General features: G+C 39.7%; 4 protein-coding genes across 9 annotated transcripts in view; 2 read left to right on the top strand and 2 right to left on the bottom strand.

Moving 5' to 3' along the window:
• The first annotated feature begins 595 nt into the window (after positions 1-595).
• EEF1AKMT1 (EEF1A lysine methyltransferase 1) lies at positions 596-14994 on the top strand. Of its 2 annotated transcripts, none has more exons than XM_072850516.1 (5): positions 596-1058; positions 8329-8482; positions 9388-9470; positions 10116-10396; positions 11866-14994. In XM_072850516.1, the coding sequence occupies exons 1-5, from the start codon at positions 631-633 to the stop codon at positions 11991-11993; spliced, it is 1074 nt and encodes a 357-aa protein (XP_072706617.1). In that variant the 5' UTR covers positions 596-630; the 3' UTR covers positions 11994-14994. The 2 variants fall into 2 exon arrangements, with proteins under 2 accessions (XP_072706617.1, XP_072706618.1); XM_072850517.1 differs by lacking the exon at positions 596-1058 and adding an exon at positions 1071-1300 and having other exon boundaries at positions 11866-14991.
• A 4606-nt stretch (positions 14995-19600) lies between these two features.
• Positions 19601-29796, bottom strand: IL17D (interleukin 17D). The gene is made up of 3 exons (XM_072850518.1): positions 29712-29796; positions 29276-29574; positions 19601-20052 (listed from the first exon to the last, which is right to left on the bottom strand). Exons 1-3 carry the CDS (start codon positions 29724-29726, stop codon positions 19737-19739), a joined length of 630 nt encoding a protein of 209 aa, XP_072706619.1. The 5' UTR covers positions 29727-29796; the 3' UTR covers positions 19601-19736.
• A 10850-nt stretch (positions 29797-40646) lies between these two features.
• IFT88 (intraflagellar transport 88) lies at positions 40647-92117 on the bottom strand. 5 transcript variants are annotated; one of them, XM_072850524.1, is made up of 26 exons: positions 91670-92117; positions 90805-90898; positions 89737-89799; positions 88975-89031; positions 87200-87253; positions 85593-85656; positions 85447-85516; positions 84334-84424; positions 80138-80242; positions 78843-78949; positions 78042-78152; positions 77711-77942; positions 76043-76113; positions 75489-75575; positions 72770-72869; positions 68224-68310; positions 67346-67532; positions 66650-66758; positions 65017-65167; positions 63736-63851; positions 60787-60839; positions 58878-58943; positions 56968-57074; positions 51234-51294; positions 41612-41707; positions 40647-40900 (listed from the first exon to the last, which is right to left on the bottom strand). In XM_072850524.1, exons 2-26 carry the CDS (start codon positions 90892-90894, stop codon positions 40779-40781), a joined length of 2457 nt encoding a protein of 818 aa, XP_072706625.1. In that variant the 5' UTR covers positions 90895-90898; positions 91670-92117; the 3' UTR covers positions 40647-40778. The 5 variants fall into 5 exon arrangements, with proteins under 5 accessions (XP_072706625.1, XP_072706624.1, XP_072706626.1 ...); XM_072850523.1 differs by having other exon boundaries at positions 91628-92117; XM_072850525.1 differs by having other exon boundaries at positions 91624-92117.
• An 8243-nt stretch (positions 92118-100360) lies between these two features.
• Positions 100361-144179, top strand: part of CRYL1 (crystallin lambda 1) — a 58705-nt gene continuing 14886 nt past the window's right edge. The window contains exons 1-6 of the mRNA XM_072850526.1: positions 100361-100476; positions 103091-103198; positions 115298-115424; positions 128867-129028; positions 131859-132053; positions 141591-141696. Coding sequence (XP_072706627.1) covers positions 100445-100476; positions 103091-103198; positions 115298-115424; positions 128867-129028; positions 131859-132053; positions 141591-141696 — 730 coding nt within the window. The 5' untranslated portion in view covers positions 100361-100444. The remainder of the gene's footprint in view (positions 100477-103090; positions 103199-115297; positions 115425-128866; positions 129029-131858; positions 132054-141590; positions 141697-144179) is intronic.

Here is a 144179-nt window from a genome sequence, read left to right on the forward strand (position 1 = left end):
CTTCCCAACATGAGAAACAGGGAGACAAGTTCGTATGCCCAAAGGGAAAGATGCAGTGAATTAATTGAAACAAGGAATGTACTTTAAAACTTGCTATCTTTTGAAACTATCTAAGGAGCTCGACTTCTGTCTGTATGCAGGAAAGGGAGCTTGTTTGAACTTGATAATGTTTAATTCAAAGGGAAAGACTGGACAGGAGAGCCAGATCAAGAAAAACAGTGTGGGGAGCTAGGCTGCTATTGAAGTCAAAAGCTCATGGCTTTTGAACGCTTGGCATCTAACTGGAGATCTATCTGTGATTTCTAGGTCTAACACGACTGGCTACCTATGGATGTCTAGCTTGAAGTATATCCTATCTACGATTTCTGTGTCTGTGGACATAACTACCTCAAACCACGCGCGTTTCCCCTGGGCCTGACCCCGCAGGAGGGAGAAGGGAGGACGCGCCAACCTGGCGAGAACCGGCCCCAGCGGCAGCAGCGCTGCGGGCCGTGAGGAAGCTGCGCCGGGCGGCAGCGCTGAGGCAGCTCCCGGCGCTGGCTCTCTGCATGGGTCCTATGTTTTTATGAAGCTTATATTTAAGTTGGGAACCTTTCTGCAGACCGCTTTAACGCCACCCGAACCACCGCAATGGTGAAAGGCACAGAGAAACGAAGGCTTCCTTCCCGGAGCCGGCGGAGCAGCGCCTCGGTAACCCCCTCAAGCCGGCTGCGCCCCCGCCGGCCCCGGCTCGGACGACAGGCCCGCGCAGGCGGACACCCGCCGGAGCGTGCCAGTCGCCGGGAGAGCCGCGGGGCAGGTTGCGGGTACCGCGGCGGGGGAGGCGAAGGCGCTCCACTGCCGCCGCCGCTACACTCGCACGGCAACCGCCTCGGCCCGCGGCCCTGTCAGCGGGAACCGGCGACAGCGGGAGGGGACGGGCAGCGTCTGGCCCCGCCCCGCCCGCGGCTCCGTGACGGCCGTTGCAGCCAATGGGGAGCAGCCGCTGGGATCGCCGCCCCGCCCCGCCCGGCCGAAGTCCCCGGCAGGGAGCGCGCGGCGGAGGGATCTGGTGGCCGGTGAGTGGAGCGAGAAGGCGGCCTCGGTGTGGGGAGTGGCGCGGCCGGGAAGCCGCGTGCCCGTCCGCCCGGCTCTGCGGCCCGTGAGGGCGGCCGGCGCTCCCCTCTCCGTGGGCGGCGGGGCCGGGGCCTGCTCTGTCCCTGGTCCAGGTCTCCCGCCGCGGAGGGGCCGCGCCGGATGCGCGCGAGTGGCGTTTGGGGGGCCCCTCGCAGTGGGGCGGCCTTTGGTGCCCCGGGCCTGGGTGAGGTTCGGGGGTGTCGCGGCCCCTGAGGCGGGGACGCGTCGGCCCCAGCTCGGAAGGGGCTGCCGAGGCGGGGGGCGGGAGGGTAGCTCCCAGCAGCGTTGGGGCAGCGCGGAGCCTCCTGCCCACCGGCTGCGCTCTGCTCCCCGCTGCTGTGGGACAGATGGCGGCCGAGGAGAGGGCTGGTGGCGGCGGTGGGCTCGCCTCCCCGGCAGCGTGCTTTGCAGGGTAACCGGGAGAGGCGCGGGGGTTATGCACTTGGAGCAGTGGGCTCTCAAAGCAATCAAATACACGAGGGGACGGGAAAAAAGGGCCTTCTCCGGAAACTGTCGGTGTCTCGTCATTCACGTGTAGGAAGATAACAGCCGTTCTGAGTCGAGCCTACTTCTCCCTTTCTGACTGCTTACTAAAAAGGATGAGAACTGGGCTAGAATACATCGTACTTTCCTTCTCCTTCAAGTAGCCACCTGGCCTCTAGACCTTACTTTTTGAATCCAATGCAGTTTCTACATATTTAGTAATCCTCTGAGAGTTTCTCTTTTATAAACTTTCCCGTGTTGCTTTGAAGCACTATGAAATTTCGTCACCGACAGGGATTGTGTAGCTCAGCAACACCTTGTGTCAAGAACCAGCTCCTTTTGATTTTTTTTTTTTAACCAGGCTCTTGCAGCACACGCTTGTTGCCTTCTAGTTCTTGCCTTGGAAAACATTAGTTGATCTCTGCCCATGGTGTTCATGCCACTCATGATTACAGGCTCTGTCATACCCCTTCTCAGTTCTTCCTCGTACTCATTCCCCTGCAAAAGCTATTCTAGTCTTTGGATGTCTCACTACCCTTCTTGAACCTTTTCTAGTTTCAGTATTTTCTCTGCTTTTTGTTGAAGTGAAGGGACCAGAACTGCTGTTTAGTTTTGTTCTGTATGTGCTGGTATCCTGGAGCTCTTGGCAGATCCTTTTAAATTTCTGTGTAAATTCTACTTTATCATGTTCTCATCAGACACCATTCCCACTCAGGCAGGAGACCTCGGGATTATGATACATGATTCTCCAAAAACATATCAGTGTTCAGTGGTGGCCAGAAAAACACATCAAATGTTAGAATTTTTTAGGAAAAGAGAGAGACTGTAACAGAAAACATTATAAAACAACAGCATAAATGTGTGATCACCCATATCTTAGATACCATGTGGAGTTCTAGTCTCCTCATCTCAAAGAAAAGGGTAGATTAGAAGCATTTAACAAGGATGAGCAAATGCATGGAAAGACTTTTGTCAGCCAGTCAATGGAGTAGGTTAAGACCTTTCAGACTAGAAAAGAGACAACTTACGGAGTGAGGGAAGGGGAATGGTTTACAGGTGTCTGTGAAATGACATGTGGAGTGGTGTGGAGAGAGCGTATAAGTGCTCAACCATTTGCTTTCTCTTCCGATACATGAAGTATTTGCATCACATGAAGCTAGTAGCCATGTTCACAGCAAGAAGAGGTAGTTATTCATAAAACTTCTTACCAGCCGACATTACAGATTAAAAAACTTTATGTGAATTTAAGGGATACTGGACAAGTGTCTCTAAGAGAACTGCATTCACAGAATAAATCACTTCAGATGCAGAAACAACTCCCTTAGCAGAAGATGGTTAAAAGTCTGGGAGAGTATAGAGTGGGGAGGTATCACATATACTTGCCCTATCTTGCTCCTTCTGAGACAGCTGCTTTTGGCTGCCTTCAAGGTAGAAGAATGACCAGTATCGACCCTTGATCTGAACTAGTACAGCTTTCCTCTTGAACCATTTGCCATGGACATTAACAAGTTCTCCAGACTTAATCCTGAAATGGAGCTGTTCTCAGATCTGTGGCAGGTGAGCTGCTCCTGGCCCACAAATCCTGCCTTGTCCCTCTTTCCCTACTCCACAAAGCCATTAGTACATAAGAAAATTGCTTCAGGTTTCTGTACAGGTTTGTCAGTTCTGCTTTTCTGATGTCCCCCAGCTTGGCCATCCTGTTCAGAGGCCATTCTCTTTCATGGCCCCTGGGCCACAAAAACTTGAGATTTTGAGTTTTTCCCAGTTGACTGCAGGGGAACAGCTGGCTGCCTGTGCTTGAGGGTGACCTCTGGGATGTTTGAGAAGTTTTGATTTGGATTAGAAGACTCTACAAAACAGATGTAGGTATGGCCTAGCATTTCTCTGTTTCTTCTGGCTAGACCACGCTAGCTAGCAGGAGGATTTTTTTGTCTACATTACTTTAGACTGACATATTTCGTACACTTTGTCCTGTCAGTCACTCCTGTGAAAGTGCATTTGGCGATACTCCCAGTATCTTGTGAAATCATTGACAATCAACTCTTTAGGATTTAAAGATCTGAAAAATTGTTTCCAGTAGGAGAGGTCCTTTCTCTGTCTGGGCTTTTACTGTGGTTGGGAGAGGCTCCCTCAGCACCTGTGTGTGGGTTAGTTTGGCCACCCCTCCAAACGTTGTGTGGGGACAGGGGATTTGGACCCCTGTACGCGTTAAGGAGCTGAAGCTTGAGCAGAGAGTAGTACCTCCCTGGTTTTAAGGTAGTAGGGCATGTGTCCAGCCTTTTAGTGACTTTCCAGTCCCTCTGATCGGGACTTGTTCACCTCCAGGCAGGTGGTTGCAGCCCCTTCCAGGTGATGCTCATTATGGTTGCACACCATTGTCCTGCTTTTCTTGCTATGCGTTGCAAACACCATAGATGATGAGCTGTTTGTCTCAAATACTGACTTGGGTGGCTTGGGAAGAACACAGACAACTATATTTAAGTCCATTTCATGCTATCTGTCTTTAGATCCAAGTTACTCTAGAATAAAATCTTTTCTGAAGTTGCACGTGTGCTTTTTATATTCTTGGTAGAAGATCTAAGGGGCTAACACCATCCTCTTCTTCCCTGCTCCCAGTGATGAACAGGGTGGCTTTCCAGTTGTATTCCTATTCCTTGGCCTTTCCGTAGTCTTTCCTTTCCCCTTCAGCTAAGGGACATTTTATTACAATGAGATGGCATCTTTAGGGTACCATAAAAGAATGAGCATTGGAAACCGGCAGAGTAGCAACGTGTCCTTCTGCTTGTACACTTACCAAACAGTTATTTCCAAGTTGGGTGGGCATTTGGGGAGGCCTGACTTACAGACATGAGTTAAGTTGACGCTACCTCTTTGGCAGAGGAATGTTAGCCAGTCATCTTTGGTGCAATCTATTGGTAAAAGCTCTGAAGAAGCAGTTGCATACTTTACAATGAGAGTATTTTTTGAGGTGGCTTTGTAAATAAGGATCCCACCTCCTGCCTGCCTTCCCCCACAGAAGAGGAGCTTCCTCTTGAGTACTGCTGTGGATCTAGAAGGATCTGACCTCTGGAGTGAGCTACATTTTCTGTCTTTATGGGGTGAGCAATGGTACAAGGGCACATGGGGCACTTGTCTTAGCTGACCTGGTGACTACAGGTTTCCAGACTTCTCTGGATAGGGGCACACAGTTACATTTGGGCACAGAAACCCCACTCTATCTCAAAGAGTAATGGTTTCCAGGTGATCATAACTTCATAATTATGGGTGGACCAAATGCACAGGTGGCCAAAGACTGTAGGAATTTTTGAGTAAGTTAATTTTTCCATAGTGTTCCTTCTAACTTGGGGTTTTCTTTCCTCTACTTTAGAATTTGGCTATATAAAATTAGAGTTTTCATACATGACAGCTGGAAATGAATGTTAAATAGGTACAGTATACTTGTGCAGACAAGGCCTTGGAGTCTCCTGTGCCACTATTTTCACTTGGTGTTACCTCTTTTCATTTATTTTTTGTTTTCTTTGAGGAGCTTTCACTCTGTAGTGGCTTTTACCTGAACAGTTCATCAGCTACTAAGAGAGAGACTGAGCTGTGCAGAGGGGAAGGGACTAAGGAGTCTGCAGGCACCTCCACCCCTTCATCCTACTTGCTGCGCTGTGAGCTGTAGGCCATGTGGTGTAGTTGTAGTCACCTCACTTTTCCCATTTTATGGGTAGATCTGGCCCTTTAGAGGCCAGTAGCATTCAAATTTGCCATTTTACCCTATGGACACAGCACTGCCTGTTCATGTTCCACTGTATCTGTGGGAGCTTACGCCTGCTTTCCTTTAGATGAACGTTGACTTCACCATGAGTCTTATTTTTCCAACTCTGTATGCAGTGTTCTTGAGCTATTTTGGGAGATCTGATTTCTTTATTGTTTTGCTTTTTAATTAGGTGCAAATGCAACACTTAAGCTAAGAATTAATAGTAAGGAAAATTTGCCACGTTGCTTGTTTTAAACCTTGTATTCCTCTTAATACAAGGGTTTAATGTAGGAAATATGGCTGTATCAGCACTGTATGTGTTATGAATGCTCTGAAACCCAGGGCATTCCTAAAATGCAACCCCATTCCCCCGTGTGGCTCTCAGAGAGAGTCTGCATGAGGACAGAGCGCAGGCTGCTCGTGGAGGGACCCAGGGGCTGGGGCAAGCGCAGATGGACCAGCTGGAGCCTCAGGGCTCAGGGGCCTTGGGAGTTAATAGAGTTGAAAGGTTCCCTAAGCGCCAGAGGCACTGTGGGTTTCTCTGCTTCCTCCCATCCTCCCCCAAAACTTTCAGGGTTGTTTCTGGACTTGAGAGCAGTGAACTTTCTGGGAGGGATATAGAGTGGCTTTCAAACAGTAGAACTTTCTCCCTTGAAGCCAAAGGTATTTACAAGTCTTGTTCACATAAACTCACTTACTTTAATAGTTTTCTGATGTAGATCTTGAGCATGAAAATGCCTTCATCCTAATGACCTAAGTCAGTATATGTAGGCAATATATGTATGTTCAGAAAAATATCTTGAATTTTGAAGGTGTTCTTAATAGATGTACATAATATTTCTACCATATGTTCTGAGTTACCTCTCCTTGCAACCTCACAGTTAATTACTGCTTGGTTCCTAAGGCTTTAATTTACAAACCAAAAGGAAGACTATTAAAAAATCCACTAAAAAAATGTTTATAGAAAAAAGATGTCTATGGCTGTATGCCTTTTTATCTACTGAAACAATGGGTAATGCTGCATCAGCAATTTTATCTGTGAGGGTTTCATTTCATGGGCAGCGATTTAGTCCTTGCAAATGCCTCTTAGGGCTCACTGAACATAAAAGCAAAATTTCAGCTTTTGGCTTAAGAACTGCAAGTTTGCATCTGTTTCAGTTTCTTAGTGTTAAAGCATAGATGTGTCCTTGCTTAGGCGATAATAACAAACCAGATTACTATATGTATGATGCACTTAATAAAAAAGAAAGCTGTGAGATGAGGAGTGATTTTAAACTTCTAACATCTGTCCTAACAAAAAAAGTCCTTGTATAGGGCCTAAAATGGATTGTAGCATTGCGTATTGTTAGAGCATTGTTGCTAGAAACTATATTATCTGTGTGAACTTGCAGTCATTTTTATAGTAAATACTTCAAATAATACATAATTTAATAATATAGATAATTTTAAAGCATTTATGTTTTATTCAACAAAAACCTAGGGACAAAATTAGCAATTTTGGTTTTACTATACTATAGGTAGCTTGACTCCAGAATTCTCCTCTTGCGTGAGGCTAATGGCATAGGTGGGACTTTAGGCTCTGAACGATTCCCTACTTGGCCAGCCCGGCCTGAGAAGCCAGCAGGTCCATAAACGATACTCTGGAAAAGCCAAGTGCTTGACTCTTACCACGTGTAGGTGTGTACCATGTCAGTGGAATGGCAGAGTAATTATTCTAGTGAATACTGATGCTGTCTCACAGTGGCAGGTTAATGGTGCCATTTTTCGAGCAAGTAGGGAGAAGCTGTTTTAGGAAATGTCTTAAAAGCTCTACTAGGGCGAGCAGCATGGAGGGAAGGATGGGAGGGGAGGAGACCGCGAGTTCTGGAGTTCTCGTTGTAATGCAGGGAATGGGGAGAAGAAAAACAGTGGGCAGCTGTACTTCAAATAATACTTCACTTTTGAAGTTGCACACAGTTCAGAGGGCACACGGTCCTCTCGGTGACTTCTGCACAAAGGCAGGCGTACGCCCGTTTCCAAGTTCTGTTACAGTCATTGCTCGTGTACTAGTTCTCGGATCAGACGCAGAGAAAACGGGTTTCTTGAGAGAAGAGTGTTTTCCAGTTTTCTGGAGTACTTTTCACATGCTGGGGTCCTGTTTCCTCCCCTTCGTTCCACGAGGTGGCACTGTCTCTTCTGGGAAGGACACCAACGCCAGCTTTGCCTCTGGGCAGATGCTGCTGAGCTGCCTGGGGTGAGCAGAGTTAAGTGATACTGGGCAGCATAACCCAGTTCAAGAGTTTTCTGAAAATGGCTGTACTTTTCCGTTAGTATATACCGTGTCTTTTTGATACGAGTTATGTCCATGTTCTTACGCACAAAATACACAAATTTTCGGTCGAGTAGTGTTAACCGTAGAAAAACATCTTCTTGAGCTTCTTGCCTGCTTTTGTTTGTAGAAGGTTTCTGACATTCAGAGGAATCTTTTTATGGCATGGAAGTTAAAGCCAGGTGATGCTGATCCTAGAATGATAGTTTACTTAATTTTGAGTCAGATTGTGTGACTTTTGAACATGGGAAGGAATGACCAGTGGCTATCATTATTTCTAGGAGGGAAGGGAATAATTTCTATAGGATTTGCCAAATCCACTAAAGGGTTTTTTTTCTGCAAGCTGATACAAAAGAGGTGTCAGGAAATCAAGAACTATAATGACAACTTCCCCGTAAGAATACAAGCCAAATCTGTGTTGTATAGAAAGGTAACAGTGTTGCTGCTGTTCCTGAATTCTCTCTGGAGACATGTTATTTCCAATCTGCCTCTCACTGGTTTAAGAGCTTCTAAGTAGAGGGAATATGTTTTCTCTTGTTAGGAGGTTTTCCTGGTTAGCTGTTAGACTGAGTCTGCATTGTCGGTGGAGGTTGTTTTACCTCAGGAGACTATGCCATTATTAAAAGCGTTCACCATTGAAAAGGGTTAATTAGTTTTTTTTCCTCTGGTTGATGTCTAGAAAAATGGATGATGATGATGATGACATTCCCCAGCTTTCATCGCATACGTTGGCTGCCCTCCAGGAGTTCTATTTGGAACAGCAGCAGAGAGAGGGCATGAAGACCTCTGAAGGGTTTAATCAATATTCCATTGGCTCAATAGAAGAAGACTGGGTAAGAAACTATAAATTTCAGTGAATGAAGCACAGTTAGAGGAGTACCCTTTACCGAGTTTCTTTTATGGATGGATAATGACATGAAATTAAAAAGGGGACCACTCAAGATGTTCCTAGAATAATAAAATCAAACTGTTCATGGACAGTAACACTGTAGGAATATTTGCTTTAATATTAAATCTGGGTATGGTTGTCTGTTCTATATATGCATGGGGGGTACAAACTGAAATTACATGGAGAGGGAATAAAGCTGCCAACAGAAGCATCTATCTCTTCTGGAAGTTTTAACTCCAGCCTGGCGTGTGAAGGTAGTAAAGATTCTTTCCTGAGACAAACACAGTGTAAAACAAGATCAAGTGATCTTTCCTTTCACATATTTCTTTCTGTGTTTATTTCTTTGGTTTTGTGGATGGCTGCTTTGCTGCTTTTTTTTCTTCTGACAGACTGATTTTTTAATTTGTCTCTGGGTTGGTTTTTTTTTTTTACTCTTCCTTTTTCTGATCTCTTCTGATTTAGTACTTTTATCCTTTATTTCTTCAGTACTGTCACTTTTCAAGTTCCTTTTTCCTCTTCCGCTAAAGTAACTCAATTTAAGAGCACATAAATACTGTGCATCTTCACATTGGGTTTGAACTAACCTCGTCAGTGATTTTGCATTACTTGGTTTTCCTAATAGTGCAGTAAATGCTTTGGAAACACACAGTGTAAGCTACCTGCTGCGTGTCACTGGATTACAAAAGTAAAAAGACTGTCAGGAAAATAGTCACCTTTCCAGCTTTACAGTTTGTGAACTGAGAAGTTGCTATGGATTTTGGTTTTCTTCAAATATGACTCCCCACACCTAACTACATAGCACAGGCAGAAGATTTGATGTTGTTTGTAATTGTGAGTTATCTTTCTCAGCAACTGAGCCAGTTTTGGTACAGCGATGAAACTGCATCATGCCTGGCTAATGAAGCGGTTGTGGCAGCTGGAAAAGGTGGCAGGTAGGTTTTAATAATTATTTTGTAGATATAACATGTCTTTTCTGTAAACATTCTGTTTCTACTATGTAGACAGAGCATACAGTTTAATTCATTAATCATTGTATTTCATCTTTGTTCAACTGAGATATTGCAGAAATGCTTTGCTGTTATTTATTTAACTGATCTTACCATTTAGCATTTCATTGAATGTTGTAGGCTCTGCCTTGTAAAAGTTTACAATGAATCTTTTTATTTTTTGAGAAATACAAACAGCTCCAGAGCATATTAATGACTTGTAATTATTTTCTCTGTTTTCATACAATGTTTCTGTAGAACAGATGGAAAAACTTGGTTTTCTTCCTATTTCTGTAAGGAGTAATTTGTAATTTCAAGTTTTCAAGTATATTTCCTTGCTGTTCTGAAACAAGATTTTCTCTGTAGTTAACCTTAAGGTCTTTGTGCAACATGGTGGTTGAATAGGTAATGGCTTTAATACTTAAAACTCTGTTATTAAAGTAATTATTTGTTAGAATGGAGGACGAATAGCTTACATTTTTGGGACTAATGTTTAAAATGTTTTCCCAAAGCAGCCCTGAGGATTGCTGTAGGGTTTTTGTGGTTGTTTGCCTTTTAAATTAATATTCTAAGATACTGTCTCTTTTTCAGGATAGCATGTGTTAGTGCACCAAGTGTGTACCAGAAACTGAAAGAACAGGATGGTAAAGATTTTTCAGTGTGTATACTGGAGTACGACAGACGGTTTTCTGTATATGGAGAAGAATTTATCTTCTATGATTACAACCACCCTTTGAACTTACCTGAAAATCTCCTGCCACACAGCTTTGACATCGTAATAGCAGATCCACCCTATCTGTCTGAGGAATGTCTTCAAAAAACTGCAGAGACCATAAAGTACTTAACAAAAGGAAAGATTCTGCTTTGCACAGGTATAATTAATAAAAATATTAGGTCACCATTAAGCATCTTTGTCTTTCTCTCAAAAGACAAACTTACTCACATGAGAAAAATACTAACTCAATAATACTAGTTTATCATTAATTCAAGGAGGAATATGTATCCTAAGCTTTTTATTTTAAACTGAAGGCATGGGGTTTTTAATAGTTGGAGTCAGTACTTTTTTCGTATGGCATTACGAGTTTTACTAAATTTTTGAAGAACTATAAGATCATCCTGCAAAGTTCCAGAAATAGTTTTTTCTTGTAAAAGGGCTACTCTCTATAATTGCAGTGATTGAAATCTGGGTGTGACAAACATAGGTGCAACTTATTGCTAATGTCTTACTCAATAACCTTACGAATTTGTGATTTTTCTAAACTGTCAGTAGCTGCAAGATTTCAGCTGCCACATACTACTTAGCATCTAAGGTGAGCTAAGTGGAAGGAATGACAAATAGGTTGGAATGGCCTTTGCTGAGTAAAGTGGGATGATTTTAGCTAAGTCTTGAAAAGGAAAACAAAGTAAACTTTTTTTTTTCGTATTACCTGTCCTTACTGGTAAACATAGAAATTGTAATGTGAATGAATGTATGCGGGGATTCTGCCACTGTGATTCAAGTAAGGAGATCTTTGGCACTGAAATACAGCAGGAGGAATTAAAAAACAGTAATAAGAGCAGTGAAACTGGATAACTTACAACTGTACTTGCAGGTCCTTTATGAAGATGTACTTGCTGGTTTAAGAAGCTATGAGTATCTGCCTTAGTCATGGTGTTTCTTAAACTGTAATCTTATTACATCACATCTGAAGACATCCAGGAAACTTTTGCAAAAAACCAAAGGACAAAAACCCTCTATACATACAATTTGAGGGAAGTCAACCAAGCAGGCAAAATAAAGAAAAATTAAAACAATATATGGCCATAGAAAGCCTACTTCTTTGTTTAATTGCACGTGACAGTCATGCACAAGGATGGCTCTCAGAATTTTTTTCCCTGAAATAGATAGGTGGTCCTTCAGTTTACAAAGTTTGAGAAATACTGCTCAGGGAAGTGGTTTCTTAGTGTGTAGCTGTAAATACCACACTGCGGTTTATTTAAGTGGAAGAGTATATGTAATCTGTTTGCATTTCCCATGGCTCCCTACCATGTAATTTCTTTGGCATGTAGCAAGAAGATTGAGTTTAAATTTCTGTTTTCTATGAAAGGGGCACTGATCTTACCCTCTACCTATTTTTATGAAACTTCTCAGACATTCACTTCCTTGGGGCATCTTCCATTCTTTCAGATTTATTTTAAATTTCCCAATAGATTCAGTTGGTAAAGAGGGCTGACAGTGTAGCTGCTTTAAGCCGTGCTTCCTTAAAAAAAGCAGGCTCTATCTATATGCATTTGGGAGGAGCCATTAAAAAAGCCCAAACATTCTGTTTTTCTCATCGAATATTCATTATTTTTGCTGCAGGTGCAATCATGGAGGAACAAGCAGCAAAGCATCTTGGTGTGAAGATATGCAAGTTTATTCCAAAACACTCACGAAATTTAGCCAATGAATTTCGATGTTACGTGAACTATGCTTCTGGACTGGACTGATTCTCATAAGATCTACAACTTTCAGTCAAGCTCCTTTCTGTTTTTTATCAGTGACTCCACATTTCTCAATGCTGAAATATTCAGCTCCAAGTACTGTTTTCTGGGCTAGCTTTAATCAACACGGTGTGATAGCCCCGCTCTTTTAAATGTGTAAGCATTTGCAGTTACTGTGTTTTGTATCTTACCTATTAGGTAAACGGGGACCAAACAATGCCGGTGCTGGATAATGGGAACTTCTCTGTTAGAGCTTCATTCTAACTGGTAGTTTTCACCATTCAAGGACTCTTCAGTGACCTCTCTGAAGTTATTTTAGCTGGTTGGCTTACAACAACATGTAGGTGCTTGCCTCACAGACATCAGAATCGTCATTGCATCAGAACTGATGACGTGGTAGCTAGTGGATAGTTGAAAGAGCATGAATAGTGGTCTTTCAATCTTGAGAGATGCTCCCTTAGTAAAAGGATTGAGAGATGTTTGTTCTGAACGTGTCGTGTGTTTTCAGATTCATTATCCAGCAGGCTGATGTTTCCATAAAGGATAACTAGAAGAGAAAATAGGTCTCCTCCTGGGGAGGCCTCTCCAGTTGCTTTTAATAATAATCAGAACTACCTACCAGTTGCCAAGTAAGATAAGACCTACTATCCACTATTGTTGCCAGACTGGCTTTTTAAAAGCTTGTGGTTATTATTTCACCTTTTCTCTAAAGCCTTGTCACAAACCCAGACTTTCTTTTTGTAAAAGATCAGATCTATTTTGTCATCGCTTACCACCATATAAACTTGTGTGTGCATGTATGCTGTACGAGAGAAAAGTAATGTAAGTTGTTAAACGTCTCTGCAGAAGTATGGTGCATTTATTTTGCGATGTTTATGTGTTAGCACAACAGAAAGTAATGAGCTTTTAAAAAAACACAGCTAGGCTGTTCTATTTACTAGTTAAGCTAATCTCCAGAGGTGGTACAAACCTGATATCTCCTTGCAAAAAGCACAATAAGGATTTCCCTATTAGAGAGAGCTTTACTTTAATTAAGAATCCTGTACATTAGTCAGCCCAAATCACCTGGAATACGAAGCAATTACTAAATAAAAATCCAGCACATCAGCCAGTCCTTGCATTAGTGCTTCAGACTATGTTCATGGGTTCTCACTTCGAGTTACTCTGACTCTTGGTTATGAGACACTTCTGTAGTAATGTGACCCATACACGTTAGTCCTGTAAATATTGAATCATAATGGAACTGATTAAATACAGTGCCTGCTTTTAGTAGATTTCAATATCAAGCTAAAGATGATTTCCAGGTATGTCAAGTTTGTAGTTACAAGAACGGTCCTTTTTTTCCCATTGCCCAGTTTTATCTTTGCCTCCTGTTCCACAGCAGAGCAGTAGAATAGGAGCATCTTAGAAATTGTTGAATCCTACAAGGCAACTGAGGTGTAACATAATGTATTGATAAACTCCCACTGTTTCTAACAGTCAAACGTTACATTTTATATACAAGGTTTGGGCTATATTTCAATCTATTTCAATCAAAATAGATGATACATTAGAAAAACTTTGCTTTGGGATAGTAGAGATTTTTGGTAACTGGGAATTTTTAAAGCCAGTTTTGACTAACCTTTTGACTACACTACTAACGTATTTTTGAGTGAAAGCTGCTTCATAAATTCCAAGGCACTCAACAGTTTTATCAGCTATAAATATACTACACAAAACATAAGTACTTGTCTTTATATGTCATATTTATATATTGGGATTGTGTAAAAGGCTAACAGAAATGCTGCATCTACAAAATGAAGCACCTAAAATGAAGTATAAAGAAATTTATTTTGCGGTGGGGATAAACCTAATTAAGCTTGTGAGACAAGACTCTTAATAAGGTAGTGATAATACTCATGTTTCTGTGCATTTCTGCTGTTTGGATGCAGATTTTCCCATCTGGTGGAGTAAACAAATGAGGAATAATGTAGATGGAATATAATCCTCTCTCAGTGCTCAGAGAATCGCGCTTCCTGAGCTGGACACAAGACTGGTTCATAAATACCCGTCCAAGCCACTGTTTGCTCTCTTCCCCATTTCCCAAGAGATCTGTTCACTTCCCAAGGCTTTTCCCTCCTCACATTTTATATCTGCTGCTTCCTTCCCCCTCTTCCCCCATATAGTGTTCCTGAGTTTCATGGTACCAGTTTTCTTTCTCTTTCACGCGCCTTGGTTTCTATCAGACTGGTAATAGGTATTGTTAAAATGAGAGGAGTGCAGCAGAGGAAGAGCTCACAGGGAGAATGGAGATGGGCTCTTCTCACTGTCTCTGTGAGCCCACGGCCGATACAGTTTTGCCTTTCCATCCAGAAGCCATCCTTGCTGCTGAGCCCAGTAAAGCCAGAATCCCCCCTAAAAATGACTGCCCACAGGTGACATGCAGCCAGGTTTAGCTGTTTTCCAGGAGGCTACGCCATTACTTTTATGTGGCCAGGTTCAAAATAAAGCAAACCAGAATGTTAAATGCATAGGTATTGGCACAAATCTATACTTCACAATTGTAAACTGGTTTATGTTTATGACCTCAATGTCTTGCACACCAAGCAGATGGAGACAATGAAGTAACTCCTGAAACTTTATTTTTAACTACGTAGAGGCTTCAAGAGGGACAGGTATGATTGCCAGAAGGGATGATATTCCTCCCCCACCACCGACCTAAATTAGAACATGCTGTTCAAATACAAGTTTCACCTATGTTGCTGCTTTGCTATTAATTCCTTCAGTTGTCTGCTTCATTTTGGTGAATGTGTTGTTGGGCTCTCTGTCTCAGAATTCAAAGACAACTTTGCTAACTTTATTAGAGACCTTTCTTAAAAAAATAAAAGTACACCATTCAGTTGTACCAAGAAATTCAGTTCACCAGGAAAATAACTGCTACTTCTCACATGTAGGTCAGATGGCTTTGAAAAGAGGCACTGTGAAGATGCACGATTATGAAAATGAGGGTACATGTAAATCTGTGTAGATGCACTCAACAGAGCAGCCCGTTGTCCACTGGCTTCCCTCTTAAAAGTCTGGTGAGTGCAGGCAGCTGCCCAAGCAGAGCTTGACTAGTGGCATTCACAGCCTTCATCAATGATGGAGGTAAACTATTTTTGTCATACTTGTTTCCAAGGAAGTAGCTGTGTTTCTGAGAAGGCTACAAGTCACAGAAATCCATAGTGAATTTGTACTTTGTGCCACCACCGTAACTTTAAGAAATATTATATGACAGGAAAATCTCTCTTTCTTTCTGTAATAGGATTATGAAAAAACTTCAGTGTCAAGTGGCGACTGGCTTGCTTTATGATGGATGTCTCGCGGATGGAGTTCCTGTTGGAACAGACTGTGGTGAAGTGTTACCACCATGCTACTTTTCCAGTGGCATTTATGACTGCAGGGTCGTATGTATGTGCTGCAGCCTCTTGGCTGCAGTAACAGGCACTGTGCAGCAGCGGGACATCTCAGTGCCCTGCTGTCAGTATGAATGTGACGCTTGGCAGAGGAAACCTGGGGTCTTGTGCACAGGCTGATGGCTGTAGGTGGAAGAGAATACACTGCAGCTGCCCGCGCCTCACCCCAGATGACAAACGAAACATTTCTAGAAATGCTGGTCCAAGGTGCTGCTCCCATTAAGATCTAATCTGCACTTCCCATTAAAAATGGTGTTGCTCTCAGCTCGATGTTGCACAGTTAGCCCGTCTCTGTACCACACAGCTGCCTTCAGCACTCCGCCCATGCCCTCTGTACCAGAGCAAGTGGGAAGTGTCTCTGATGGTTGGTTTTGTCACTCCCCTTTGGTTACCTGCACAGCGCAGCCCCAGTGCTGTGCAGTGAGGTGGGAAACAGGGCGGCTGGGTTTGGGTCACAGAAGCCCCTCATCAGCCGGTGTCAGAGCTGTGCTGCTGCTCCGGGTCTACTTGCGTTCTGCAGCCTCCTTAGATGGGAACACAGCAAAACCAAGTAGTAGCTCATGCCACTACTCGGCAAAACATGTAGGACTGACTAGATCTCCCTCGTGTGCCCTAGTCCAGGTAGTTATGGCTGTTCCTTAATCCCAGCGAGATTAATGGGTGTTATACTTTCTGAGCACATCATAGCCTTTGTCCCTTTTCCCCTTGCTGCTTTCATGTTCGTGATCCCCCATGTGATTTGATGTTTACTTGCAGCTGTAGACCTCCGTCTATTCAGACAAACACCTTCATGTAATGACTGGCTAGTAAACCAGAACTAGCACCTCAGGCTTTTCTCAACCTTCCTGAATGATACAAATTTTCCAACCTATCTTAAGTGATACTACAGAGAAGAAAATAATCTCTTTACCAAGGATATTGTTCTGTGTTTTGTGGCTCCTAATGTATTCCAGGGACAACCTCATTGAAGGAAAAGATTTTCCTGGCACAACAAAAATTTTCTCAAATCAGCTGCAGCTGCCAGATAGTTTCAGCTTTGAATTGTTTGCATTTATTGGGCCTGGAGTTGGTTCAATGAGGCATTTCATGTCTGCCTTGTGTCAACAGTTTGTGAGCCTTGAAGCAACTCCCATGAGCCCTCCCTCCCCCCATGCAAATTAAAGGCAAGGCTGCAGCAGCTGTAAGCAAGGGCTAGGAGCTGGAAAATGTCACACCACAGTTGAAGTTAAACTGATATAAATCCACGATGTGATGATCTCTTAAAAAAAAAATTCCAAACAAATGCAAACTAAATTTAATACTCAACCTTTTCCACATGAGTAATGTGGCAAGGGTTTATATCTGGAAGGATATTTTGAAGGTTAACAAATCTTCATGTAGCTAATAGTTCTTGATATTAAGTATTAACAAAGTTGTTCACTAACAAATTATTATCAAACAGTTGCTCACGCTGAAACATAAACATAGTTTTTAAGAGACACCTAACTGGAAAGCTAGATTGGGATGCAAATTGGCTCAGCTAAAAAGTCTGTCACAGAAGAGGGTGAGGATTAAAAAAGGAAAATGGGCTTCTGAGTAAGATAACATGAGGTTGCCTGTAACCATAGGAAGCTTTCTGCACTTGTTGCAGTATGACGAGAAGGAGGTCGCCAACATACATAATCTATTGATCCATTGAGGTTTTGCAGTTCTCTAACACGTTCCTTTCAGTCGTCCAATTCCTGAAGCTATATGTAAGCTAAAGCATCTGTTTTTCTGGACTGGCAAAACCGATTGTGTTCTGTTTACCTGATCTTAGCCTGCGACTCCCAGGAATTCCCAGAACATGTTCTAGTTACTTGAAAACCTCAAACTGACTCCACAATTTATGCCTGCAGGGCAAGAGAGTTGCAACAAAAAATGAGTTTTTTCTCTGCATCATGCAAATAAATCCATGTGCTTTAGTAACTAATTTGTTGCAGACAAATTTGTGTAACAAAAGTGCGTGGGCAGACAGATGAGTTTTGCTGGAGGGCAGTGTTTAGCCGGAGCTTTATCTGGTAGTCCTTCTCTGGGTATTTACTAAATGTTAATGGCTGTGTGGGTTGGGATTTTTTGTTGTTGTTGTTGGGGGTTTTTTTACTGTCTTTTACTGTGAAGACTTTGCTTTCTGTGCTGTGGAGTCTGAAGGTGCAACATCACCCTGCCTGAAGTGTGTGTGTGGAGAAAAAAACCCCACAATTTAATAGTGAAACCATAAGATCTTAGACTGCTGAAGCATCATGTAATGCAGTGGTTCTCCAGTTTTGCAGGTCTGCTTTCCTTTTGAGCCCCTCTGTCTTTGATTACCATTTCCCTCTTCATAGAGGGTGAGAAGTTCTTCCACATTAGGAGGAAGGAAAAGTGGCTGTAATTGCTGCAAGTATTTACATTCTCCAGGGAACAGGTAACCACCTTTAATTGCTGGCAGCAGCTAGGCACTTAGCTGTTCTCCGAGTAGTATAAACACTTTATGACCTCTTTGAACCCTCCTTTGAGAATCCCCTTGAGATAGAAGCATCACAGTTTGAGGAAACACAGAACAGAAAACAAGCAGAATTGTGGAAAAGTATCTGCACAAGAAACATGGTTATAAACTTCAATCTGACATTGTGATGGGAATCTTTTATTGGTTTCTGGAGTTCTTAAAGTTGTTTCAGGCTTTGTAAGAAGCTATACAGATTGCACTATAAAAATACTGTTATACTAGACTGAGTCATAAAGAGCACAGTCAATAATTATGCACCAAGACAAGGAATTGTCATATGATTTTCATTCTCTATTTAACTTGTTAATTCTGTTTAGCTCACAGTCTTTCCATTCTTCATCCAAGGACACTCCAAAGGACCGTGCGTTTGTGTAGCGTAGGGACTTTCTCTGCTATGAATTAAGCCCAATTTTGAGATTCTTGATGTAGCAAATACATTGCTGCATACGGTGTTTATTCTTTTTTTGTAATGCTATTGCAGTCATGATCCTTCAACTGCAAAAGACATTCTCTGCTGTGCATTCAGAGATTTATCAACTTACATGATTGTGGCCCTCTGAGGAGTTACAGTCATGCAAGGTATGCCTGGTTATTCCTCATTCTCATTCACCAGACTGAGTCAATCTTCAGTCTCTTGTTCTGGAAATGCAAGTTCTTGTGTATCTATCTAGGGTTTCTGGTTAGGGCTTGCCATCAAGTTCCTGTAAGCTGCAAAGATGGAAGACTGCTCTTCTGCAGACGAGCATCTTTTGCAGGTGATTGTCTGTTACGTGTAGCATCGGGAAAAAATGAGTAACACTAATTGTATGAATCAGTTGGATTTAACAAGTTTGGGTTGGCTGGGATTCACCTCAATGACCTCTGTATCTTCTAGAAGTTAAGAGCTAGCCTGTTTACTCATCTGCAGTGTACCTGAGATGAAACCTATCCTTTGTACTTACTTTTTTTTAATGGGGAATCTCTTCTCCTAACATGAAAAAGGTTTTGGCATTTCAACTGTACAGAATGCAGTTTTGTCACAAGAAACAGTTAAGCGGTTAATGATGAATGAAATCGAATACAGAATTCTTGGGACCCAAACTGTGTTTTTTCTAATTGATACTTTCTGTATAATTAGACTTAGTCCACATCAGAAAAGTCCACTGCAGTTTTACAATATTCTAGCATGCTTTTTCTCAACACTTTTGTACCCTTAGCAATTTGGCAAGTTTAAAAATAGGAAACTCATAGAATATTGTTTCATGAATGACTCAGACTCAGCAAAGGTTTCCTTGCTGTAGTGTATAAATAGCCAAAGATGTAACAGCCAAGAACACTGCTTGGAGTTGAGATATGCAGTATAAAGGAAGGCTCTCCCAGCCTGAGAAATTATCCTTTTAACTGCTGATTTGGCACATGTACGGCAGCGATGTGATTTTTATATCAGAGTATTTAAAAGTAGAGTATAAGAGATTCCTTAAAAATATCTACAACCAGTAGTCTGCTATAGTAATAGCTAGCATGTCTTACAGTTGCATCATCTTCTAAAATTTACTGTGAATAAGCAAGGATAAAATGTTCTGCTCTAAGAAAAAAAAAAAGCTACTTTGGAATTTGCAACAAATACTCACGTGAACTAAAGAAGTTCTTAATATGAATTGTCATCTCTAATGATCTGAGTGACTGGACAAAACTTTCCATCTTATAACTGTAATAACTGTAAGTAGAAAAAGAGGGTAGGTCAATGCGTTTAGTGCTGTGGTGCAGCTTCCTGAGGTGGTGAAATGATGATGTGAAGCCAATACTGTAACATGACTCTTTATATATTCTTCATTCTGATGATGGCTTGTTCTGGCTTACCAGCAACTTCATTTCTTGCTTATCCATGCTGGAATTTACGCTTTCGGACTCTTTTTCTTGCTCAGGTACACAAGTGCAGCCCACTGGGATAGTAACATAATCTTCTGTGTAGACGTAACGGCCCCCAGCACATGACGATGTGCGGCGGAGGATGACTGTTGGCATGTACACAGGGGTGCTGCGGAAGTGAAAATTCTCCTCGCCAAAGATTCCCATGAGGCAGCCTTTGCATAGACAGTATGCTTCAGGAATGTATTTAGGATACCTTGTGGGATCATACGAAATTCTATAGGGAAGCAAATAATGAAGATTCATTAGTATCTCTAAAAATAGATATATTCATCTGGAAAATATTATTATAATGTGATTTGACCGTAAACATTTATATAATGTTTTTGGTTTCTTTGACAGGAAAAATAGCTGTAGCTGTTGCTGTCTGGCTTCTTATTTGTAAAGTGTAAAGAAAAAACATTAACAACTTATAGAACTGATCAGTGACTGGCTTTCTAAAATGTGAGATTCAGGGGTTTAAGCAGAGTAAGTTTTGCACTTTGGATAATAAATAGAGCATTAAATAGAGTAAATAGTAAATAGAGCATTAAAAAGTACACTTGGGCATTTCCAAACTTTTGATCTGCCTTGAGTTCTTCAAAAATTGGTACAAATCCTTGTTAACATTATCATTGTTGAAGCTATGACATGATGTTTTAAAATTTTATAATTTAAATAGAATTAAATTGTACTATTATTTCTGCAATAGTTTTTGCTCCCTAGTATACTTGGGGTTATAAAGGTGCCTTCCTCTTGAAAGCAGAACTCTGTATTTCTTTCTGTAATTCACCTCCACTGTCTCTTCCTCTAACCAGAAGAGAGTAACATTTGCATGCCCATACTGAGATAAACTGCAAAGTTAATGTTTTTTCTGTTCTCTCCTGATACATTTTGAAGTAAAGCATTGCCCAAGAGCTTCAAGAGTATAGCCTCTATTTTTTGTTGTCTTACAGTTTGTTGTTTGACCCGTTTTTTTTGCTTATTAATGCCCTGTCTCTGGAAATTCCTGATCAGCAGGAGCTGGAAAGCTTGTATCCTAAGTACAGCTTGGACCAACAAAGTCCAAGTTCCAGCATTCCTCTCTGGATGTTGCTGGACACAGAAACAAAGATGTGATACTATGGTCTCAAGTCATACAGATCCTAGCTGACCTACAGCCATTGCGTTTAGCAAAGAGAGTAAAAGCTGATAAAGTCTGCTTGTTTTTTGCAATAAAAGACTAAGTGCACAGTGCAGTACATGTACTGGAGTGTGTAGCCACACTGTTTATTGTGGTAGTGATGTATTTAGTGCTTTGTTCTTTACCCGCTTTTCCTGCTTATACTGGAAATAATCACTGGACGTGGCTGTAACTTGTACATTATTACAACTGTGTGTCATTATTCTAGAAAAGATGTTTGCACCTCCAGAAAAAGAGGATTTTTTAATATGTTTAGTTCCTATGCCAGCTGTCCTCTTTGTACCTGAAAGCTTCCTCCAGATCACCTTCTGCTCTCACACTGTTACAAAACTAGCCCTGCTTCAGCAATGGTTGCACTGGCCAGCTGGAGAGGGATGAGGGCCCTCTTTGGCTGGAGAAGTGTTCAGCCCAGCAGCACTGCCAGGCACCTCTCGGTGCTCCTTCCGCAGAGCCCGTCCCCCCTTTGGGAGGATGCTGACCCTGAGTACGTTATCAGAAGCACTTACCCACCCGTCAGCTAACAGAAAACCCTTTTCTGCCCTTTCCCCCCTGCTCCTACTTTCGCACAGTAGACGGTTAGACCTACAAACGGTGCACAGCAGAAGCATCGTACAGGCTGTTACTGGCACACAGAAAGCATGAAGACATGTTGGGAGGTCACCTAGTCCAAATGCCTCCATCAGGCAAACTCAGATGTATTTGCCCATGTTTGTCCAGCCTGTTCTTAAAAACCTTCAGAGGTGTTCCCCAGCCTGCCCAGAGGCTCTGTTTGCAGTATTTCACCACCTCCTTACTTGGTAAGTTTTCCTAACAGTGAAGCGGAGCATTTTTTTCTTGCAAACTAAATCAATCATTTCCCATGTTTGGCCAGGAACTTACAGCAGCTGAGGCTAAAAAACTGAGTAACAGTCAAAGATTTTATATGAGAGAGAATGTTCAAGCCTGTAATGTTTACTGTGATGAGAAGTGCTGCAAAAACAGTAAAACTTCTTGCACTGGGTTTTAAGCCATCCTCTATTTGGGATCAGGAGAGGATCACCACAGAGTAGATGAAGCGGGCCAATTAGATAAGAAAAATGAATAAATTAAATACCTGTCATCAATATAATTATTCATGGGATGATACAAACTACTGAGTATACAATGGCCCCCTTCCCACAGCAGTTTCAAAATAACTGATTTTGAAAACAGCAATAGATTTAAAGTAATGCCTAAATTGTGTTTCCCAGGGTTTGTACCACTTCCTTGGGTAGCAAAGTGTTAGCCTTTTGTCTTTTCAGCTGGTCTCTGAGGTGAGAAGAGGTTTCAGCTGTGGAAGGGGCAGGTAAGTCTGCCTCGAGCTGTGATTGCACAGTCACTTCTAGTCAACGAAATCTGCACTTGCCAAAACAGGCAGCCTGGCTCTCCCTCTTGCCTCTGCCCCTGGGTTGATGCTGATATTCTTCTGGTCACAGGATTGATCTGGGAATTCATCCAACTGAAATGTAACTTCATCAAAAGCTGGATTTTAGTCCTTCAGCTGTCTTGCCACATATACACAGAGCCCTACACAAACAAGCCAGTGTGAACAAGCAGCTGCAGATGGGGGCAGAAGGGAGCTGCCCTTTTCAGAAGTATCACCAGTTTATCAGTTTAAAACAAGCCTGGAATGACAGCTTTAGCCAAACACAAACTTGATTATCCTGTCATCAAAGAAAAGAGACTTTTTTTTTTTTTTTTGCAATGGCCATATAATCTGGATTCTTTGTCTTTTTAAGGACTTTGTTTTACTCACAGAAAAATCTGACCAGTTCTCTCACAGCCAGACAAGTGTGATGTCGCAGATATTTTTTGCAAAGCTTCTCTGTCCCATTTACACTTGCTTACTTTCCCCAGGAAATACCCTCATGTTACAGGATCTCACACCAATGTGAAATAAAATGTCTGGTAGCCAGCAGAAGAGAAGAAAGTGGAATACAGGCTTTTCTCCCGTGATACATTTCAAACTCAAGTGTGAATAATTTCAGTGGTGGACTGTTAAACACACCATATGTCAAGTCATTGGTATTTCCTCTACTGTATTATCTCTAGCACCTGGTTTATGATGTTACTGGAAAGCATGAACATGCTTCTGGATGCAAACATAAGAGTTTTCACTAATAACAAGAGAACACTGTCACTGGAATCGTGGTCTACAACAAGCTTCCCCTCTGGATTCCCATGTGGCAAAAGTCAGGTATAAATGAGGGGGTTTTTTGGAAGGATGGTGTGGTTTTCTACTTTCTATAGAAAAATCTCTTGTATTGCTAAGTTTGCCGTAGATGTCTCTACTCCATCCTGTGAGGACTGGAAGGAATCAGACAGGATCCAAATGCAAAATGGGTTCAAATGGATTCAAAACATAGATGTGGGTTTGCATCCAGACCAGAACTTTAAGGCTGAAGACTCTAAGTAATGCCTCCTGAAATTAAACACTGAACTCAAATGTCACTAAACTCTGGAGCCATATCCAAGGTTCTGCATCTTAAGCTCAAACCTTTTAAGAAAGGCCATACGACTAAAGCCTCATTTTCATCTTTCTAGGCAACTCAGCCTGATTTGGGTCTGAACTGCTAACAAACACCAGTAACCCAGCTGTATAAATGCAGTTGTGTGACCTGCTTCCTCCATTTTCATGTACTGAACATAATCACCCTGTGCATGTAATGACCACAACGTCAGCTGCTGTAGTTTGATGCATCTCCATTACTCCAAGCACTACAAGTCATGTTTTTATGTCTTCTCCTAGAGCAGGGCAAACACGTTTTATCAGGTTAATTAACTTGATAAAACACATACTCCAAGCTCCCACTGACTCTTTCCTGTAAGTAGTGAAAGATGTACCTAACTCAGGTGGACACAACAGAAGCAGCTGGGAAGAGTGGTGGAGAACCAGAGAAGTGCAACTTTCCACTGGCACCCAAGCATCCCCTGCATCCTTGTGTCATTTGCTGTGGCCACTGCTGCGAACTAGACAGCCCAGTCATTTCGAAGAGGGTTGCCCTTGTCTTGTGAACTCAGGTTGCTGTATGTAAGGCTAACTCTGCCTAGCCAGTGCTCCTGATTTACATATGACAGGAGCAGTGAGCTATGCTGGGCTGCTATGTTTCAATCTGCTGGAACAAAAAGCAGGTTTGTACTGAACTGGAACTGCTAATGAAGTGTGACTAGTTCTAGGCTGCTTTTCCTTATGAGCCTATGAGTGCTTTGAGAGCTCCCAGTGAAAAACAAACTTCCTGCCGTTTATGTACTAAGCCTGGAAACTCAAGAGAAAAGTTTCTGACAGAAGTAAAACTCTTGCAAAGACTTCATCTGTCTTGTCCTGTACTGCTACTTTCATATGTAGTATTTTTAATAATATTATCACTTCATAGTTTCCAAGCTTCTAAATCCAGTGGGTCAGATGCTGTGCTGGGGCAGGCAGACACAGCTGACTCTTCGGAAAAATCACTGTTTAGCACTGTGTAGCACTAGGCTAACAGCTGGATGTTACCAGAAGTCTCATAAGCAGATCATCATCCCTTTACTTTGCACTCGGAAACACTTACAGGATTAAGAGCTAACAACTTTTTTTTCCCTCTTGGCAAGACATTTATTTCTCTATAGCAGGTGTTCTTTTGTTCACATTATGCTTAGTTTGTTTTATACACAAGTAGTAAGTACAGTGCTTGCATAAAATAGCCTAATGCTAACGGATTTTTCTGAAGAGTTGTACAAACATGTACTCAAATAAAAAGGATGGCAGTTCTGTGTCCCCTTGTATTCTTTGCCTTGGCTGCATCTTTGGGATATGCACTCTGTGCCACATGATAATGTTAAATCCTGGAAAATGTCTTGGATAAAGTTCTTGAAAATCATTGAAGTATTATTTAAAGGAAAGCCCTCTTGTATGACTTTATTCAAAAGCAGACAAGCTTGGCTTTTACCGGTAAAAAGAGACTTGCCTGTATTACTTTTATTAAGATTTTATGTAGATGAGCACTAAACCAAGTATGCTTATACACGGAAACTGGTTTTTGAAAAGCAGAAAAAACAGGCTGGGCGATGTTTGAGAGGGACTAGCTAATGTGGGATTTCATGATCAGATCAACACTGACAATAAAAGTTAAATCTCTGTAAATTAACCCTTACTAAACGCAGGATTAGGCCCCAGAGACAGACACAGAAGCCATGAGATTTGGAAATTCAGAAATGGGAATGACTTCTTGAATATACATAAAGAATTTTTGCTAAATTCGTGCAGAAGTGTGTTTGCAGAAGACTCTGAATGTATTCCTACAAACTAGCTATGAATGCTATTATAACCTTAAGACAACAGAGAATAAAAGTAGAGCTGATGTGTACAGCTGATTAACGAATGGCACCTGTGCTCTGCAGCACCATGAATGGAATCACAAATCAACACTACCTGTAAACACGCTGTTGACTTCAGTGGGATCAGATTTTTCAACCATTACTCTGAGCTTTATGATCAGACCCTGCAAACATTTAGGCATGCATTTAAAATTAATCCTTTTTATAATGGCTCTTGTGCATGAGCAACTTGTGTGTGCATCTCTGGAGCTGAGCTTGCATTGGTAAAGATTTGCCATGCTTATGGCTTCTCTAAATTTTAACAAGCAACAACCATCCTGTGCTGTCGGCAGGGATCCATAGGTGGTAAGACAACCTGTATCACTAATTCTTGTGAAGCAACTCTGAACCATAGCAATAGCCAAGGACCATGGCCCTTGCCAGTACCTCCTTGTACAAGCAGGCTTTCTGGATTTCATTGACTGTCCATGTACTACTACTAAAAAGGACAAGCAACCCCTGGATAGCTGTCACAAATTGGTACACAGTCAACCGGATGATTTCATAGCGTGATGATTTCACGGCATGATGATTTCATGGCAGAACTTCTGCCGCTGGCTCTATTTTTAAAAAAACTTGGTAATTCTTAACCAAATTCCTGAAGTGCTGAGCAAATCCAGTATGCTCAAGACTTCACTCAACTCACTTCAGGGAACTCTGCTGTCTCTTTATAGCTCTGCAGGGTGAAGAGCGATTTGGGTGATTAAACTTTGTGCTCTGACTTACATACTGATCTCCTGTGGCCATCAGGATGGAATTTCAGTATCAGGCAGATGAACTAATATTCTTCCTCTAACTTTTGCCTCAAATACCAACCGTTGGTTGCTGCCAGCAGCAGGATCGTGGACCAGATGGATCTGTGGTGCAATCCATGTGCAACTCCTGTATCTCTGGGTTGTAGCAAGCCAAAAATGATGTAAGTCTTGATTTTTGTATAACCGAATTAAAGACCAAGTAATAGAAAATAAGTAGTAAGCATAGAACAAAGACAAGGAAAGAAGCCACACAAAGATTATCTGAATTTTGAGTCAATCAAACCTAATTCTTCCACACTTAAATAGAATGCCAAAGTTGGATATATGCAATGCAGTAGGGTGAATGTTATACACAGATCTCTAAGTAATATATTTGATTCTTTCTCACAAATGCTGATATGAAAAAATTTCAGTTGACTTGAACTGAACAGTCATGTGAGCAGAAGAATTACAAGAAGCAGTGTTAAACAGCTGGGAACAGGTGCCTAGGGAGATGTGCAGGGGAAGGTAAGCAAAGCCAGACTTAATATCTTTATTATTAATGACCTGGAATAGAGAGTATAAACAGTATGTTAATGAAATCTGCAGATGGTAACAATGGGAACTGCTGCAACACCAATGAAGACAGAGAAACAGCATGAGGTATCTCCAACATTAAAACGCAGGTCAAAAAGAAAAAAGACCCTTTACGCATAGAACAGAAATCAATTGCACTGTAACTCTTTAGGGGCAGAAAAGAAGTTGGAGAGCAGGACATCTGTGAGACATGCCGAAACGGGGCAGGCATCTTGAAGCAAGTTTCAAATAGTCAAATTCACGCCTTTGAGGGGTGTCCTATCAGGGTGTTCAAGAGGGGGCTACCTACAGAGAATTCATTTCTGGGCATTCACTACTAGAACAACTCTGGTGATTCAGGAGGCAGTTCAGGAGACAGCAACAAATGAGTGAAGGGGAGCAATTTATGAGGAAAGATTAAAAGAATTAAATGTAAGTAGGCTTGTCAAGAAAGTTCTGTATTACAGAAAAGAGCTGTATGCAGTTTTTCAGATTAACACCCCAGCCATAGAGAAGAAATTGTTGGGATTGTATAAGTGAAACTGGTTAACCATTGACAAGACGTAATGTGTCATTACTTGCAATCTTTAATGGAGAGTTGCATGTGCTTTAAAAGATAAGCAGTAGCTCTAAAGGGATTTGAGAGCTTGCTTCCGAAGTAACCAGGTGAACACCACAGATCAGACCAGATCTTCGTAATGCTTTTATCTGGCTTCAAAATCTATGAAATAGCAAGTTGTAATAGCAAATGCACATTACTGTTCATAATGAGCAATTTTATATTTTACACTTTCATTACACATCTTGCAGTGTCTGTTGCTGACTCATTGCACACTAATGATACAGCAAAAATGCAATCGAGAAAAAAAGCTGTAAATGAGATCTGTTAACTGGACAGTGTACTCAGGCCTCTGCACCCTAGAGAAACAATTTTTCCCCTAAATATAAGTTTAGATTTTGCCTTTAACAGTGTAATACCTTTTTTTCACTATCTGTTAAATTTCTAGCTTGGAGATGTCATTAAGTTACTCGTATGTGAATGGTCAATGGTCTGTTTGAAAACATTTTGATGAAAAGTACAGTGGATTTACAGTTTCTTAATAAACTGTTTGTAAGCCAGGCCCCAAATAGCAGCTGATTCTCTGTTAAGAAGTAAGCCTATACAGAGCTCCAACTGAAAATAAATACCTGCCCAACAAGATGTGAGCATGGAAGGCACTGTTTTCAAACCAGAAGAACAATTTTCTGACAGCACTAGGATTTGGCAAAACCAACGTAAAAAATACCTGAGCCTAATGGTAAGTGTTCCATTCATCATACTTGCTTTTTGCATGCTTAGGTAGCTTAAAAATTCTCAGTCTGCTTACAGAAAATGTATTACTAAAAATACTATTTCTAAAAATACTTTGTTTATGAAAGACTTATTGAGCAAATAAACCATTTTTCTCTCAGTAGGATTACTTCTCAAACTAAAAGCGGGCAAAAACCATGCCACAAAATAAATGTTTATTGGAGATCACTAACAAGGAGAGATTTAAGTTTGCTGAATACACAGTAACTGCATCAAGGTATATACAAAGGATAACATACAGAAAGTAGCAAGAAAGTCAGTTCAAGTTTGTGCCTGTTTTAGCTTCCTGTTGTCTGCAGTGTCTTTACAGAAAGCTGAAAACAGAGAACGCAATTCTGTCAGTCTTATTCAGACAAAACTACCACAAGACTTGATAGCGAGAATGTGATGACACACTGGGTTTAGTGTTCTAGATCAGCAGTTTCCAAGCTTTTCCAGAGTTCCCTACAGAAGTGCAGACCCTTGTTTTGTGTATTAACCTGCCTAACAACAGATTTACTTTACTTACTTAGTTATTTTTAAGCCCCCTTAAAAATAGTCTGTCAGCCCCCGTTCCACCTCAGGGGAGGGGGGTTTGCAAAGCGTAGGTTGAAAACACAGGTGTGGAAAACTGCAGTACTCATTCCTTCGCTCCTACAGCAAAGTGGACAGCAAGCCCTTGGGAGTGTTTGTAGCAGGGTACGCAGAGATACGGCTCTGCTGGTAGGTAACAAGAACACACACCGTCCTCTGGTACATTTTAGAAACCAGCCGTTTCTGGGTCACATCTCAGGGAAAGCATCTGAGCCCCTTTGGGGATGCTACAGAGTCAGGAGGGGCGTTCGTGGTGACGGTCCTTTTCTGAGTGAACTTCACATATGACAATTTGCCGAAGTGACTTTTTGAGGCCTGGCCTGTGCTCCCGGGCGGGGGGGGTGTGGGAGCTCTATCTCACCGCTAGCTCTACCTCATTCATTTTTCATTTCTCCTTCTGCTCATTAGACGTACTCCACACACAAGCGGCTTTTACGTATTTACCTTGTATCTGCCTATTTAGACGTCTACTTCAACACCTTTCCTTCAGGACCGGCGCCTCCCGAACCAGCCTCAGGGCACGGCGTGGGGAAAGGCGGTGAAAGCCCCGGACAGGTGTGGCACAGGGGGCCCGCACAGCCGAACCGGCTCTCTTCAGCCCGCCGGGACCCTGGCACCGCGTCGCCCCTTGACGCGGCTGGAGCCCCCCTTCCCCCCCGGTGCCCCGAGTCACCTGTAGGCCCACGGCGAGGCGCTGCGCAGGTTGACGGGGAGCCGGAACCTCTTGTCGGCGGCCGGCCGGCCGCCGGCCGGGCAGCTGGCGTTGTGCTGGCGGCCCGGCGGCTCGGGCTGCAGGGTGTGGTGGAAGGCGCTGAGCATGCCCGCCGCCAGCCTCCCGTACAGCTGCTCCAGCAGCTCCTCGGGCCGGTCGCCGCAGGTCCGGGTCCGCGCCGGCCGCTTGGGCGCCTTGACGGCCTCCGAGCGGAGCGGGAGCAGCGCCGCGCACAGCAGCGCCGCCAGCGCCGCCCGCACCTGCAACGACGCCGCCGTCAGCGGGGCTGGGACCGGGCGCGCCCCCCCACACCCGCCGCGCCGCGGAGCCCCCGGCCCGGCGGTCGGGGCGCTCCCCCCGGGCCGCCCTGCCCGGTCCCCGGCCCGCAGCCCCTTACCCTGCCTCGCTGCATGGCGGTCGGGCTGCTCGAGGAAGCCGAGGAGAGCGGCGGGCTGCGGAGCCGCGCCGTGCCACTGGCTCTCTCGGCGGAGGAGCTGTTGGAAAAGTGCCCCGCTCCTCACTGCATCTCCCCTGGCCTCGCATGCCAGGAACATTTTAGGCGCTCACGGAGGAAGCGAGCGCTCAGCGCCGGGAGCCGGCCGGTCCCGCACTCGGCTCGGCCCCGCCATCCTGCCCCGCCGCGCCCGGCCGGCCACCGGGGACAGCCCCGCAGGCACCGACGGGCTTGGTCCGCCACCAGCCGCCCTCCTGCCCCGGGCCCGGTCGCAGAAACCCCGCGGGGTGACCCGCCCGCTCTCCCTGCAGGCCTGGGGGGTGTCAGGGCCCCTCGCGGGCTGCGGGCACCCCATCTCCTCCTCTGCTCTGTCAGGAGGCGAGCGCTCCCTTCCACGACATCCGTGGCATGGGGATGAGCTGGGCTCTCCTAAGGCCTGCTGGGCCCCTGAGCCTCGAGTGGGGCCGGCTGGGCCCCTGAGCCTCAAGTGGGACCCACTGGGCCAGGGCACGAGATTGAGGCAGAGCCAGGATGGTTTTGGCCTGGTAGGGGCCAAGGTGTGAAGGCTGGTGAGAAAATATGTGGGGATTTCTGGCTGAAGATAGCAAAACTCTGGCTATGTAACTGCAGCTGTGGAGGGGATTGCTGCAGCCCGGACTCCTTCTGTCACTGTGGAGCAATTGGCACTGTCCCTTGTAGGGGTTTGGGATCTCCAACGTGCCTGGCTCCAGAGGTAGCACCTCTGGCTTATTTCTCCAGAAACAGCCCTGCTGTGTAGATCCTCCAGCAGACACTGGGGTGGCTGAAGTCCTGCATGAGGACTGGGGCCGGCGAACATGAGGCTGCCTCGAGCTGTCTGTGGAAGGCCTCATCTACTCATTCTTCCTGCTGAGGTGGCCTACAGCAGACACCCACTGCAATGTCACTCTCCACTGACTAAACAGGAAACCTGCTTCAGAAGGTGAGAAACTTGCATCGTACATATCTAAATAAGATTGAGGTGAGTCTCACCTCTAATGACTTCTCCATCCATTCTGTGCTGGTTTACCGGTACTTTTAACAGACACATAATGCAATCTATTCAGGATCTCTGGCACAACCCACAAAAATGAGCATCTGTAGTACTCTGGGTCATAAAAGATGTGGTCCACTGAAATGTTTCGCACTCAAAACAGCCTTTAGAATTTATCACTGGAATCAAATATTTGGTGCGCTATGATTAAGCCCTGCACGTCTGTTGAGGCATTCAGTATAAGGATAGTTAAATATGAAAATATTGATCAGGAATAAGAGAAAATAGGTTTGTAAGTCATACAAGGACTGTGAAACCCCAGCATGGTACCACAGAAATACAAGACATCAGCTTCACAGATCATACTGGAATTGAAACAGAATGACCCTTTTCATCGATCCATCATGACTGATGAACATCATGTGATGTTCATCCATCATGTTACGACGAACAGAATGCACCTTTATGTGAATCTTTAGGGAATTCCATGGCTCATGGCTGTTTTCTAAGAGAAAACAGACAAGGCAGTGAGATGTTTTCCTTTGATGGCCTCAGGTGAAAATTCCCAGCGACAGCGCAGAACATCCCGCCCATGACCTTGACAACAGCTGACCTGGTGGTGAGGTCCATATGGAGCCCACAGACTGCGTCCTGCCTCATCCTGCTGGCCAAAGGACACGACTCTTGGCTCTTTGTAATGGCACCGAGCTGCCGTTTTGTAAAACATGACCCACTCGTTTTCGTATTCTCTGTGATTGGCTCACGGCCATTTCTTGACACCAGCCACCCCTTCCTGTGAGCCCTAGAAGGGCCTCAGAGCGGGAAGTCCCCTCCTACAACATGCACAGGGGCCACCACGTAGTTTCAGATGCCATTTTATGGCAAGTAGTCCCCATTTCTGACAGTCTCATGGCCTACATGTTTTCAACCTGGCCTGTGGCTGGCTGGCAGGACCAGCCACCCCTTACGGCTTTCCCAGCAATATGTGACAACAGGAAGCCCTTGCCCATGCATACATGGAGATTGCCGTTGTTGGTGATGTCATACCCCTGCGTGTTTCCAGCTGTGCTTGGACAGTTGTCATGTTTTGAAACCATCATACCCACATGATCTCAGAGCACCCTCTGATTGGCTCCCCACTTCCTTTACATCAGGAAGTGTTCCTGTATAATATACAGATTTATAGAGAGAGATTTCTGTACATATATATGGACAAGTTTCCCCAAAAAGGCCACACAAACAAGAACCAGCCAATGGGTTCATGAATCAGAAAACTTTGAGAGAAGTTTCACACAGAGAGGGTGGTTGGCGCAGAGCTCCCCTCGTCCATGGCTGTGAGGAGCTTCCAGCTGCCTGTGAGACTGTGCTGCAGTATGGACTGTGGCTGTAAGAGACAAGGTAATATCAACAACCAGAGCAGCCACCCCCCATCGCCATGGGCATCCTCTGCCTCCCTGCCTGGGGCTTTCCCAGCCTCAGACCAAGGCTGCCAGTCCCACATCACCCAGGCAGCCAGGAGACACCCATCCCGGGCTGGCTGTGTCACCAGCCCCACAATGACATGGGCCACTGCCAGCCTGCTGCCCACCGTGACGTGGCATCATTGGGGTTGGTGCCAGGAATTGGTGTCTTTTTTTATTCCTTATCTTTATGTCAGTGTCCTTGTAGAAATTAACAAATCTCTCTGTCTGAGTGGCTGAGGACAGGAGCACGCCATGGTCTGGTCGTGTCCTTGTCTGAGCCTCCAGTTCTAAAAGACAAAGGAGGAGCAGCCACCATCTGTCGCACCACGGGCAACCCCTGCCTCCCTGCCCAGGCCCAGCTCTCAGAAGGGCAGCAGCCCTCCCTTCCCTGCCCTCCTCCCTGCCTCAGCTCTTGCTCACCTGCCTGCCTCCAGTCTGGGCTGGCTCACCACGCAGCCCTTTTTATACCCGCCCTGGGTGGCCGTGTCACCAACCCACTGTGATATGGCCACTGCCAATGTTCTGCTCGCTGTGACATGGCCACCATATCACCCGGGGGAAGCCAGGGCTGATGGAAAGCCCAGCCCTCAGCTGACTGGGGAAAAAGGGCTGTCGCTCTTCTGCCTTGCTCAAACACAGTGGGATGGACAAACCCCACAACTCAGGCCCATGGGGAGAATGGCCGACATGGAGAGCCTGCTGTCACCCCTGTCTGGGTGGGACAGCCTCTTGCTCAGGTCTGCGGTCACCTCACGGCCCCTCACCACCCTGTCCCATCCCACCCCACCTCCTTTTGGCCACCTCCTTGCTGTCAGGACCAGGTGGAAGGAGGTGGAGCTCAGCATGAGAGTACAGACAAATAAATGTGGTGTCTAAACACTGGGGAGCAATCCAGGTGTTTAACATACTTATCTAGTGCCTCTTGGGCTCTCTTAAAGCCTAATATCCTGTGAGCATGCAGGAAACTGACAGATAGGACACTGGAGCTGGGATCAGCCGTGTGGGATACCCTAGGGCATCTCAAATTGCACTAAATGCTTAATTGTAATGCCTAGAAGTCCACTGGCTCCATTGATGGACAGTTAGCTCACACCTGGCTACACAGGGCAGGATTCAGTCATCTGGAAACGGGCTCCGCAGTGTCACTTTTAGTAGTGTGAGGAGCCTCACCTGGCCTGTAGCTGCTACACCAGGACAGGGCAGGGCTGGCATAAATGCGGCACTGTGGTGGACTGCTCCGCCTGGGGTCGGTCTCAGACACTCCACGACCTCCCCAATGCCACTGGATATTTGTCTGTCAGGAAGTGAATACTCTCTGCACAGAATAATTCAAGTGCTTAAAGTTGGGTCTCAAGTGCATTTCAGGGTGCCCTAGGGTATCTGGCCTGAACCCCAGAGGCCACTTCAGAGATGTCTCATAGATCCTGTGTCATACATGGCAGCTCTATGTGGATGTCTTGGGGAGACTGAGATATGGCTCTACATAAATATGTTTTAGGCATTTTAAATGTATTCCTACATTTAGACATCTAAATTTGGTTGTAAACAATGTGTGGCTGACAGGTACCATGAGAGACTTGATTCTGTGCTCTGGTGGTTGCGACCATCTGAACTGTTTCAGAACTGCGTCAGAATGGGATGAACCCACTCCTAGAAATGCTGGTTTTCTTGTGTGCTTTACCACTAAAGATGACCCTTTATTTGCTAAATAGAGCATTTCATCTTACAGGTTATAATTATATGAATGGATGTTGAATTGCTTATTGCAGAATTCCTATGTTTTAGTAAATCCTGAAAACACAATGACCACAGAAATACATGTCACAGCACTGTAGCAACAACATAGCTTTATGTGGTATCTCATAGGAAGGAAATACTAATTTATGTTAAAGCACAACTGATTTCAGCCCCTAACACTCACACTTTCATACATATAAACACCAAGATGCATGTATGTAGTCCACCGAGCAGTCAGGCACACTAATGCCTCTATCCAGGGAGTCTCTCCAGGATTGCTTGCAATGACATGGAGGACAAGGGGCACTGGTTTTCAAGCCTATTCCCTGCACTTACTGGGTTCTTCTTAGGAGGGTGCCAGTTCTGGATGCGTCTCATAGTAGCCATCAGGAGCTGACAGTGATTAATCTCTCAATCCTGTCCCACCTCTGTGAGTTATCAGAAGTTAGTCAACGTCTCTGCTTCAGATCTGGTTGTCCTGAGAAACTGAAGGTACATGTGTGCTAGGAACTTGATGACCTGCTACTGTAGATGTCAGCAACACATGCCATTTTTGTAGCCCTCCTCCTGCTAGCATTTTGCACCCATGTGTTCACATTTCCTCACCATTCATACCAATATAAACATTTTTATTACAGTGTTCTACATCCTTAGAAGATTCCTGGACTTCTGTTTTCTAGTACATTGTAGGCACTTTTGTACCTGCTGGCAAAAAATGACAGCTACTTTTTATGATTCATATGTGTTCTTCTCGATAGTCTCCCAAGCTTCTGGTGTTGCCCTTTAGTATTTCAACAATACATTATTGTAAACTTTCCACTTTCCTGGCCCAGAATTACAAATGAAGACAACGGTTCACCTCCTTCTGTGAAATAATTTCATCTATGAATTCTAATGTGATCCAATCTTCACATTCTATTTTATTGGATTCTGGTGAGCTTCATGGTGTGCCTTACCATTTCTTATCCTCCCTTATTCACTTTACATTATTCCTTTTTAACCAAAACAAGTGGGAAAAGTTTGAGACGAAGGGGAAGGGAAACTTGGCACTGATAGGAGAGACAGAAGGAAACCTACTGAGTAATGGAAAAAGTATTTCTTTCACTTTTACATAATATTCTGAATGCTCTTTCGGGGGGGGGGTTGTCATGCAGCATTCAAAAGAAAACTGAGCTGTGCAAGAATAAGGCAGATATTTTTAGTAAGTTCATATTAATAAGAAGAAACATTTTCTGCACGTGATTCCATCAGAGAGCATGTTTCATGCAATGTTAAACACTGAAATGTACAAAAACCACACAAGGTTTGTATCTTCAGTCTTACGTTGTTACTAACAGTTGGAGAAAACATATGCCATAGCAGGAGAAAAAAATCCTATTCAAATTCTTTATCATCGGACCATTAAGATAACTTGGAAAGTTGTTTCAGAACTATTAGAATGATCATGAAAACCTGCCAGTAGGTGTAAGAATGGAGCCCTTTCCAGACACATCAAATCACCAACGAGCAACCTCATCAGGAGTTTCTCTTGGTTGGGATTGTTGCCTTCCATAGACGCCCTGGCATGACAGCCAGTTCCAGATACTATGGTTCACACATAAATAAAGTACATTATTGTGACAAGCATTATTCATGATGCCATAGTAATGTGCTTGTCACAACAATGATACAGTTGCCCTGAACTAGCATATTCCAAATGCACATCCCCATCCTGCTACAGCAGCGTGTACATTAACAAGATCCCATCTCTATCTGAAATAATGACATGAAAAACATTTAAAAGATCATAATCTAGATCTTCAAGTTGAACAACTCATATTGTTGTATGGAACAAACATTCAGCTGGCATCATCAGCAGGTATAAATCTTCAGACAGAGAATTAAATTACTCCTCAAAGATGTCCTTCTCCCTCACATTCTGTTTGCAGATAACCTGTCACCCAGACTTCTGATTCTGTTCCCATTCCCTCTTCCCTGCATTTGTAAGCATTATAATACCACTTTGCAGCTTCCATGGCATAGCATCTTCTACAGCAGGATCTCAGCATATTTTACAGCTTTTATGCAATTTAGCTTTGCAAAACGAAATTCTTGCAAAATGGAGAATCCTTAATGGCCTTCATTTTGCAAAGCTGGAACCTGAGGTGCAAAGAGGTTAACCATAGCCTTTCTGTTGAAAAGCTGAGCATCTGTGCCTTTCAAATCAAGAACAATCAAAGCTTAGCAAATAAGATTAGTTTCTTATGGTCTCATACTACACTTGCAAAGGAACCAAGAAGAGAAACAGCCCTTCATCATAAGACAGAACTATTTATCCTTTTTTTGTACAGTATTCATTTCCCATGTTTCTCTAGAATAACTTCATTTTAAAAGTGATGAGTTACACAATCTGTAGTGAAGGATATTCAGGGTGAAACATGAAATACGTGAATAAGAATGCTTTGATATTGTGGAGTTAGGCTTGTTTAGCAACAAATAAAGAAAATACTACCCAGGTAATCGTTTCTATTTCGCTATGTAAGCTGCCAGGGTACTCACCATGAAGGTAACCAACTCGAGTGTCCACAGCCTATGCTCTAAGAGGCTATTCTCAAAGGATTTTTTCCCCGTCCACTTCTGAAGCAGTAATTCACATAGAAGACTCTAGAGAGAATCAAGACGACACGTTTGTTTCAGAGGATAGAACTGCTGCAATTACTTTCCGCCTTTATCCAAGGAAACGGAATTTCTATGTGTTTTGTAAAATGACAGTGACTCATAGGGTCATTACCAGAGAGCGTGCTGTACAAAGAGACATTTTTCATACATGTAAAGAGAAAGGTATTTGTGTACCTAACTGAATCCAGCATATCCTGAAGAACACTTAAAGAATATCTCGGACCTGAGGGGTCAACTGACGATTGTTTAATATTGTGACCGATACATTTTTCATGGTAATACAAGCTAAAATAGCTCACGAGTCAGTTCCTCAAGAGGATTAGCATTTTCATAGGTTTAATACTGCTGCCTTCCTAAGATAAAAAAAAACAAACCAAAACTAATAGAATAGAAGTCCTATTGCATTTACCAAAACTTAATTCAGGAATTTTAAATGATCTACTAATTCCAAAATTATAAACACAAAATCAGAGCTTAAATGGTGCTGGAAGTGTCACATACCTGCAATGTGGCTTCTGGAGATGGAGTCTGTTTTGTACGACCAAACCTGACTCAATGTTTTGCTTGAATTTCTGGGATCAAGGTAGAATTACTTAGCTCATGCAGTGTTTCCTCTCCTGCGGTTTCTGAGACCTATCTCAGGACTGAGGGCATCCTACATGACAGCAGGGAACACAACTCACATTGCACCTGAGCTAAATGCCAACCAAGGTAGGTCCAGGACAGAGGCAGGGTCATCACATCAACATAGCACAATAATCACGTATAAGCCAGGTAATTAGTTTAGACACAGCACCCCACTAGCATGGCCACGCTTCCTTCAAGGCCTGAGCTGCCTGAAACACGCAGGTGTGTTCATCTACCAACAGCTTGAGGCCTTCCAACAACATGCTGACATAGCACTTTGGACATGTACACAGCTTCTTTCTCTTGAACGGATTCCAGTTATATTGGTCCCCATCAGGGATCACTCTCCAGCCTCGAGTCCAGGTGGGATGTCACATCTTGTGTTCCCTCACCCACAACTCCTCACACAGCAGAAGAAGGAGGCTGCACCTAAGCTGCTTATGAAGAATGGTTCGTGGCCCAGGCTAACCTTTGGGTCATGCAAGGGAATTGTCTGGGAGATTGCTAACAGTCACAGGCCAACACTGTACCAGGGAGTGTGCTGCTGGTCTTACAGTATGGATGGTTACACATCAGCTCCTCTGCTCTGGGCCTGCCCTGGCAATACCGCAATTCTAGTAGAGACCTAACCATAGTTAACATAGTTTTGAAGGAGTTGAACCTGGGCTAAATAATTTTGACTGTGAGCAGGACTTATTATTCCAGTGTTGGAGCTAGATCACACGGCTTTCTGTCAGTTCAGCACAAGCTCAACTGTGCTCGCAAAATAACGTGCAAATACATCATAACCCAGAGCACTATATAATCAGATCCTGATGCTATAGGAAACAGCATGTTTCAGAAGTTCCTGGGAGTTTGTGCAGGAGTGGAAAAGAATTGCAATTCTTTGTTTGTAAAACACAGAATTTTACATCACGTACAGTTAGGCATCTGGGCAAACTGAACCAAGAAACTGCTGCTGATCAAAATCTCTCTGATGTCCATAGGAGTGTTTCTATGGACTATGTCTGCCTGTAAACCATATTCCAAATTATTAGTGATTTATACCACTTTATCATGGACATGTCTATGCGATTGCAATGTCTATGCGATTGCAATGTTTGATTAGATGCTCTACTCAAATGGTTTTGTGTTAGAAGACCATAACAGTATCTTGCTTGTCTTCTCCTTTGCCCTGTTTCACAGGTTTATCTATACTCCCTGCCATGGCCCAAATACTTTCTCCCACTGTGATTAGTCAGATACCTCATTCCACTGCAGTCTGTAGCTGAAAATGCTCCCTCCTGTCTGGCACATTGCATTCTGGAGGTCCAGGTCTTCCAAGACTGTAAGCCTGACAGAAAAGAACTACCATGATATCCAGGAATATGTCATCCCATGACCAGAGCAGTAGATACAGCAGCACTGAAGAATGGGCAAGAGAAGGCTGGGTCCCAAGTGTGACCATAGTGTTAAGTCATCTCCCTGAGCCCTTCTCCGAGAATTGTTCAGCTCGATTGCCTTTCCACCTCCCCTCCTTTGTCCTTCTGACTGACATTTCGTTGAAAATATTAAAACTGCTGTATTGGGTGTCAGTTTTGGCAGTGGTGGGGCTGCAGGGGTAGCCTTGGTGAAGAGAGGTCAGGGCTGCCCAGTGCCAGAGACAGCAAGCTCCTGCCGGCTCTACAACAGACACAGAATATACCCAGCTGACAACAGTACACAGACTCTGTGTTCACAGGTGTGCACCATCTTTGGACTACTATCAAGGAGTGGAAAAAAGTAAATGGTAAAGTCTGTAGTGAAACCGGGCATTCACCAGAGACAAGAGGCAACATATTTCTGTATTTCTCACTCTAAAAGACACAGAAGGTCTCCTCAGCTGAGTTGAACAGTCAAAAAGCCAAAGACTGCTCTGGCTTGGCATGTTAGCGTTGCAGTGTGGTATCCAAGTTCTTTAGGCACATAAGCCATCTGTTCTTTCCCTTTCTGTCACTACCTGCAGCAGAGGTAATCTTTTTTTCCTTTCTCCTTTCCTTTCCTGCTGCTAAGAGAGAACTGCAGCACAGGAGAGACTTGCAGAAATAAGACAAGTAGCATCCACTTCCTTCTCACACTCTTTTCCATCCTCTAGAAGGATCAGACCCCAGAGCTTACCATGTCTTTTTTCTTTGGTGAGCTCCTCAGGATGTGCCATAGACCACACTGAATGTGCTCTGCTTATACCACCAAGCGGAAGCTGTTGCTGTCCTAGACTGAGTGCTGCACCAGGATCATGGGAAACACGTTACATGTAAAGCAGTTCATTAACGGCACCATAAATCCCCCAAGATCACATTCCTACAACTGTGCCATTAAAGAAGTATTTCTGACCACTTGCAGAGACATCTTATGAGACTGGGCAGATGTTTTTAAAACCTGAAAAGAACATTTCATGAAAATATGAAGAGAACTTTCAGTGCCACACTTAGTCAGGAAACAGTCTAAGCATCAACACTGAGAATGAACACTGGAAATTTTAGAAGACTGAATCCTTGCATTTCAAAGTGTAATAACCAAAGTCTAACTATTAAACCAAACTCACACCAATGTTTTAAAAACAAGTCCCTGCCACCCCAGTGTACTAGTTTTGCAAGTATTTATTAGGAAATTCTGAATACCTGACTAATATTTTTATCTCTGAAAAGTGATATAAATCAGGAACCCCATGTTCCTATTTAACATATCTCAATGACTTCAGATCAAACTTGTTCAGTTCATAAGCAAAATGATGATTTCTGTAACTAACATCTTTGCAGATACCCAACCTAGGCTGTAGAAAGCTACCTCTGCATAGTCAGTGCCACAATCCCCAACATAAGATTCAAAAGCTGAAATCTAATTAGCAATTCTGAACGAACTAGATTGAAATCCTGCCCACTCTGACCATTCAAAATAAAAAACCCCCTCATCTTTGTAATTGCAAAAATACCTAGGAGATTGCCAAGAGACTGCAAAATGGCCCTCGCTCAGCTAAGCATAGACTAAAATTAAGATGTTTTCTTCAGTATCAGTATTAAGTGCTTTGCTGAACTGCAGCCTTAAAGATGACCAAGGTCATATCCAACATTTTCAGAAAGTCAATTCACAGGCCTTAAGTAAGTTCTGGCTTTGGATGAGCGATATGGGACTTTCAACCTTATAACATGGCTTCGAGGTATTTTGCACTGAAAGGTGAAATTTTAGAGACTGCTGTGTTTCCCATTATCATTGGACGTACCTCTCAATGCCAAAGCTTTATGCACTTGATATAGTTTGCAATGAGGTTGAATACTTGTGTAGCTTTTATGCATGAGTAAAATAACCTCAGCATTATTTTTTAAAAATCAATTATAAAAGACACTGCAACTTCAAATCCACGTTTTTAATGTAAGATACCATATATCCAAAGGATTTCACAAATATTTTATCAAAATGCACTACAAAAATAATCATGGATGAATGTTTTACTGCTAAAACTTTTAAAAGGAGAAAAAGTTATGAGTGGACCGTATGCTATTCTGGAAGCAAATCCTCTCCTAGTTCTTCATCAGCAAAGTCATCTTCCTCAGTTCTTTTTCTTGCTGCAGTTTTTGGTCTTTCTGCTTGTGGACCAAGTGGATCTATGTAGGAGGCATCTAGGGTTTAAATACATTCGAAACAGTTACCTGCAAGTAATTTTGGCTTTGTTTCAAACATACAATCAAACACAAGAGTGGGTTTTAGCATTACAGATGTGTAATGCTAAAACCCTGTGTCTGCATTTCAAAGACACACATTTGTGTCTTTGAAATGCAGACCAGAAAGAGCATATGAACACTGAAGGAGAACAAGATACCACATTTGGTAGAGCAAAGTACCTGAGTGCTAGTGATAGAAGCTTTTTTTTTTTCCTTCTTTTTAAAAAATAAATTTCTCTTTATTTTATTACAGTCATTAAGTGAGAAAAAGACTTTGGAAAAGTGCATGGAACAGGAAGACTGATGAGTTGGTTAAAGGAAGGGCATTTTAGGAAGTACCACATTCCACACGGATTTGGGATTTTAAACCCCTTTGAAAATTCAATCTTAATGAAGAACTTAAGACTGCAGAACCACAAGAACTGACTAAAGGATGCCGCAGACAGATATTGAAAGTTATAAATATTTACATGGCCACATTTCTTAATATTTACAATTACTTTATAGTGAGCTCTGAACAATGAAGCTAAAGCCATTCTTCACATTTATTTCATGGGGAAAATGTTTTCCTAATTGTCTAATTATACGTGCTCTTCCAATAACTTATTTTTTCCATCTCCTCTCTCTTTGCAGCCCAGGAGAGTAAGAAGGTATAAGATGTCCACTTGCCTATTTCTTTACTGCCGCTACTTTCATAGGGTTCACTTGTTCCAGGCAAAGCTTTTAGTTTGGCACTCAGTCTTTCCCCTTTGGTACTGCCAGTATCTGGGGAAAAAAAAAAGTTGAAGACAAATAACACACTGCTATGGTCTGTGAAATCATGAGAAAAGAACAACATAAATTTAGCTACTATCTGTCAAAGAAGATTTGAATGAAGCCATCTTTTCATGATGGATACAGTACTCATTTGTAATAGTGGTCATTAAAACACAATGGACACTGTGTCCACACATGTGTGTGTGTTATTTTTTTTTTTTAAATATATACAGCCTTATTTACTTTGGAGTAAACACATTAAAATATTTCTGCTTCAAATGCTGACATTTCAGTTACTTATAAATTACAGTCACATTTCGGAGTTAAAATAAGCATGATAAATATAAACACTCACAATGTATATGGACATTTTATATGTCTGTGTGCTTACTAATATATTAGTATGATCCACCTGTTGAATGCTCTCAAGGTTAAATACAACACTAACTTTGCTTTTAATTAGAAGAGTATATTTGGCATGTGCTGTCTGCATGGCAGGCAGGCACAGTTCATGTATACAGACCATCCTGGCCCTGCATCTTGCTGTAAACACTGTGCTGTCAGCTCAGTTTGCAGCAGGGCCCCAAGGAATGTGTCAGCTCCGAGGGCTGCCTCGTGCCCAGACAACGTCAGATTAACATTCTCTTGCCACAGCAGTATTCCAGACACTTTAAATATTCTGTTCACCTCTGAATCTCTTTTTCACATTCATGGCAAGCTTTCCATCTCGTCTGCTACAACAAATTTTTATGCATTTTTTTTCTCCTAGGAGAAAACGTTTCATGTTTGGCTTGGTGTATTTACAAGGCAGGACATGCCATGCTGCCAAATACAAACGTGCTCATTTACAACACGAAACAATGCTGTTATTAAAAGTCCTCCATCTGTAAGGAGGAAAAATGGGTTTCATTCAGCAAACGTTAATTACAAAGTCTGGACTTGGTGACACATTTCCATTGTCTTATTTACTATAAATGTTCTTTTTATAAATATTTTTACAATTAAAAAAAAATCTTCCACAAAGATGACAAACCTTTATTTCTGTATAAATACTACTGCAGACTTCAGTTTACTCAGCCCTGAATTGGAAGACAATGTCTCTGCTCCAAGAAAGATCTAATCCATACAGTCACATGTCAAACAGTTAATAAGTTTACAAGACACAGACTACTGTTGAAACTTCAAAGCAAGGAAAATCTATTTTAATGTACATCAACCTCCCTTGGATCAATTCTCATTGACAGGTTCCATGCAAGAAGTGAATACTTAACGAAGGATTTGAAGAAACTGAAAGAAATCAATGGGTTTAATTGGGGGTGCTCAACCAAAGGGCTGTGAAATTGCAAAAGGGTCACCTCTTGATTTCAGTGGGCTTTGAACAGGCTTGCGCAAAAAGGAGGTGAGTGCTGAGCTTCAAAGATGGTGTGGATGAAGACATTCTGAGGACAGTTTAGAGGAGAATACAAAATGTTTAACAGGGAGAGAAAGAGTAGGATAGGAGTAGGCACAGAGTCTTATGCAATGGAAAACAAGTAATTTACAAAATAATGAATAAAGTTGGAAGAAGCAGTAAGGAGATGCAGAGTCAGGAATGATACAGCAGAAGGATGATACACTAGGGGAAGACTGAACTAGTCAAAGAAACTCCATAGGTTTAATTGGTTGGCTCCAGAAAGGAAGAACTGCATGTAATGAAAATAAAAGAGGAAAATGGCATATCAAAGGTTTTCAACTGTGAAGGAGGAAAACACATGAGTTTAGTGATACTACCAGAGGAAGGTGAAACATTTTATATTAACTAAAAGAAGAAAAAAAAAGGATGGTAGACAAACCAAAATGGCTGGGATAAACACAATACCACAAGTTACCTGTACATCTTACTGCCCTAAAACAAACAATTGAAAACAGAAGCTTTCTTAGACATCCTAGGACCATTAAGTTTATTAGGGCTACATCCAAGAAGGGAATGAAGCAGTAAGTCCAAAATTTGAAGCCAAATTTTCCCCCCTTGTCTCTCCCCATCTAGGGGATGTCCAACCCTTCAAGTATCTAAACCTCACCAACTTCCCCCCCTGCATAGCTTTGAAGTTCCTTAAGTAATTATTGCTATGACTGAGTTGCCCAAAATGGCCATCCTGAGCAGCAAGAAGCCGGCAGGATGTTCAGCATGTGACCTCGGTGCCTAAGCTCCCCTTTCTGTTTATGAGCCAATGCAATAAATGGAATTGTGAGTGCTGTTACAGTGAGCAAATGCAGCTGCTCACACAAATGTAGCTTTTTAGGCTTCGGACTTGATTCAGTTGCCCAAACACATTATTTACTGTGTTTAATGAACTGAACCAACTCACCAAAGGGAGTAGAAGTAGGGCAAGGGAAGCAGCAAGAAGATATGACCAGGAATAGGAAAGAAAAGAAGTGCTGAGGGGGGCTGGACTGTTATTTCCAGAAGCAGCATGTTAATTGATCAGTTCTTCCCACCTTGACTAAACACACCCTGGAAAAAACTATGAGGAGTGTCTATGGGCACAGTGTCCTCTTAACACTTAAGCAGTAAGAACATACGGATGCCTTATTAGATTAAAGATCTATCTAAACTGGCTATCTAATCTGGTCCATACAGATCTATCTAAACTGGTCCATACAAAAGAACAAGGTGCTTAGGGAAGAGCATCGTAAGTAGAGCAAGCATATACAGTAGCTCTCCAAGAATAATTTCCTAGCCTCCAACAATTTGTATACCAAACGTGTTTGGGGGAAGGGGGCGGTTCTTCATATTTAATAATGGATCGATTGATTTATTCTCCAAGAACTTGTTAATTCTTCCCTTGAGCCCCCGTGGAATTTCTGCATCCATAACAACCTGAGGTAAGGAGTTCCACCTTTCATTTACCCTGAACCTACCAATCTAGCCCCACCTCACCACAGAAAGGAGCACCCTGCCCTTTCTGCTCTGCAACACATCCCCCTCCACATGCTGTCAAGTGGCATGCTGCAGGCTATGCTGGAGCAGGTTACTGATACATTTAAAACTAACCTAATGAAAACTTTTTCTCAGGTGGATCAGCAAAGTAATGCAGTTCACCTTACCTCTATACAACCATTATATCTACAGCAAGAGTGAAGGGAAAGTTAACACCTCTTCTGGTAGCAGCCCACAGTTAGTTTAAATTAAGCTAAAACGCAAAACCACATCAAGTCTCCATGGACTGCACTATGCTCTGAGCATACCTAAAAATGTGGAAGAAGAGCATCTTTCATTTTAAAGCACATCTGGAAGAGAATAAGAGGTGGCTGACACCAGCTACCTTACACGGAGATGTCAGACAGCGGCTCAGGAAGCGAGAGGTCTGGCTTCAATGCCTTCCTTCACCTGAAGGAGTTCAAACCCACAGCTCCATTCTTTCAGGAGGAACATCCTAGTTGTCGAGCCATTTGGGGTAAGGCTTTTCTTGACACTCTGCCATGGGACATAGGATTTGGCTGCCAATATGGTAGCTATTAAAAATTCTGCTGACCATATAACATGATCTGCCAGAAGTTTAAATCTCATCTTGAAATTACATTTTGTAGTTCTATTTGCAGATAAATAATCTATATGTTTTTATTCAGTATAAAAATATAATTTGGCCAAAGATTTTATACACATTCCGGCTTTTGGATTATGGGAATGAAACTAACTTTCTCTAAAGTAATACACAGAAAAAACCCAAAGGTAACATTGGGACAAAGGACAATAATAAAAACTCTGGATTAAAGGCTTTTTTGTAGAGTTTTTCCCTACCAATAGTACAGCTTTGAGTGTTAACATCTGTCTGATTGCGCTTGCAATCAAAGGACTACAGGTAGACATTTCTCAAACTGCAAATGAATCCTATCTGCCTTACTCTAGTAACTGTACAAACATATGCTCCTAATTAAATAAAGTTTTTGAATAATAGAAGACCAGTACTGAACTAAATTGCTCTCTGTATCCAAGAAAACCTTCACTGCAATTCATACATGCTCATTATTTATTTACTTATTGTACTTTTATTTAAAAGCTATGTTATTACTGTAGCTTGTGTGGAAGCCAGTCCCAGTGTACTCACTCTGGGTTGATAACGTGGACACATACACATAAATTGACCACAGAAACATGGCTCCAGATTTCAGTTGAAAAAGCAACAGGAACTGATTAAGCAGAGCTGGTCAATATATTTTCAAAATCTGATTTATAAATATATTTACTCTGTAAAATGATTATACTTGAGACTTGGATTATCATGCTGACATTATCTTCCTCTCGGTGTGCAATAGCATTAACTGGGAGCTATGCATATAAAGACATAAATAATATACTCTACATGCTGATATCTGTTACAGTGCATTCCTTCGTCTCATCTGTTTAAAAGTCATGCCCATAATGTTATATTTAGGATATTTAATTAAATTATTGTGTTTTAAATATAATATGTTCTGTTCATTCAGATTTCTTCAACTTTCATACAAAAACTAATTTGAACTAATTCCTCCACATACAATTTAAAAAAAGAATCAAAGTATAAAACTTATTTTTTAAAAGATGGTTAATTTTATATGGCAGAATAATGAATAAAGCAACATTCTGCAAAATTAATCCTATTTTGGAATAATCCTATTTTAAGCAGTGATATCTAGAAAAAAAGATTCTAAATCTTTGTGTTTCTGTACTTCCTACTTAGCAAGATATCTGTGTGTACACTTCAATACACTTCAACCCATAAAAATCCATGATTTTATATTTGTTTTTTAAAGGACTCTCAGTAGTTGCAATGCCAGTGATGAGACTACTGCATCAGAAATTCCTTCAGTATCACGAAGGACATAAACTAGAATTTTCAGTACCATTTTACTCATCAGGAAAAGATATAAAAGGGTAAGATTCTTTGATAATCTACCTCCTCTGTAAAATGTTTATGTAACAAAGTCCATAGTGGGCTAATGCTTTTAAAGACTATGGATGCTTCACTAAATCCAGAATGTGTTTAAAAGCAGCTCTGTGTATCTTTCATATTTGGGATGAAGATGCCATTATCGGAGGAGAGCAGGCTTTGGTTTGGTTTGACCAAAGAGAACAGTAAGTTCAGCATAGCAGGCAGAATATTATATTATATTAAAACTGAGAAACGGCATGGGAAGCAGATGCAATTTTTAACTCCACTGCAGTTCATTTGACTTGAAATTCTGTAGAATGAAAATTGTTTACAGTGTGTCAGTGCAGCTAACTCCTTAGGTGCGTTCAGATGCAGAAAACAGATTAAGATGTTCTCTTCACTCAGATATTTTCCCTGTCTGTTTATAAAAAAACCTTTTTTTTTTTTTCCTCACACACAGCCAATGGAACCATCCCACAACAATTTGTAATTAATGAGGCAATCAACAGGCACAGAAAGCCTAGAAAATGTAAGTGATCGTGAAGTCCTGGCTGCAGGGTAACAAGAGAATCTCTTGCCTCTATCACAGTCAAGATTATTTGGGAGGCTTATAGCCCTAACATCTATAACGTGCTTCCATATTATATGAGGAGATCCCTATGGGCTGGTAAAAGGTGTTTGATTATGGGATGTTTGTTTGGGATGGACAAACCCATTTCTCCACTGACATCATCACAGGTGAAATGAAAAAGGGAAGAGACACCTAAATTATTCTCACATGGTTTCCTTCCCAAATTAATCTGGACAGGCTTAGGTAACAAGGAGAATGCAAAGTGCTCAGCCTTTCATCTTCTGAATTCAACACTGCTTCTTTGGGCTCCTGTTCAAGACTGCATGGCTCCTCTCATCCAGTACAAAACTCCCCTCTCATCCAGTACAAAACTCCCCATTCAGAGAGCAGGGCAAATGCAGAGACCAAGTAAACACTGCTATGGTAATGTATTCCTTAAAGTCATACTTTCCCTTATCTATGAAAGGCCTTATGCTATTGAACAGTAAAAATTTCTTAGGGTAGTAAAAACCAGTGTGCTAACTTCCAAATTCTGGATATTACTATCACATCTCCACAAAACACAAAAAAGTGAGCATGAAAACAAGAAAAGATTATTGGAAAGGAAAACTTTGAGAACTGCCTAAATTCAGATGTACTGTTAGCTCCCTTCGGGGTTTTGTAGGTTTGAGGTTTGTTTTTTTTTTTTTCTGTCTCCTTTTTTAAATTAAAAAGAAGAATTTTAAGGGAGTGTACCAATGTCATCTGCTTCCAACATGAATCAAAAAGATTGACAATCATAAATCTGATATTTGTGGGGAGAAGAAAATTTCACATTTTATAATAAGAGTGAACAAATGTGTTCAATTTTGGGTAGGCATTTTAGATTTAATGCTTATTCTTCTCAAAAGACAAGAGCAGACTTTAACTGACACTGATATAGATGTCAGTTTTCTTGGTCTCCATTTTTCCATTCTGTCTACCATTTGTGCATACACTAATCATATTCTTCAGATTATACTTTGGTGCATCTCATGCACCTTCTGTTTTAATTTATATTGGCAAAGTAGTAGGTGTCCTATTAAGTACAAACCCTGCTGACTTAGCTCTTTTTCCTCTTAGCTTCCTCTTTAAAAGCAATTTTAGATCGTATTTCCTAAAACAAGGAAGCCTGAATTATTAATACTCCTAATATCAATAACTATATAGGGACAAAATACTTGGGAAAAAAGAAATCTGTTCAGAATGACAGCAAGTATGGGGACAGTGAGCTGGTAAGAGGAAAGAAATAAAACATGCATCATACCTAAAGTATCTGGAATGCATACACGCTTCATTTAGCTAGTAAGTACCTTAATTTAGCTAGTAAGTACTAAACTAAGGAGGATTCCATGCTTCACTGGGTTCAGTAATGATGGCAAATCCCTCATACCGTGTAGGAAAATGATCCCTTTTGGTCTTGGCAACACCACTGGAAAAGATTAATCTTAAAATGTATACAAATGTTTCTTTTATTTTTATTTTGAAGCCATTAATTTATCAAAAGTGTACTAAGATTCTGAAATAAAATAACCCATACTTATATTTCATATGTGTCTTCACACAGGCCACATACAGAAATTTCTTACACTGCAAAATACAGACTCATAACCCAGGTGGATAATGCCAAACATTGGACAAAATGTTTGGGTCTTCAAGTTTCTCTCAGTCATCCTCAGTAAAAGGCAGACAAACTACAACATAGTCCTTAACATCTGTTGCTGTGAGTGTGCAACTTCTTCACTGATAAGGTTCCCCAAAATCAACATTACTAGTTAAAAAAATGTGTAATGCCTTTGAATCCTCCTAAAAATATATATAAGTAGTACATCTCACCACAACTTTTAATTAGGAATCCCAGCAGAAAGTTAACTCAAGGCTCAATACAGGACCTTCTTTGTATCTCTGCTTGTTTGCTGAGTCATTTCCATAAAGGTTGTATCTTTGGCACTGAATTTGTATAACGGAGACTTCTCAAACATGCTCTTATACAGACTTGTTCCCAAACTCTGTTTTCATTCCATTCTTTCAGGAATTTGACATAATATCTTGAGCAACAATCTAAGAATTATTGATAGGACAAATTCTATATCAATTCTGAGCCTGCTTACCCTCTCATCCTTTTTATGTTAGCATCCTAAATGTCATTTGCTCTTCTCCCATTACTCTGGTTATGGGGGGAAAGAGTAATGCCTTGGAATTACTAGAGCTTGCAGTCAAAGTTCCTCATGTGTTCAACTTCGGAGGGGAAGGGAAGGGATTTTTTTTAATTTTAGATTTTTTTAAAAAAGACAACTTTCCATGGATATTTCTGTCTTTAAAAGAAGTATTGACAAACTGGTAATTTGCGGGATTAATGTTGTCTTAGCATCTTTCCACCTTGGTCGTTATTTATATCCTCTTTTGCTAAATTACTGACTCTTTCCCGATAACATGCCCCTTTTTCACTAATGAGGGTAGGGATAATTACAAAATATAGCTGTAAGAAAAGAGACCCTTTGTGCCATTTGGCTGTATGCCTGATGCAATGTTTTGCACGGCAGTAAATACCCTTGCCTGCTACCAATGCTGCTCTTCATTTCCATTTATTATAAGCCAAAGTGGATCTCCACTTTAGGACAGAAAACAGGTCCCTGTGCTGTCTCACACTGCTGTTTTGCTGGCACCTCTAGCTGGCTGCCTGATCATAGGGCTTATGTAACAAAAGAGAGTCCAGAAACGTTTCCATCCCTCTCTGTTACCAAAATAAGGAATTTCACCCCAAGTATTACTTTGGCCTGAGGCCCAGAACAGGTAAAATTCAATTCTAGGTGAATGGTGTTTTTTCTACATATCAAGAAATTATTTAAAAGCTTCTCTAGTGAAACTACTGAGCTGAAAAAAGAATGAGATCGCTCTGAAGCATCCAACACTCATTCTTAACCCTTAGAGAACCCAGCAGAGCAGTCTTCATAAATGTAACAGCATTCTAAGGTCACTTTAAGATTACACTAGTAATTTCCATGACTATTCATGACCCTACAGAATTGGATAAATGTAGTAAAGCATCTGCAATGTAGCTGGAGAAATAAAATTATCAAATAAGAAAAAGAAATACATAAGCAAGAATTTATAGGGGATATCTTTTTATGAGACCCACCGATAGCAAGATAAACCAAACGCAGAATACAAAGAAACTGTTTCCTATTTGCGTCAAAATGGATTTTTTTCCAGGTGACTGAAGTAGCCTGAAGTCTGCTAGTTTCCTTAGAGCAGCAGCGGGGAACAGTTAGGTTTAACATTACTAACATTTCATGGATTTAATAATGGCAGGGAAAAATCATTAGCTCTGCAATATGCAGACTACCTAGTGCAGAAAAGACAAAGCAGGCCAGTTTCCAGACTTACATTGCTAGAGTTCTACATTTATGAAAGTCAGCATTGTAAATCTATGGGAGCAGAGAGACTTAGTAATCAGAGAGCAAGCTTTCCTCTATGGAAGGCTAGTACTTCAACTCTACTATACAGGGAAAAGGGGAAGAAGGAGTTCAAAGATAGTATGGGTGTCTTCTCCTTATTACAGAGTTGGTTGTACAAAATAGCCTCTTGAACTTGTAACGAACACCTAATGTAATAAAGTAGATGATGGGTACAAAATTCCCTTTTCTCCATGTTAAATACAGACACAATGAATTCCTGATATTCATGGCTTACATGTTCTGTTTTGTTATGATAAATTATTCCTTATAGTAAATATTCTAAAGTTAATGGGATAAAAATGTTCAAGTCCACAGTATTGAAAACAGGCAGAAATTTAGCTTTAGGAATACGCTGAGATCTGTATATAAAGCACAAATCTTAGACCAAATCCATGCTACTATACAGGCTGAGGTTTCATACAGCAATGAAATAATCAAAAAGTATGAAGCAAAATTTGTGAAATACTTGCCTATTACTCAATGCATATTTGTGTGCATTTCAGAATGTAAGGAGGTTTTACAAACACTTTAAGAAAAACTATTTTCTTTAGGGTCCTGACAAATCTGATATTTAAGCAGAGGCATTAAGTACTTACCACCACCAGCATTTCCTTCTCTGCGGCTACGTGCACTGCCATCTCTGCCAGATTTAATGCGCTGGAGAACAGTGAAAAAGGTTTGAAAAGAAGAGAACAAAAACCCCATTTAGTAATATACATTAGAGATAATTATTAAAAACTCAACTTAGCTTATTAATAAAACAGTAGAAGAACATTAAACTAGGCTTACTATACTGTAACTAATAAACCTTGTTTTTTCAATACACAAAATTGTCCTTAAAATCAGTGTTTAATCCAATGTTTACATAAAGCAAATTCTATGAAATTCAAACAGAATATCTCAATAAATTATTTTTCTTCAGATAAAATTTATACAAGGAATGTGCACAAAAATAGTTCAGATGTACCTTTGTAAAGTACAGCTGAAAAAACAGGCAACATAGCCCTCCTTGCATGAGTTCAAAGTAGCCTCTGCCTATTAACGTCTTGTAAATCCCACAAGCGTTTTATTATTATAAAGATTCAAGGGTGGGAAGTAGGGAAACCTATAAAAAGAACTATTCACCCCATAGATCTTAAATTTTGAATACTTGGCACAGCACTGTACTTTACAGCAAAATTTAATTTGCTGTTGAGTGCTAAATGCAAGATAAAGGTGAAGGTAAATACTTTAAAAGCTGTGTTTAAAAAGTCAGCCCTCTTGCACTGAGGAAGGTACCATAAACATCTTCCAGCTGTGTTTTTTTTAGTGTTATTCGAAAACTTTAACAGTTTATCAAAGCAGTACCTCTCTATCACGTGGCAGACTTGGCTTCTCCTGGCAAAACACCACATTTCTCATGCATATCTCTTGTTAATTACAAGAACGTACATCTCACTGAGGGACTTTTTGATGGGTAGGTACAAAAACTTGGTGTTTAAAGCACTCAGCTGTTAATAAAGTAATCTCTGCATCTTATTTCAAAATAAGGATTCAGGATCTGATTAAAACACACGTGCACACTACCTAACCATGTATTCAGGTCAATTACTGTAGCTTCTTCATTCATTTTTCACCAGAAAAATATCATGGAGTCTGGCAAAGTTGGAATGACACAGAAGAAGTGAAAGAACTTTCAAGATTTGTGCCAACAGAAAAAGGAAGAACCCTTAAATCAAAACTCACAGGAATCAGACAGGAAAGCAGTGAGCCTAGCATGAAACCAGGAATGGTCTTGGAGCAATCCAGTCTGGGACCAGAGTTTCTCATACTTTTTATTTATTTTGGGAAATCCTCAAGTCTAAAATATGTTCTCTGAATTCTGGATTAAATATCCTATTCACAGTCCAGTGAAGTAGCATATATCAGTCCTTCAGGAAGCATGTTCAGACTCTCCAAATGTTGAATGACTGACAAATCTGCCAGTGGAAGCTCAGCTTCTGTCTGCCAGAGGGAAGTGGTCCCTATATGATAGTGCCCTCATGGCATTTACATCCTAGGACTTTACTCCCAAAATATTATAGAAGTACTACAGCTTAAGCATATGACTAATTCCTGTAAAGTTCCAAGTTGAGTAGTTTATAAGTCATCCCATACTAAAAGCAGACATTTAAAATAGGTCCAATGATTTCCACCTTAAAAATGCCTATTTCTCTCCCATGACTGCAAAAGAAATTTAGGATGATTAGTCCAGATGTAGATGCCTGAAGGTAAAGGCAGTCAGTCCCCCCCAGTGTTTGCACCTATCATCACTGCTTCACACCACACCCAATCAGTCCCTCATTTTCAGTCATTAAGCTCACTTAACAGAAATAAATAGTAACGTGTGTATACATCAGTGCCAAGAAGGTTGTGTGAACTTTTACACTATTACCTGTCTTTTTTAAACTGAAATATGGAAAAGAAAGATTAATGCAGTTAAAAAAACAAAACAAAACAAAACAAAACAAACATATGAAGGTTACAGTAAAAATCCAATGCTGTGAGAGGCAGGAAGAAAAATTTCTACAGGGAATGAACCCCACAGATGTTCCCAGATTCTTGTCTGGAAGTATTTAACAACTTGTCCATATTTGAGAACCGAGTGAAATAAGTACTCCAGAATATTTATTTTGGTATAAACTCCATGTGGATATACTTATTCTGGAAAAAACAATGCCAGAAAGCAAATTTTGATAAATTTCTACAGGAAGACAAGGTCTGTGTGCAGACTTTGAAATGTAGGTATATTACACTAGCATTTATCTATTTTCTCTTTACTGGGTACAATCGAGAAATCATGGGCTAGAGCCTGAAATTGGGAGCAGGAATTGAACTATATCTGGTATTGCTAACTGAAACCAGTGTTCCTATTGGAAATTTAGGTGGTGAAATATTAAAATTTGATAATTTTAGAACTTGAAAGTATAGTTTATTACTATATGCTCATGGATTACAGAAGGAATTTCTTAGGACAAAAATACCTAGTAATTTCCAAAGCCAGATGGTAGACATAAGACTAAAAAACCACACACACACAAACGAACCAAGCAAACAAAAAAAATCCCCCAAATCAGGGGATGGGAACCAAGATGCAATACTAATAGTAAAAAGGAACTGCAAGACTATTGTTTGCAAGACAGCACTGATGTTGACATTCTGTCACAGAAAGATACTCAACTTCTAATACAGGATGGCACATACTAAATCACAGTGTGTTCTGTAACATCTTTTCTTAATGTCTTTGTTCCTTTACATGTACAATGGTGTTGATTTTTAAGAAAACTGGGCCAGTGGGTTCCTTGGGGGGTAGAAAAAGTTGTTCCTTTCCTTGAGGAGACACTGAACTTGCGATACTTCAGGGTGTGGCAGACAAGAGAGCCAGAAGAGGGAGATGGAAGCATGGCCCCCCAAGACAAGGAGCTGCAAGAAGGAGCAGAAAGCAACCAATCAGGCTTCAGAGGTTCTGAAGAGAATGTACTAGGAACCGCAGGGGCAGAATTTTGCTGCCATTCAGAAACTCACTGAGCTTACTCAAAGAGGCTGGAAGCATGGGCCTGCCTGCAGGGATGAAGTTGACAGAGCTGACTAGAAACCTGTTTAATTTCTATTATTGGTGGTGGTTTGGGGGGGTTGTTTCATTTTGGGTTTCTTTGGCTTTTTTTAAACCAAGTGCATTTCCCTTTTCTCTGTTTAAAAGAAAATTGGTTTAGTTTAAATTATAATAGAATCAGGTTTATTTTTATTTAAAAGCCTGTTTTCTTTTCTGGGCAACACGCTATAGAAAAGTGTTTAGGCAGATCTACCTTAAAGCTTTGACTAATTAAAAGTGTCATCATAGATACCTTATCCTCCCCTCTACTCTGCTCTCCTGAGACCCCACCTGGAGTACTGCATCGAGATCTGGGGTTCCCAATACAAGAAAGACATGGACCTTTTGGAGCGGGTCCAGAGGAGGGCCACAAAAATGATCAGAGGGATGGAGCACCTCTCCTATAAGTAAAGGCTGAGAGAGTTGGGGTTGTTCAGCCTGGAGAAGAGAAGGCTCCAGAGAGACCTTATTGCGGCCTTTCAATACTTAAAGCTTATAAAGGCTTATAAAAATGATGGAGAGAGATTTTTTTACCAGGGCCTGTAGTGACAGGACAAGGGGCAACAGTTTTGAACTGAAAGAGGGTAGACTTAGATTGGACATAAGGAAAAAAATTTTTATGATGAGGGTGGTGAGACACTGGAACAGTTTGCCCAGAGAAGCTGCGGATGCCCCACCATTGGAAGTGTTCAAGGTCAGGTTGGACAGGGCTTTGAGCAACCTGATCTAGTGAAAGATGTCCCTGTCCATGGCAGGGGGATGGACTAGATGATCTTTAAATGTCCCTTCCAACCCAAACCATTCTATGATTCTGCTTTGCAAGGTCAGTTTTGTGAGAGGATAGAGTCACCAGACTCTTAAACAGGAATACTTAAATGTAATACACAGAGTGAGCTTTCCATGTCATGGCTGAATTATGATCACTATCCAAGTCTGAACAGTCTAAAACAACTATGCAATAACTTGTGCTACCGTGCATCTGTACTGGATTCCATTGATATCTCTGTCATTCAGGTACTACTCAATGAAGTCCCTTAACACAATGCAGTCAGAATGAAAAAAACCCATAATTTAAACATAATTTCTGTGTTACTAAATCTTAAATAATTTAGACAATTTAATCTTTTAAATATTTTACTGGTAGCTTTTTCCCCACCAGAAAGTACAGAAATGTGTTCAGGAAAGCTCAGGCTTCCAACATGAAATAGACAGGAAGAGATGTGACAATTTCTTTTTTTTCCATATTCAAACATTAAATTTCTTAGAGGAAAAAAGTGTTTTCCTTAGAATCCTCAACATTTGCAGATCTATGGTATATAATTTACACCTTCAGTGTAAAAAATGCTGGAATTATATGCAGGGAAACAGATAACCTCTCCCTCTCCAGGGACTTCTCTCTTACCAACCATAAAAAAAATCCAGTTTTAACTGGTTTCATCTCTGTGCTTTCCTGAGTAAAGCACTGAAGTATTGGAAATTATTGTAAAGAACTATGTATATCACTGACATTGAACTGATATTCCCTAGAAACTAAACAAAGCCTGTTTAACACACTTCAGAGAGATCTCTTAATTATGAGTTTTGCAGAATAGGAACATTATATCTGGTCATCTGTGTTGCTTACTGATACCCTTATGGGGGAGACATGGAGGAATATTAGCCCCACTACATTTGTGGACTGCTTTCTTTTGTCCATTTTTCCAAGTGCTTTAAATTTTACATTTACTGAAAATCCAAATCAATATACTTCAACTAGCCCCCCTAAGTAAGGCATAAATTTGGAATCCTTTGATCAGTGTTTACCTTTGTGAGTTTCATTTTTAAGATGTTTCAGTTTTAAAATGTACATGTGCATACTCAGACTCTCTGGAATTGAAGTAAAAGTGAAGTAACTAAGGATGCATTTACACATTATCTGACATCAAAAGGGAGCCAGTAAGTGTTCCTAGGAGCAGAGTAAATTAGGTAAGACTTAAGGTCCTAATGTGACTACGTAGCTTTAAGGCAATTGACTGGATAGGAAGAGCAAGCTTGAACACTTTGCAGCTCAACAGCACAGTTAATGCTTTCCAAACAAGAAGCTGATTTTAATTTTAAAATCTTACTTTATCATAGGAATAGCAAGAAAACAATGCACGTGCTTGCACACACACACACACTCACTCCCTCTGAATAGAACACAAGTTATGACCTCATACCTTTCACAGCCTGTAGCTTTTCCATGGAAATTTTTTTTCCGTTTAAAAATTGGCACTAACATGAATAATTTACTTCTACCTATGTAATCGGTCAATGTTGCAGCTTTGTATATAGCAAAAAGGAGTTCTAGTACATGGACAAATTCTTAGGCTCACCTTCTCTACCTATAGTTGCATTATTACTTGGCTCATAAATACACTTTATACAGTCTGGCAAATAAGTAGGAAAGATGACATTCCAGAGACATTGAATTATGCGGGTGGCTCCAGCATTCCCATCACATCCACATAACCCATCTTTCACTAGTATTTAAAATCACAGAAAATCCAGTGCTCAAAAGACATTCAGACAGATATAAGGCTGATCCTTAATTTAAAACTAAAAACCCCAAACCCACAAAACACAAGCCTCTCTAAACGAGGAAGTTAACACACATTTTATCTTGAAGTATCATAAACACTATTTTAGCTTCATCTATGTACGTAGTGATACTGTATAATCACAGAAAGAAACAAGCTTACCTGCTCTCTTATTTCTTTTAATTTTTCCACTTTCTTGAGCTTTGTCATATATTCCTGGACTTCTTTCAGCCCCATATCTGTGCAGAGACGAACTAAAAATCGGAGGCCTAATTGAAAAGAAAAACATTGTTAAAAAAGAGGCTTACAAGCAGGTCAAACTGCAAGTGCACCCTAACAGAACTGGACATACAGAATGGCAAACAATGCAAATAACTGGGAATACAAGGTGATTCTAGTCCAAGTTGTGAGTGCAACTTGCAATGCAAGTTGTGATATTTTGCGAATAATTCAACGTTTTCTGTGATGCAGTGTCTATATCCATGGACAGTACAAATACCATTTATATACGTGGAAGGCACGAGACACACTAACTCATCTGGCTCAGAACTCTTGACATTTGCAAAATATTTTGGAAACTGGAAAGCATAACAATGATACTAAGTTATTACCAAGGAGCCACTATCAATAACATCTTGTTGAAAACAATTTTACAAATGCCAAGTGAATCAGAAGGGTTTGTTTTTTCTGTTGCTGTGGTTGATTTTTTAAAGATTAGTATTTATAGAATTAAAAAAACCCAACAAACCAGACATGAAGATTGACTACAACTGTATGCTGGAACCAAAAGAACCCCTAAAAACAGTCTCCTGAGACACTATACCAAACTCTGAAAACATTGTTGCTATTGCTATGTGTTTGTCAACATCCCTTTGAAAGAACTGCCTCTGAAGCAGAAACAAGCATGACGTGATCCATTACCCTCCTGACTGCTTTCACAAATACATTACTTTCTTTTTGTGCCAAGTTAGTTTTCTGCTGGTTTAGGGAGCTGAACTTGTTCACTGAGGGATCAGAACGAGCATAAGGAAGATGGTTGGGAGCACATGGCCAGGGAGGGATGAGTGAAGAACCATTGTTTCAGCAGCAGAAAACTTTTAAACCAGTTCAACTGTCTTGTCTTACTCCTGCCTCCATTTTGTAATTTGTATAAACTACATTCAGAAAAATATTAGCATTCTAAGAGGCTTACTAAATACTCTGCCCCTCTGAAATATGTGTGACCAATATGAACATGACATTTTGCTTGTAACTTTGAGGAGTGATAGTATTGAATTTCTCTTGTACAACAGAGCTGTATGATTCCTCTTTAAAAAAGCAGTACGTTTGTTAAAGCAGAATGATACAATTTCATTTTAAAATACAGTGAATGTTCTTCCCACATAGCATTTAAAAGCGTAGGCTTGTTGGCAACAACCTCATATTTTAGGATTAGTGAGGCACAGTGTGGGATGTAAGAGGATGTTTTCACAACCAGTGACAACCCCTATTTTCTACAGGGCTTTTCATTTAGAGTACAGGTGTGACTGATTCTGCAAAATGCCTTACTCTTCAAAGTTATGTTTCCTGTAGTTTAGTTTGAAATTCTCTATGGATTTTCTAGAGACTGGCTGACCAACTATACTTAAGAACCCAACAACAAAATCTCACCCTCTACATTCTTTTGGAAGGCCTGGCTTTGGTAAAACTTAACAATAAGATTTTCTCATATCTAGAAACTTACAGCAGAAGTTTCAACTAGCAGGGACTAGAAGTAAAAATACATATATTTTATCATAAGAAAGATTAAATAAATAACATAGTTATAAAATGTAGAAAGTATGTGTGAGAAAACTTTAACTGTAGCGGATTGGTTGAGTTCTATTTTCATCTCTTCTTCACCATTACCCTACTATTTCTTAAATCACACTTTAGTGTTGTCACAGAAAACATGCAGCATTAGCATGAATAAAAATGTTAGTTCATGAAAGTATTTTCATATGAAAAATACTTATGTCATATGATGACTAACACACATATTCAATGTAACAAAGTTTCCTTTGATTGTTTTACCACGCAATGAAACAACTTACATTCAACATTCTCTGGGAATTTTCTGTGAATTACTTTGTATTTCTCTAGAGCTTTCTGGTAGTTACCTGCAAACAAAACAAACATCTCCTATCCACATATCCAAACATAAAAAAGAATATCTGATGAGAAATTGATGCAGTTTAACATCACTTCATCTTTTTAGTTTGAGTACACGATTTAATATTATAAGACCAAATTTGCTAAAACCAAACTTAACATTCTTTAGTTACTGGTAGTAAAAATCAAGAGCATCTGAAAACAGTCCAAATTACTCTGTAAGTAACAGAATTAATTAAGAGGAATTTCCTGATTTTTTGCCCTTTTTTGACCTGTCTCTAGGACCCCATTGTTCTATGACACATCTACTAGACAAGCTGTATTAAGCATACCAGGGGTTATCTGAGGCTGCAAATGTATGGATTGGTCAAATAGAAATGTGTAACAGCTGACCTCTGCCTACCCTTCCTTCCATCAGAATACTAATTGTGTGTCTCTCCTTTGCCCAAAAGGAAAGTAGCAAAGTAGTTATTCTTTAAGACTTTTGCCTCAGCTTGATTATTATGGAAAGGACTGATAGACCCTGTGAATCTAACACCTCATATCCATAAAATATCTGACAAAAAAGTTTGTTGAGATACTACTCTTTTTATTTTCCTAGTGCAAGGTAGAGATCAAACTCACCTGCTATGTGTTAACACAATAAGCTGGGAATTTTGCCAATGAATCATAAATGATCTAAAAAGCAGCCATAACCATTATGTTTCTTTGCTGGGAAAACAGTCAATCTGTTTAGTTTTGGGTGGTGCTGACTGTTCTTAATTCACTGACTTTCCTAGGTCCTGTTCCTTTTCTCACTGTTGTATTAAATAACTGAGCAGACTGAGAAAATGCACTTATGTATTATGGAAGTCTGTTCTGCAAAGTTCTAAAAAAGCATAAAGGAGAGTGACAAAACAGGACAGCAAGAAAGAAGAATATCATTTACATCATCAAGTGCCTTGAATGCATTTTAGCTGATGAAAAACCCCAGAAAGATTAGTCTCTTTCCATTTTGCTTACTGGTGTATTATATTTCCAGTAAGAAAATACAGCACATTAAGACTGTCTTTTGTTTGCATAATGCAAATACTATTTTAATATAAAAAAATTATACCTGCTGTTGAAAAAGAATGGGAATTAAGCAACTTTAAAATCTAATTACTTATGTTAGATCAGATGGTAGTATAATTACATTAAAAACAACTTAGATCATTTATGCTGTAGTATTTTCTTTATTTTACTTATTTAATAGGACAAGGAGTGTTTCATGCATAAGTCAGTGCAGGCACACTTCCTGGACTTAAAAGGAAAGTCATGTTTTATTACATATACACAGGAAATTTGTAACAAAATAATGTGTAACTGAATTTTCAAACAAACTTTAGGACCAGTATTCACATCAGGTAGAAAAGATCAAAAGAAAAAAAAAATCAAAACATCAATCAAAACAAAACAAATCATAGAATAGTTTGGGTTGGAAGGGACCTTTAAAGATCATCTAGTCCAACCCCCCTGCCATGGACAGGGACATCTTTCACTAGATCAGGTTGCTCAAAGCCCTGTCCAACCTGACCTTGAACACTTCCAATGGTGGGGCATCCACAGCTTCTCTGGGCAAACTGTTCCAGTGTCTCACCACCCCCATCGTAAAATTTTTTTTCCTTATGTCCAATCTAAGTCTACCCTCTTTCAGTTCAAAACTGTTGCCCCTTGTCCTGTCACTACAGGCCCAGGTAAAAAGTCTCTATCTTTCTTATAAGCCCCCTTTATACATTCTCCAGGCTTCTCTTCTTTAGGCTGAACAACCACAACGAATTACAAAAAATGTTACAAACCTCCAACCAATTACAAAAAAGTTACAAAACTTACCGCTTCTCCTGTAGCAACTGGCAACCATCAGCTGCCACTTCACTTGTGTCGGTCTGTATATAAATAAAATTATACACACTGCCAAACAATGAATAAGCAAAATAATCTGCATAGCATTGGTAAAGACCTACTATTAAACTACTCTTAAAATTTTTCCCCTAGCATATTGTCTTCCTAGGAAGAATTTAGCCTGTTTAGTTCACACACAGTTTACCTCTGCATCATGCTCCTGTGTTCAGGCCTTGATGTCACTCATTTGTAGTCCTATATTATAGTCTTTCTCCTGCTCATTATTCTGTGCACCAGACACAATTAGTAGACCTGACATGTGAACCACTAATCTTTGTCTGAGGTACAGAACCACACAATGGGGAGAACAAAATGCTAAACTGTATTCTGAGGAAGTCCCAGCAGTAGGGTCCCAAGCACACTCAAGAAATCCCTGCCAGGAAGTACACTCCCCACTTAGAGCTTCGAACTCTGGCTTCTCCTCTGTGTCATCACCTAGCTGCTACCTGTCCTTCTCTTTTTAGCACATAATGGTGATAGATATGGTCAGAGAAAATATTTGAGGTGTTTGAGCATGTACAACAAAACTGTTGAACTCTTTCCTAATTCTTGTCAAGATAATGTGAAAATTGGGAAATTTTCATGTCAACAGTGTAAGGATGCTCTGTAAGCCAAAGCACTTTTCACATGTGGCTTACAATTCAACAGTAGCATATCCCAAAGGCACTGTACGCTAACATGTTCAGAATAGTTTTGTACTTATTCTCTTCAATTTTTCCCGCCAGCCACAGCACAGGCCATTTTTAACTCTAAATAATCTGTTTGCCTGGTAGTTGCCAAACAAGCTTATGAAAGACAGCTGCTTCACCTTTTTTAGTTTCAGCTGAATATGTCTCCTGCAAACAATAAAGGCAGCCAAGCAGACACCATAATAAAGTTTATTACGCAGTTCAGTAGGAAAATTCTAGAGAGAATAAATTGTCAGCAGCCAGCATTAGCCACACAATCCTTTTACAAATGATAGATTTGTGCATAAGAAAAACTGTTTCTCAACAATTCATTGTCTAACGTGTTCTCTTAGAATGCAATTTAAAATGTAATTATTGTGATGAAAACACTGAATACACAAAACAATGTCTACTAAAAATGTTGGTTATGGTTAAAGTTATAATTTGAAAATGTAACTTTATTTACAGTTAGTAGCAATTTATAACCCAACATTCATATTTATCAGTTAGCATATCTAGACTCTATTTTTGCCATAACATTTGCCATAATGCCAAAACATTTATGTTCTGTTATCTACTAGTAAAAATCTCCTCCCACAGAGAAATAATTTCTCTATATTACAGATAGATTACAATTACAAATAAAGATGAAGAATTTCATATGCCAATTATTCGTTAAGTACTTTACAATCCACATACTTTGTGTTTCATGCATGGACTGAGTGCAACATAAAGCATAAAATATTTATAATTTTGCCAAAAAAAGATTATTAAATAATTCTTTTTAGTTTCAGCTGTTTCTTTCCAGAGTTTCTAAGAAGGCCGTGAATGCCAGCATATGCGATCTCATAGCTTGAATAAATACTTTTTTTTTAAGGTGGCCAGTATTTATACTAAAAAGAATACTGGCAAACCTGTGAACTGTGATTTCTGTGAACTGTCTCCTGTGTATTTTCATCTAACCTACATCTCTGTTTCTTTATAATTATACCACAATTTAGGTGAAGTCTATGTTTTCCTATTTATTTTTGTTTCAATTTTTAATTCTTATTTAAACCTTGGATTTTCTCTTCTATAATTAATGTCTACTCTAACTCAAGCCCTTTCAAAACCAGAACTAGTATTTTTTACTTAACTTCTAACAACCTATTCGCAGTATAATCTTTCCTTGAATAATATTGTACAAATTTTTGTTCACATGCTGTCTTGTTCACGCATGTCATTCAGATCCACAGAACAATAAGAATGTCAAATTTTAGATCATCACAAGACAAGCAATAACTGAGTTTTGCTTAGCCTGATTTTTGATAGGTTTCCCAAAACACAAAATAGAGAAATTCACACTTGTTGGAGTGAGTTTTAGTTGCATGAATTTTAGTTGGTCTATTAACACAAAATTCTTTATTAACATATAGACAAATATTTGTTTCCACATAAAAAGACCATACGCATGTCTTTTTAGAATTCTGTTTGAACTCTGGATTACAGATTTAAATTAGACCAAATTTTTGTTTATTAACCATTTGTCTGGTAAGCTCCCTTTCTGATCTAAAATAAAATATATGGCCTATATACTTTCTTAAGTGCATCATATTCTGCTAAAGGACAATTTCAGCAATTAAGTTGCTGGACTAAACTCAATATATTTCAAATATCTCTATCAGGATTCATTTGATCTGTCAACTTATTTTCACTAACCATTGGTAATTCTGCACTGCACATTTTTTGCTTACTTCTATACCTTATTTGTAATAGCCTTTTTATGGGAGTAGAAGTTACATGAAAAGTGGAAATGCAGCAAGAACTGCTAGAAGATGCATTTATCTAAACCATCAAATCCACCCTGCATGATAAAATAATAGAAAGGAAATATTTCACATAAAGCCATACAGAAGGGGGTCTTGGTGGCTCAGGAGAGCTGTTCCCCACTTCATAGCTGTATTTAATGGCAGAGGATAGAGAAAAGAGATTCTAATACTTAATGCTATCTTGGGCCCAATGGAGGATCTTACTTAACATTGAAATTGCACAGTAAGAGCAAAAATACACTGTAAATGAACAGAAAGTTGAGAAAATTAAATAATATCCCAAATATTCTTAACTCTGGTATTTGCTTATAGTATTAAAGTTATCCAACTAATTTATCTCTAGGTATACTTATGGATGTCTAATCACAAAATATTTGAGTAGACATAAAACAATAATTACTTACAGAATAAGTGCTGCTCTTTCAAAGTACTCAATGGCTTTTTCACAAAACTGAGTGTCAATGTAATAGGCTCCAAGCCATTCAATGACCTCAATGTTTGAAGGGAAATACCGATATGACTGACAAAATAGGAAAGGTGAAAGAAACACAATTTTAGTGATAAACAACATCTTTATGTTACTTCTGGAATATCTTACTCAAGTGTTTAATTCTCCAGATGCCAAAAACATGTAGTATATGAATGGAAGTAGTGTGCTATACTAAGTAATCCTGAAAAAAAAAAAAAAAAAAAGCATGCCAAGTTTTCTAATTACAGAATGGTTTTTAGAAGTTACCCGAGATAAGTCTGTCACATTTTCCATCTAGCCTTATTTGAAATAGTATTTTAAACAGTTTGCAACAGCAAAAATGTTTGCTTAGATCATGTCTACATGTGAATAAGTTACCTAAAACATTAAACAATGCTAACTAATACATGTACAATTCCACACCCAAATCAGTCTGCTGGAAAACTCTATCAGACTGATTCTAGAAGCATTCTTTTCTATGAAATACATATATACATAAATAACATTTTCGGCTTTTTAGAAATTCCCACTGAAACAGGCAGCAAAATTATCATCAAGCACAACTCCACTAGTATTCAGATCGCAACACAGCTTTTGGTCATCCTCGCTTTATACGGATAAAAACCCTCTCAGATTGCAGCAAAGCAACTTCCTGTCTTATTCCTGTTTCTAAAACAGAAGAATCTCTACAAACTACAGACAGTACTGTAGCTCGTTTGAAATGAGAGAGGATGCCTATCTTTAGGCAACTGTGTATACATAATGTGTAGCTGTGCCATGAAAATATATATATAAACTCACATACATAAATGCAAACACATTTTATATATCTCTCCATATCCATTACACAGATACAGCTTCCAATCAACACAGTCATGTTACACACCTTTAAAATTACATTTATTATATCCATTTTTTATTTCATCTCAGACTATATTTTAAATTAAAATTGTTAGGAGTCAATGTAAACAATGACCATATGAAAAATTAAAGTCTGAGGTCAAATACCATGTAGAAACACAGGCTATGTGTTTCCTTAGGATCTGACTACAAAAATTATATTTTGTCAACTCTCTCTCCCCCAAAACATCTTTTTTTTTTAAATTACTTTTTTTAAAGTTTAGATGAATCAATTGTTAATTTTATATAGGAACCTAGATCAAAATTTTCTTTAATTATTACAAAGTACACTGGAAAAGCAATGAAGAGCAAATACCTCATAGTAATAATGAAAAGCTTGGGATTTATCACCTTCATTATCGTATAATTTCCCTAGCTTTGAAAGTACATGTGGATCAGTTGGTACTACACTGATCAACTGCAGGAGCCACTCTATGGCTTGATTGGGATCTTCCACGATCTCATATCTGAGTTTTCTTCAGTCAAGGACTGATGCTGATGATATTTTGATTTACTCAGAATTCCTACTACTTTACATAACATAATCCATATGTAGACAGATATGCCAGTCACTGTAGTGTGGAGATACACTGGGATTTTATTTTTTTTACACATTGTTTTCATAATTTAATTCGTATCAGAAAGTATTTTTGTTATGCTGAAGTAAGAGAAATATTCAGAGGCTTTGCCTGCCCTTTCACCTTAAAAACACTTTGGGCTCAACAGAACTTTGGCCTCAGTTCTCCTCTCTGTCACTAATTTTACTTTTACTTCCTCATTTATAAGAATGAAGCGTGAGACCCAGGCGATTCATTTGTAGCCTTTACAGGTTGGTTAGTTTTTCCTAATATGTTATTTTGTCCTAAAGTAAGTGATTAGGTAAAACTGCTGTCCTCAACAACAGACTTTTGCCTGTAGTGAGATTTTCTGCTCTATGTCTAAGCAGCACAGCACAGTGTACAATTCTGGTCCAGAGAACAGAGGAGCTTTAGCTGTAATTAGGCCTGCAGCGTGCTCTCCCCTCCTCAGTCACCCCTGAGTGGCACAAAGGCTCAGACCTCTGCAGCAATGTGAGCTGGAGCTACTGCCCAACATGTTTTTTCAGTTTCTGCTGCACCCTACCCTTCATGGAAAAAGCTTGTGAGTGTTGGTGGAAAGCAGTTTTACATAGCAGTGGAGCAGAGAAATTCTCCCCCAGATGGGAACTGGGAGTTGTAGGGCCATTTATGCTGTTGTAACAGGGCTAAGCAAGGAATAGAGATCACAGCCCTTTTGTGTTGTTGGAGGTTACTTATTTTACTGACTAAAATATATTTTTATTACCTTCACTATTCTTAAAAGCGTAGTACAGCAGCTGGAATCTGTTCTGCCTTGGGGAGGACTTTATTACAATTTGCACATCCTCAGAAGCATTGTTAAAGAAATTCGTAGTGTAGAATACCACTGGTGATGTGCAAAGCCAACCGCTCCCCTTCTCAGCTTTTCAATCTGTTGAGCTTTTGCAGTGCTGGGAGACAATTATTTTCTTACATACACACACTAATCTGAAAATAGCTTTCAAGAACAGAACTTCACTTTCATTAACTGTATTATTTTTTTCTTAAAGGTTTTACTCAATTGTGCTTACATCTGCCACATTATTTTCATGATAAAATCAGCAGCATTTTAAAAATTCCAGGACACATTTTAATATTGAGTGTAAATGTATTCCCCGCAATGTGAACAGTCTTAATGTATTTCTTCCCTTGCTTCACTGGAAACATCCAAGAAGGTTGTAAGTTCTGTTCTCATTTTTACAAACGTCAGAGGATGAATCTATGCATGATTATCCTAATTATAATGGATGCTACAGTAAATTTCTAAGTTGTCGTGTCATGATTGAAACACATATTTCAGATTAAATGGTTGACTAAAACCACCATCCCTTATCATAATCCAGAAAAAGATACATGTTTGCTATCTGGTGAAGGACTTGGGCACTATTTCGAAGGATTGCATGGAGTTTCAGAAAACAATCCAAAGCTTCATCTATTCTATTTAACTTCTTGTATGTTAAACCTAAAAAATAAAGGTTACAGTATTAATGCAATGAGAAAAAGATGACTTCAGCATATTAACTGATAGAAGAACCAAGAAAAATGAAATAGGAACATGGTACTCAGAGGCAGTATAACCACCTTGACATTGATGGACTCTATTCTTGAGAGCCACGCTTATAATTCTAACCAGCTAGTATGACTTACCAAACTGATAAACACAAGGAACACGAAACTAATCAAAGACCAAGAACATATGTAATCTCACTTTTTGAACACGATGAATGTGGGAAAGGGAGGGCTTTTAGAGGGGAATGACTCCGATGGTTTAATAATGCTAAAACTGGTATATTTTTGGTAGATAGTAGAAATTTTTATCTTCACTGTGACTTAATCATCTGCAGTTACTAGTTGATGTTGTTAACATTGGTATTTTTTTGCAGAACAGAGAGGAAGTACAAATTATACCTTGCTATAACATAAATTACTGAATAAAATAATAATAATTAGTATATATTTTTATACAAGAAAACTTTGAAAGCCAGATCCTCAGAAACACTAGTGTTACCTTTAGACAAAAGCTAAATCACAAAAGCACCTTTGGCTTACCAAGATTATAAAGTGCTTCAGTGCATGAGGAATCATTCCTGAGAGCTTCCTTATAAAACTCAGCTGCTTTTTCATAGTCTCCGTTTGCAAAAACAGTATTTCCTTTGTTAGTTAGAGCTGCTGGATTGTACCTATCAGAATTTACAGCTAAATCTGCATAGTTAGTTGCTTGTGCCAATTCATTCTCCTACATGAACAAAACAAACATTGTATTAGTCATTTGTCAGTCAATTTTCTTGCAGCTGTGGCTTCTTACAGTTGATATAGTGGAATTTCAAAAGACTGAGGATGAAAAAAATAATACATTCTTTAGTCCTAAAATATTCCTTATGTATTTGCATAAGGCAGATGATCTCTTTCAAGTTTCAGAGAACTTAACACTTGAGATGTGTTTTGCCACCCTGTCCCAAAACTTTGCCACTCTGGAAGTTTTCTTTGTTGCAAAGCAGTATTTCTTAAAAAAAAAAAAAACAAACGCCCAACAAAAACCAAACCAAAAATAAATCCCCATACCCAACAAAATTCATGCACAAACACACCTGCCTAAGCTACATACTTCAAATGTTCCTGAAGTTCAGCCAGGGTCTTCAGGAACTGAGTTTTAAATGCCACTGCTGAGTTTCTGCACAAATCACACTGCAGGCATACTTCTGTGGCCTGCAGCTCAATCTCACTCTTCCTCCCAACAACAGGATACAAAGCACATGCTCCAAACTTCAACCACAGCCAAGACTGGGTGTTCCAGAATAACTCCTCTAACACGCAGTTTCTTGTTGTTTACAGAGATTATTTAGACACACACAAAAATTGGTACAAAGATACAGAAGTTGCTACATAAACTGCAGTTCTTAACTGGTTTTGTTGAAGCAAACACTTACCAAATAATAAAGGAATGAAAGGTTTGTTGCAGCTGCACTCTTTACTCTGCTATCCTTTTTTTCAAACATTTTTAAAGTCTCCAGTGCCTAGAATTAATTTGGAAACAACTTACTTCCCACTGAAGTAAACTTATACCAAAATTATTTCAGAAAGCATTAATAAACTTCCCAGTAACAAACAGCTAAAATTATGAACTCATGTACTCACATACATGATAATTACTAGAGCTTGTAACACACAATTGTAAGCATGTACACACAGAAGTGTATCTATGTTATACATAATATTAATCTTGGTCACAAAATTTCAATAGTATTGGCTATTTACTAAGTCTTCAAAATTTAGATTAGAAATGGCTATGTCAAAGTACACAGGTATCTGATAATTCTATACATACAAAACACACGATGATACTACTTGCTTTTAATCTAGCCAACTAATTAAAATTCTCGTACCTATTTTTCCAGTTCTTTAAGTGAACACAAAAGGATTGACATTAAAACTCTTATTAAAAAGCCAAAAAAGTACACCCTATATAAAAAATATGCAAGACAGTGTAGGATTGGATTTCAACTTGCAGTTATTTTGTGTAATAAGAAGGCACCTCTCTCAGTTTAGGCAGTACTCAAACGTGAAGACTGAGGCCAGAAGATTTTTTTTTAATCTTTTACATAAAAACTAAATTTCATAAACTTTAAAATAAAGAAGTTTATGGACAAAAAGTAAACAAATTTATAGCTAATAAACTATCACAGAAACTTTGAAATAAAAGGCAGGGGTTTTTTTCCATTGACTATGTGATAACATTTGTAACTGCAGACTAAATTATTAAGAAAATCTGTCTTCTTTACACTAAATATTTATACTAACTACACCAACTGTTACAATATCACAGTGAGCCCAGTTCTGTCATCTGTTGCAACACAGATGGGGCAACCTCAATTTAGCCATCAACATCAGCAATTCAAAAGTTTCCTTCTTCCTTTACATGAAATTGATAAGCTGCTGTTTACATATCAAAGTGAATGCATGATACTGTATGTGGAATGCCAAAACAAATACGAAGGAAACAAGTTTTAATTGACTGTCATACATACTGTTTTTACAGTTACTTTACACAAAAAACATGACTATACTATGATGTGTAAATGACAAAGTATATACAGCTAGATGTAGTTCATTGATTTAGTCAGCTACGTTCCACCCAAGAACTATGAACTACTAAAGATCATAATATTCTCCTAATCATAGAAAGTTCTCTAAAGAAACACACCAATTTCAATCAAGAAAAGCATTTCCGAAGTTAGGATCTAGATTTTGTAGTCTCTGAAATGTAAGACTTCAACTATGATAATTTTAAACTTTTATATATATTTGTGACTTTCTCCAAAAAAGGAACGGTCCTAAATATTTACAGATGTAACACTATTATATCTAAGGTACTCTACTCTTAAGCAAAGACTTGCTTCTTCAAGTAAAAGCTGTGCATTTCTTACAATGGAATTCATTTTTAGTGAACTTAGAGCTATATAGTTCAAAGTCACTTTCTGAAAAGCCATTTCCCATTGTAGCTGATTTGTTTATCTTTGCTTTTACTGCTAAATGGCACCTTTGATGATAAAAATTAGAGTGGAAGTAATCTCTTTTTCATGTATAATGAAAAGTTCATATGACTCTGAACTCTATTAACTTACTGGTAAATTATGTTGCAGGTCTCTTGAACCATTTCAGCAGTTATGTGCCCTAGGATGAAAATCTATAGCAATACTCCTTTTGTCCTTGCAAAGTAGAAATGCTTTCACTGTATCATCAGCTAAATTTATATATTTCTAAATAACTTATTTTTAATCCCAACAATAATGATTACTTAGATTCAACAACCAAAACATGGACTGTCCAAATTATTATTTGTGACATGCTTCCAATGCACCTAAATTATTTGCTTACAGAACTTAAACTTCAAAGCAGCTTGCCTGACCCAAGCAGGGTCTGCCAAAGATGTTAAGGAGTTGCATGGCTAACCTACGAAAATTTATTTTAAAAAAAATTCTGAAGTTTTTCTTTGAAATTAGGAAAACATTCAAAATATCTAATACACAAACCCCCTTACTAATAAAATACAATCTAGACATATTATGGTAATTTCCACCCTGAATTTTTTTTTTTTGCTAGGACTGTTTTAAAATAACATATTCATTGTGATGAGCACACAGTTAAGTCCCTTATAGTTACAGCAGAAATCTATTTCAGTTCTCCTTTTTTGAAACACAATAGAACTTTCAGCCTTGAAACTGAATATTTCAAAAAGTTTCCATTCTTGTTCTTCAGCCAAAGGTGTGTTGAGCAGGTGGCGAGTTAGTAAGTATATGAACAACAGACAGACAGGAAGAATATAAGTGGCAGCTGTAGTTTTATTAGAACAAAAAAAGACTCTCTGCAACCACCATTCTGCAGTCCCACTCTACTATTAAGTAGTTCCAGTGCAGGTTAAAGGTCTTCTATCACATAGTCAAAATAAAAAGAGCATCTTTTCCACTTACTCCTAACTTCCAACACCCTTCCCTCTCGCTCCATTGGAGTACTCCACAGAAACTTCACCAACAATCTCTGTATCTCATTTTACCTCTGAGAACTGTTTGGGGTTTTTTTAACCTATACCGGATACTAACTGGAAATTGCAAAAAATTACCATCAAAATAGTAAATTCTTGAGATCATATGACTGTTTACCTACCTGTACCACTCTCACCCTCCAAAAGCTATCACCGATAAAGCTACTAGATATGCCCAAAATGTTCCTGCTTCCTGATCTCAGAAAAGCTATCAGTCAGACATGCAGTACAACAAAGGATAACTCTCTTGCTGTATCTACAGGGAAAGAGAAGAGGACAGGACAGACAGGAGGAGCAAGAGATGCTCAGGAAACCAGAAGAGCTTAAATATGAGAAGGAAAAGTGGGCTAGAGTTAAGCACATGGACCTGTGTGCATCCCTCCAAGCTATGGGAAGGTGAAGAACCCTAGAAGATGACAGAGGTATTCAGCTTCAGCTGTAATTTTGCTGTATATGATCTCTCATACTTCTTGCCACTCGTGCAAACCCGGGGGTTGCTATATTCCATCTTATTTATTCAGCATTCCGATCATTGAATGTACTGTACAGCGCATGTTAGAAGGAAATTGAGCAAATCCTGTCAGATATCCGAGTTTCTTTTTTTTCAGATGAAGCTGTTTTCCAACTGCTCATTTCAAACCAAGCCTTTTTTCACAGGCAAAGAAAAGATCACATGACAAGTTTGATGAAAACCTGGTAATATAAATTGTCCCACAACCTATAAAAACTTGATTAAGAGAAAAAAATGCATTTGTCTTAAAATAAGACATTATAAGAAAGCTGCACATTCACTTAGATGATACCAAAAACGTAAACATGGGAAGCTGTGGTATTAATTTATACACCTACACTGGCAGTAGAAAAGGAAAGCTACAGTTAACATCCTGCTGTAGTTAGAGATTGGTGGTGATTTTTACCAAGAAGGCAGTTCAGTGTAAAATTCATTGGCAGAAATTCGTCTAACTAGTGACTGGACAGCCAGTTGCAGAAAGATATCTTACCTACATAAACACACATAAATAATTTCAACATAGCCAAAAGTTACTTCACATGTGTATTTAAAAATATAACAAAACAATGAAAAGGGAACATGTAATAATATGCATGACAAAAACTGTAAAATCACAAAGATTTTGGTAGATTTATCTTCTGAACTTCTGCCAGTTAATGAATTTTGAGCAATGAGCTATACTTTTACTTGGAAGTACTGATACTGTATCTTTTCTATGACCTTCCTCATTTGCTAATATACACTGTGGCTTAAACTGCTATAATATCTTTTCAGTAATGGTGATTCATCCTAGCCCTCTGTGCCCTCCAGGGGGGCAATCTTTCATAAGAGATACAGAACCATCCAAGCTCCCGAGCAGATGCTTAATTTAATTCCAGCTTGTATTTCAATGGAAGGACAGGAAGGCTGACTAAAGTTCAAGGTCAGATTACAGTATTTTAGGGAATGCTGTAGTACATAGGGAACAGTGAGAATACCATAACATAAACAATAATGATACACATGAAGTGCATCTGCATATATTTTGGTACTATAGTCAACCTAACTGAGAGAAAGATTCAGCTCATACTAATGAAAACACCTCCACGTTGATTAGCAACATGGTTTCTAGGCTCTGTTGACTGTACTGACTACAGTTCCATTAACTGTAATGACAGCTTGGACACCCAGTGAAGATAACTAAATTTAGGTGTCTTAATTTTGAAATGAACTGCATTCACTGTAACTTTTGTAGCAGAAATTTCATTTAGATAAAACTCATCTCTTGTCCATGTTTTTGTAAAGTTATTTTACCGAGCAGCATCAATATAATTATAATGTTTGCAATAATCATTCTTTCCCTTGCTGAAAAATATGCTGTGGCTAAGAAAGATATCTTTGCCAATACAGTATTAAAAAGTAGTAATGTGAAAAGTTACTATACCTGGTTAAATTCCTGCTGCCTCAAGTAAGTAGTGGCTTTATTTATTTCCAGGTCATTGGCTAACTCTACATATTGGGAAGCTTTTACTACTTCAACACACCTGCAACAGAAAGAAAGCCATAAACAAAATGCATCTGTGCAAATGCCACTAAGTTATATAGTTTTGCAGCCAATTTGCTTTCCAAATTTTGTTCTTAGCTATTCTTTCTTTACAGAGGCAAAGAACACTTTGTTTAAAAATATTTGAAAAAACGTTTTATTCCCATAACCTACCTTAATAACACTATCTCTGCTCTCATTTTTTTTTTTAGTCAGATGCCTAAATACCACGTTATTTTCCATCACTGAATGGTACTTCATGTCAGATATTGACTAAGATCATTTTTCAAACCATTTTCTTTGGATACGTTCTATCAGCTGATTTTTCAAACCTGATCTCCTGTTGCACATACTAACAAACCCATAAACCAGCTTAGTGAACAAAGCCAGAGGCTGCAGACTGTGTCCCTGAGCTACCTAATAGAGTCATAATAATAAACCTCTTTCTGATAATCCTCTAGTTACTTTTGGCTTAGGGTCTTCTGCAAAATGAGGGCAAAACAGAACACAGTAGACAGTTCAGATGTTCATTCACAGACACCATCTTCCAGGGTTTGATGTGATGTACTTCAAAATTGCCTCATCATTTGAAGCAAGACTTTTATTTATAGTACGCATATACTGTTCTCTCAAACTGTTTGGAATCAAGCATACTGAATGAACAACTTTGTAGGATGCTTCTTTAATCCCTTCCACTTTTGTGGTTTTTTTTTAAGTGGCAGAGAGCCTTTTTCTTTTCTTCTAAGAGTTGGCTAATTTGCCAACAGATTTTAATTTAACAAACTGCCTGCTGCTATAAGTGGGTTGGCACATGGACAGTCTCTATACAAAGTATACAAATGCCTTTTGATGTTGGAGGAAAAATTACATTGAAAAAACTAGCAATTTCTGCAAAGGCATCTGTAATAAAAGAAAGGTCAAAAACCAGTTTTCAACTGCTACTGTTAACATCTTTTAACCATAAAATGCAATGAGATCTAACTATCCAACTGTTCCTTACGGAATATGACAGAATAGTCCCAAGATTATGTCCCATTTTAAGTAAGAAGTTATGAAATCTGAAGATTATTTGTCCCCACTTTATTTCTGTAAATACAATTAACCTCATTAAAAGCACATTTAATACTCAAAGGACTCATAACAAAGTGTAGTACTTGGAAAACCAAGCTCAAACTGCTGGTTAAACTTCTTCACTCGCGTGAATACCTCAGCCTAGAAGAACACAGAGTGAATCTGTCCTGATACACACAAAACAATCCCATACATCTCACCAAAAGTTGTTTAATTAGCCAGAACAGATATGAAAGAGTGTTTTACTTCATGACAAGTATTTTGTGGATAGCACTAAGGAAACGGAATATCTGACAACTTTTTCCAGTTTTCTTGAACAAAAACACAAGATACAGAGCAAACAAATCTGACTTACTCATGTTAACAAGTTATAAAGCAGCAAGTTAATTTTAGGGAAATTATAAGTTTATAATGATTATTAAACCATCAAACACCACCTTGTGGACTCTAGCAGACTAAACATGTCTGTGTGAGAGATTATTTCATATTAGTATAAACAGCTTTATTAGTAAATTTTAATTTTAGGACCTGCAAAACTTGAAAATAATCATACCTGGCCAAAAAAAAAAAAAAAACAAACACCAAACCCAACACCACCAGGTAAAGGAAAGTTCTCTTTTCCTATCAAACTTCCTTCACTTCCCAAACACTGAACATATCTGTTAGTAATGTAGCGGCTGCAGATACACACAGCATGCATTTGCATACATGTTATTTTCCAATAAATTTATTAAAAATACTAAAATATCAAAGTAAGTCCTTATAATAGAAAACTAAAATACATCTTGAAAAGTTACACTAATCGTTTTTAAACTGTCCTTATAGGAAGCATGTCTATTTTATTTTGTTTTAAAGAGAACAGTATTCTGCTGTAGAAAATACCATAGAAAGCAAAAGCTAAGCTGAAAAAGAAAAAAAAAAATAAAAATTGAAAAATAAAGTGGATACAAAAATCAAAATGGTAAACTGTATCAGCAGCCTATCACTGTATACACTTGTATAAATGTTTAAGAAACAGTAGATTAAGTTTACATTTATAATTATTAAGTTTATAAATGAAATGCAAATAAACCTTTCTAATAATATTTAGATTCCAGTGTTTTATATAATGACTCTATGGAGTAATGAAAACTTCTTATGCACCCCAAGTCTTCATTATGCTATCTTCAAACTTACAGTAAAGAGTAGCGATCATTGCCTTCTGTATAGCATTTGTCTATCGAGACTTTTAAAAGTTCTTGAATTTTCATATTCAATTGAACTTTAAGAAGCTGTTTTTCTGCTAATACAGAACAGTTCAAAGTGTATAATTAACAGCTGAGCTTCAATGATACAATGAAATTAATTTTTAACACAGAATAGACTCCAACGCTTTCTTTTGTTCTTCTCCAGAGCATTATGGAGGCAAACTGAAAATAGCCTGGATATTACGTTTGAGATGTGCAACAAACTGTTTCCCAGGCTGTTTAAGTTTGTGAATCTGATTTCATAACCAGCACAAGAGATTGGCATATAGTTTAGACAAAAAGAAGTCCCGCTTGACTCTCACCAGTCATAGCCCACGGCAAAAGATGTCTCAATTACTGGTGCAATGAGTTTAGCAGCTGTCATGATGTATTCCTCTGCCATGGATTTCCTAAGAAAAAAAACCACAACACAAAAACCAACACACAAACATGTTACTATTTCAAAAACATGCACACAAAAAATAATCAAATCTTGTTCTTGCTTCTTCCTGCACTCAGCACAATCTTAGAAGTCAATCTTAACCAGTCCCCTGCTACTACTGCTACTGCCCTGTATCTTGATAAAGCTCTCAGCTTTTTCTGTTTTCCTTTCACTGCACACTGCAGTTGTATTTTTTAAAAAAAACAATGCTGCAAATTTTAAGCAGTGTAACCTATAGCATTTGGGGTAGATATTCTACTTCAGTGCAGTACACTAAACTGAGTGATCCAACTGGTTCTTCCAAGCGTGTTCTTTCCTAAGAATTATGAGGACACTTTTATAACAAGAGCTGTGGACGCATGAGAAGACTGATAATACTTTCAGGAGATAAAATCCATGGCACCACAGTCAAGAAAGCATAGACTCCACCATTACCTCTCACGTTCTATTTGTCTTAAGCTGTCATTTTTAATGGCTTCAATCACCAGGTTTGTATGTGGATCATCCTGGAGGGACACAAAACAACTGCAAATTATGCCAGTATACATGCATTTTACTTATTTTATAGACAATATGACTGTAAACATAAATTGATGCAAATTACATAGTCTATAATGTCAGTTATTTACTTTTCACATTTCAAAAAGCTAGCTTCAGTTTAAAGTAGTTTTCTAACCACAAAATCTGAAATTTGGCTACAACTACTTTAATCCTGTTTTTCTGCTCACGTATGTGGTGATAGCTCACATTAAGGTTGTTAATAGGTGTAGTTAATGTAGTGTATCAGACTGGGAAGGCTGCAAATCATAGAGTGAGAATACTCACATGCTTAAAAATAAGACCATGCTTAAGCATTTGCTGAACTGCAGTGGTATTCAGCAGATGAGGACTTGTGCTACCTTCTCATTACAATAACTCACATGATCATCTTGTAGTTTCTATCACACATCTCTGTTAATTCTAAAAGAACTAATGCAGGTATGCTGGGTAGCCACCCCTTCGTCATTTATTGGGGATAGATCATAGATTTATACAAAATAAAGACCAGAAGGAAACTTTGTGATCTTTTCTCTGATCTCCTCATAACAAAATACAGAACTTGGAATGTTTGTTAAAACTATAGCTTGCCTATCCTTAGAAAGAACTTCTACAGTGTAAAGCTTTTCTTCCAATGAATGATCTTACATAGTCTTCAATTAATTTAAGTGTTTAATGACCCTTACTGTTACATAATTTCTAATATGAGAAATTACATATCTATCAATTCTATATAAAAATATATACAAGAAATTATATACATAATTATCAATAAATACAAATGAATATATATGCTTCATATATTAAATTTTAGTTGCTTATGCTAGGACAATAGGAAGCAACAGCTACTCTTAAGCTGCAAATAGTTTATGTCTTTGATCTTTAGGACTGAAAATGGAAGCTTTGCATCACTGAAAAAAAGATTGCTAAGAGAATATAAAGGGCTTGCCTTCGTTTTTCCATAGAGGACCTTTCTAAAAGGGACCCTAAACCTATTAATTACTTTTTCCTGTCTTTATACCATGAAACCAGCAGCTCATGGTGTTAAAGAAAGTCCAATTTCCATCAAAGTCTAATAAACTAAAATAAGCATCTGTAAACTTTACTAAAATTTTCTTCTGTAAAATAACACTACAGTATTACAAGTTTTATTAGCACTGACTTGAGATAACTTGCATTAACTCACTTATTGCTTTGTTCCCTTTATTTTAGCTTATACATATTTTATTAAAATTTCATATAAATAAAGGAGGCAAAGCAGTAAGTGAGCTATGTAAGTCAGCCCAGATGAATTTCAACAAAATCGTTATGTAGACAATTATGTGGTGTGGATTTTATGTACATCATCTGTTTTGAGGAAAAAAAGGATTTGAATGTTCTCAACATTATTTTACACTTCTGAGCAGTACTGCCGCACTAATTTCATGCTGGTAAAAACAAAAAAGTTATTTTAGATACATAAATACACATGGATTTACATATTCAGTATAGTGCAAGCATTCAATGTCTCTCCCCCTTTCTCCTGATTTACCATATAAAGACACAGTTTATTTCGTTCAAACTTACGTTTGGTGAAATGTATTTGTCATCATAATCCACTTCCAAGGGAACTGCAATCAGTTTTTGGAAGGCTTTTTTCATTTGCTCACCGTTTCCAATAGCAAAATAACATAGGATCAAGTTGAAGCCTGCCTTCAGGTTTGGGGACATGCTCATTATATGTTCAAATGAAGAAATGGCATCAACGTATTGGCCAGTTTTAATAAATGCAACTCCAATATTTTGCATTATTTTAATCCTAAGTAAAGAAATCAGAATTAGGTTACATTTTTAACTATCAAATCATACTGTATTGAAAACTTGTATTTCAGAACCATGCCTACTAGTAGAAACTCACCTCATCTCTTTGTGGACACTAGGAATCTGGTCTAGAGCCATACGGTAGAATTTGATAGCTTTGGAATAGTTCCGTTGCTTTAAATATATATTTCCCATATTCACCTTCAGTCTACCTATCAAAAGAAGTCAATGAGATACAGCCTTTTAAAGCATGCAATACAGCTTCTAACGATGTAACTACACCATTTTTAAATCGTTTCAAAGTGACAGAGTAGAACAACTTCTCAATAAATTTGTCTTTGTTATAGGGTACCAGTGCCCCTTTAAAGAAGCACTGCACAGAACAGCCTTCTGTGAACTTTCACTCAGAAGGAGATGAAGTAGTAATGAAACCTAGAAAAGAATTACCAATGTAAGATGTATTCTGATTTTGACTGTGAATTGAGGTATGAGGTAGAGATTATTTATAGTGCTCTCCAGGAAGACAGCTGCAAAATATGCATCTCTGAGAAAAGTGCACTGTAGGAGTCTCAAAGATGTGCAAAATACTAAAAGGAAGCTTTCAGAAGGGGAAAACTGAGTCAAAAGAGAAAAAATTAGTATTAGAACAGACAATATAGTGTGCTGCATGAGAAAATGATATATTTGTCTTTATGTTTAGCTTAGCCTATGGGAAGAAAAGACTTAATGAGTTGGAGAGCCAAACCACATTAAGTTATACCAAGTCAGAGATTATAAGTATCTCTCATCCACTCTGACTGGCAGACAGGAGGGCTGAGATCTCCGAGTCAACACCATGCAGATTAAATCCTTATTTTGAATGCGTGACTACTGATTTTAATCCACTTTGGAATGTAACCTACCTCCGTTGCTGAACATCTTATTCTTCACTATAACTTGATAAGTATTCAGTGCTTCAGCATACATTTCATTAGCAGCATACTGACTGGCCAGATTGAAAAGAACCTACAGAAAAATGGAATTATAGGTACAAGAAAATAACATTGTTCTCTCAAAAGTAATAAACTTGAATTCATAACAGATAATTTCAAATTTATTTACCTTGGAAGTATTGCTTTTACCAGTTTTAAGCTTCCCATTTTTAATGCTCCTTTGTTCTTGTACATTGATATAGAGAAAACAAATTTCAAAGCTACTTATTCTAGGTAATTCTTTTATTTTTGTACTTAAATAACTACCTTAAAAGTCATGCTAAGTGGGCCTTAGACCTAAGTAAACACAATATTATAATTCAAGGGTATTAAAAAACATTAATACAAGATAATTCTCAGAAACTTGGCATAATTTATGACTCCCGACATGTGGAAAATGGTCCTACTACCTGTGGTCACTCAGTTTATGAAGAGATAATTTCTCCAAACTGCTGTTTCAAAACAGAAGTTCTGTTCGTGTCAGGTAAAATACTTCCACATTTTTTCCCCAGCTTTACTCTGACCTTCACCTTAAAGTAAATTACTAAGTCTGCTTAACTCAATGTATTCATTGTTAATAATTTTCTCTACAGCACTACCTGGAGTACAACTTTAAATTCCCCTACGTATTTTTATGTATGTTGTATCTGTTTTTTTTAAAAAGTCTACTATTAATTTGAAAAGCAGAATGTAAATCTAGATACCTGCTTTAAGATTCAGGATTTAGGAATATTAATACATCCTAGTTCATGTAATACATTCTCTGTCACTTAATGGTTCAAGCTAAAGGCAGTGTCTTTTCTCTCCCGTTTTCTTCTCTTGGTATGGTACATTTTCTAGACTATTTATTTTTGAAGTACAGGGTTTACATCTGTTATATTTTGATATGCATGTTTTCTATGTGAGTAGGCAGCTGGAATTGATGCTCATGGGCATCCTCCTTCACTTAATGTTGACTGCGTGGTTTCTCTGGTACTTGAGATTGCAAGGGAATAGACTTGATGATATAAATGGATCTTTGAATCCAACGTTAAGTTTTTAACTTCAAGAAGTCATTCACTTTATCTTCATAAACTTCCACCACCCCCAAATGTAGACCATATCTGATCTGGTACGCTGCTAGGAGCATTACAACACACACACACTCAACAAACACTGAAATGTCTCTTTAGAGGGTTTACTATCAACACTTTTCACTCATTTAAGATTTCTCAGCACTTACCGAGTAAGTGAGGTCTAAGTTGATGTTTTCTGGAGTAGCAATTTGTTCACGTTGTCTCACCAGTACTCTCTCCTTTCTTCCAGCCTCTTTTGCTTTTTCCAGAGCCTAAATAAAATACTAGAATTTAGCCATGCCTTGAATCTTACTAACCCAAGATGGCAAAAATATGTTCAAAACAAGTACAAAAAGAATATACTCATGTCCATTTTCTTTAGATGCACAGACTGTACCCAATGCCTGAAAAGTAGCAATATAACCCACAGAAAGATGTTAATTAGCAATAAGCAGACATACAGTTAGTCTAAGTCTGCTTAGCTGTATAATTTTAGAGAAGTATAGTCACACAGATATATATGCCATAATCACTTACAACCCTAGAAGATTATTCTACTTGTATTAATGATAGAAAGTACACATAAATGTTTAAAGACAAAGAAAAAAGAGGGAGCATTTAGGCCTGGCATGTTTCCTTAGTTGCAGAATCCCACTGCAGGAAGGTGTTGGAAGAAAGAAAGTGAAGGCAGGAAGTAAACACGCATGTTACACAAATGTATACTGTACATACACCTTGACTAATTCTGGATGCTGGTAAATTGCTTCTTTTTTATCTATCCACAAGTGGTATTTCACATATACGTTCACAATTTGAGTAACTCCAAAATTATTATTTTATCCAATGATAATCTTCTGCAGATTGGTGTCAAGACCTTTCACGCAAGTAACACTACAGGTCTACAAGTGCCATTAGCGGTCCTGTATGCCTCTGCAAGGGTGCAATGGTTAAAAAAAGTAATGGCTAGCACTCATGGTAGCTATTTGGCAGCTAGCGGTGAAGGAAGTACTTCAAGACATAGCTTGATTCTTAGTCCTTATGACAGAAGGGAAATCCAGCTTGGCTGTTTTATAGATAATGAGTTGGCAACTTTGATGACTTCTGCAGGAAAATGGATATTCTGCTGGACTGGTCAGAAACTAACACAAACATCCCAGAGGACCCTCAGAAAGGTCTGGTATAATCTACATAAGAAACAACCCATTGACATCAAGAAACAAAGAACATTTTTGGCCATATATGCAAGAGGCTCAAGAAAAATTAACAAAACAGGTTAGCTCATCTCCTAGTGAAGGTGAAATTCAGACATTATATCAGAAATAAATTAGGATAGGTCTGTAAGGATACTTATCCTAAATTAACATAATACTTGGATAGACTTCTTTCGTACACTCTGATCAGAAGCTATCAGCAGCAGAAAAAAAATGTTTTCTTACAAAAGTGTGACATAAGAGGATCTTTGTCAGCTTGAGGGGTGGACCCATCCAGTCTAAACACCAGCCTTAAGTCCCAGTTTGGGACCCAGAGTTTCACTGTTAGAAGCCTTCTTGTTAACTCCCCAAGGAAGGAAACCCCCTACAGCGTGGACTGCTAGGCAAAGGTATGCTAAGTGAAATCCCTCTCTCCAAAGGCGCTATCAGGCTATTAGCTCAACAGATATCCAAAAATCATTGGAAAGGAGTATGACTGAGGTAGACCAGGATTCCAGACGGTTGTCCTGGTAGGCGCAAGCACAAAGGCAGTCCTCACACAGTACAGTATCATCCTGATATCAGAACTGTCTAGGCTGACCTACCACAATCAAGATGATCAATGTTCGATCTTGTCTTAATTTGATCAGGATCACTGGATTTGCTGCACAAACTGAAGAAAGGCATATACCAGGCCTTTTGACCAGAGAAACAAGAATGCATTCAGAGAGCTGGGACAGCTTTTTTCTCAAAATAGATACAATGCTTCTTTGTAGCAGGCAAAAAGATATGGGATGTTACCCATCCTGAAAGACAGTCCTCAAGACAACTGAAATCTTCCAGTCATAGTCTAATAGGGTAAATGCCCTATTCTGTATTTGAAAATATTCACACCACAAGAGACATAAAATCACTGACAAAAGTACATTCTTGCTGTACTAGTTCCAAAGGTAAACTGCTGTCTTAAAGATAGGAGAAAACCTCGAACCAAGTATGCTTCTTAATAAAACACTAGATATTTCTCCACAAACAAAGGGCAGATCCTGCCACTGTAACATGGAATACCTCATCTACAGGAGGCCTGAAACGTGCAAATAAAGATTACTACTTAAGAAATCCACCAAATATAGATAAGATTGTAAGGATAACGTAAGTAGTCTGATAAGAAGCATCACATAGGCACACAATATCACCTTGCATAAAAGAGCTAAGGAGGCCTCCAGAGTGTGTGGAGAGCACTGGACAATATAAAGTCCCTTCAAGATAAGAAAGCACTCACTGTCACTGGGTCCAGCGTTACTCCCAAAAGCTTAATCAATTCTAGACCTCAATGCAAGGACAAAGACTTCTGAACAAAGATGATCTATCAAAACATGGACTGCATGGTTCTTAACAGATCCAAACTGCAGCTAAGACTACCCCTACATTAAGACAGCTGAAGTAAGATGAAATAATGCTGTACCCACCATGTTTCACAAGACCTAAAGAGATACTTGAAATTGTCTGAATCAGAGTGCAGATAGAAAAATATTCCTTTATGTCAGACAAAAAGACAACATTTATTAAAAGTGCTAACTTGTCCAAACAGCTTGAATTCACTAATTACATCTATACTAGATGTAAATCAAATGGGCTGCAGCGTGTTATTTAGCCACTACTAACTGGCATGGCATTGCTCTAGTACCCTCTACAACAGATCAAATACATTCAAACTGCCTACTGGAAATAGTTCTTTATCCATAGTAACCTCAACCATATCTAGGAACTGTTTAAAAAATGCTAGTTAGCCTGGGCCAAAACTGTGCCAGTAACCACGCTAACAATTTACAAACCTATTGATTGATTCACAAATATAGACATTGTGTACAGTGGACAAAGTACCATTTTCCCAATTTGTAGCAAGGCTCAGACCATCACAGACCATTTGCAATCTTTGTAACGAATTTTGGAGCTCTTAGTCTCCAAAACATGAGAATTTGATTAAACCAAAGGCCATCTAGCCTAGAATCTGTCTCGGACAGTATTAAGCAGCTCAGGAAAAGGTTGTTACCTTTTCCTGAGCCTATTAGGATATAGGCTATTTTCCTGAGCCTATATAGGGAAACCCCTATATAGGTTTTCCTTAACCTATTGTTACCTAGGTAACAATACCTCCTCAGAATACACTCCTAGACTAAAAAATTTTGCAGCTCAGATGACTGAGCAAGAAACATCATCTCTCATGGCTCTAGTTAATTTTTTCCCCTTATGGATCAGATGCCATCAACTTGAGAGGGCAATGGATGAGCACAAAGGAAGTCTACATTCCTAAGAACCCAATGTATCTCATTAATTCTAACAGTTGAGCTTGCTCTGCCTCCACTAGTTTAGGAGCTGGAGCTGGCCAGTCCAAAGCATATGGAATAAAACATAAGCCTTGTCCTAAGAAGGAAGAGTTAGAGGCTATTTTGATACACTGGAACCCAAGGCTAATGTGCGTTATTGCCATTGTCCTATGAAGGATACTGGTGTTTGCACTTTAGGGTTTGCTTAGCTTGGAAGGTCCCCTTGCCTGAAGGACTGAAAGAAGATGAAATAGTTCATCTTGATGCTGACCCTTATGGTGCAACAAAAGCAATATAGTGTCTACCATATGCTATAGCATCAAACAGACCCTGACATGGAAGGGTACTGTGGAGGTTAAGTGAGATTGATCCTGGTGCTCAGCACTAATCCTGGATGAAAATTACATTATCCAAAAAGCCCAAGCAACATCAAGGAAATGAAATGTCACTCAGACAAGATCCTTACACATCTGAGGATCAAATGCTGCAAAGATGCCAACTACAAGCCTGGTATTGAAGAAGGGTCACCCACTCCCATAGAGTTCACAGGTTAGACTGGGCAAATCTGTGCCAGTATGACTAATCGATCAGACCCATTTGAAGAGGCCAATGGAGATATGGGGAAGGGAGTTTTTGTAACACTGAAATCTTAACAAATATATATGCAAGAAATATAGCTCCTACCTTTTTTTTGGCAATGCAAGGTATCACTGGATTAGAAGAGTCATAACAAAGTTAGAATTAAGATGATTTTAATAATTTGAAATGTTTGAACGCAAGTCAGTTTGAAACATCTATACAAATTGTTCCTCACACAAAAGCAAGTGAAGTGAAATCCAGAAAAATTACCAATTTCAAGTCTCCACAGCTGTTGGCAATGCAGCTTTCTTCAACCAGTTCATTCACTTTTTTTTCCAACTGCCTAATCTTCTCTTCTGAACTAAAATAAAAATAACAGTAAAAGGATTAACACTAGTAACATAACTGCAAACACTAAGCTTTTACACAGGATATTTTCAATAAAACAACACAGTGATGTATCACATGTCACAACTAACTGGTTTTCCCATCAAAGAAAATATAATGCGAAACTATGCCCAGAGAAGATCCTCCAAAGATAACACATTCACACTTCTAATTTGAGAACAGAGACCTAAGAAAACATAAATCCTCTTATGAGAACAAGACAGACATGCAAATTTCATGGACCCAATTTGTTCAGAAGTGATGACAGAACAAACAGATGGGTTGGTAAAACTTTCAAATCAAACACCTAGTGAAATGAAATATTGTATTAAGAGCAATTAACTGAACCTTTATTTGCATAGATAACTTTTTAAAGTATAGCTTGCAAATGCAGATTTTAATAAAAAGTTGTTATTCATCTAGATTTTTCTTCAGTCAAATAATCAAACATTTCAGTAGGATTCCCTATTCCTACATAGCTATATTTGAGGAATACAAGTTTTGTATTGAAAAGCTCCATGACTTGTTCTGAGTGAACTCCCCAACATTCACACCAGCCTGCAAAACTTTCACAACCTCAGTTTTACCTCAAGTGCTAAGGTCAGAGTGAACAGGGAGAAACAGCAGGCAAACTCCCCCAAGTTCTTCCCAGAGAGCTGCATGAATCATGGTGTTCCTTGCCTGTCACACACTCTTCCATAATCCCCCACAATTCTATGTAAGTATCACAGCGTTTGTGTGGCAGCAACTACGTCCAGGCTGCTGAGCTACAGCCAGAACCAGAAATCACTGAAAGCAGACATTCCTGAAAGTCAGTGCAACTGCTCTGGCAAGTCAGCTAACCACATGCATAAATGTTTGTAGCGTTATTCCACAAAGTTAAGAGTTCGGCCCCTCAACGTTTCATAACTGCCTGGGTGTTTTTAAACTCTATCCGTGGTTGGTTTTTTGTTGCTGTTAATACTTTGAAATAATTTAACGTAAAACTGAACAAACCTGTCTGAATTTTTCATTTCCAGAGGTGGAGCAGGACCTCTTGCTTGGCCAAGAGGATCAAATGAAGAACCTGCAAAATTAACAGAGTAATGAAAATTGTAAAATAACATCTCCCTCTGGCAGCTGGTGATTTCTACAAACTGTACCTCTCGTAGCTGCCTTAGTGTAACCTGCAGCATGCACTGCTGTCATTGGTCGAGCAACCCCATCCTTAAATAAAGAGGAAGACATATTAAAATAATGTTTCTAAAAAATAGACTGTGGACAGTACGGACATCAGCTACATATTACAAAACCTTTAAATACAAAAATCAGTTGTTACCACCTCAGTAAACTGAACATTTTTAAAAGTGTTTTTATTTCTCAAATATTATACATCATAACTGTCTACAAAGTAGAGGAGCAAACACTACCAGGAAACTATGACACAAAGGAACACTTACTACTTTGTGTAAATTTTATATGGATTCAGAATACTTAATTTCAAACATCTTTTATTTTTAGAAAATTCTTAATAATTGTTGGTCTTGAGATCTGTAAAGTACTCTAACTTACTGTCACACTGTTTCAGAACTCAGTTGCTTTTTTAATTTTTATTGACAATAAAGAGAATCCTATGAGATTATGGATCAGAATGTTTTACTTGATCTAAACCAAGGGAGGCACAAACAAACTACAATTTTTCTGCATTTGTAACTTATTACCAGACAACGTCTCCCAACACAAGAATGTCTGACCCCTCTCCATGCCAGCTTATTAAACTTTCCCATCAGGACACAGAGTGCACTAATAAACCTTAATGGCCCTGACCAGACCCACCTGGGGTCTCCAGCCACACACCCTACCCATGGATCCAGGAGCTTTATTTAAGCTCAACCCTGGTCCCTTAGCCATTACCTGAGCTTTGTTAGAGGACTACTGGTTTCCACATCAGCCATAGCTATGCCTGGCCACAGAGTTCCTTGATCAAGATTTCAACCTGTGGACTGGTCTCCTGGATCAATCTTAGCCTTGCCTTGTCACTACGGACCTGGCCAGTGATCACTGGTCCTAATGCTGGCCTATATGCATTGACATTTTGGCTTGACCTTGGACCTACCTCATCACCATGATATTGCCTTATGTTCTGGACTTTTGGTTGGACATGGTCACCACTTCTGGGTGGATTCTACTTGCCTTGCTCAGGTATTGTGGGACTGGGTCCTGGCTGCTGAGGCCCCTGCACTGCTGGCCATGTGATTTACCTCTAGACTCCTGGCTTGCCTTCCCTTAGGGAGCAGCCCTACTCTTGATGCTCTCTGATAATTCCTGTTTCCCACCTGGGCTGACACAAAAGAATATAGTGGCTATAGATACATTTAACATTAAGTCAATATACTTAAGGGTGGTGGTGGGAAAGTAATTGGTAAATTGCAGTGAATTCTTATTAGAGTATAAGTACATAAGAAAAACATGAAAACCAGAATCTATCTCTCCTATTTCAATGAAAAATTATTCATTGCATGTCAATAAGCGTTAAGAAGCACTATACTGGTATTGCTTCCAATGCTGTACTCAAAATACTCATCACAACCCTCATGCTTTCTCACAGTAGTATTTCCAAAAAAGGACAAATTAAAACAGTGTAATAATATTATTGTATAATACATATATATGTATTATTTCAATGAACTTTTAAATACTTGTATCAAACACTTACCAGAAAACTTCATTGTTCCAAATCAATATAAAATGTAAATATTGAAACTTTTACCTGCATAGCTCCTGTCATTGGTCTTCCCATAGATGAAGTTAAAGTTGCCTTTGACTGCAAAAATAAGTAAATTGTTTGAAACTAGCATTCTCAAAGCATTAGAAGCCTGTAAAGGCTATGTACAGTCTTCTCAACACTGAGTTTTAAGAGTTGATCTAACTCTCACATAAGTTCATAGCAAAATTCCTATTTATGTTATTAATATGCAATATATTGCCAGTGCCTGGCAGACTTAAAGATGTTGAACACTTCAGTTTGCATGAATTCACAATATTGTTTTTTATGTATTTGGACATTTCTGTCAGGCCTTTTAAAAAAATTATATAGAAATTTATCTCAGGCAGCAGTACTTTCCATTATTAAATTACCGAAATTACTACCTTTAAATTGAACAAGTAATTTACACAAAATTACACAAAGATAAGTAATCTTACACTTCAGTAAGATTCTGAGTACAGCTGATAAGAGATTAATATGGGGCCAATTTTAAGTCATACTTTCATGAAGATTTATTTTACAATAAATACAGATATACTTTGAAACTGCTAATGTATCTTCTCCATTAGCTGACATGCCACATACTGTACTTCTGTAGTAGTGTTAAAAATGTAAATTAAAAAATGTGAAATATTTAGTAGTAAGTGCTAAAGGTTGCTACAAATACACAATACAAACAAAAATAAAGGGTTTCAGGCCATGAAAAAGTATTCCCTTAATTCCCACTCAGAGGCCTATGTTTTACTATTTTACCCACTATCCATTACACATCATGACTGGTTTTTGTTTTTTTCTGCTAAGGCTGAATCTACATTAACAAGTAATGTAGTGTAGGAGAAGCAAATCTGCAGAGTGAAACAGGTAGTACTATGGACTGGACAATGCTTTGGAGGTTTCTAGCTCTACTAATGCAGGTAAACACCTCAGTCTTTTTTTTTATCCTTAGGAAATGCCTTTTTGTGCGCTCCTTTAACAAGATAGCTTTTCCCATCATAGCATGGTACTACACTAAACATCTGCAAATACAACTGCTAAGAAAAAGCAGTCTTGAAAGGAATATATCCAGAGCAGGTAACAGAAGGTTCAGAGTAAAGGTTATATTTCAATGACTTACCACAGAATTTAGGTGTTCTTGAAATTTTTACACAGCTAACTTGTATAAGAGATCTAAAGCAATGTGATCTCCCTTCTTTATCTGTCATAAAACTTACAGTAACTTTATGTATAAGAGCAGTGTCTCTTCAAATTTGACTGAGACAGGCTAACAGGTTGAAAATTTGTTAGGATAAGAGGACAGTGCATAACTTCTGTTTCCATAGCAAAACAGGTTAAGGTGTTAGTTAATTAAGAGTTACAATGGGTTAAGTATACTAAAGAATATAACCACTTTTTCTGATTAAACTAGAGGTGATTTGAAAGCCCATATATTTTAAGATTTAATTTCACCTTAACTTTCAGAAAACTTTGCCAAGCCCAAATAACCCATCCAGTTCCCCCTGCAAGAAAATCAGGTTAATACCTTAAAATCTACTGCCTTATGCAGTACAAGAGTTGATTTCCAATATGGTTTGGGAGAAAAAGAAAAAAAAAAGAAAATCAGTAACCATGCTTTGACCAAGTGCAGAGTTGTGAATTAATTAAAAATAATGAATACATGTAGTTCACTGGAAGAAAATACTTGGATAAAAAGAGCTCACTTAGTGCAAGGGATTAAATGGTAAATTTATTTTTTGGCAAAACCTCATTTTCCTTAAGAATACAACAGAACAAAAACCTACCCCAAATCCAGTAGCTAAAGGTCTTGAAGCTGATGTACCAGGAATTTTGGCTGTCACCTGGGTGGCAAAAAAAACCCAACCCCACCAATTAACAACTATATGTGTTAATTATTAGTCTGTCTATATAGTTTCTATAGTGAATTCATAGAAATAATGCTTCAATTGTTATAGAAAGAATTCTCATTGTAGAACCAGATTGTTCTGTCAAAGAAATAACATTAATCAGACAGTTCCAGCTCTTCTTTAGACATACAGAATGTACTTCTAAAGTGCAGGAGCCAACTGCAATATATTTAGTTCTGAAAACTGATATAAGATTAAGTTACAGCTAAATGAAAGTAAGAAAATGAATGTATACCACATGAGTATGGAGGAAAAAATGATCAGAACAATAACACATGGTTTTCTAAATCCCATTGTCTAGTATATATCTCAACCTTGTAATTGTATATCAGAGCCAGTAATTCTATGTATAGAATATTAAATAAAGTCCTTTTAGAAGGTATCATTTGTCAAACAAGAATACACATTTCCAACCAAAGTTCCTTGTTTGCTCTAGCTCAGCTCCAGAACTTAATGAACTCAAGCTCTGCTAATTTTTTACTTATTTTTCATATAAATAACTGGAGTCTGTATCTTCATGTTAGTAGTAAACAAAAAGAGATAAGAGATTCCCAAGATAAGTTTGTACCAGTGCCAAAATTAGAGCTAGGGCTCTAGAGAAGGTCTACACTATTGCAATGTATTTTAAAAGGTACTTACAGGAGGTCTTCTACCATGACTTGTTCTTGCTGCCTGTTGAAAAGCTACATCATTTTCTAAATCCTAGAAAAGATTAAAAATATCAACCCTTTTAAAACCATAACACCCAAGGCCACAATTCCAGAACCTTATGACTACTGAAAGCAGATAGAAAAGTAATTCTTCAAAAAATACCTAAGATAACTGAATGACAGGTTTTACTGACAATAAATAATAATGATATTATTTGGTCTATCTTTTTTGGTATTTTAGATTTGGAAATGTAAAAACCTCATTATTTGCTGAAAAATAAAAAACACACTGAGAAGGCAGAGCTTAAGCGATAAAATATAACATGAAATTTTATTTCCCTCCAAAAGCTTACTGCTAGCACTAGTTCTAAATTTTAACATTAATGTCTGTCATGCCAATACATTAAGATACGTATGTCTTAATCTGAGGTCATGCCACAACTCCCATGAATTTGTCATTGGGATTTCACACAAGATGCCAAGTCTTACAATACAGGCCTTGCTTTGAGCAGGGTAGTGGGTTTGGACCAAATGACCCCCTTGTTGTTCCAGTTCCACTACACCAGCAGTTACCAGAAAGTGGTCTGCAGGGTTACTGCAAGTCATCCCAGATACTCTTCTGATTGCACAGAGACCTGCAGGACTCCACCCTACTGTTATCTCCTTCAGCTGCAGCACAGTAAGAGATCAATGACTTATTGACCAATAAGTAGCCTCATTTGTCAGAAAACTTGCTGCTGCACACTGTCTGGGAACCACCACACTGAATGTGCCTGAATGTGAATATGGCCTTCAAATAACCAGGATTTTATACTTCATAAATTCTAACCATTAAAGCATATTAGATCTGCTGTATTTAGTTGGAATAGAAAACTATCAAAAAACCAACTATTCAAAAAGATCCTGGTGAAACTTTATATATATCTTGCTAAATAAAGAAAATTTAACTTCAAAGCAGTAGTACACTTGCGCATCACCGCACCCACATGTTCTTATCTTTTACTTAGAAGTTAAAATCCTATGTATGGGAAAGGTGGTAAACAGCAAATATTTTTACCTCTGTGTCAAACGTGGGGTTATAATCATTGTAGCCAGAATAAAGATCATCTTCATCAGCCTCAGGAGCCAGATGCACATTTTGCATCATTTTTCTGTGAAACATTTAACGTGCCAAATATTATCTCAGTGATTTTATATATATCTTTAAAAATGCAAAATATAAATAGTAATAAGGTATACAAGTTCAAAAGAGCTCCAATTTTATTTTAGTTTTTAATTGCTGCCTTTGAAAGTAAAAATAAGCTATGATTAGTCATAAAAACTAGGGTTTGCCTATAAACAATATTAAATGGCACCATTTTGTAGAATTAGATTTTGTTAGGTATTTATACCACTGTCATGAAAATTGTTTTAAAGATATTTATCATTAAATTATCATAACAAGTAACTGTACTACTTTTAGGAAAGTAGCTTTACATTCTCAGATAATTCAGATTTAAGATAATTCTCTCATATTCTAAAGTTTGCCTTATTAGACCAAACCATAGTAGTCAGTCTAATGAAAGGTATCTCTTCTAGCTTTAAATCTTCCTTCCTTCCCGTGTCCTTATATCCACACAGCCACAGCTATTCTCTATATGTAACATTCTTCATATAATTTTGCCATTTCAATTCAAACAGTTTTTTAAAACTAGAATTAAAGAAGCCTGGGTTCCAACATCCTTCTTCACAAATACTTTAGTGTCTAATACGGCTGCATTCACCTGATGGTCTCTCCTTCACTGAGAACACTAAGGAGGACTCTCTTTGCCTGGCTACCTATTTTCATAAAAATCTTAGGAAGATAACATTTGATTTAATCTAGAATATGAAATACATGCACTTTAGCACGCCAGGCTTAGCCAGGACGAAGCGCTGCACACCCCGCTGAAGGCCGGTTCCTCTCCAGCAAGCGGATGCCCCCGCCGCTTCCCACTTGGCTGGGGCCTCCTCTACGCCGTACGCGGTGCCACCGCGCCCGAAGCCGAATCGCTCCTTTTTGCGGGTTTCCTCAGTCAGCGCCCGAAGGGGGGGGGGGGCGGCGGCGACGTGCCCCGGAGCGGCTCCGCCTTCTCGAGGGCGGCGGGAAGGCACCGCCGCGCCGCTCCGAGCGCACGGCAGAGGGGCCGGCGAGAGGCTCAGGGAACCAACGCGACCGTGCCAACGCCCCCCCACCCCGACACGGCGCACACGGCCTGCTTCCCGGTCGCCCGCGGCCCGCTCCCCGTGCCCCGAGCGCAGCGGAGGCCGCTGGGCCCCGGCCGGGCCGCGTTGCTAAGGGGGACGCCGGCGGACGCGGTCCCCTAATGCACCGCGCCTGGTTGGTAAGAGAGGAGGGCAGCGCAGAGCAGGGCGCCGTCCGGGGCTGCCGAGCATGCGCGCGGACGCGGCGCATGCGCAAAGCAGCTGCCGAAGCCTTTGCCCCCGTGTGGGCGTCGCACGGTCCGAGGGAATGTTCCCGCGGCAAATGGCGGCGCAAGAGGAGGGCAGGCGGGCAGAAAGGGTCTACGCTGCCTACAAAATTCATCCCCTCAGCTGTCAGAGCTGCCGGGTCGCCCGCCGCCCCTCCGCTTCCTGCCAGGATCGGCTTGGACGTGCTTAGTCTTGGGGTTAAAAAAAGAAAGCCGGCCCTCATCTTGTTTCAGCAAATTAAACAGGAAGAAAATTCTGTCCTCCAAAATGTGTAACTGCAGGGAGGAACCCACACAAATCCAACAATTTCCATGACCATCTTTTAAAGGGGAAACTACTGCTCTGAACGCTTCTGGACAGATTTTTCAAATGGATCAGTGTTGATCACTGAGCTAGAGCTAAATGCAAACTAAATTTGACTTTTTGCTTGTTCTAGGACTTACTCTGAATTGATCCTGCAAACATTTAAACACAATTTGCTGAGGTAGATTATGCGTATGTCCAAGATGGGAGCCTGTGTGCTAAGGAATAAAAGTTGTGTCATATGATGGACGTACAAACAAATTCTGTTTCCCCCTATGCTTTCCTCATCTTCTGGAAGAGGAACACAAAACTGTGAAGGATGGTGGACTCATCAGACTGCCTACATTTAGTCCACAGGATAAGGAAAACATAAACGGAAACAAGATGTTGTCTGCTAGACATTGCTTTGCTGTGTGCAAATAAAAGTCTGTGACGTGGATAATATTTACCGACTTTAAAGGGAAAATTTTTAGGATCAATGAGTTAGTGTTTCTGAAACATTAAATAGAGAGCAATTAAAATTCAGAATGGGAGAAAAATTCTAGACTCCATAACAGGGAATTTAGGATTACACAGTCATAGAATAATTCAGGCTGGAAGGGACCTCAGGACATCTCTCCCATCCTTATACCTAGTTTAAATTTCTTTGTGTCTCTTCCCAAGAGTAAAGCCAACCTGCTGTCATTTTATGGTGAAAATCGGTATTTTATGCTGTAGATTTACTATCATGAGAGAAAAGCAAATCTACTATGGTAAAGTAAATGGCTTTTTGCATAGCTGTCAAACCTTGCGCTCAAGCACACATTCCACACCTGAGAGCACCTCATTGCAGTGCGTGCCTTTAGCATGTTTCTCGAGCCCCACACTATTGCTGGCCTGTGCCCTCTGGAGCGCGGTGGGGCTCCTCCAGCAGGCACGGCTCTTAGGCAGCAGCCGGCACCTCCAGGCAGAGACCTCACCACAGTCACCGCTCCCTCTCGGGGTCCTCAGCTGCACCATTTCTTCCAGTGAGCTGAGAAATCTGCTCTCAAAACTGAAAGGCTCAATAAAAACAGTTGGTAAAGCTTCCCATCTGCCATAGTCTCTGAAACTAAATAAAAAATTAAAGGCCCTAATGTCTTAGAAAAAGATGATTCCTACTACCATTTTTACTACTTTCTCTTAGTTGGTATTTTGGAAACCCTTACAAGTGTCAGCTGATTTGCCCACAGCAAATCATTACACTCTGGCGAAAGTTTTCCATGCCTAAATGGAAAACAGAATAGAGCAGAGATCTCTGAACATGCCTACAGTATTTTTGAGAGAGAAGACATTTTACGAGACCAATTGTAACCTACCCCTACTGTCTTATGGCGTAAGAAAGCTGCAAAGAGAACATACAGTGCAGAGTCAGTCAGAACACCCTTTTTATGGTCAGGGTTTGTGAGCATTATGCAATGTGGGGGCTTTCTGCTGCTCACCTTCTTTCAGCCTCAAAGTCCTTTCTGAAGAGATAAGGCACAGAGGATATGAGTGAAAGGTCTTTCTACTCTGGCTCCCAACAAGAGAAACGAAGATAACATAAAGAAGTATTAAGACATTATCACTTCTTGCATTAACCTGTTCACGTTCCATGCATGAACCACTTTCACACAGAAACTTCAGACTTGAGACCTTTGGACATGAGAATCTTTATACCTGAAGTTTCTGGAATACACATATTTTGCAGACTTAAGGTGGGAAAAATTTTCAGGTGAGTTACTTGCCACAAATGGTGAACTTCAGCATACGAAATATATACACATTTCTAGTCCCCCTTTTCTGCCTGTGAGTCTTCATATATAATTGAGCCTATGTTTTTTAGATTTTTCTGATTGTCCCCAGACACATTCATATGTACCCGAGCAGCAGGTACATTCTGTGGCAAGAGTCCTAGCTCTGCTGCCCAGCTTATCCATATCAGGGACCTGGGCATACTGGTGCCCAGCATATTCTGATGTTTCAGCCCAATTATCTAGGGCAGTGGAAAGAAGGCACCATGATAAGAAGGCAGTGCATCTATCTTGTAAATGAAACGGTGCCTCAGCACAATTGCAATCTGACCATGTTCATATTATCAAACTTTCTTACCCTGCAAAATTGGGTGTATACATTCAAACCAGCTATTGGAAGTGGTCCCTGGCCTGTATGGTTCCTGACCATACTGGGAATTGTTTGGGAGAATGAAGAATGATACCTAGCTGACACTATAATGGGCTATTTTAACCCCAGAGACAGCTGACTCCAGCACCTGGTCCAGCCCCTGGCAATGCTGCACGTTGCCCACACTGCTGGAGCATGCACCAGGGGCCAGGAGCTTGGGAACACTCCCTGGCCCAGCTACTTAGGCCTCTCAGTCCAGCTACTACTTCTGATGTCCTCACGACAACATGAGAGTCTCAACAGACTTTATTTATGTTTCTAAAAGCTGTGTCAATCCACAATTTTTTTTTCCTGGTGCTATGAAGTATAAATAGACCTCAATGCATGAAGATTTAACACAACCCCCAAAAATCTCAGTATCCTTTGTGGCAACATGGGACCTTACTCATGGGTTGTGATTATAAGACATCTTCTAACAAGATCATGCTACAGGGAGAAACCCATATGATGTAATTGTCTTTACTGCTTTTGGCTAAATCCAGAGGGCAACCTGGAATGTGAAGCTGCCAAAAAAATGTAGTAAATTTAGTATACAGCCCAAGCAACATTGTATGCTGTGAATTCCCGATCATTTTAAGTTGGATTAAGCCAGCACTGTCACTAAATTAAGTTGTCCCATTCTTTTCCCACCTTCTGATTTTCATTCCTGCCCCGGATCAGTCCTCTGACTGGCACTGACATAGATGCTTGTGCAGCTGAAGCAAACTGCATATCTGATCAGGTTTTTGTTCAGTTACCTTTCAAGACATCAAGTACCTGATCCAGTAAATTCAGTGAAAACTTATGGCAGATTAAGGAGACCATGAAGCTATACACTTAAACAGTATGAATTTCTTTGCCTTTCAATACATGGTGTATCTGTCTTTTTGCAGTGGTAACACGGCAAATAAGGACTCAGACAAACTGTTCCAGGACCTACTAACTCAGGCTCAGGGTTTACTGGCCACCATCTGCCTGTTATAAGCACTGTTAGTGTGTACCTTACCCTTGCTCTGGCAGTTTAACTGTTTGTCTGATCAGTCACTAATTGGTGTTTTTAGAAAATGGTCTGAATTGAAAAAGTAATTCTCCCATTATAATCTTTAAAAAGTAATTTCCTAGCCTTGAATTCTAGACTGGGCAGGTGTTCAGAATTTTCTGCTGTCATGCAGAGATCCTTCAGCTAGCTCGACTGTCACAAACAGTGAAGCAGCATTTAACTGCTCCTCTGGGAACTAACGGATCTTGTCAGCATACCTCTAAAAATTACTGAAAGGAAAGAAAATACGGAATGCGTTTAAAATTAAAGTCTTTCTAGTACTTAACCTTTCAAAATATTTTCTTTAGTTGAAAATTTAAGAGTTGACTGGTAATTGAACTTAATGGTAACTAAATTTATTTTACAGACAATTAAAAAATTAAAGCCTCAGATCATGTTCTTCCTATAACCTGAAAATTCAAACGTCAACTGTTTAGTATTTTGCTGACTGGTCTATGTTACAGCCTTCATACTCTGGGCTCATTTATCTCATCAACAGATACATATTGCATGTAACTTTCCTCTGTTATCAAGTGTATGAACAGTATGGGTGTTAGAATCTTTATATATTAGCTCATTATTTCTGTGCTGTTGAAAACACACCTCTATAGCACTTTTTAACATAAAGTTCTTCCAGTTAATGTTTCCTAACATAGAAACAGTAAGTTAAAGAAGCCTTTTGTCTCTTGTAGAAGATTTAAAAATCAATTTTATATTTGTGATCTCTGAGTTGGTGCGCATAAATGTATATAAATTACGTTAAGAGAATTCAAGTTAGAAAATAAAGCTTCTAGAGCTACTCTTGATGCAATGTACAAGGATCAGAATGTTTTCAGGGTTAGGTTCTTAATGAGGAATTAATTAGGTTAAAATATTTTATAGTTATATTGAAAGTTTTTGAAAGCTATTTCAGAATAGTTCTAAAGGCAGAAAATATTCAGTATAGTTCGGCTCTAAACATCAATTTACTATATAGTCTGTATTTAGTAAAGCAAGTAAATAAATCAATTTACGTACAATTTGAAAACAAACAAAATGAATGGAAGAACCTCATTTTAAATAATACATATGAATAATGTATATGTTGTAGTTTGGGTTTAAAAGACATTTTCAACAGGAAAATTTTCTTGTTAACAGGTACTTTTACCATTAAAGGATATAATTCCATCTAGTTTTGCTGAATCATGTTTTTGTAGTATCTATTTTACTATTTACTTTCTGATTCCTGCAGATAGCTTCTTTAAGAATCAGCATTTTAGCAATATTGGTAGTATTTGCATCAGACCATTTGCACTGTGAAAGACCACCTAAATTAACTGCACAAACTACTATCAATAATTAAAATTATACTCTTAATTGTACCATAATTTTAATATAATCACTAGTTACAATTACAGCATGCAAACCATTAGTTAGAACCCTACAGAATAGGAATAAAGTTATTAAATTAAAGCTATTATTTTAAGGCATTATGTTTTCTGAACCATTAGGATCATAGGAGCAACATGCCATAGTCCATTACCAAAGAAATGTACTTTCTGGTTGCTCTGGTGAGCAAGTAATGTATTAAACCGATCTAATACTTAACAAATGTGACCTATGCCTCTGTTTTCATCCCATGCCAAAAGCTCAGGCTAGGACACTCTGTATTTTAGAAGCATGCAATTCCTTTATTTTCTGCAAGAGGGAATTCACATCTCCTTCATATTCTACGTCCCCGTGGCTCACAGTTAATATTAGTTATTTCCCCTTGTTTATGACACGACACTTTTATACTGTCCTGCTCCTCCCCTGCAGTAAACCCACCTCCTCTCCACAGCCAGTAGCAGATTTCAGCTCCTCACGTGGGGCAGCAGAGGAGCATGCTCAATACAAGAGACTAAAAACACGGAGGAGTCAACTTTGCAGCTCCCAACACAAGCCAAATCTGCTCCTACTGCTGTTGGACTTAGAAGAAAGAATATATACGCTGGTGAGTGCATATTTGCTCCACTTGGGCCTCTCCTGCTGCCAGTACAAGCCCTACTTTTCATTCCCTAATGGAGCCCAGGACCTTTCACCATATTATTGGTTATAGGCTTTTGATGTTTCTGGGCTTAGGGTACCTTCTGTCCTTCCCATGTGAACTGCAGAAGAGGGAGGAGAATCAATGTCCCTTATTTGTGGAGGCTGCAAATAGTGGGCCTAAAAATTCTTATGCTATTACACAAAAATGAAACTTTGCTCTTTTTTTTAAAGTCATATTTTCTTCCCTTGACTTACATTTCTGAGAATTTAATTCTTTATATTTTCCTTTCTTGCAAACTTCTCTCTTTCTCCACTTTTGTTCTATTCAGTTTGGACTCACCAGTGTGCCTGGTCATCACAAACAATGGGGAATATGGCTGCTGTCATACCCTAATCAGATAACAAATGTTGAGCTATGCGGCTTTGTCACTAATATATGGATGATAATAATGTAGTTCAGATTTCATTGCCACACACCTCTTGTTTTGTTCACCAACAGAACTTAAGGGCCCTGTAATTGCTATTATCGCAACTGTGATTAGCTCTCAAACCCCTGTAGTAACACCTCCTGGATAGTTTAATTGAGCTTTTAATTCTGCTGAATCAATTTGTCTATCTGTAATGGCTCTTGTCTCTAATAGTCTGTTACTTATACCTTAAGACAACTTAAGGTATAAATACACATCTCAGGAGGTCAAAGAATATTAAAATAACTGATAAATACTTCCAAATGGGAGCAATGGTGAACTTGTTCTGAAAACCACATTTCCAAAGCCCAAGAGACATTAGTTTTATGTTATAGAAACTTAATTTTTTTTCTTTGAAGTAAAAACTTGAGTACACAAAGTAAGTATACGTTGATTGCTTCAGTTATGCTTTGGCTAGACAAAGGTTTCTAACACGTGCCGAGTCATGCCATTTTGAATTAGTCTTCAAAGGAGCAAAATTGGTACTTGCTACCATCATAAAATTATGCTTTCAACACCACGCTATGAGCAGCAGAACTGGCATGGCCAGATATCCTCTATGCTGCTGTCTCACTTCCTTAAATCTTCTTGTGGCCCAGTTCTGGCCACTTTGCTCCACCTGCATTTCCCAGCTGCTGGCAGGTCTCAGGTTACATGGGGGGTGTTGAGGCCGGGAAGTCAAGGAGATATTAGTTTGATTTTACACCTGCTGTCCATTGAGTGGTCTTCGTGACACCTTTAGGAATTTATGCTTTTGAGATCTCTGTCTCCTTGTTGAATGTGGTTGGAATTAGCAAAGTGCTAGTGAGAGGGACAGATGTGCAAAGTCATTATGTAGGTCTTTTATTATTTTTTTCTTGGAAACTAGAAGAAATTATAGCCAAATTAAGGTTCACTGAACTTTGTCAGGAACTCTGAAATGTTTATTCTGGGAACAAATGTATTAATTTTCAACTTAATTTTTTTCAGAAAGCTAGAAACACAAGAAAACTTGCAAGTATTTTTCAGCTATATTAAGAGTACAATAATATAATCTTTGATAACAAGTAAGCATTTAAAATGTTAACTTTTCTTTTCCAGAACATCCAGCATGATTACAGAGCAATATGCAGATAAGTAGGAACTACACAGAATTAGAAAAAATGAGTAATGCAGCATGCCAACAGTAGATGTTGTAGAGCAGCTTAAAGAATTATGTTGACATTGTAATGTCACATTTTTGCACAATTTTGAAAAGTTTTTGTACAAAAACCAAGGTCAGCAAATTTATATTTTTAATTCAGAATTCAAGAAAGTATTTTTAAGAATGCTAAGGCCTTGCTTAATGTGAAAAAAGTATGAAATTAGTTTCAAATTTGAACCTTACTTTGGAATTCATTTGTGCCCATCAAGAAATGGAGAGCGATGGGGTTTGATGTATTCTAGCACTATCTCTGGCCAAGGTGTCATGGGCCCTTTGTCTCTTCAAAGGTGTCCATGAATCCCAAGGCCCAGACTCTCACAGGTGTTTCAGTTTCATTGGGAGCTTGCCTGGGGGCACCTGAAGACCTTTGATTATGCGCCCATAGGGGTCTACCCTTTTTAATGGTAGGGTAAAACCTTGGCCTTTACCCAAACCTTGGCCTTGTCCTACCCCAAAGTGGGTACATCTGGCAGGCCTCTGTCCCAGGAAAGGCCACCCTCCTGCCCCTTGGCCTGCAGGTGACCACCCTCGCCTGCTACCTCTTGGTGCAGCCTGAAGGTGAACATGCAGGGCCTGCCTTTCCACGGGGACCGAAACAGCGCTGCCAGGACATCTAGTTCGTGGGGAGGACTGTGCTGATACTGTGAGAGAAGGCGTCATGGCTGGGCCCCCCCCGGCCCGCAGAGGACCACCGGGAGGGAAGGAGGCGAGCTGTAACTCGGCCCAGGTGAGAGCCGCCGGTAGGTGAGGGGGAATGGGGAGACCTCTCCGTGTCCCTGCAGGTGTGGGGGAGGGGACTGCGAGCCTGTGGGCGACGAGGCCCGTCCTGACCGGCAGCTCGCAGCGCCGCCTCTGGGCGGGCTCTTTCCCGTCGGGGAAGCGAAGGCCTTCGGGCGGCTCGAGGAGCGGCTGCTGAGGGGCGCGGCGCGGAGCCAATCGGAGCGCTTGTAGCAGGAGCCAATAGGGGCGGCCGTGACAGGGCGGGAGCCGTGGGGAGCGGGGCGGGCGCGCATTAAGGGGGGAGGTGGCGCGAGCGGTGCGGTGGCTGTTCCCTATCGCGCATCTCCCGATCCTGGGCCCCGCAGGCATGGAGCCCTCGCAGGTTGCGATCATCGGCAGGTAAAGTCTCTCCTCTCCCGCGGGTAGGTGCCGTGCTCCGGGGAGGAGGTGCCAGCTCGGCTCAGCCCCCGGGGGCTCTGGGAGCGGATGGCCGGGGACGTGCGAAGAGGCTCGGGCGCCGTCCCGGCGAGGTCCGGCCTGCGGGGAGGTGGGTCTGCTGCCTCAGGTGTCCCTGCGGGGAGGTGGGTCTGCTGCCTCAGGTGTCCCTGCGGGGAGGTGGGTCTGCTGCCTTAGCTGTCCCTGCTGTGGCAGGCGTCGGGTGCCGCAGCGAGGTGCTAACTCGGGGCAGTTGGTGGGTTTCGGCGTGTGGAGTCCGCGCTAAGGAGAGCAGGGCTGGGGCAGGGGAGTGGTGCGAGGGAGGTTTGCACAGCCGCGGGGTCGTGCTGCGGCTGGAGTTCAGGAGCCTGGCGGGCAGTGCATCTTAGAAAGAGCGTAAGTCCCTGACAGCTCTGTGCTATTTAAAAAAAAAAAAACCGACCCAAAACAAATAACAAACAAACGTCTGCAGTATCTCTACTCAAAGTAAGTCATCCTTTAGGTCTGAAAGACTGCTGCCCTTTTTCATTGCAATGTTTTGTGTGTAAGTGCAAGAGGAGTGGAGAAATCTGAGCGCACCTTTAAGATCCTGTTTGTCAACTATGTCAAGAAACTCCTAAGTTTCTCTCTGGCACTCCTGCAGTAATGCTTTCTTGCCGCAAGATACAGCAGTATTTTGGACTTGTGTAGGAATGCGTGGTTTCATCCTCTTCTTGAGCTAAAACTGAAGTTCTCTATTTGAACAATAATCTGGTGGGGAGAGAAAAAACCTGCCAGACAGTTAACAGCCCCCTACTCACCGCTGTAACTCTGCGCTAAAAGCATGGGCTGCAGCAAACTTTATCAGTGAGACTGCTTGAGGTCTCGGACACGTGTCTCTGTGCCATCATGTGACGGTGACAAAGCTGGCTCGTACTGGTGGCGCTCGGGGAGCTTTTATTCATCGTAGGTCTGCGAAAGGTCAGGAGAGCTGGACTTATTTGGTACGCTCTGTAGTGCAAAAGAAAAACAAACCCCACAATCCTAAAAACCTGTATCGAAATAAAAGAGAAAAAAAATTTTTTTGGCCAAATGCTGATTTAAGGAAATTTAATTTAAAAGTGCAATTTGAAAGAGGTGATGCTAACTTATAAAGATACTGGTAGCTCAAATATGCTTGTTTAAGTGATCCAAATGCTTTTAGAGATACTTGTTACCCAGGAGGCTACAGTAGCTAACAAACCTTGACCCATACCTTACCTTTTCCGTAAGTGTGCTTGTTCTGTAGTTTTCCAGAGAACTTCTGAGGTCTGGGCTTACTACAGTGAAGTTGTGTGTGTGTTTTTTGTTTTGAGTGAGAACTTACTGTCCACTTAACAACACTAAATGCAAAGTTTCACTTTTTTTTTTTGTCCCAGTTATTTCCACTGATTCCTGCTGTTTCCTGAAACTTCCTGTTTTGTTCCTTTTTTTTATATTTAAACCAAAGGCTGAACATGTTCCTGTTTTCTCTTTCTTCTTTTCTCATCTGCCCTACTGCTTTATTTCTGACTTTTGCTCTCCTTTTAATCCTTTATTGATGCCCTAGTGGCCTGGCATTTTCCAGCTGCCAGAGGTTGCTTAAGTTTAATGCTAAAACTAAAGTGATCTTGGAAATGACAGGAAATGCATATAATTATCAAAACCCCCAGTGTAATAGTCATGGGTATGGAGTTCTGCTCTTGTCTTTGTTAAGGAGATTTTTTTTTTTTTATGATCTCAGGTTATTTAAGCTTACTACACTGTTCCTCTGTGCTTCTGTTTGAAGAGCTGATGCCTGCTATAAATTTAATTAAGTTGAAACCTGCATTACCTTAAGAGATGGGATAAAATTGTCAGTTACTGCAAGTTTCCTCTATGTCTTTCTCAGTAATGTGATTTCACCAAAAGGTGTAGGCAGACTGTTCCTGCATGCATGCAGCACAGTAGGGTGCTTCATCTAAAAATAAGGGTAGTGCTAGAGGTTGATAGGTGGAAAAGCAGCATCAAAACCATAGTTGTTGGTTTTGGTTGGCTTTTTTTTTTTTTTTCCTTTTCACATACTTATGGTAAATTCTTGAATTGTAGAGGACCCGTGACTTTGGTAGCTGGGCCTTAGGTTTTCTGATCATCTCTGAAGCAGGATCCTGAACTCTTGGACTAATGGGCTGGTGTCTGTCTTTAGACTATGAACTGAACATATGAGTTTAAAAAAAAAAAAAAATCTCTTTAATGTAATTCCATGCACCAACTCCAGGTTAAGATTGCAGCTGACAAAACTGTTGATACTTGAGTCCAGTGACCAAGTAGTGGTTCCTGCTGTTTTGAATTCTGCTGTCCTTTTTCTGTTTTGTCTCTTTGTTCCTCATTCTTTCTTCCAGCTCTCAGAGGAACTTAAACACAACTAGCAAAGGATATTTCTTTGTTAGAGAGAGATTTGTTTCTTACCAATATGTAACTGATCTTTTAATCAAATATTGAAGAGTCCAAGCTCTGTTTTCCTTCTTGTGATGCTTGTCAGACTGCCTTCCCCAAAATAAATGCTTCTTTATTAACTGGCTGATACTTATTTTCTTTTCAGTGGACTTATTGGTCGCAGCTGGGCCATGGTGTTTGCTGCTGGAGGCTTCAAAGTGAAACTTTATGATGTTGCACAACAACAGCTAACAAGTGCACTGGAAAACATTCGGTAGGTCACCTGACTTGAAAGGTTTGGGATCGTAATGAAACTGTGGGATTTCTGTTATTATGAATGAACAGCCACATCTTACTATTTAAGGGAACATGGATTTTAAGATTGGAAGAAGGCTTTAACTTAGAAGTGCAGGTCCTGTTAAGATCAGAAGAACTGTGCTCCCAAGTGACACTTCTGAAGAGCACTTTAATTCTTAAGTAATGATTTAAGAGCTTAAGTTTAGATCCAAATTCTGGAAATGATGTTTACCATGATTAAGTTATCTATAAGCTAAGCTTAAAATGAACGTAAGAGATTTTGCATAGAAAGACAACAAAGACTTTCAAAATGGAAGTAGGTTAATATGGATTGCTGAGGAGCCCTGCTACAATTATTAGTATTTTATAACTCATATTTTTTAAATCCTTAAACTCATATTTTTTTAGTCCTAGAAGAACAGATTGCTAGTTTCACCAATGATGCAACTAGTGCTCAGTTATAGTAGAGGCTGGGAGGCATCTTTAGAAGGAGCAAATTTGAGAGCATGAACACAAGAACAATCATACTGGTTCAGACCAACAATCCTCCTTTACTCTGTTGCCCTGTGGCACTACGGCTAAAGCCACGTGCTTTTGGTACATGACAGAGCTACAAGTTCAAGTCCTGCCTGTCTGCTCTCCTCCCCCAACCTTCAGTGCCTAGAAGTTGCTTATGTATTCAGTAACGCTAACTAGATTTCTTCCAAGTGTTTCTCTAACCTTCCCTTGAACCTGTGTAAATCCTTTTGCGGCCTCCTTGCCAAAGGACTTTGTGTTCTGCAGGTTTTCTGCTCACTGTTTGAAGAGCTACTCCCTTTTGTTTGTTTTCAACCTGGCTCCTCAGTTGCTTTGTTTGGCCCCTAGTTTTTAGTTAGAACGGACGGTGGCTGGCTGGTTCTCTTCACACTCTTCTTGCTGGACCTGAAATACAGCTTTTTATATGCCTTTGAGAGAGAGGGCATTTATAGAGTGGTTCTGTGCACAATCTTATGTTGCTGTATCAGCATTTAATTCTAAAGTTCAGGTTGCTTCATGATCAGCATCAACCTAAATGCGTCAGCTCCTCCCTTCATGATGCCTTGCAGTGAAATGTGTCATCTGGTATGGGAAGTAAGATGCACCTGAAAAAAGGGTTGTGGTGTGTTGCATCCTGATTGCTTTCTGTAACAAGGCTTACAGCAGGGAGGAGTGACTTCAGGAGCCCCTTGTAGGTCAGTTTAGTTGTTGGAGTTTAGAAGTTAAACAGTATGTGATATCTAGTGAGATTTGCTAAAAAAGGCTTGATAACGAAAGAGGGGAGAAAAATCTATCTCCTACAGTCTTTTTTTTTTCTTTCCCCAAACCTCTCTTTCCAGGTAGGTGTTAGTCAGACTGAACATCTCTGTTGCTACACCTAGATGACAGACACTTTTGTTTTTTGCAGAATTGCTGTCATAGCAGGAGCCACGATGAGATTCTAGATTATTGTGGAGGGGGCAGTTTTGCAGTCTACGTTACTAAAGATGGCACTCGCCCCTAACTTTTTCTTTTCCTAATAGCAAAATGAGGACATTAGCCTTCCAAGGTTTTTGGCTTGGAAAAGCGAAGCATAAAATGTCATGGGTAGTAGGGTGGAGTGCTATTTGGGTGTGTCTGTTCTGTCCTGTTCCTGCGTGTGCTGTCCTGTAGGAGGTGAAGGGACGTTTTGCCTTTTACATAAGGTGTTCTTAGCTCAACTTACAATTAACTTGGGTATCTCGGCTATTGTAACCTCCTCGTTAAAAAGCCTAGTTTCAGGACAACATAGTTTTTGTGACAAGAACACAAGCTATGTGGTTTCTTCAACCAGTATTTTAATGATTGTATCTATCAAAATACAGGCAAACTTGAACTCCTTTGCACTGATTTCATAGCACGCAACCTGCAGTAAATCCCTTTGAGTTACTGATATGATACTTGTGTAAGAGCTGGAGCTGGAGTAGGTAACAAGGGCTTGCAGGAGAGGGCAACTGACAAAGCCAGTTGGTGGCTACTTCTCTGGCCTTGCTGGGATTTTTTTTCCTTTTTCTCTCTGAATAGCTAGTACTTTTAGGGAAGTCTTTAGGCTTAGGGTTTTTGTGGGTGGGTTTTTTTTTTTTTGCTTTAGTATTGAAAAGTATTTGTTCCACTCTAGTCTGCAGTCCACGAACTTTTAGTGTATGGAGGTACTCTACATATTAAGGAGAAACTGGAGTGTACAGAGGACTGTTTGTAGTTTCCCTTTTCTAAACAAAAGTGGGATTTGAGTAGTAAACAACATTCACTTCTAAAAGGAGATGATACTCCTTTGACATAAATGATACTTAAGTATTAACTATTTTACGTGAGAGACTTTTAGTACATAGACTTGTAACTTGTTCTGAATTTATATAAAAGGCATCTCAGGGTTCATTAACCTAATGAATTCAACGCTTACACAACAGTAGGTGGGCAGCAGGGGTATGTAGTCCTGCAAGAGGACTGGAATGAGTCTGGGATGGACCTACAGTCATCATGAGAGCCGGCATGTATCTGTATGGAAAATCTGAAATGTACTCTGTAAATTTATTCAAAACATTTGGTTATGGGTAAAAAAAAAAAAATTAAAAGGTGGAATTTGGATCTACTGAAACAAGTGGAAATACATACCAAGTTGCCACAATATCAGTAGACCAGATACAGAAAGAAAAGGAGAGTGTGTTTACTAAGGCCTAACATGGTGTGATGGATTTACTACTTATCTACCTGTTGCCAGACACGTGGCAGTCAGTGCCCTGACACACAAAATGACCACGCATTGGATTGAACTGGGTGTACCAGTGGCATTATTAACCAGTGTCTGCTCTAATGGAACAACCTTTTCTTCTGCTGAAGTAACAAACTAATGAACAGCTTTATGCCATGCTTGACCTACTGAATACATGCTGTAGTAACCTGCCTTGGAAAATGTAACTTTTCATATCCAGTATGCTTTCTTCTGAGTCAGTGTGATTCTGGTTTGAATACAAGATTGATAAACTTTAAAATAATGGGAATTAGAAAAACAAGTAGTACCCTGTTCCTGAAAGTAATCCTAAAACAGGTGATGCAGAAATGCTTTAGTGCATGCCCCCCCCACCCTGAAACATTTATGATTCTTGTATTATGTAAACTTTTTTCCAATAGTTACTGTGCTACTGTTCTAAACATAATTATGCTACTGATAAAGACTGACTAAGTACAGTGGAAATGCTGTATTTTTCCCCTGTGTAAGTGGTTCATGTTTTATATAGAACGGTTTTTGCATGTATAATGAAAGACTATTGCAAGGGGAAAAAGTTTAGTTGACTCTGAAGAAGACACTAAAACTTACATATTTGTGCATGCATTGTGTGATTTCTATCTAGAAGTAGATGCCAGTTAACTATGGTATTTACTTAGATACAAAACTGTATCTCCTCCAGGACGCGGGAGCAGGTAACTGTTTTATATATTTAAAAAACCAAAGTTGTATGCATAAAGGCTATAGCTAACTTCAGAAAAAAATATTAGGTCATCTCAGGAAGTAGTCTGTGCTAAAATATGAAGATAAGATTATTTTTAAAACTACATTATTATGTTCAACTGCACTAAACAGTAAATTTATACTAGAAGCTCTTTTTTCTATCTTCTGATCCTTCCTTTCTTCTCATAACCCAAGTAGAAAAATTTTTTGGGACAGATTGAAGTTGACTTTGTGAAGTGGTAGTTGTATCTAGGGATATGGGCACATAAAATTGCTACTTTTACTACATAGATACAAGTGAAATGCAATAATAGTATCAAAACATGGAAATATTTGGTTGGAAGGGAAGCAACTCTGACCCTCTCTTTATTTAATAATAGGGACCCTCTCCCTTACATTTAAATTAATTTAAATTTAATTAATTAAAATGAAAATAAATTATTAGTGAGTTCTGTTCTTCCAGAATGGACTTCTACAGAATTCTGCCTTCTGAAAACTGGTATGTGGTGCTAAGGTTGCATGGTACTGAATCTAAACTCAAAAGTGAGCCTATTCAGTGAGAATTACTTGTATGTCAGCTTTATCTGACTATAGGTTGCTCTTCTGCATGGTTCAAAGGTGTTAGACCTTTAAAGAGTTGGAACCAAGCAGTCTTGAGATCAGAATATCACAATTCCTCTCTTCATTAAGTATTAATTTAACCATAAATTTTATTGGACTTGATATCTAGTAAAGTGTAGATTGCACTAAGCAGCCTTAACTTTTTCATGCTGTAGGAGCACAATTGCTATGAAAAATGAACAAGATGCAGGGGCTAGAAAAAAGCAGCATTTCCTTGCCCACACCTGGCCATGTGGAGAGAAGTCCTTTAAGAGTTCTATAGTGTTGTGAATGGGGATCTGGAACTTGTAATGAAGTGCCTGATGTATGGCAGGTTGCAAGGCCAAGGAAGTAAACCATATCTATGCTTATGACTTTGTTATAGCCAAAGTTTTGAAAGACACTTCCTCCATAACTCAAGCTCATCATCTTTCTCGTTCCAGGAGGAGACTAGTCTCTAGAAAATACATCTGTACGTTACTTCTTGCTGTCTGGTGCCCTCTTACCCTTTGTTTGTATAAAAAGGGGAACAGCTTACTGCATTGGTTTTGTAGCATGAGGAGTACACTGATATAGGCTTTGCTCTCTTTTCCTAGCTCATGGCATGTTCCATGGCTGTGTTGTTAGATACTTTTCCCAAGCTGGCTTCCTTTTCCAGTCTCTGGTATGTATTGTTATATTGTATTGACACTATGTTTCTATCAAGGGCAAAATGCATCTTGGCTTAGGTCTTCCTTGGTAGTTTTATATATCTCCTTTGAGGGGACACCTAAGTAGACAATTCTTATCAAAGTATATTTTTGATCTTGAGTGCCTGACACTGGCACATCAAGCTTGTGCTAAATCATAGGCTTGATTCTACCTTACAATTTTATCCACCCCCCCACCCCCTGCCCGAAAAGTGTGATTAACTAGCTAGGGAAAATTACTTCATTTGCAGAACTAACTAGAGAATGTGTTAATAGGCTTTGGAAGGGGATAGATTCCATCTTCCCAAAGGTCCTGCCTGGTCATTCTGTAGTCGAAAACACCTCCAAAGGGAAATGTTGTCTTCTTGCCTCATTCCTATGTGGCAGCCAGTCCCCTAGGCAGCTAGAATATATGATTTAGATAAGACTGCTTTTTGCAATTTCAAAGGCTGTGTTTTGATAATGGTTATGGTGTTGACATTTGCTTGGTATGCAGGAGTAACAGGTTGTCCAAAAAGCTGGTGAAATGTACATCCCTGAAGGCTTTCAAGGCTTGGCTACACCAAACCAAGGCTAACCTCATCTTGTGTTAGCAATAGTTCTGCTGCAGGTGCAAGTTGGACAGGAGAATTTCTGGGGCCCCTTTCAGCCAGTGTATCCATGACTGTGTGGGAGACCCAGGTTTCAGGCTGGGTCTGCATGGTCAGGAGCAGGGATGTGAACTGTAGGTGTCTCTTAGGTAGGCCAACTTTGGTTTTGGTGAGAATTTCCTTCTTAGAATCGTAGAATTGTTTAGGTTGGAAAAGACCTTTAAGATCATCAAGTCCAACCGTTAACCTAGCACTGCCAAGTCCACCACTACACCATGTCCCTAAGCACCACATCTACACATCTTCTAAATACCTCCGGGGATGGTGGCTCAACCACTTCCCTTGGGCAGCCTGTTCCACTCTTGAACCTAAACTTAAAACAAACAAACAGAATATTAAGAACCATAGAAAATGCTTCCTAGCAGGAAGATTTCCAAGCATAAACTTGTCAGTTCTGATGCCAAGATGCCAAAAGAATCTTGACAAACCTAATGAGTGAACTTATTTAGCTTGCTAGATCTGGAGACAGTGTTGGATTTGATCATCTAAGAGTAAGAAGTGACTTGTAATGAGTTGCAGGCCCTGCTCGGACTCGACAATATTGGCAACTCTGCATTTACCATGGAAAAACATAATGACTGTAACTGCATTTTCCTGTTAAATCTTTGCTCTCATTGCAGCATCCAGTTTGTGTAATGCCAGTATGGACATCCTGAGAGTGCCATGGCTGGAAAACAGTTTGTGTGTGTGTGATAACTTTCAGAGATCTTGGAACTTTGACTGGCTTTTGTGCATCACCATGTTCTTATGCTGTGTCCAGGCTCCTCTGTAGTCCTTTGCTTTGTGCCTCTTCAAAACTGTGCCAAAGACAGATGTGTAACTGTCCCTCTTTAATATACTGCCATTGCTATGGATGAAGTGCATTTGACACTGCTGGATCTCTATTATCTGGACAGAAACATACATACTTTTGTGGTCCAGCTTGTACTGCTGTTTCAAGAAGATGTAATGTGTAATAACTTTTCCATGGTAGTGTGTTTTGTGCTTACCTTTAGCCTGGGGAAAGCAGGAAGAGGGAAGGTGATTGCTAATGCCTTCATATGGCCAATTATAACTCAGTATTAGCTGCTTACTATTTGACTGTTGCATGTGTGGACAGTGAGCTGGTCCCAGTGTCAGGGGCTTTCAGTTGCCTACTTGGTCTGTTGTGTCTCAGGGTAGGTATAGGGGGCTGGTGATGGTTTGGTTTTTTGTGGGTTTTTTTGCCGTGCCAACTACCCTCTCATTTATCAGACAGCACTAGATAACAGTCTGGTGCCGTGACTGGTTAATGGTCCTAGTCTTTTGGCAACGGTGGATGGCTGAACTTGTGAAGAATGATATTGGTGTTGTCTTCTCTTCTTCTCTCCCTTCTCCTTGCTGGTTTGGGCAGTAAGTTTGTGATTAAGTGGTCTTTAACCTTGCAAGTATTTGCTTGTTGCAACAATGTGTGCTGAATAGTATGACTGCCCAATAGTAGCTGTGGATAAAGGTGAGGCAATGGGGTGTGAACAAGATGGGTTAAGTATTAGCATCACTTGCAAGGTCCTTCTATAGAAACTTTTAGAATAGAATTTGTAACCATGAGCATCCCAGGCAGTTTATGTGATCAGGAGTGTTATTATAGATTGGGTGCCTTATCTTCAAGCAAATACTGGCTCAGTTCCCAGAGTAGTGTTGACCTGGGCAGTCAGGTACAACAGTAAAACTGGAGGTAGACAAAGTGTGGGCTCTAAAAGGAAGTAGTACTTTCTTATGGGTGTGAATTCTTCATTCTTCAAAGACCTTACAGGTATTAGTCAAACTCTTCAAACTCTGCACATCATACAGTCGCAAAGCGAAGTCCTGTGGTGTGTTCTATGGACATGGCTGCAATGACCTCAGTCTGTGGGCATCCTCAGGGATGATCACCGTGAAGACTAGGCTGCTTTGAATAAAAAGTCATCCAGTAGAGGTCAGTGGTGCACTGCTATATGTACAAACCTGCCTGGTTTGTGCCTTAATGTCTGATCAATACCTGGGGAAGCTACCTTCCTTTGCTGCAAAACTGTGGGCAATCTAGTACCCCAGGGAAATATAAAGAGGGTTTAGTGTTTGGAAGACTTAAAATTAATTTGTGGAACAAACCAGCCAGAATGTCAATAAATATGTTGGGGGGGGGGGGGGGAGGGAAGGCCAAAATTCAAGTAATGCATAAATTGTATTTCCTATTCGATGCTTTAAATAACTATACTAATTTAAATAAATGGCTAGCATGAAGATTCGTGATGTTAACAGGAAGATTTTTTTGTTTAGGAGGAAAAATCAGTCCAGCCTTAAGTTCCAAAGTATGAACTCAGTAGTTTTGCAGGTTAATTAAGAAATGGTGTTCTTGGTGCAGTATAGTGTGTAATGGCTTACAACAGAGAAGCAGAAAAGATAGGATGGTCATCACTGACAGAGAAGTAAAGGTATGCAACAGGAGACAGGTGCTGCAATCTTATGTAAAAACTTGTGGAAGAAAAATAAGTCAGATCTATTAGCCTGTCACTCTAGCCTTTTTGAATCCCTCAGTTACCAGTCATGGAGTGGAGTTTCAGAGGACCAGGGAGGATGGGACTAGTGTTATATTGCACAGAAAGTGAACAGGAACTTCACCTTTTTCAAATAAAGAAATAATTCTCTTGTGGTCTCTTTGAACTTAAATTTTGGTTTTGTTTTTTAAAAGCAATATACAGCCTATGAGTAAGAGGAGGATGCTGGATTTAGGCAAGTGCACCTGCAAAATGAACTTCTGATGAATGAATAGTTAAGACCTTTTGAATTGGAGGAAATGGCCTCAAGTTGCACCAGGGGAGGTTTAGATTGGATATTAGGAAAAATTTCTTAATTTAAAGGCTTACCAAGCATTGTAACAGGCTGCCCAAGGAAGTGGTTGAGCCACCATCCCTGGAGGTATTTAAAAGACGTGTAGATGGCAGTGCTAGGTTAATGGTTGGGCTCGATGATCTTAACGGTCTTTTCCAACCTAAATGATCCTATGATTCTATGATTGGTTCCTTACCATCTCACCCCACAAGGTGTGAAGGAGTCAGAAGTTTGGATACTCTAGTTTAGGTGCACCAGTTTCTTTACAGATGAAGGACTGGCACTTTTAGTATGCTGGAAGCCTTAAGTCTTGGATGGAACTCCTGCCTAGCAAGCTGTGGTATACCCTAGCAGCTTGGAAAATGGAGCTGAAGCTTCCTGTTTCCTTTTCTTTACCACACAGATTGCTCAAAGGCAGAAGTGTGTGCTTTCCAGCTGTCCATTTGCTGTGTTGTTAAGAAACCAAATGGAGAACTCATCCAGAAACTTGACGGATTTCCTGCTTATTTCTGTGATGCTGCCTGGAGGGGTGTGTGTTTGAGCACGTTTTTTTTTCTCTATTTTTTCCCTTTTTTTTTTTTCTTTCTTTTCTTGAAGTGCTTTTAAACAAAACTTACCAGAAAAGAATTTCTGACTAGTTTAGTGCTGGGTAGGAAACGCATTGGGTCTGGGTGTTTGAGCCTAAATCCATATTTGAGAAAGGAGGCAGAAAGCTATTAATGTAACTCTTTTCATCAGTTTTGTATTGCGTAAACTGGTAGGAATACTAATTTTGGTGTCAAGTCTAAGGGACTCCAGGGAAGCAAACAGGACAGACCTGAGCAGTGTCTAACAGGGATATGACTTGGCTTCGTTTTCCAGCTAAGAATGAATTGAACCTTTTCAAAGCTCTTGTCCAGTGTAAAAAGAATGCAATGCCTAGCTGTTTACCCAGGCTGCTCTGCCTAAGAGTCAAAAATCATTGTCCATGATCAGCTCTGACAAAAACGAAGAGGAAGTGTTAGAACTTGCAGTACAGAAACCATCATCTGAAGTTAATTGCTGAAGCAGTTAATTGGAGAGGAGAAAGTTAATGCTCGTAAGAGTTAGCGCTGTGTGTGCACGTGCGTGTGGATTTTTGCTGTTGGTTTTGTTCTTCCCAATTCAAAATATGGGTGCATATTCTGGTTTAGAAGGTGCACTGTCACCTTTACCAGCTTCAAATGGAGCCTCTGTTGACATCTTGCCTACTCCCAAGTTACTGGAAATCCTTTGATATCATGTACAAAGTCCACGGTGATCTGAAGATATTTGTTTCTTCTGACTGTTGTGCTAAAGCAGGAACAGAACTGCTCTATGTGTTTTTTGGTGTCTTTTGGTTAAGTGGCTACTGAGTGCTCCTTACCTTGATTTTTAGTGGGGTTGCTCCCAGGATAAGGTATTGCTGCTCTGGGTTGGTATCAGAAAGATGTATTAGGAAGCTGTTTTGTTTGCTGGGAAACAAATGTTCTTTCTTCCACTACTTTGAGTGGAAGCAAGGACATCAAAGTAACTTGCAGAGCAGCAGATGTTTATGACCTCTTAATAAAGCCACAATAAAAATGGTAGAGCCTATATTTGCTCTATTTTCTTAGACACAACACAACTACATGGATGCTGAAGTAAAATTCTGATTCTTTGGAAGTTAATGTAGATTTAGTGACCTAGTTCAAGCTAAAGATCTGAGGGCCAAGTGAATCTCTACAGAAGCAAGTCAAACCTCAGCATAGTTAAGTAGGAACTGGATTGTCTTTAAATAAATCCATGCAAACTTTCATCTTTGCCTTCAGAATACTGTGGTCTAAATGTCTCATTCTGAGCTATTTTCTTTGGGGAGAAATGGGTACTTCCATCATAAGACAAGATGAACTGCATACATGGATGCCTAAAAAAAATAAATCAGACAAATGCCCCTGAAACACTTAGTTCTCCCTTCTCTAAAAGAGAGCTGAAGATGGTTGTCTCAGATGTGTATGTTGACAGGGTAGGTGAGGTGAATCCCACACATTTTGTTTAGGAAATCTGGAGGAGGAGGAGGCGGCTTAACATTTTTATTTGATCTATGGCCTCAGTACTTGTTGACAGGAACGAGCTCTAAATAAAAGGATGGTTTGACAAAGTGAGAGTGCATTATCACACGTTGCTCAGCACACGGCCTGGAAAGAGTGGAGAGAGAAAAAGATAGAGGCAATGATCTACATGCCTCTCCCTTTTCAATTAATTTAAAATGCTGCTTGAAAAATGTAGGTGACTCCTTCTGCCACTTCATAAAGCAACTGAGAGCTGAGGTCCAGTTGCTCCCTGTCTGGTTTGTTTAGGATTGCTGGTGTAAAGGTGGGTGCAGTGGTGTCACTGACGGGGTGAGGAAACGCTGCCGCAGCGTGTAAGTGCTGGAGCTGGACTGGAGAAGCGGTTTGGGACTGACATACCTGTCTAGTGGCTGGCTGCCTGCCCTGCTTCACAAGGACTAAGGGTGGTGTCTGTCTCTGGCTGCTGCAGATTGTGGCAAATATATGGGGTCCCATCTCCTTCTGAGGTTTCTAGGTACAAAAATAAATCCAGTGTTACTGTCTGGATACGTGGAGGGGCTTGGGCAGGAGTATTAAGGACTGAGGTGTGGCTGGGAGTGGAGATCATCTGGGCCTGTATAAATAAGTTCTGCGCCTTTAACATGTACTGTCCTGTAAAGCCTCTAATGAAGACTGTCATGTGTGCCACAGTCACTTAGGAAACACACGATGGATCACTGGTTATTTCTATATGCAGTTATATGATTTGTGAAGTACAAAAATACACTAACTTTTTCCAGGCTGTACAGCTTCTCTGTTTGCTACAGCTTTTCTACCCTCCAACTGGGTGCCAATTGCAATTTATTTATCATGTAAAAAGGCATCCAAAAAGAAGCCAAAGCTTCAGAACTAGGTTGGTAGGGAGAAGAAAGGATTCCCCACTTCCCCCCACCCCTGCTAATCATTAGCTCAATTTCCTCCTCTTTTCAGGATGAGCATTTTTTTGCTGAATAATAACCAAAGACTCAGAGGAGTTCTGGCTTGAGGTAACTGACATTTAACTGTGATAATGGCTGCATCAAATAGCTTTAGGTTGATCATGATCAGATAGTTTAATCCCACTTAATTTCTGTGCAAATTGTTCCTCTGAGTGACTTTTAACAGTTTTGAAAATGGCTTGCTTGCTCTGGACTTTAAAGGGTTTCAAGCCATAGGGACTTTTTCTGAGAAGGTGGCATGCCCAGCCCCAGCAATGGTGTGTACTTGAACATAAACTTCAAGCTCTGGCCACTCAATTTACTAACTACTTGAATTTTCTGACACTTGCTCTGTAGTCATTACCTATGTTAGGGGTATGGGTTTTTTAGGAAGGACTCCTGGCTGTATGGAATGTGTTATTTGTTTCTATACAGTTAAACAGTGTTCCTGCAGTGAGGCTTCATAACAAAAGAGCTGTTGTTTGTAAAACTAGATGAAGTATATTAAAGGGACCTCTCTTCCCATTAAATATGAGTATAAAAACTCTTGCTGATCCTGCACCAGTGAAAACAGGTTTGAGTTGGTGACAAGCTTGCATCTCGGAGTAGATCTTAGAGCTGTCCATGCTTGAAGAGAAGAAAAATGTTGTAAGATGGAGGGAGCAAAGAGAAATGACTGAAACTAACCTTTATATTTTTTGAGTATAAATATATGCAGTGGCATGGCAAGTAGCATAATACTACTGTGTTGTTACAAAGCTTCTTAAAAAATTAATGGTGGCTTAACAATTATAAAGTACTTAAATTTGCATGTTGTTTCTGTCAGCAAACAAATGAAAGAGCTGGAGGAGTCGGGATTCTTGAAAGGAGCTTTGAGTGCGGAGCAGCAGTTGGCTCTCATTAGCATCTGTACAGACCTGAAGGCAGCAGTAGAGGGTGCTACTTTCATTCAGGTAAGCAAAGATTTGACAACTCCTAGCAAACAACTTAGAAAGATGATCAAGAGCTGTGCTGTGCAGTTGATGGGCAATGGGGAGTTCAACATCCTGACCACGTAAGGATGGGTGTGCTTGTAAAAATTAAAGTGCTTTCTAGCCTAGTATCTTGACATGGGAGATGATGCCTCTTTGCAGGATTTCCCTACTCAAGAGTCCTTGCAAGTTTCTTTTGGGTTATGTTGGAAGAGGCTGGTGGCTGGCTAAGCCAAGAGAGAATCGCTGAACTCCATGTGTAACAAAGACTGTACATACTAGAAAGATGAATATGGAGGGATGGGGGGCAGGAGATTATTGGGGAGAGATTATCTCTTAGGGAACACCACACATTCTAATGCTGGGACTAAAACGTGTTTCTTCCTCTCCAGGTACCTTGGGAAGGCAGGGAATATGGCTATGCCCAGGAGTGACTTCTATTCTGACTGTGGGGGAGCACTGTAGCCAAAAGTAGCTATCTGACAGAGTGTTAGAGTATTAAAAACAAGGTTGATGTATAGGGCTGGAATCTGTGCTGCTAGATTGGGAAGGGGAACAAACTGTATTACTGAACCTGATAGTCTGTGGCTGCTTAACTATTAGTCTGCTCACTGTCATGGGCATAGTTCAGAGAATGAGTTTGCATTGGACTTGGCACCTTCTACCCTACATGGTCCCCCAGTATTATTCCAGTGTTGTACCATTAACTGTCTGTACATGTATGTGTGCTGCACCCAAGAGTTTACAATGTATACTGTTTCAGGCTGTAAATCCCACAGTCTGTTTGGCTGCAACACATCCCTAATAATAAATTGGATTAAAAGGGGACAGATTTCCAGACCTTTTCTTCCTCCCAAGTTGGTGAGGTAGAGGGGGAGAGAATGGGGAGGCAGAGCAAAGCCTCACACAAGAGTCAAGGTGTGAATGCACTATAGATTTTTACAGTAGTATACTATTTTGTGTTCACTTCCTTTTCTCCAGATCATGAAACTTTATACTGTTACCCCAATATCTTACTCCTTCATCAGTAATGAGCTCAGAGCTTGTCAGTTCATATTATTGTTTTCACATATGTATCACCTACCTGTACTGAGTTTCATCTGCAAATTTATTGTCTAGTCATTCAATCCTGTAAAGTGCTTCCACAAATGTTTGTGGTTGTGATGATGATGATGACTGACTTAATTTTATGAGCTAACTTTCAGGTCATTTATGAATGGATATAACAAAGGGCACAGATATCTGTGAAACAGCACTGGTCAGCATCTTCCACTGAGTAAGAACTGACTGTTCTTCCTACCATCTGCTTACTATCTCTTTACCAGTTACTGTGCCTGAAAGGACCTTTCCTCTTACATGTGACCAGTTAACTTCCTTGAAAGCTTTTATTATTTTTTTGTGGCAAGACTTCTGGGCATTCACACCAACTGCATCAGCTACATGACTCCTGTGCTTGCTGCTTCCTTTAGAGAATTCTACTAGGTCTGTGAATCAGGACTTCCCTCTGAAAAAGTTGCTTTGATTCTTCCCCATTTATGTAATACTCATTTGGTGCTACCCTTTTCTCTTAACTTGCTTGATAGAGATATAAGGCTTACAGGCTTATTGTTGAGATCTTTCCTGAAGTTCCCTTGAAAGTGGCATCATGCTTGCCATTCATCTGCTCTTTGGTACCAAAATAGTGAAAATCCAGTTTTGTTTCAAGTGAGCAGTTGTATATCACTATTACTGTGTTGGGTATTCAAACCATATCAAAACATCTGGTTCCCCTCTCCTCTGTTCTATGACTTGAAACAGACCCTGGGAGTCACCAAGACTAAGGCTTCAGTTTTCTTCAAGGATTAGAAGGAGAAACAGAACAGTTGCAAAGAAATTGCTGTTCTGTGTGTGTTTTCCACATGATCATCCTTCTGCACTCTGATCATCTCTTGGTCCTATGCATTCTTCTCTATGCATTTTGAAGAAGGGAATTTTTTTATTATTATTCCTCTTGTAAATTGTGGCGGTGGGGGGGTATGTCCGCTTTGTTGCGTGTTACTTTGACAAATTAGCAATCCTACATGGCCACATTCATTTGGGTACTGCCTCAACTTTGTGAAGGCTGCCTTCTTGTTTCTAGCAGACTCTCCTAGTTCTGCCTGTTTTCTTTTGATCTTTTAAGTGTTTTTTACTACCTGGTATGTCCGTATGGTGTCTTTACTTTCTCTGTGTGCTACCTGTAAGGATCTGATCCTTCTTACTGCCAACTTTGCGTCTCCTTAATATCCTCACTTTTATTTTAGTATCTTCTTTTGAACCGAAGTGCAACTGTGATGGAGTTCTTAGCTCTTGTTTCTCCTACAGAGATGTTGAATCTTAGTATGCTATTATTCCTCTTAGAGAGGCTCTTCAGCAGTAAGGTTTTTTGAACAAGGTCCTGGATGCTACTTCAGATTAAATCAGGGGCTGCATCATCCATCCCTCCCACCATCATCTGATCTGTGAAACAGGCATCGGGTAAACGTTGCAGAATCAAAGTAATTTTGAGTTGGAAGGGACCTGTGGAAGTAATCTGGTCCAGCCTGCTGCAGGACAAACTTACATCAGCTTGCTCAGGATTTGTGCAGTTGAGTTTTGAATATCTCTAAGGATAAACACTTCTGGCCTCTGGGAAACTTGTTAGAACATTTGATTACCCTCATTGTTAAACTTATTTCCTAATATCTAATTGGAAATTTCCTTCTTGCAACTTTAGTCTCTTGCCCCTCATCCTACCACCGTGGACCTCTGAGAAGAATCTGGCTTCTCTGTGTGTTTCCTTCAGGTAGTTGAAGACAGCGGTGTTGTGTTGATAGTCTCTGAATAGCAACAAACTACCTGGGGTAACTCAAACTTTCTGGTTCCTCAGACTCAAACTTTTATGTTCCCTTAACCCTTTTGATGTCTCTTAACATGTAGTCATTAAGCATATAAATTTAATTTAAAAAAAAGGTAGCTGCAGTATGCCTGTGGGTAACAAATCGTATGTGTGAAACACTGTTGTCGGTATTTGTATCAGCTCATCAGTTTCAAACCATGGCATAAAATTTGGTTGGATACAAAGTATTAACAAATACACAATGTAAGTGGGCAAATTATTTGAAGTAGTCTTTAATTTGCTCTTGGAAGGGGGGGAATAGATACAAAAGAATCTTAATTCTAGGCTCACAGCCTTATTTCAACAATGAACAGACTACTTTGTGTCTGAACCATATTAAACTTCAGAAACGTTGCCTAGTGCAGCTTTGAACCTGGAAGGACAAAATGGACTAACTGTAACTTATCAGTGCAAGTGTTCTGACTTTTACTTAAAAAATAAAACATCAGTTGCATTAATGTTAGTTGCTTAATGATGTAACCTACTGATTAATTTGTTAAAAGACTTCCATGAGAACTGCATTTCTTTACCCTAGATTTCAGTTGGTTAAATCTTAACTTCTTTTCAAATTTGGCCTTTGTTGAGTAAATCCACTTCAGCCTTTTAAAATTTCCTTGATGTTTGCACTCCTTGAATGAATTCTGCAGACAGTTGCCTTTTATGTCGTTTTCTTGGGACACAATTTAAAACAAATGGGATGAAGTAGTAAAAAGTGGAACTTCTTAAATGACATTAGGGAAGATATAAAAGTGAAAAAGATGCAAGAAATAATTAGAAGGACTGAGTAAGAAGAAAATGCATAACAGTAATGTCATGAACCTTTAAAAACAAGGTATGCCTTGATGCATATTTTTATATTCCATCTCCTGGGCATTTTTATGAAGTAACTTGTCTTGATTGGTGTGCTTTGCATCAACTTCAGGAGGAAATCAGTCTGTTTTTTTTTCCTCTAAAATTGAGTATTCACCCAGTTTCACTTCTCAGAGCTTTTCTATGCTACTTAGACTAAGTGCATAACCTATAGCATTTAGGTGAATGTGCACTGCAAGCTTCTTGTACCACTAAAAGCTTTAATTCTGAAATAACTTTTCCATTACCTAAAAACGCCATGGAGACAAATTAATGGATACATTTGTACTATAATGTCCCTGGCATGGGACTATCATGGGTGCGGTAAATGTTTCTTAATATTGTGCTCTTAACGTTCCTGCATAAATACGTGATGACTTTTGTCCTTATGTGACTATTGGGTACTGAATTTATTAGTATTCCTTCCACTATTAAAAACAGATTTGAGGGGATGTGTGTCTAGTTCCTAAATAATGTAAGCTGAATAGAAATCAGTGCAGCACTTGTATGATCTCTTACCACAATGCTAGTAAAATGAAAACATGTCTCTTTAAATGCTTTGCTTTGGAACAATTTACTAACAGAATAATAAAGTTTACTAGCTCTCAGAGGAGGATGAAGATGACTAACTATTGGTAAGATCTTAATCTTGATGCTTGAGCTACTGTGTATGCTGGTGTGTTGTGAGGCCTGGCTGGGCTGATTGAAGCTGGGCATGGAGGGTGGCTGAGAGGTGATCTCTGAACTTGTCAGTTCTGCTGTGGCATGGGACAAAGCAGACTGGCAAGGGGGTGAAATTCAGCTTGTAACTTATACCTCGTGGTCTGAGGTATTGATCCCCTTTTGTTTTAAAGGAACTCTGCCTAAAAGCCTTAGAACAGTATCTTCCCCCCTCCCTCCCTAAGAGAGGGTGTGCCGCCCCCCCCCCCCCCCGTTACACCTGCAAACTCTTTTGAACTGGTGATAACAACACTAATAGATCTTCAGCCTGGTCTCTCTTATATCTTGCTGGCTCTTTTATCTCTCCCAGTTAAACATACTTAGAAAAACAGTATTACCAGCTTAAAAACAGCTTTCAAAAAGTCTGGTGGTGCCTCAGAATGGGAAACCAGCATTGACTTGGTAGCCTTGACAGCAGGTGTCTCATATCTCCTGTCATAAAAATTTGTCTTTGATTGTCTGGTACCAGTTTCTGCTACTAGCTTTTGTTTTACTTTCCTGATGGCTTTCAAGAACTCTTTTACTTCTGGGGATGAGGCAACATCTGCAGACAGCAATGGGTGAAGATGTCTTCAGCTGCCCTGAGCTCATAGGATAGACAACCATCCTGGTTTGGAAGCTGTGTTAATGATATACCTCTGTAAATACAAAGCTGCTGGAAGGTACAGTGTGCAAGCATTGCAGTAATGTGGCTTCTTCTGGACTGGTCACTGGTCAGCTTTGAGCACTGGACAGACAAACATGGGTCTGTTTGCTCTCAGCTGGGTAAATATAATCTTAGGCCTGGTTTTACCCTACTTATCTTAAATACTGACCTGAGGCACCAGAAGTGATGTTTTGGCTTCTGAGGGAGCTGGTTTTAAGCATGTGACCTGACTTGCCATCTTTGTAGAGGTTTTGAGAACTCTTTTCCTGATTTTAGGGTTTGAAACAGTCTGATCTCAAAGACTTGCTGTAAAATATCAAGTCATTGTTTGAGTTGAACTGAAAGACAATGTTTGGGTAAACAGCTTGCCAGTGTCACTGCTATGGTGCTGCTGCTGAGTGGACTTTTGTCCTTCCAAACTTTTTAACATTCACTCCCCATCTATGCTGTGTATCTAACAACTGGTGTTGTCTACCATTACAGACCTGAATATGGTTTTGGTCCCCATTACAGGAGGTAGTCATTGCCGTAACTGTCATCCTGCCCAGCAGTTAATCTTGCTCTTCAGGTTCTCTTTCAGTGCTCCCTGGTCTCCTTTCTAGGGCTGTATTGTATTTCCATTACCTTTCCTAGATCACTTTCCCTATTTTACAGGGTGGGTGGGATCACAGTAGAAGAAAACAGAAGATCTGAATCTTTGAGAAAGGATGTGGGGAGGAGGATGTCAATCAACCTGTTTGAGATCTTACTGCCCTTCCCTAAGGGAGCAAAAACGATCTTCATCTCTTCTGTAGCAGCCTGATCAGCTTGTCTGTCTGTCTTTCGAAAGTTTTGTGGGACACATGAACATCATGGAAAAAGTTGGATCTCTTCATGGCGTGATAATGACACTAGATGAAGCAAAACTTGCCTTCATTTGTTGTATGTGTTTTAAACAAAGAACAAACAAACAAAAAACCCGTGCAATCCCCCCCAAACCCTCCCAAATCTGCAAGTTTAACTCTGATTTTAGAAAATGTAGTTCTGAAAAGCTGTTTTGTATTTTTGTATTAAAGGTTGAACAGACATTTGTAATTCAATCATTTATTCTGAGCAGTATAAAATGGCAGTAACTTGATATTTTTATTGCTCCAGTTCCTTAACAGAGTATGTTTCTGAACTGTAGGAAACTACAAAATCTTTCCATCTAAATGCTGGATTTCACCTCACCAAAGTGTTATTTACTTGTGACAGTATCATGTGGTAGAGTCTTTCATGTCACTCAAGAGGTAGTAATTTAAGAAGCATCAAATTTCATACTGGTATGAGCTCATAAATTCAAGACAACTAAGACGTTACCCCTTTAGATTTGAAGTGAGTTATAGCCCTAATTTTTTTTTTTAATTAGATTAGCCTGAAAGTACTGGTGTTTTAACTGATGCTTTTACAACTGCTCCGTAATGAGCTTACTCATCTACTGTCCTTTAGTTGATGGTTTTGAATTCTATTAAAGGTTTTCTGAATATGAACTTAACACTGTTCTAAAAGCCAGGCACTTGTAGATTTGCTGTAAGACACTTTTATAACTATATTTTGAATGGAAGTTTAAACAAGTTCAAACCCTATGAATCAGAGTTAAACTCCTATGGGGGTTCCCCTCCCCAGTCCTCTACTGCTCAGCAGCACAGCATCTGAGAGGATCCCACCTTTATCAGAAGACTCACCTTTACCTTTGCTGCCCTACCAACTACAGAGTTATCCAAAATCAGGCTGCAAAGGACTTCAGAGGTTACTTAGTCCAACCTCTGTCCCAAGGCAGGATCACTCATACCTAGACAACTGTCTGTCAAAAATGGGTTAACCTGTTCTTAAAATCCTTGTGTGATGTGATTCCTTCTCCTCCCCTGTGTTAAGCATTTTACTTCAGTGCATACCTACCCCGTAGAAAGTCTGTAACTGAAGCCCCAAGATATGAGCATATGTGACTATGCCTTTCTATTTTATTTACATTTTTTTTATAATTGTGTTAAATGGTGATAAAGTGGCCCTGTCATTAACAAATTGCCAGTATGCTCTTCAGTTAAAGGAGCTGCTGTCCTTATCCTGCCTTCTTGCCCTTGGCTTACAGGATACCAGTTCTTGTTCAGGTTCAAAATAAAGTCTTGGTTGCCAAGGTTGTGTGGCTTGTTTTGGGCTAACTAGAGTTGTTTTGCATCTAAGGAGTCTTTTGTTGCTAAACATTTTTGTTAAAGATCTGGTATTTGGACATGTGCTTGAAACCATCTTGGTGGAGGTTATGTGCCTAGGTATGTGGAATGAACATCTGCAGGGGGAAGAGGGGCAAACAACTTGATGAGCTTCTGTTCCCTTGTGCGTATCCCATATGGTTTGGGTTCCTGCATCACCTTCAAGTCTTTCAGGGTCAGTCCCACTTAACCTCACCTCCCTGCTGTAGTGCACAGTCAGGTTGCTCCCCCCGCTTTCCCTGTGACCCTAGCTCCTGGGGCTTGAGTTCTAGCCGTGCTCTAACGTAATCATGTCAATTATCAGAGTCTATGCTGTTGGTTGTTTTTGTGAGGGTTTTTTGCGTTTGTTTTTTCTTTTAATCTTCCTCATTTTAACTGATCAAAATGCTGACACCACACTGAAAGGTGTGCAGTAGCCTGGGGACTCTTTCAGTAACAGCTGTGTGTACATCTCTGTTTCTGTGCTGCATCCCAAACACGTACAGTGGTGAGCAAGAGCATGTGTCTCCTGCCCAACTGCTGTCCCTGCCTTTACCCTCAGATGAGGTTAATAACACTTTCTAAAAGGAGACTGAAGTAAATATGTTTTTCCCCCACCATCTTTGCAGTTTAAAAATGATGCATTTTTATTTGGTGCTGTGTCTTAATTAATATCCCGGTATACTGGTATATCCACATGCTATCTATCTTTAAAGTGTCTCAGAATAACAATCTAAAACCACTTCACCATTTTGAGGGGGGAGCATGATGGAAAAATCCAAAATACTTGCAGTCAAGTATTTGCATTTGAAATACATAATAATTTTGTGAAATTACCAAACCTATTTAACGCATGAAAAATTTTAGACAGCTGAGCTAAATTGTAATGGTTAACAATAATATCAGAAGCAAAATTGATATTCTGATGTAATAATTTGTTCTGATATTAAAAATACCATTTTATTTCTCTGCTTGTTTTGCTAGCCGAACTCCCAAACTCTGCAGTCAAAATGTCACATTTTTTAATTGCAGGTGGTGTAGTTCCCCAGGTTCATGTGCATGACTCTTGTTTACTGAGTGGAATGCACATCAGTGTCTGGCATGGATATACAAAGAAAAAAGCTCTGGTTTCCTTATGCACCTCTGAAGGTGCACCTTCAGTCCTCCAGAACAGAAATATAGACCTAAAACCTGCAGGAGAAGACCAAACTAGCATGTCAGTACAAAAGCCTAAATAGAAATAATAACAATTAGCACTGAAATACTAATGATAGTAGTGAGCATTTTAAACACTATTTTGCTTAAAAGAAAATATGACTTTGATATGGATCCTATAAAATGATGGTAGTGACAGAAACACAGCAGTCCACATGCATCTGCAAGTGGAGCAAATAGATGCAGTCTTGCTTTGATAACTTCAGTAACCTCAACTTTGCCAGTAGCATTGGGGGGAACAGAATTGATTGTAAAATTGCAGGGTTTAATTTGCAGAGAGATTATTTTAGCATATATACTTTTTCTTTCTGAAGTCAACTAGTTTTTTACAATAATCTTTTCATTATTATTTAGGTGTGGTAAAATTATATGGAATTGTTGTATTTGACTGTACAGTCACTAGTAATAGTGCTTCGAAATCTGTGTTTCATTTAATTAAATTTCTAAGTCTCCTTTTCAGGTATTTTTAATGTCTGTCTTTAGATAACCTGAATGCTGTTTAAAATCCACAGGTCTGCTTTATGTAGGTTTATGTTAATCAGGCTTTGTTTTAGAAATATGACATTCTAAAGTGACTTGGTAGATTGAAAATAACACAATTATGCCTGAAGTCTTTTCTGGGAAGTTCTTTTTGTAGTGGGTTATAACTACAGAAGATAATGAAAGTATTTGTATAAATGGATTAGGCACCAAAACTTTCAAAAAAGCTGCTTTTCTGAGATTCAGAACTCTTTGTCTCTTAATCCTGTGAAGATCTTTGTATTCCTACAAAAAGCTGGACATGTGGTTCCTGTTGCAGGAGTGCTGACAATCTGTGTCCAGCTTGTGAGATAGTTCAGTTGCTCTGAAAGCTACTGCTACATCTTCATTCTACGAGAGGAGAGGATTGCTGTCACTTGACTCTGGGAACTGTTCTACAGAAGTGCCTCAAAATTGTCAGCTAAATCACAGCACTGAAAAGCTGAGACCACTTAAAATGCTGTAAATTGTATGTGTATAAATAGAGGAACAGAGCCAGGATTTGTTGTTTAGAGATTCTCACTTAACTGCAGATGATGAAGAGTGTCCTTGTAGCAGTCAAAGTGGTTATGGCTTCTGAACAGTTTACCTGCTGCTTGAAGCCCTATTGAGTTTACTGGGAAGAGGGAATTCACGGAACCCTTGAATTTTCTACGTCAGTAGTGGTTAGGGCAGGGCTACAGGGCACTCTTGCTTTACCAGCTGCAGCATGGCAGTGAAGTACAGCTTTTGAGGGTTAGGTGGTGCAAGATGAAGGTAGGAGAGGAATAGCTGCCTAGAGTATTTATTACATGCTGTGAGCTAGCATGTACAGAGCTCTGCCTCTGTTTGAATGAGGGGCCAGTTGAGAGCTTATGGGTCAGGATTAACAGGACCACCAATGTGGAAGACACTGTGGTAGATGTCTGCTACGGACCACCTGATCAGGAAGAAAAGGCCTTCTTCAGACAACTGGAAGAAGCCTCACATTTGCAGGCCCTTGTCTTCATGGCGGGGCTTCAACCACATCAATATGTACTGGAGGGACAGCACAGGAGAGCACAAACAATTCAGGAGGATTCTGAAATGCATTCATGGTAACTTGCTAACACAGGTGGTTGAGGAGCAGAAGAGAGGACATGCTGTGCTGGACCTCATACTTACAAAAAATGAAGAACTGAATAGAGATGTGAAGGTCAGGGGGAAGCCTCAGCTACAGTGACCATGAGATGGTGGAGTTGAGAATCCTGGGAGGAGAAGCAAGACAAAAAATGGGATCACAGCCCTGGGCTTCAGGGGAGACAACTTTGGCCTGTTCAGGCCAAAATCTGCTTGGAAGAATCCTGTGGCATAGGATACACTCCTGGAATGAAGAGGGGTCTAGGAGAGCTGGTCTAGGAGAACTCAAGATTGATCTATCTTCACTTGCAGGAATTCACATGATCATAAATCTTCATATGAAGATTGCCAGGGAAGAAATGTTTTCTTGATTATGTTTTGAATATGCAGCAGCCAGAATATAGTCAGGAGGTGGGAACTCATCATTGTGTAGCTGTGGCTTTCAAACTTCATTATTCAGCAATTCCTTATGCTTGGTGACTACCATCAGACTCCATACTTGGTATTGAGAGGGCTCGATGCTGCTCCCTGTCACAGCATCTCCAGATCCTCTTACAGAAAGTGGCTTGCTTGTTGCTGAATGGTTGATAATCTTTGACCTTCTCCATGCCAGTTTGAATCTTTGGCTCTCATCTTATACAGCCATGCTTGTATAGGACAATACTGCTTATTTTAGGACCATGTTACTGCATTGCAGGGCTTTAGTTCAGGCCATGCTTTGTTTCTTTCACCTCCCAGTGCTAATAAATCCATGGCCTTGGCAGCGATTCCCATTGCTAGTGTAAGGAGAAGATATTTTGCAAGATAGTGTTTTGGAGAGTGTTTTCCTAGAAGGTGGTACAGGTGAGTTGCTACCTTGGCATATCTGAGAATGGATAGGAAGAACCTGGGTAGATGCCAGCATTTAAATATAGGTAAATGAAGTTGTGCGCTTAGATGAGCATGGATGTATATGGGAGCACAGATGGTGGGAACAGCCTGTACAAAAACACAAACACAATTTAAACAGGTAAAACTCCCTAGCTTTCCATGTACTGGCATTCAAGGGGTTGTGTCATATGAGTGCAACTTTTTAATTAGGGGCAACTAGACCTCAATCACCATGTCTGGGTATCGGTGTTGTCTACTAGGGAGAGAGTCTAGTATGCGTTTATCTTTGTATAGTCCTTTAAGAGTTCATAGGCTGGTCAAGTAGCTGCTACGTGTTCTCTGAACATGTATTTGAATAGTGTAATGCCTGTTACCTTTAAGCCTTTAATTCAATGCAACTCTTCCAGGAGGTGGGTTTTAAAAATTAACAACTGTCATGTTCTGATCAGGCTGTTAAAGATGTCTAATAAAGTTTAAATTGGAAGTCAGATTAGTAGCAACCTTGTTCAGGTGCTCAGCCCTTGTAATAAAGGTGTACTGTTCACTGCAAATGAGAAGTGTGATCTTCCCTACAAAAAGGGCACAGAAATATAGAGTGTCACTTAAAATGCGTAGAGGTGTATGCTAACCTTTTTGCACAGATTCTTTGAGAGAGACTGTGGTAGCTTTAAAACCAAAGTGTCTTATCTGCTCACTGTTTGATCTTCTCTTTCTCAGGGTAAACAGAATAGCTTCAGACCTCTCCAGGCTCCGTAACTGACAGCAAGTGAGGTTCCTGTTTAATGGATTGTTTAAAGTTTAATTTTCCCCCTGTTCTTCAGGGAATTGGTGTCTCTGAGAAAATAATTGCATGCTTGATGAGGACAGAAACTTTATTGCAGTGGTCCAACAATCTGGATACAATTGTGACACTATATGAGAAACTTCAAGCAAATGGCCCATTCAGAAACCTTACGTAACTGGCAGGTTTGAGTTTGCCTTTTTGATTATCATCTGATGTGAGAGGAGGCTTAGAGTTTCAAGTTCACAATAAACCTATTCAGAGCAACTCTTTTATTAGCTTGAACAGTATCTGCAGAGTTCTCTTCATCTTTGGCTTTACTAAAAGAAACTATTTAAACTTAACCAACAAGCAGGGATCCTGGAATTATAATCAGAGTATCATTTTGTTTTGATAAGGCCGTCTATTACTGTGGGCCCTATCTGGAGTTCTTAAATGACCCCGTTTATCTCTTCTGCATCATGGAACTTTTAGTACTGTTCCATGCAACTTGCTTATTTTTTAAGACTTCAAATTACTTTTAACCCATTTACTGGGTTAAAAACTCTGGCCCTGGGCATTCCTGCCACAGAGTCTGTCTGAAGCTGCAGGTACTAAATGTAAATTTTGGATTATATTAAATATATAGCCTCATGTGCAGTTCAGCATAACAGGAAGGACAGAATGAAGTACTGATAGGTGGGAGAAGGTTAGAGTTGGAAAAGAGCAGGTATTTTCTGTGATTTTTAAGGTGAAAGCTGAGGTTTTGGAAGTTTGGGATCCTGTTTGGATTTTTTTAAACCCTTCTAAAAAAACCAGAAAACAAGCTGGCTTTGTTCCCCTGTTTTCTTCTCATAGACTGAAGTCTTTCCTGTTGATTGTGGAATCGACTGTAGTTATTCTCCCATGTCCTTGTTTCTTTCTCCCACACTGGTGGACTTCTGCATGCTCTCCTTCAGGCAGCTCCTGGGGTTAACTTTGAAATTCTAGTGACTGTAGATTGTGGCTCTTGACTCACACGTGAAATTTCACACAATATTGCAGAGCTGAACATGCTCAATAGTTCTGGGACAAGTTCTGATAGCGTGCATTCTACTTCAGAAATCTTTCTCAGAGCTGAAATGAATGGAGATATTTAAGCTTTTTAAGTGTGAGGGTCACTGAGAGGTGTTTCAATGCAGGTTCCAGAACTGTACCTTGGAATCTCCTGCCATAGTTCTGGAGATTGTAAATTTGTCTCCTTTTGAGATATACCTATTCATTTCCATCTTGTCTCTCTTTGGGACACTTCTATCATGTGAGATTCTCTTAAAAAAAATGGAGACCAGGTCTTATTCCTCCATATTGTGTTATCTCTCTGTGTGAGTAAAAGTATATATTTTAGACAAAACAGAATAATTTGGTTTGTGTTAAATCTCCTGTGGTGTGTGGTGGTCCATCTTCTGCTATAAACTCTTGGGCTTTTCATTTCTTTATGTGCAGGAAGGTATTTTTGTGTTATGGCTCACTGGTATGTTTAGGCTGATTTAAATAGATGGTTTGTGCTGAGTTCCTAGGTGTCAGGGTGGGATCAGTGAAGTCTGAAATACATGGATAAATACTATTGAACTAGAAGACTTCTAATACTGATTTTTGTTTTTATTCCAGGAATGTATTCCGGAGAACCTGGAACTGAAAAAGAAGATTTTCAGTCAGTTAGATCTTATTGTTGGTGACAATGTTATCTTGAGCAGCTCGACCTCTTGTCTCTTACCCAGCAAACTGTTCACTGGCCTTAAACATGTTAAGCAGTGTATTGTGTCACATCCTGTAAGTATGATGGCATGTTTTGTTTTTGTAGTAGTAGTAGTAGTAGTACAGATGTTTAACTAAACTGCATCCCAAAATCTTCCCTGCAGACTGAGAGATATAGAAGGATATTTGGAGTGCTTGTGTGCCATCGTTAGTGTGCAGGGGCCTGACTTACCAGAAAAGCTTTAGTTTGGTCATTCTGTGAGCAGCGGCATCTACTGAATTGAGAGGATGTATGCATGTTTCATGCCGTTGACTCAAGATGTGTTCTGTGTAAGCTGTTATGCTCATATTGTTGGTGTTACTCAAACTGCTGGCTCTCAAAATGTAGGAATTCTGTGTTTTGAAGACAAACCTATAAAATTCCCTACTTTCTTCTTGTGACATCATTAGTCTTTTCTAGTGTCCTTTTTCAGCTGCTGTTGGGTAACAGTAAGGATCCAAAGTGAGCTGCATGTACTTGTCAGGTAATGTCGATGAAAGATGGAAGCTTTTGACTCTGGTTTCCTCAGACTTCTGATGCAGAAGCAGTATGCCTGGAGAGGAAAAGCAAGTGGATGAAATGGAACAAATTGTACTTGGAGCTGAATTTGCATGCTTTGTGACCAGCTGGGACAGGGCAGCAATGCAGAAATGGCATGACTAGAGGTGGCAGCAGAACCTCAAAATGCTAAAGGGCACCTGTGAGCCTTTGTAGAGGTCTACGTGGGGCTGCCAGGCAGCAGTTTATCACATCTCTTCTCAGCATGGAAGAGCATTTTGTCTTCGTCACTGGGATTCTTCTGTTTTCCACTACTCAATAGATAGTGAATTTGTTAGCCTAATGTTAGTCTGGTGTTTGACAGATCAGTTAAGAGCACTGTTGTTATGAAGGTTTGCAGTATCTGGAGAAAGGTACTGCTCTGTTGTCTGCAGTTTAGTAGCTACATGTTGTCTCTCCAGGGCATCCCTCAGGGTGTAAAGTAAATCTCAGTTCCCTGGGCATGCTCAAGGGTGGCAGTGTGAACACAAAAATACAGCACTACTTTACTGTAATGTCTCTACAGCTACCTGTAGCCTAATGCTACAGTGTCAAAGCATTTGGTCAGTCCCTTTCTGACACCCCTCCACCACTACCATTGTGCCTTGGGGTGACTGGGAAGCAAAAGGAACAAAAGGATTGGTTTATTTCTGTATAATTATTTTTCATCCCCTTTTTAATAAAAAAAAAAACAAGTCAAACTTCAAAGTATGTATCTGTGCCTAGGTTTAGCCTTTTTCCAGTCTAAAATTCAGTAGTTCCTTATCTCTTACTTCCAGGGTTGTAACTTTCGGTACTGCAAGAGAACAAATAATGTCTCTTCTAGACTTTGTATTAAGTAACTATAGCTATGAATTTTTTTTATTGTCCTCGGTGTGCTCATGAACAAACCCGTGTACTCCCCGTGCCAAGCTCATGAAATAGAATATTTCAGTAAGACGACTGTCAACACTAATCTTGGAAGAAATTTATAATAGCCTCAGTCTCTCTCAATAATTAACTTGTCCTCTTCCTGATTGGAACCTGTGATATACTTAAGGGTTAGAAAAGCCTTCAGAGAACTTCTTGGTGCTTGCAGTGGTTTGGGTCTTGCTAAATTGCCTGGCACCACACCTATGATGGTGTCCATCACGCTGTTCTCAGCATTGGTGGTGGCACTGCTGAAGAGACTGATGTGAGAAAGGTTATGTTGGAACACAAGGCACTTTAAAGGGGATGAAGTAAGTGTGTTACATCCGTAGTTAGAGCAGACGTAGCCTACAACAGGTTATGCATTGGTCAGACCCTATAGTAAAAGGAACCATGTAAGTACTGAAAAGAAAGAACATACAGAGAGGAAAGACTGCTTGCACATTGCTGTGACTAAATCCTGTACTTACATTTACGTGACCACAGTTAAGAGCAGTTGACTATAAGGGAGGATGGTGAAAGAATCAGTGCTTAACATTGACATTTAAAGGACAGTAATTATTTCTGATAGTAAGTTATGATATGTTAGCTCCTTTTATTGCCTGGAAACTAGACCGGGAGCTGAGTTTAACACCTTAAAAATATGGCTGAAGGACTGCTGCTTTTGGAAAGAGCATGCAGGTAGTGTTACTGCCTGTAACACTATGACCTGAAGAACTTTTAGCTTTTTCTCGGATGTTCTTTAGCATTTTTTGTTTATTACTTCAAAAATACATTACACAAAGGCCTTGACTTGATGAGAAATTGCACTTGGGAAGAGTTGGGGAGAGGTAATTTTTTTTTTTTTTTTAAAGTAGGCGCAGTGTTTGAAGGTAACCTGTTCTGCAACTTTTTCGAAGTATGTTTTATGTGATATCTGTTACTGTATTTAGCATATATTTACAGGCTTGGGCCAGTAGCAGCTTATCTATTAAGTGTTGCATCTTCCAGGTGGTGTTTAGCAATAGTTTTGTTATAAAGTTCCTGAATATCTGAAAGGAAATGCCTTGCTTCATTTGGAAAGACGGGTGGTGGCCGTGTGTCTTACAACAACAAACAGCCTGAATATTGAGAAAACATCAGTTACTCAAGTCAGTATAAAGTGTTCTAGTACTGTTTGAGTGCTATCATCTTTTGTGTAGCTCCATGAACTTTGCTGGGGTTAAACAGAGTTAAATTTAATGCAAAATTAATTATTTTTTAAATTTGAACTAATACACCAGCTTTTATTGCATTGGTGAAGTCTTCCAGGGTCTGAAGATCAGGCTTACTGTGTTCACTGGAAAATATCCACACTAGTAGCAAGCTATAAAGATGCTTTATATTAACTTGTTCTGTTAGTCTGTTAATTGACATTCTTCTTTTGTGTTTCTTCTTGAGGTAAATCCACCTTACTTTGTGCCGTTGGTTGAAATTGTTCCTCATCCAGAAACAGATCCTTCTACTACAGAAAGAACATATGCCCTGATGAAGAAGATTGGTCAATCTCCTGTCAAACTAAACAGAGAAATTGAGGGGTTTGTTCTGAATCGGCTCCAGTATGCAGTGATAAGTGAAGCCTGGAGACTTGTGGGTGTATGTATTTTTTTTTTTTCCAGTTTCTACATTCACTGCTGGTTTTGTAGATGTGACAAGCAAGATTGTATATTTAAATTTCCTATAAATTTGTGTCATCTCTGTTAAACTGTCTCTTATGAACATGAAATATATATATTTACATGTAAATTAAAAACAGTAAGAAGTAATGTCAGTTATAAATACCTAAGACGGAGAAAAATGAAGTGATATGATCATAACAACTATCCTTTATCCTGCTTTCTTTTCAGAATACTGTCATTTTCAGGACAATCAAAAGAACAATCTTAAAAGCACAGAAATCAAAATACTGATTTTTCTTTTTTCTAGGTTGTCTCATAATTTCCTGTTATTTTCTGAATGTTGCTGGCCTATTGTACAGTGGTTATGAAGATAATATTTTAAATGGTTTTCTCTTTGGCCTTTCAGGAATTACACTCATAGGTTCAACAGTTATTTGATACTTGTAATTAAAGACAGGTTTCTCCTCCTCCTGCCCATTCAGACTTGTAGCTGAGAATCACTTGTTTGTGCCCCTTCAGCATTTCCCACAGTTACCTGTTCTGTGCTGCAAAGTCTGATCTTTCATCAGGAAGAGCTGAATTATGAGTCTGTTGCTATTCTGTTGAGAAGAGATTTAATTGGGCTTGATTAGGGCTTGCTTTTTTGTCATGGAGAGTGTTTTGATTTTTCAAGCTGTTTAAAACAACCTTGCACACAAATATAGGTAAAGATCTTAAAACTAAGGTAACATTAACAGATTGTAAACAAAGCAACTCTTTTTCCAAAGCAGTATCTAAACATAGTTGCTGAACTGATTTTGCTTACCTCTAGTTAGCTTCCATAGCAACACAATACAACAATATAAAGGAGGTGGTGAATAATAATAAGTAAACCAATATTTTTAGGAAGGAACTGATCTTGTACTGCAGATGTTTCTTTAAACTAAAAAAAAAAGGTTTCTGTTGTTGAAAAAGTTAATACAAAGTCTTAAGTGTAGGATAAGAATACCCCTTCAGAAAGCTGTAATCATGTTGAAAGACACAGGATAGAAAGGATAGTAACCTCTAAACTGTTTTTTTAAACCCTATTAACCCCAGATGAAAAAAAGATTTTGAGAATAAAAATGTAAAAATTACTACTAAAAGTGTGAACAAGGAAGGTACGTTCATGGTGGAAAAAGCTAACAACTGCAATGTTCATTGTTAAGGAGATTCCCACACTGTAACCTTTCTTGAAAGGAAGAGATCTGACATCAAAGTAGAACAAGTCATGCTAAGACAAGAGTTTTGGGGCAGGAAAGAGTAAATGAGTAATGGCAGACTGTGAAGGAGAAATGGAACTTATGCAAGAATCCCAAAACTGAAATATGAAGTTGGTGAAATACTCATTTAAGCACCTTTTTACACACCAACTAGCATAATACTGCAGAAATGGAAGTTAGTACTTCCATCTGAGCTCTTTTTTAAAAGAGTTCAAAGCGTTGTTGGGAAACTGTGGACCAGTAAGTCTGATAATGTGTAGGCATATTGATACAATACCCTTGGTCAGCACAGGTTTTTGAGGAAGTAATGCCTCAAAAATCTAGTAGGATTCTTTCATGTCTCTGAGAGGCATAAACTGACTTGTGGAAGTCGCTGCCATAGAAACCTAGGATGCTAAAAATATGAGTGGGTTCAGGGAATGCTTAGACACATTCATGTTAGAGGGAGATCATGCAGAAGCAACCTCCAGCTGTCGTAGTCTCAAAGACTGGACTGCTGGGAGCTAAGGCAGTACATATCATTGAAGGTATCACTCTGTATTTGGTTTCGGTTAGGGAAGGAGCGTAAGAACACTTCAAGGGCTACTATCGGAAAAGAGGTATTAATTTGAGGTGAACCCTTAGTATGAACCTGTATGGATGCTTTTTGTGTGGGTGATGGTATATGAATAGTAACAAAATAGTGCTTGAAGCACTAACAGATAATGAAAGTTGCTTTCCTTGTGCATCATCGAAGTTTCCAAGTTGTTCTGTTTTTGTATAATTTTATTGCATTTCAGGCAAATAGACATTTAAACTGTAACAACTTTGGCTGTATTTCCATTCCAAAAGCCTGGACAAATACCAGCTATCAAAGGTGTATAGTTTCAGCTGTGTGGCTTCAGGCTACACACTGCCTTTGATGGGATGAGAATCACTGCAGATAGGTGAGAGCTGCAGGCCTGGGACAGTTTGTGTGTTTCTACTGTTGTGCTGCCAACTTAGTCATTTTTATTGCAAATCATGTTCTTTTGGTGTTTCCACTTTCAAAGTGGGGGAAAATACTTCTTGCTTCTGATTGTTAAGTCACTTTTCAGTCCTTACTGTTGAAAACGTCAGCCTCCCCAGCTCTCAGTCTTTGAGAGGCTCCTAAAAATCAAGTTTTACCCACATTGATTCCTTCTGGTAACAAAAGTTTTCCTTACTCTAAGAAGCACTGGAAGATAAATTACAAATATTAGCAGAAGGGACATATTAATAAAGCGCTCTTGTCCAAAATGACCACGCTATTAATCCTTTTGTGGTTAGATATGTAAATTGCATGTACTGGGTGAGGCAATCCAAGTCAGCTTGGATGCAGAACACAGACATTCTTACGAAATTAGTTATGAACACTGTGGTATTTTGATGCTAATAATTGTATATTGCTTTTGACTATTGTAAAAGAACAACGAGACAGAACCATAAAACATAATTTTAAGCTTACTTGTTTTATTAGTGGTTGTAAAGGTCTGAACAAGTATCTTTGTATGCCTACAGTTACATGTCATAAACTGATCAGTGCTTCTATTTCTGTTACAAGTTTTCTTTAATTTTAACATGGTGAGTGCTTGAGAAAAATCTGTGTTGCCACTGGAGGACTACTGTATTTGCACTGCAGTGTATCAGTTCTTTGCCACATAACAAGGACATAAATATTCCAGATATAAATGCTACATGTGGACCAGGAGAGAAACATAGCAGCAGTCTCCAAGTGTTTTGAAGCCACTTGCAATGATCTTAAATCAGCCCCTTTATGTAAAGAATTGTCTGTTTTTTTGGAGGACATCGCTGAGATGCAAGCTTGAAAGCTCTCATCTGCATCCTCGCCTCAAAAATATTTATAGTAATGGCAGGGGAGTGATCTTATACATGCACATGTGTGCACATATACTTTTATCAAAGTCCAAGTTCAGACACCTTTGCATGGACAATCTTTTTGGTGTTTTGGGGGTTTTTGTTTTGTTTTGTTTTTTGGTCAGTTGAACTTATTTCATTCAGGAAACTAGTGGAAGCTTCTTCAGTAGAAGTATTAATGTAGTGTTAAAAAAAGCATTGGTGGTAGGACAGACATGCAGGTACAGCTGTACTAACAACATTTATCTGGAAAACTTTATCACACAAATGGACTGAGCAGCTTGCAGGATACATTTTAGTTCCCAAATGTAGCTCGGCAACTGATGACCTGCCAGTGTCTCTGTTTTCTTTAGCAGTGCTGTGTTGGGATGTGTGAGGGTGAGGCATGGGACAGGGATCATATGATGGGAGAAGGGCTCTGATACAGAGCGTGAACATGGGACTGTATAGAAAGCAATGTGGTAAATATAGCTGCTTGCATGGGGATGATATGTGGGGCTCACCAACTTCTGCCATGTGAGTCCAAGAGCAGGAGACGCTATAACACAGCCAGAAATCTGAGGTAAGGCCCTGTCAGCAGGTTGGGTTCAGGCTCAGACTCCACATGGTGCTCAGCTTGCCTGTGGGCATGGATGCTGCAGCAGAGAGAGAAGCATAATTCAGGGCAAAGTGATGAAAGTAGCAATGAGAAACCCAGATATTGGGATACAGTTTGTCTTTGCCAAAAGTGCTGGGGTCCCCAGGAGCATACGCAGGAAGGCTGGGATTTTGAAGCTGGGCACAGAATGAGTGCTGTGAATGCAGGACTGGGCCAAATGTGGGAGTGGGAAGTACAGAGTTAAGGTGGTGAAAAATTAGGAGGCGTGAAGGTTGAGATCTTGATTTGTAGGAAAGTAGGAGAATGAAAACTCATTTCGAGGCATACAGTTGGGTGCTGAGAACTTTGGCCATGCGGGTAATTAGGAACGTGGATTTAACGATGCAGACATTTGACTTGACAAGAACTTAGAAAAGAAGACCACAGATTAATTTATGGGCCTAAAAGATGGATTTCAAGCAAGTACTCCCCTTTGAGGCAGGAGTGCTACAATGAGATTTTTTGGTTTGGATCCGAGCTAGTCTTTTGTGTGACAAGATGTCTCTTTGAATGTCACAAGTACTTGGGCAATGCAGGTGTTTGTGGCAGGAACTTTTTGCAACAGTTACCTCTGTCTCCCCATACTCCACGTTTATTCCATGAAAATGCAGATACTGGGAACACTCTAGTGTGTCTCTTTAAGGCCATGTATCAGAACTTTCTGTAGGACCACATAGTATGTATGAGATTGATGTTCTTGTAGGTTTCTTATTTATGTTTTTAATTCTTAGGTCTCTGGTAGAAGTGTTGCAAAGCTGATTATGATGAGAGTAAAAGATGTACTGTAAGATGTTGAGGTTGAAGATCCTTATTCCTCTCTTCTCAACCCTAAATTTTGATGATATAAGTTTGGAACCATTAGAATAATGTGTAGCCAGCAATAGGAAAAATATCTCAAACAGCTTTCTCTGTTATTCCCTGTTACCATTTTTTTACTTTTTTGTGCCTACATTGACAGTGGTCACTGGTATATCTGATTTTGTTCATAACTCCTTGGAGCAGAGACTTACTGCTTTTATTTGCCTGGGAAGCACCCTGTGCGCTACTGACACTACTACTTTTGTACTTTTACCAGTACCAATACATTCTATAGTAGCTTGGGATTATGTTGCAAAAGTTAGTTAAATAGCTTGACTTTGTCTTGTTTTGAAGGTAAAGTTTTGATTGACTTCATCCAGAAAATAATAACCAGTTTCACCAACGCTTTAGATCAGAAGTCTCAAACCTTGCTCTGAACATCTAGGACTGTCCTTTTACTGTGGATTACTGAGTGGAAACTTCTGTTGGTGAAATATTTTTCTAAGCATCACCTGGAATTTGCAAGGAGGTCATGAAATACAGCAGCAGAGATAGTGAAGACAACATGGCAATTTTTCCGCCCTGATCTAATTTAGGAGTTTCACCTGCTTTTAAGAACCTGCTAAAACTGTTTTGCATGATGGATCATATGATAAGTGTCTTCAGAGTCTGTATTTTCCTCTATAAGCTTTTGATACTGTCTTAATGTATTTTTTTCTTTAAAAGTGGGTTTTCTTTTAGGTTATAGTAATTGCAACAGACAAGAAGAATGGGGCAGTCCTGCCATTTTTCTTGATCTTTTGGAAAATATACAGTCATGGTTTGGCTGTGTGTCCATTTTAGTTCATTTTCACAGCAATCAGGTGCATTGGCTTCAGTCCCTGATTTACATACCTCTCCCTTCTCAGGTGACTAGCTTGGCAGTCCTTAAATGTTGGCAAGACTTTCTTAATTCCAAATTCCTTATTATTAATAATGGTATTATAGTGTTATCCAGAGAACCTTTCCAAAAGATCAAAGATAAGGTAGAGGGTTAAACACCTAGTTATAGTGCCCCATAAAAGGGGGATATCATAAAGGGACGTTTAAAGGGTCAGGGAGAAAAATAGTGTTGATACTAAGTGTTTCTTACAGGGTGAGGTGAGTAAGGGTGCCATGGAAGAAGGAAGATAAAGGCCAGCAAAGTAAGGAGGTATGAAGTGTGTAGGACAAGTTTCTCAAACACGATGAAATGCAAAGAAATGGAGCTGGTAGAGGGATCTAGGAGAAAAGTCATATGCTCAAAATGACAGGACTGGAAAAAGATCTCATCAGGGCGTGGATCGAAGTGACTTGATTAAAATGATAGTGAAGAGAAGGGTGTAACAAGTGCTGCTGAGGGAGAATGCGTGTATTTGTGGCAATCAGAAAAAATACTGGATTTTGGAGATACAGAGGATGAAGTGGCAAATTTGGAGACAGAAAGTATGTGGCCAGGGAGGGAGTGGAGTCCAAAATAACTTTATAGACAGACTGGAGGGAATAGGAGAACATGATGAATTGGTAGTATCAGAAAAAGTAAAATTGTTTTTTTGGCCATGTCACATTTAATATGATTACAAACCAAGTCAGTGACAGAAGTTACGATGTCGGTGTGACTCACAGATGTAAAGACTGTTGATTTAAAACCAAGCAGGTTGGGTCAGGGCCTAAAGGTGGAGACTGCAGAACCGCCACAGGTTTTGGGAAAGGAGAAAAGGGTCCCTGTATAGTGAGAAGCACTAATAAAATACCCAAGGAGCATTAGGACAATACTGTGGCATCCTAGGAGATTAAAATCTCCAGGAACATGAAATTGTGGTATATAAATGGTGTCATAAGAAGTGTGGAGGATCCTGAGCTAGTCTAGATCTTGAAGTTTGACTGGCCATTGGGGTCACTGAGGATTTTTGAGGAATTTATTTTAAATTAAGATCTTAATTCTGTAGCTGTGAAAGCTTTGGGTGAACTCTAATGCAATTCCTCTTCCCTCTGACAAGTGCTCGGGGGGAAGACTTACAAGAAGGGTTGCCCAGGATGACGAGGATGAAAAATCCCCTTGGGAAGATTGTTTCACACCTAGACTTAATGAAACTGGGTTGGAACTCTTTCTTGTTTACTTCTTAGCATAAACACTGATCCTTGTGGAAGGCACCTTTCTGACCTTGCACCCACCCTGCTGAATCATTCGACCAACTTATGATCTCCTTAACATAAGTGGGAGTAGAGTTATTCCCTAGGGGAAGATAGTCTAACTTGTTTCTCATTTATGTGTTTTTCATTTCTGAAGAGAAAAAGTAAAAGGCTTTTCTTTAAGAAGGTCTATATGACAAGGAGAAACTGAGCTCACATGTATAGAATAATATATCCCTCAACTGGAGGGATCGGTCATGTTTTCCTTCTGGTAGCAGCAATTTTTGCCTTTTAGCAGCTGTAACCATAAAATTACAACTATAGTCAAAAGGCCAAGAGCAAAGCACTCATCTCATGATTCTGAGGGCACCTGGTCTTCAAATGTCAGTACCAAAGCTGGAGACTATGGTATCAAAATAAATAAATCAGTTTTTAATTTGAAAATTAATTTGCAGTGATTCTGAAGTGTTTCAAGAGCCTGTTAACTCTTTAACGTTATGTTTACAGTTTTTAACTGCTGCTGTGGTTCAAATGCTTGTCTGGAACTTGAGGTTAATCTTTTGTCCACAAATCCATGTCAAGCAGGAAAAAAAAAAATCGCTGATCAAGCACAGCTTTACCAGCATAACTCATTGTTTAGATGGAGCACTCCCAACAGAAGAGCGCTTTAGTTGACTTTGCTGATGTTGTTCAGAGTAGTTGTGTTGCCATGTCAGGGGAAAAAACTTTCACGGAATGTATGGTGCCTGTGTTAGTTACACTGATGATGGTTCTGTAATCTGAACGCTGTCTGAGGTTTGTGTTTAGTCCTGTCTTTATGCAGACCTTCCTGTCTGCCTCTCGATGAGTTACTTCACCATGCCTGTGCCTTACCTTTAAGTTGAGGAAAATAATGCTTCCTTATCCCTGCCATTTTATGTCTAATTAAATTGTTACCAGAGCTGTGTGTTCCATATATGGTGGGTAGATCTTAATGATTACGTTATCATTTCCTTTTCAAGGTAGAGTTCAAAAGCCACCTGCAACAGGGATTCAGCTAGGCTTATTTTTGATAGGAGCAATGCCTACTAACAGATCGAGACTTGAGGCTGAGTCTTATAAAAGGCTCTATTTAAGCCTGAGATAATTAAACTTGGTGTCTGTGGCCAGCTGTAGAAGTTATGTTGCTCCTTGGCTTATAATTTTCTTTTAAAGTAACAGTAGGTGATGTAGTTGATGAACACAGGGAAGACACTGTGGGTGGGATTCAACTCACTTAAGGTGGGATTTCTACAATGTAGACATTGACATCCAAGCTCCTTGGTCATCTTTCAGTCAGTGAGGAGAATTAGGCCCTTTTAGGACACAACTCATCTTACCTATTCTAGTTGCCTGCTTTAGGATGCTGGTTTCTTTTTTTCTCCCTAGTGATTATAAAGAGACTCTAGATGTCTAGCTCAGATGTCAACGTCTACAACAGGTCAGGAGAGCTGTCCTGCATGCCCATAACTCTAGCTGATCACTGTGATATGAAGGAGCATTCAGACAGGGCCCTGCAAGAGGGAGAGTTAACAAAGATCTGTCTTTGGCCAAGCAGATGAGTATACATACTTGTATTCTGCAGCTCAAGGGGGCTTGTGGAGAAGGAGGCACTGAGTAGGGAGACCACCTCAAGGTAGGGTGAGAAGACAAATTAGAAGCAGTTCAGCTTCTCTTCCACCTTCTTAACCAGAAGAAAATGTTTTTATGTCTCTGAGAATAAAGAGGACAGGTTCCTGAAACCAAGGTTTATCTGATGGAAGTGGTTAGAACAGGTCTTAGTTCATTCATATCTTTCTGGTAGGTGGAAAACAGCCTAATATAATAAATATTATTCTTCTCAAGTAAATCTGTAAGGTAATGAACTGTAACTCATTTTTTTTTTTACAAGCCTTCGTGTGCTTGCCCTAACCTGATGGGGGCGTTGGCTTTCTTGGAAGTGCTACCATGTGGGTGGAACAGCAGTGCTCAACTTTTAACAGGAGAAATACTTCATTTTGCATGCTCCATATCCTGCCAGCTCTGAGATGTGAGGCTGGCAATGAACTCGAGAACCTGGGCAGGTTGAGGCTGGGTAGGTTGAATGTTCAATGAGTTTTGTGGAAGGGAGTGGCAGCTGCGTTGCCTACATGTTTGGTACCAGCCTTATTTGCAGGTGGCCTCAGGGGTAGTACCCGCTGCTGCACACCGATTCTTCCAATTGTGACTCTGCCCCAAAATCCAGAACTAAGAGAATGTGAAGGGAGGTGTAAGATTTAGCCAAAACTCCTATATTTAAAAGGGCTGGTATAGTACTTGGATTTGATATAAACTCTTTTGGTCATGTGCTATTAAGAGGGTCACGTTTGCTTTGTGTTCTCTGATTCTCAGTTTCTGAGAAAAAAGTATATTGGTTTACACAAACAGGTCAATTTAGTTTTAGTACACTAATTATTGTAAGTAATAAGTATCAGGCAAACTAGTGTGTACAAATAGTACATATTGTATGAAAAAGTGCATTAGTTTATAAATTTAAAAATAAGATACTGTCAAAATGTATCGAAGTGTATTTGGATTATGAAGTAAAGTGATCTTAGAGATGTGAATGAGTGTTTATACTGAACCATAGGAAGGCTTGCATAATAGATGGACATTTCTAGCAAACAGTTGTGTTTCTGTTTGCAAGCTAACTGCTATTTCTAGCCTTAGTTTTTATTACTACTTTAATTTTTTAATTATATACAAAAAGTGGGCAATTTTGCATTAAAACCAAATATTCACAAATCTTCCTTCCTGTTCTACTTTTGCCACTCAGGAAGGAGTAATATCTCCTACTGATCTAGACCTTGTGATGTCTGATGGATTGGGAATGCGATATGCATTTATTGGACCTCTGGAAACCATGCATCTTAATGCAGAAGGTAGGTAGTTTAAAATGATATGAATATGAAGAGAAGGCTTACATTGCACAAGACTCTGGAAATGTTATCTAACAAACCAAGTTAGGATTGCTGCAACTATGACTCGTCTCCCTCTACTGTAATGATAAGAAAAGGAAAATTTATCTGAAACTTGAGGTTGAATGGAAGGAAATGGGTATTGACTATCCTATTGTAAGTAATAGATGAAAGATGGCAAATCATTGAAACACTAGCTGTGCCCTTCATTTTTTCCAAGATTTGTCTCAGTGCTTTGCAGACATTGCTGTACCAATAGTTCAGGACTGTCTGAGTGTCAGGAAAAGAAAGTATTGAAAAAGTTCATCTGATAATCCAGTGTCAACAGAAACTCGCTTTCCATAAATAAGTGCCTTCCCCCCCCACCCTGCTCCAGAATTTGTAGCAAAGGCTCAGTGTAAATATCGCTGGAGCTGGCTTGCTTTAAGCTGCCTTAGATTCTGAGTGCAGTAAAATTGCTTCTGTCCGCAAAATACTGTGTGTACAAAGTTGACTTGATAAAGCAGTCAAGTAACAGTTCAACATCTGTCTTGCATAATCAAGACAGATTTTTAGGTGTTTTTGGAATAGTATACATGAATCCCAGCTAAATAAAAAGTTAATTACATAAAATGAAATAAAAATTATGGATCAGGGTTACAAAGGTTTGAGCAATGAATTTAACAAAACATAAAAACTTCAAGAAGTGAAGATCAACTAAATATATTTTTAGCTCTTTATATTATGGGCTGTGTCTTTATTCTGGTTTTGTATGGTCCCTGACATGGTAGGCCCCTGCTCCATTACTGGATCTTTTAGGCACTGCTGCAATACCTAATAATACAATAATAAAATAAGAAACCAAGATTATAAAATATCAGTGCACAATTAGAAGTGTTATTTTATGCCTACTTGTTGGTTAGTTATTTGGGAGAAACTTATGTCTCTTAAGGCTGACTAAGCAATTTTGACATGAATGTGGAATTGTGGATCCTCCACCAGATCCTCCTACACTAGCTCCTCCTACCCTCCTCCTACACCAGCTTGCCAGTTTGGTTGTATATCAGTAAATTAAATGTCACAAAGTGTTTGCTTTTGTGCATTGTTAGGTAAACAACGGCCATCCTCTAAATAGAGGCACCTTCCTAAAAGTTTCCCTCTTCTGATCTATTAGTATCTGGCAGTTTCCAGTCTTTCCTAGTGATTTTAGGCTTTTAGACTTACTCAATATAAACCATATACATTCTTTACATAGAACAGAACAGATGCACGTAGTAGTAGCCTTAAGCACAGCAATCTACCTGGAGTCTTGCAGGCCAGGGTTGTCCAGTCCTGCTCCCACCACTCCACTAAGCTGCCATGCCGTTCTCTCCAGGAACCGTCCATGCACAAGGTCTTCTGTCAGAGTAACTTGCTGAACTGCCTCTACTAAAATGTAAAACCAAAACAAAATGCTTGTTGATACCAAAAAATTTTTAATCCATTTCAGAGATGAAATCATACTTGTGAATCCTTTTTTTTTTTTTTACTCCATGTTTTAGACTCCCTAATTCTAAAACAATGTTTACTTGAGATGAATGGAATCCTATAAGTCATCTGGGTTGGTTTTGATGCTCTTCCTGGAGTGCCCTTTGGCATTTGATGTTCCATCATGATCCAGCTTAGCTTCCTTCCTCCATCAGGAAGTATTGTTACAAAAACATTTCTGAAATTTCCCATCTCAAACCAGTTTTAGGTAACACATGCAACTGGGAGGTTGCTTACTCATGGCAGAGATTATCCAGCTTCTAGATTTAATGCTACCTTCTGTTAGGAATTTTAGTATTCCGGATCAGAGGAAGAAAAATTATGAAATATAATCCAAGAGACTGGTGAACTGGAAGAGTAGTCTTGTGGTGGGCTTGCAAAATACAAAACCAAAATATACCTGTAGAGTTATTTTAACATTATATAATACTCTGGATTAAAAATAACCCTAAGATAACATAATTAGTACACTTGTGGACTGGGCCACTTACACAAAAGCAGCTTGTTGGCTTGTTCAGTAACTTGGATTGTGAGAAGTATTGCTTCAATCCCAGTCTTGCAGATGCATTGTCTCTGAGTCTAGAGCTGCTCCTGTTTACGTGCTGGCAGGCTGACTCAGGCTGTTGCTCTCATCAGAGACAGTTTAAATCAAAATTGCTGATGTCAGGACACATGATAGCTTATGATCATAGTTCTGTACCAGTGCCAACTTCTCTTTGGTTGCCCAGTATTGCTTCACATAATATGGAATAGCACGGATCTCCTCTTGATTGCCCAGGACAACCCACTGATGCACTGTACTAATAGTGTCTATTTTTTTAATCAGTGAAGAGAAATGGAGGTAGAGATAAGAAACTCCCTCTATCCTGTTTGTTAGGCTGTCTAGCAGCTTCACCAACTTCACAGCAGCTACCTTTCTTTACAGCCATAAGATATTAATT

This window comes from Ciconia boyciana, chromosome 1 (assembly GCF_034638445.1).
Source record: "Ciconia boyciana chromosome 1, ASM3463844v1, whole genome shotgun sequence".
Classification (NCBI taxonomy): Eukaryota; Metazoa; Chordata; class Aves; order Ciconiiformes; family Ciconiidae; genus Ciconia; species Ciconia boyciana.

What these genes read in the sequence shown, in the direction of transcription:
- EEF1AKMT1 (XM_072850516.1), top strand. Translation starts at nt 631, where the DNA reads ATGGTGAAAGGCACAGAGAAACGAAGGCTTCCTTCCCGGAGCCGGCGG. An exon ending in GCGGAGGGATCTGGTGGCCG is followed by an intron (nt 1,059 to 8,328) that starts GTGAGTGGAGCG and finishes GTTGATGTCTAG; the next exon opens with AAAAATGGATGATGATGATG. An exon ending in GCTCAATAGAAGAAGACTGG is followed by an intron (nt 8,483 to 9,387) that starts GTAAGAAACTAT and finishes TATCTTTCTCAG; the next exon opens with CAACTGAGCCAGTTTTGGTA.
- IL17D (XM_072850518.1), bottom strand. An exon ending in GCCTCGCCGTGGGCCTACAG is followed by an intron (nt 20,053 to 29,275) that starts GTGACTCGGGGC and finishes GCTTCCCTATAG; the next exon opens with AATTTCGTATGATCCCACAA.
- IFT88 (XM_072850520.1), bottom strand. Translation starts at nt 91,575, where the DNA reads ATGAAAATAGGTAGCCAGGCAAAGAGAGTCCTCCTTAGTGTTCTCAGT. An exon ending in TGAAGCACTTTATAATCTTG is followed by an intron (nt 66,759 to 67,345) that starts GTAAGCCAAAGG and finishes TTTATTTTTTAG; the next exon opens with GTTTAACATACAAGAAGTTA. An exon ending in TAGCGGCAGTAAAGAAATAG is followed by an intron (nt 40,901 to 41,611) that starts GCAAGTGGACAT and finishes TTTAAACCCTAG; the next exon opens with ATGCCTCCTACATAGATCCA.